The 144,179-nt window shown below is 43.0% G+C and overlaps 1 protein-coding gene across 1 annotated transcript; it reads right to left on the bottom strand.

Moving 5' to 3' along the window:
- Positions 1-33,510: 33,510 nt before the first annotated feature.
- LOC124567959 (proline-rich receptor-like protein kinase PERK10) lies at positions 33,511-137,705 on the bottom strand. Its single transcript, XM_047131048.1, has 3 exons — positions 137,594-137,705; positions 85,208-85,593; positions 33,511-33,810 (listed from the first exon to the last, which is right to left on the bottom strand). The coding sequence occupies exons 1-3, from the start codon at positions 137,703-137,705 to the stop codon at positions 33,511-33,513; spliced, it is 798 nt and encodes a 265-aa protein (XP_046987004.1).
- Between the last annotated feature and the right edge of the window lie 6,474 nt (positions 137,706-144,179).

The raw sequence follows: 144,179 nt of genomic DNA, 5'->3' as shown, positions 1-144,179 counted from the left end.
TATACTTGATATTGTGGCTCGTTCTCCATCCCATGAATCACCTCGCTCCGATGGCCTTCCCAAAGAATTTTGTATTCGATTTTGGCCCCTAGTAGGAGATACGATAACTTCCATGGTGAATGAAGTGTACCACGGCCTTCTCCCGCCAAGCTTTAAGGCTGCTGAAATAGTCCTGATCCCCAAAAAGCCGGGACCTTTGCGTGTGGATCAGGTCCGACCGATAACCCTCTTCAACTATGATTATAAAATAGTGACGCGAGCGGTCAATAACCGACTATCGGTATTGTTGACTACCATCATCGCGAGTCATCAAAGTTGTCTTCCGGGTCGTACTCTCCTGACTCCCGTTGCTGAATGTCGAGAATTAATTTCGATTGCTTCCACCATTCCCGTGCCAAGCGCTTTGTTTTTCATTGATTTTCACCAAGCGTTAGACCGCGTCAATCATGGATTCATTATGCGAGTATTTACGACTGTTGGTTTAAACAATGGTGCACGACAGCTGTTTAGCTCTCTAATCACTGGTATTCGGGCGTCCATTGACGTAAATGGCCGTCTTACTTCCCCCATCGCGGTGTGTCTGGGCGTCCTTCAAGGGAGTCCATTATCAATGTCTCTCTACGTGCTGTTTCTGGAACCATTATTGCGAACTATAGGTGCTCGTTTGAGTGGCTGGTCGCTTTTGGAGAAAGGTTTACTGTTCGTGCATATGCTGATGACGTCATGGTTCTTCTCCGTATCCATTATGATATACCACTGCTGAAAGAAGTTTTGGATGCCTTTTGTCGTCTTACGGGAGCGCGGGTTAACAATCAGAAATGTCGTTCACTCAGTTTGCGATGATTTGACGCTGTTGAAATTACATGGGCTTCGAAGCTCACCCGATATCGATCGTTGGGTGTTATAAGTGACAGCTGCCCACTAAAGATGGCCACGATAAACTGGAAGTCTGTCACGGATAAGATTCAGGATACAATCATTGAACACGAGCGTCGCTGCCTCTCACTTCTTCATAAGGTTCGGGCCATGGAAACGTATGTGTTAAGTAAGGCTTATTTCATGTTACAAATCTTTCCAATTCCTGCGATGATGTGCCGTAAGTTGCAAAGTTTAACTGGCAGGTTTATCTGGCGCCACTCTGTATTTCGCCTGCGTTATGGGGTCATGGCGCGGCCCCGTTTGCAGGGAGGTTTGGGCCTCCCTCACATTTGGGTTAAGGCTTCTGCCTTATTCATCCGTCGCGCCGTGTTAACGTGTCAAAGCGCCCCCCCCCTCCCCCCACCAAGTCACTTACAGCTCGCCTTTATGACTGTATCCGACCGGCGAGCTTAACACCTCCAGTAGATATTGGTAGGATTAGCTATAAATTACGGCACGTCAAGGAATTTTTTCTTGAGGTCAGTTATTTGGTAGTAAATATCCTTTCCCAAGCGAATCTCTCCCTAAAAATGCTGCTAAGCTGCTGGCCAGTTCCTTATAGTATTCCTTCTGTGGAAGCCCTGTCGCCAGAAACGAACTGGAAGATTGTTTGGTCTAACATCAGCCTCCTGATTTTCCCGATGGAAGTGGCGTCCTCGTGGTACCAAGTTGTTAATGATATTGTACCTACCAACGTGCGACTTTTTCGTATTGGCCTCAGTGTATCGGATCGCTGCAATCGTTGCCATGAAACTGATACATTATCTCATCGGTTGAATTCCTGTTTTTCATCGACAAGGCGTAGGAAAAGTTGCCATGCCCCCTTTTTTATTTTTATTCTTGTGGACACTTCTATGGATTTAGATGTTCCACGATGTAGAAGTGACGGAAGAAAGAATGTGTGGGCACGTTAAAATTGACGCCCCATTCCTTCCTATAGGTTTTTCTGATTGCATTCTTTTGATTTTGTCGAAATGACTTCTTTTGTTTTATTTTAATTGATTGCCTCCAATAAGTGTTTTGGAAAAAACGAGAATATTTTCAAAATTATTGCATTTCATGATTTGCTGATTCATAAAAAAAAACCTCCCTGGTGCCAATATTATTTCCCGGCAGCAAGACAAATTTTAGTTCACTTCTTCAGATTCCAACGTTATCGTAGATAAATTAGCGACTTAAATGTGTCAGGGAAAATGTAATTTAAGAAGTTATAACTCTGTTTACAGTTTGACAACTTTATGAAACAGAAAAAAAAGGAAAAAAAACTAAGAGGGCGAGCCGTGTTCGTTGCTCCTTTATGCCATTTATTTTTTTGTTCCACAGCATTATAAACTGTTAAAAAATATAAAAAAAATAGCTAGGTTTTAAAAAACTGGTAATCGTCAAAAAAAAAGGTGCTGCAGTCATGGACTGTGCGGCTGGTCCCGGCGGAAGTTCGAGTCCTCCCTCGGGCATGGGTGTGTGTGTTTGTCCTTAGGATAATTTAGGTTAAGTAGTGTGTAAGCTTAGGGACTGATGACCTTAGCAGTTAAGTCCCATAAGATTTCACAGACATTTGAACATTTTTTTCTATTGCAGAGGGTCTTCCACTCTGCTATCAAAGTTAACGCGAATCTTTCTATTAGTTATCACAATAAGTCGATCGATCAGTACTTTCTATAGTACAAAAACATAAAAATTTAGAAAAGAAATTTTAAAGTCATTATGAATTTTGTTAAATATCCATTTAAGCAATTAATCAAATAAATCGAAAATATTCTATCCTCAAGTATTCTTAGTATTTTGTGACCGCTTGTTGAAATTGCCTGCTACCGTTGTCTTGGGATCTTTGACGCATGTCTGAAACACCGTCACATACGCGAAGGCTCGGGAATTTCATTAAAATGGTTCAAATGGCTCTAAGCACTATGAAACTTAACATCTGAGGTCACCAGTCCCCTAGACTTAGAACTACTAAAACCTAACTAACCTAAGGACTTCCCGCACATCCATGCCCGAGGCAGGATTCGAACCTGCGACCGCAGCAGCAGTGTGGTTCCGGACTGAAGCGCCTGGAACCACTCGGCCAGAGAATTTCATAATGAAGTTGAAGAAACTAAAGCTAGAACCAAACAGCAACGTGAGAGCTTTCATGTTTCTTTGTTTAATCAATCACTCTCTGACGTATTTAGGTTCCATTTTCCTGCAGGACGTCACTAAACTGTTTCATACCAGACTTCCCATGAGCTACATAGTGTGGAAAGGCAATTTCTGGGAACAACTACAAGGCGTCGCCCTCTCGTCATAACCGATTCCGTTCATATTTGTGGTATACGAAGTTTTTAACCAGAAATGAAAGTGATTTAAATAGTAGATCAAGCGGCCAAGCGTTCGGAAAAAATAGCATTTTTGTCGCCGTTCGAACGAGGCAGGAATCGTTCGCGTTAGCAAGCTTTGGAGGCAGCGGAATGATGTTGCAGGCCGCGGTGGCCGAGTGGTTCTAGGTCCTTCAGTCCGGAACCGCGCGTGTGATGTCCTTAGGTTAGTTAGGTTTAAGTAGTTCTAAGTTCTAGGGGACTGATGACCTCAGATGTTAAGTCCCGTAGTGCTCAGAACCATTAGGAATGATGTTTCTTTTCCTTTCTTTTCCCGAGTCATCAGTCTTCTGACTGGTTTGATGCGGCCCACCAAGGAGTCCACTCGTGTGCCATTCTCTTAATCTCAGAGTAGCACTTGGGACCTAAGTCATCAATTATGTGTTGGATGTACTCTAGCCTTTGTCTTCCTCTACACTTTTTATCCTCTACAGCTCCCTCTAGTACCACGACAGTTACTTAGTGATGTCTTAACAGATGTCTTACCATCCTGTAGCTTCTTCTAGTCAGGAAAGTCATGGAGATTCACAAACCTCACAACAGTTTTAACAAGAAAGAAGCCTCATGTTACCAGATCCTGGATTACCATGCTCCAGGAAACAACCGCTATAGGTAAGAAAGGGAGAACCACAGTTGCAATGATAGGAAAAAGGCCCTCATACGCTGGCACGACGGCTCTATGTGGTCTCTGGCCGCGAACGATTCCAGTCCGCCACCTGAAACGATGAATGAGGCTTGGACGATGCCAGTCACTCGTGACAGCGAAATATCAGAAGAATTGTTAAACTAGCGTTAGCCGAGGATGCAGTACCAGAATGCAGTACGTCACACTATCCTACACTTTTAGTGTCAATGTTACACAGAGTTGTACTATACGAGTTCCTCGAAACTGTGTGGTTGTCATCAGTGCAAAATGAGCGGCTGGCCTTCCACTTTTGTACGAGGCAATTGCAGAGATTTGCAGATTCGTTTGCTGGGTTTACGGAGAAAGCTTCTGTGCGCCGCATCAGGTAAGGGAGTCTTCGTGTCTGTGACACTACCAGCGGGTGGCTGGAGATGGTGGGGATGGAGTCCGGTGGGGGAGGATGGGGGAGGCAGCGTGCCAGTGGCTGCAGTCGGCATACCGCCTTCTGGTGGCTGCGACCGCAGGCACGCCGTGTCCTCGGGCTCCTCCGGAATCCGCTAAGGGCCACTGATTCACGGCGCAGACGCCGTGCCAGCAGCTTCAAAGGAGACTCGAGCCACTACGTGACGTGGCGACCCAAGCGCCACTGGTACTCGTCCCAGGGAACGTTTACGACAGTGACCACGTAATAGACGTGGAAGCGTACTGAAGATCCGTCCAGGGTGACGGCACTGTCATGGTTAAACCCAGAAACTGGAAGGGGAGATATTAACGGCGTACACTGCACTGTTCTTACAGCCGGAGAGCTGTACCACGCACACTTCCATAGGTGAGTGACCAGCACAATTCCACAGTTTAATACTGACAGGCACTTTCGTTTCAGAAGTCTCCTGGTACACATGGATGACAGCTTTAAACCGAGTAATGAGTACGAATCTGCGTTTCGTCTGAGTATAAGTGGATTCACAGGCTATGGAAAGGAACGGGACACAACGGAATGCCACAAATTGGCTAAATACGTTTGAAATGGTAGCATTCATTCAGGGTCTCAACAGAACGAATGGGGACGTCTGGGTCGTGGCTACCCGGGAAGAAATTTTGACGTTGAGATTGATACACGGAGCAAAATCGTCATCTGCTAACATTTGAAGTTATCTACTTTACACGTACTCACACACCGTTTAGTTAGTGCTTCGCGTCTTCTTCGTCTTTGTTCTATTATTTTGCTCGTTTTTGCGTGGCACACTGCAAATATTGTATGAGGCCTTCGATATTTTAGCCAGTATATTCTGTTACAAAAGATATATGTTACACCAGAAAGCGAAAAAATGGCTGTAGGTTAGCAAGAACTGGAAAGAGTAGAAGTCTTTACTGTTTATACACTACTGGCCATTAAATTTGCTACACACGAAGATGAGGTGCTACAGACGCGAAATTTAACCGACAGGAAGAAGATGCTGTGATATACAAATGATCAGCTTTTCAGAGCATTCACACAAGGTTGGCGCCGGTAGCGACACCTACAACGTGCTTACATGAGGAAAGTTTCCAACCGATTTCTCATACATAAACAGCAGTTACCCGGCGTTAACTGGTGAAACGTTGTTGCGATGCCTCGTGTAAGGAGGAGGAATGCGTACCATTGTGTTTCCGACTTTGATAAATGTCGGATTGTAGCCTATCGCGATTGCGGTTTATCGTATCGCGACATTGCTGCTCGCGTTGGTCGAGATCCAATGACTGTAAGCAGAATATGGAATCGGTGTGTTCAGGAGGCTAATACGGAACGCCGTGCTGGATCCCAACGGCCTCGTATCACTAGCAGTCGAGACGACAGGCATCTTATCCGCATGGCTGTACCGGATCGTGCAGCCACGTCTCGATCCCTGAGTCAACAGATGGGGTCGTTTGCAAGACAATTACCATCTGCACGAAAAGTTCACCGACGTTTGCAGCTGCATGGACTATCAGCTTGGAGACCATGGCTGCGGTTACCCCTGACGCTGCATCAGGGACAGGAGTGCCTGCGATGGTGTACTCAACTACGAACCTTGGTGCACGAATGGTAAAACGTCATTTGTTCGGATGAATCCCGGTTCCGGTTACAGCATCAAGATGGTCACATCCGTGGTTGGCAACATTCCGGGGAACGCACATTGGAAGCGTGTATTCGTCATCGCCATACTGGCGTATCATCCGGAGTGATGGTACGGGGTGCCATTGGTTACACGTCTCGGTCACCTCTTGTTCGCATTGACGTCACTTTGAACAGTGGTCGTTACATTTCTGATGTGTTACAGACCCGTGGCTCTACCCTTTATTCGACCCCTGCGAAACCCTACGTTTTAGCAGGATAATGCACGACCGCAAGTTGCAGGTCCTGTGCGGGCCTTTCTGGATAGAGAAAATGTTTGACTGCTGCCTTGGCCAGAACGTTCTCCATATCTCTCACCAATTGAAAACGTTTTGTCAAAGGTGGCCTAGCAACTGGCTCGTCACAATACGCTAGTCACTACTCTTGATGAAGTGTGGTATTGTGTTCAAGCTGCATAGGAAGTTGTACCTGTACACGCCATCCGAGCTCAGTTTGACTCAATGTCCAGGCGTATCAAGGCCGTTATTACGGCCAGAGGTGGTTGTTCTGGGTACTGATTTCTCAGGATCTATGCACCCAAATTGCGTGAAAATGTAATCACATGCCAGTTCTAGCATTATACACTCCTGGAAATGGAAAAAAGAACACATTGACACCGGTGTGTCAGACCCACCATACTTGCTCCGGACACTGCGAGAGGGCTGTACAAGCAATGATCACACGCACGGCACAGCGGACACACCAGGAACCGCGGTGTTGGCCATCGAATGGCGCTAGCTGCGCAGCATTTGTGCACCGCCGCCGTCAGTGTCAGCCAGTTTGCCGTGGCATACGGAGCTCCATCGCAGTCTTTAACACTGGTAGCATGCCGCGACAGCGTGGACGTGAACCGTATGTGCAGTTGACGGACTTTGAGCGAGGGCGTATAGTGGGCATGCGGGAGGCCGGGTGGACGTACCGCCGAATTGCTCAACACGTGGGGCGTGAGGTCTCCACAGTATATCGATGTTGTCGCCAGTGGTCGGCGGAAGGTGCACGTGCCCGTCGACCTGGGACCGGACCGCAGCGACGCACGGATGCACGCCAAGACCGTAGGATCCTACGCAGTGCCGCAGGGGACCGCACCGCCACTTCCCAGCAAATTAGGGACACTGTTGCTCCTGGGGTATCGGCGAGGACCATTCGCAACCGTCTCCATGAAGCTGGGCTACGGTCCCGCACACCGTTAGGCCGTCTTCCGCTCACATGGGACGAATGGAGACGTGTCGTCTTCAGCGGTGAGAGTCGCTTCTGCCTTGGTGCCAATGGCGGTCGTATGCGTGTTTGGCGCCGTGCAGGTGAGCGCCACAATCAGGACTGCATACGACCGAGGCACACAGGGCCAACACCCGGCATCATGGTGTGGGGAGCGATCTCCTACACTGGCCGTACACCACTGGTGATCGTCGAGGGGACACTGAATAGTGCACGGTACATCCAAACCGTCATCGAACCCATCGTTCTACCATTCCTAGACCGGCAAGGGAACTTGCTGTTCCAACAGGACAATGCACGTCCGCATGTATCCCGTGCCACCCAACGTGCTCTAGAAGGTGTAAGTCAACTACCCTGGCCAGCAAGATCTCCGGATCTGTCCCCCATTGAGCATGTTTGGGACTGGATGAAGCGTCGTCTCACGCGGTCTGCACGTCCAGCACGAACGCTGGTCCAACTGAGGCGCCAGGTGAAAATGGCATGGCAAGCCGTTCCACAGGACTACATCCAGCATCTCTACGATCGTCTCCATGAGAGAATAGCAGCCTGCATTGCTGCGAAAGGTGGATATACACTGTACTAGTGCCGACATTGTGCATGCTCTGTTGCCTGTGTCTATGTACCTGTGGTTCTGTCAGTGTGATCATGTGATGTATCTGACCCCAGGAATGTGTCAATAAAGTTTCCCCTTCCTGGGACAATGAATTCACGGTGTTCTTATTGCAATTTCCAGGAGTGTATATTTGTCCAATAAATACCCGTTTACCATCTGCATTTCTTCTTGGTGTAGCAATTTTAATGGCCAGTAGTGTAAATAAGAATGTAAAATAGTGCAATAATTTTCACATCATGTCCTTAAGTTTTCTGCACCAGTGTAACTGACAAACTCAGTTCTTTTACGTTTCCCTCCGTAGGTGATATTTTTTAGGGACTAGATATTCCAGTGAATTCCATATTAACATGGCTTAAGCTGTAACACTCTTCATTTCAATTTCATGATTTTTCACAACCTTTGAAGTGGGCCACTCGCAATTTAGATACCACTGTGACTAGACTAACTCTTTTCCCTTGTTGACAACTATCCAATGATTGTACTGTGCAAGTAGTCTACCTTGCAATCAGTAGTAACTGTATAGATACTTCTACTACAGTGGAAAAGATTGCAGTGAAGGATTTAGTGAGGTAACACGCTGGTTGCTAATTATGTACTTTATGGATTATTTTTTGAGCCTCACCGTGGACACCAATTATACAGTCAGGTGCAATGTTGGACGCGAAGAATTTCGTCACTCTGTATTAAGGGAATATAGTCAAAAACCACAATTCGAAGCTAATTAGGCAGTGAAGTAATTAGCTACTTCCTAATTTCGGTTGCTAAAGGTCTATTGAGGACTACTTAGGTCATAAGTTAGAGAGTTTAATTCACATTAAAAGAACAAATCCCTGCCCAATGCCCAGATAACCTACTAGCCACCGTGTCGTCCTCTACCATAAATCATCATTCAGATTATACAGGGTGTTACAAAAAGGTACGGCCAAACTTTCAAGAAACATTCCTCAGACACAAATTAAGATAAGATGTTATGTGGACATGAGTCCGGAAACGCTTAATTTCCATTTTAGAGCACATTTTAGTTTCGTCAGTATGTACTGTACTTCCCCGATTCACCGCCATGATTCCATACGGGATACTCTACCTGTGCTTCTAGAACATGTGCCTTTACAAGTACGACACAACATGTGGTTCATGCACGATGGAGCTCCTGTACATTTCAGTCGAAGTGTTCGTACGTTTCTCAACAACAGATTCGGTGATCGATGGATTGGTAGAGGCGGACCAATTCCATGGCCTCCACGCTCTCCTGACCTCAACCCTCTTGACTTTCATTTATGGGGGCATTTGAAAGCTCTTGTCTACGCAACCCCGGTACCAAATGTAGAGACTCTTCGTGCTCGTATTGTGGATGGCTGTGATACAATACGCCATTCTCCAGGGCTGCATCAGCGCATCAGGGATTCCATGCGACGGAGGGTGGATGCATGTATCCTCGATAACGGAGGACGTTTTGAACATTTTCTGTAACAAAGTGTTTGAAGCCACGCTGGTACGTTCTTTTGCTGCGTGTTTCCATTCCATGATTAATGTGATTTGAAGAGAAGTAATAAAATGAGCTCTAACATGGAAAGTAAGCGTTTCCGGACACATGTCCACATAACATATTTTCTTTCTTTGTGTGTGAGGAATGTTTCCTGAAAGTTTGGCCGTACCTTTTTGTAACACCCTGTATATGGAGACAATTGAAGTAAGCACACGTCTTTTCCGTTTGTTCTCGTTTTTGAACCTTCGAACAGCTACTTTTCATTCAATCAGCGTCTTAGTTGGCATCACAAGGTTGAGTGATCCCCTTTTCAGTCGTGTCACCAAGGAAAAGTACCTGGCACTATCTGACATTGAACCCAGTCATACCCTCCCCCCCTCCCCCCACCCCACTGCCGATAGATGCCCTGATCCCTCAGCTATGGAGTTAGACAGTGAATGTATATTACATTTACTAATTTTCAGGTAATCGCACTTGGGCCTCGGGATAGTGTCTTTGATTACTAATCAAAAGGTTGCAGTTTCCAGGTTCAAAACCTGACAGAACTTACATTTTGATCAATAATCACCATTGTCGACCGTAGACTTCCGTTATAAGAAGTCCCGTCATTCCGCCAATGGCTTTTTCAAAGAGGGCGGAGAAGCGGACAGTGGTTCGGAGCACCGTCTTGTCGATGGGATGGGAAACTGCCCCTAAGGTGGAAGAATCAGCAGTGATCAACGGCATGAGGATGTAGAAGGCAATGGAAACCACTGCAATACACGAATAACGTGTATCCGCACCACATGTGGCCTGTAATTGGAAAAGTCTCATGATGGTCTCTTCATTGGAAAAAGATTCCGGAATAGTCCCCCATTCGGATCTCCGGGATGGGACTGCGAAGGGAGAGGTTACCATGAGAAAAAGATTGAATAATCAACGAAAGCATAACGTTCTACGAGTCGGGGCATGGAATGTCAGAAGCCTGAATGTGGTAGGGAAGCTACAAAATCTGAAAATGGAAATGAAAGGCTGAATCTAGATATGGTAGGGGTCAGTGTAGTGAGATGGAAAGGTCAGGTGGGTATAGGATGATATCAGCAGCAGCAGAAAAATGTATAACGGGAGTAAGATTCGTTATGAATAGAAAGGTAGGGCGGAGAATGTGTAACGGTAAACAGTTCAGTGATAGAGTTGCTCTTATCAGCATCGAAAGCTAACCAATACCGACAACGAGAATGGGAGGAGGAGATTAGTGTTTAACGTCCCATCGACAACGAAGTCATTAGAGACGGAGCACAAGCTCGAGTTAGGGAAGGATGGGGAAGGAAATCGGCCGTGCCCTTTCAAAGGAACCATCCCGGCATTTGCCTGAAGTGATATAGGGAAATCACGGAAAACCTAAATCAAGATGGCCGGACGCGGGATTGAACCGTCTTCCTTCCGAATGCGAGTCCAGTGTGCTAACCACTGCGCCACCTCGCTCGGTACAACGAGAGTTCAGGTATACATGTCGACGACGGAAACTGAAGATGAAGAGATAGAGAAAGTATACGAGGATACTAAAAGGATAATACAATGCTTAAAGAAAATCTCATAATCATGGGCACCTGGAATGCAGTTGTAACGGAAGGAGCAGGAGCAAAGGTCACAGGCGAACATGGGCTTGGGACAAGGAATGAGAGAGGAGACAGACTAATTGAGTTCCGCAATAAATTTGAGCTAGTAATAACAATACTCTGTTCAGGAACCACAAGAGGAGGAAGTAAACTTGGAAAACGGCGTGTCATACGGGAATATTTCAGTCAGATTACATCAAAGGCAGATAGAGATTCCGAAATCAGTTAATGGAAGGCGCATCTAGGTGCAGATATCGACTCAGATCACAATGTAGCAGTGATGAAGAGTGGCCTGAAGTTTTAAGAGAATAGTCCGGAAGAATCAATACGCAAGTAAGGATACGGAAATACTAAGCAGTTACGATATACGCTTGATGTTCTCGAAAGCAGCCTTTTACGAAAGTCGGATGGTATTTCACCACATTCGTACATTCTACACATCAACGTGAATAGTCATTTTGTTGCCACTTCCGCCAATGATTTTAAAAATTCTGATGGAATGATATCCATCCTGTCTGCGTTATTTTATCCTAAGTCCTCCAAAGCTCTCTGAAGTTACGATCCTAATACTAGATCCCATATGTCTTCTAAAATGATTCCTGTTTCTTTTTCTGTCACATCAGACAAATATTCCCACATCATAGAAGCCCTCCGGGTTCCCGGGTTCGATTCCCGGCGGGGTCAGGGATTTTCTCTTCCTCGTGATGGCTGGGTGTTGTGTGCTGTCCTTAGGTTAGTTGGGTTTAAGTAGTTCTAAGTTCTAGGGGACTGATGACCATTGATGTTAAGTCCCATAGTGCTTAGAGCCATTTGAACCATAGAAGCCCTCCGTAAACGATTTTCACTATTTCGATCTCTTCTCTGCATTAAATAGTGGAGTTACCGTTGCACTCTTAATGTTACCACCCTTCCTTTTAATGTCACCGAAGGCTGTTTTGACTTTCCTATATGTTGCGTCAGTCCTTCCGGCAATCATTTCTTTTCTGATTTCTTCACATTTTTCATGTAGCCATTTCTTCTTAGCTTCCCTGTAGTTCCTACTTATTTTATTCTTCAGCAACTTGTATTTCTGTATTTCTGAATTTCCCTGAACATTTTTGTATTTCCTTTCTTCATCGAGCAGCTGAGTTATTTCTTATGTTATTCACCATATTCTCGCAGTTACCTCCTTTGTACCTACGTTTTCCTTTCCAGCTTCTGTGATTGCCCTTTTTAGAGATGTCTATTCCTCTTCAACTGTTCTGCCTACTGAGCAACGTTTGGAGTACAGCATTGTACGGAAGTGAATCATGTACTATGGGAAAACTGGAACGGAGGAGAATCAAAGCATTTGAGATGTGATGCTGCAGACGAATGTTGAAAATTAGGAGGACTGATAAGGTAAGGAATGAGGAGGTTTAGTGCGGAATCAGAGAGAAAAGGAACATGTGGAACACGCTGACAAGAAGAAGGGACAGGATTATAGGACATCTGTTAAGACATCAGGGAATGACTTCCATGGTACTACAGGGAGCTGGGAGCTGTAGAGGGCAAAAACTGTAGAGGAAAAAAGAGATGTGAATGTGTCCAGCAAATAATTGAGAACGTAGGTTGCAAATGGTACTATGAGATGAAAAAAAACTTGGCTTTGGCATTTCTTTTTATTTTAATAAACAGAAAATTGAGTACATGTGCTGGAGGAATGAGCTTAGAACGAATTAGTATTGCATTACTATGCATTAAACTTTCAGCTTCAATCACAAATAGGTAATTTCAGTTGCAAATCACAACGAAAAGAAAATGTATTTCACTCACTTTGTGTGAAACGATTAAAAATATACCCTTCGTATTGAAAGTTGTCCGTTAAACAACACCCTAATTTCACAGCAGTTTTCTTTTCTTTATATCTCGAAATAATCTTCGCATAGATTACGAAAAGGTAATTTATATTTGGTATCGATTTGCGTGTAATCTCTTTGAGCTGCTTCATTGTGTGTCACTGCTATCGCCGAGTGGTTCGTCTTAGGAGAGGTCCACTAGGTTTCAGCCAATCAGGCGCTAGAGATGCTGTGATGGCATGCGGCGCACGCATTTTAAACTGACAGTCGTGTGCCGAATGTAGCGGCAATCAGTTGTGAGTTGTTTCGGGTTTGTGACTGCCGTTGTAGATTTAGCAACACCGTTACACCTATTTCCAGTACTTACTAATAAACTATACGTAAGACATTTCAACTCCTATCATTTCGTGTGTTAAATTGGCGATGAATTACGAAAGCCGTCTTGTATTTATTCGCGTGGTATTACAGAGACACAATGATTGATTACTTTCAGATGTTAGAAGCTGATGGCGGAACCATGCCGTAGTTACTAAATCTGATGACTGAAGCACTCAATTTCGTCATTCTAGCCTCCATTTCCGGTTATTTAATGAACTACTGGATGACGTGTGTAGAAATTTGTATTTCTTACATTGCTAGAAACTCGATTCATGTACACGCGTGTTGCTAAACCTACGTAGTGCATATCTACTGTTTGGTTATTTTGAGCTCTATACAGAGTATCATTCCAGTTTTGTGGTTACTCATTTATCCTCTTCTCACTCATTACTTTATGCTGCCGAACTAAAAGGTACACCACTTTTGGAGGTTTCCAGTTCACTCACGGTTTGCATCTGCAACAGTGCATATGGAGTACATTAATGTTAACATTTACAGTCCAGTAGTGCAAGCGGTTCTGAGGTACTATGCTGACCCACATTAGTAAGTGGTGTAGCCTAAACGGGCGGCAAAGCAGGCGCTCACTCCGGCTTCCAGTCGTACGTACATATGGCGAATACTGTCGTGGGATACGTTATGAGGCTGGCCGAAGTGGCCGTGCGGTTAAAGGCGCTGCAGTCTGGAACCGCAAGACCGCTACGGTCGCAGGTTCGAATCCTGCCTCGGCATGGATGTTTGTGATGTCCTTAGGTTAGTTAGGTTAAACTAGTTCTAAGTTCTAGGGGACTAATGTCCTCAGCAGTTGAGTCCCATAGTGCTCAGAACCATTTGAACCATTTGATACGTTATGTCATGCTTACTCGACCTCTTCACGTAGTTCTGTAAGTGTTGTTGGTTTACGAGTCACACCAACCACATCTCGTTCCATCACATTTCACACGTGCTCGATTGGAGACAAGTCTGGAGATAGTGCAGGACAGGAAAGTTGCTGCACGTCTTGCAGGGAACGTTCAGCTGCACGGGCATTATCCTGCTGGAATAATACTTCACCTTCCTGCTGCAAGAATGACAAAAGAAAGTGTCTAACAGTAACTGCCTGTACTGAGTGCTGATTAGCATTCCCTCCAGAGACACCGAAGATGAACGAGAGTTGCAGCTTGTAGCACAGAAGACCATAACGTCTGGGATGGGGCCAGTGTGTCTCGGACGAACACACTCTTATTAGACAGCTCTCACCAGGTCTTCGTCGTATGCGCAAACGACCGTCACCTGCGTGCAAGCACAATCTGCTTCCATTGCTGACGACAACGGAGTTCTATTCTAACCTCAACACGAGCCTCTGAAGGGACCATTCGACCGTGCACGTTGCTGCCGTGGCATGGCTGGAAGACAGGCTAGAGATGCGCGTGCCCGTAGCCCCACTGTAATAAACGACTCACAACAGTTCGTATTAAGACGTCTGGGCTCACAAGTCCTCTTATCTGTGCTGTGGTAGCTGTACGACCTTCCACTGCTGCTCTCACGATGCGACGATTATGGCAGATGTGCGTGCTGCGCGGACACCCGAAACCTCGTCTTCGGTTATGAGAGTGTTCACATGACCACTAAATGGTTCAAACGGCTCTGAGCACTATGGGACTTACCATCTTAGGTCATCAGTCCCCTAAAACTTACAACTACTTAAACCTAACTAACCTAAGGACATCACCCACATCAATGCCCGAGGCAGGATTCGAACCTGCGACCGTAGCAGTCCTGCGGTTCCGGACTGTAGGGCCTAGAACCGCACGGCCACCATGACCGGCCATGACCACTAATGCTAGCATCGTTGCTCAACTGACGTAGCACTTCCAACTTGTGCGGCAGTTCTCAAGAATGACTGTCATGCCACTCGGAGGGCCGGGATTTGATCCCTATCAAACTCGCTCACTTGGTGGTGGGAAGCAGGAGTGCGTCTCTTTGGCATGGCTGCCTGCTTGCTTCAAATGTTTGCACCAATCTGAGCCGTTCGGTTCTGAGCATTCCCTATGAAAGGGTAGACACAGATGACACTTTGGTAGCTGTCCCACTACGCTATCTTTTGACGGACGATGCTGAAGCCATTATCAGTACGTCTACTATCCCCAATTTGGCATATGCAGTCATCGGATAGTAACTGACCTCAACTTTCCAGGTGTTCTAATTTTTTTCCGGCAGTGTACTTATTTTTTCTATGTAACCTATAAGTACAATATGTGATGCCACCTTCGGCACACCTATTGTCATCTCTTTTTGTATGCAAGGCATCCGCAGCTGCTGATAGTCATGATGAGTGAAACACCGCTGACAGCTGGTAAAACTTGCTTGTAAGCGAGCACTCTACCGGTTTAACGGTGCAACCTACGCATGAAATGTAATAATAAATTTTTCTGAAGATTTGTACCACCATACAAAGATTATCTGAAGACTTATACCTCAACTCCACCCGAAAAGACCTCGGAGGGCCCAACGGTACCGATCGACTGCCGAGTCATCCTGAGATTTGAAGACTTATACTTACAAAAATTGTTGCATTAAAATTTCGTAAGTGAACGCAGCACTCTTATTTAAGGTATGCCAATCACAGAATACAAAGAAAGAGAGAAACTAGACGAATGAAGACTGCTTGAGGAAGTGGTTGACGTAATATCCTCTATTAATGTTACAGGGTCAATTCACTAATTATCTACAAACCAATAATGAAATAATTCAGTCATACATAGCTTATAGCACGACTTATTAATAAATATCCTGTTCTCTGGACGTATACATTTTCAATTCACGAATGGTAAGTTTCGTTGATCATTCTTGGACGGAGATTGTTGTGGCACACTTTTATAGTTTGTATACTGATGTTTTCAAGCTATAGCTCGAGCAGAACAAGGTAGTCAGGCCTTCAGTTTGAGCAATATTAGATGAAAATATTGTCCTTGGTCTACTTAATAACTTCACTGAAGTGTTGTCCATTTTCGGATTAAACTCATGAGATTACATTCGATAAAAATCACCCTATGGCGCTACGATTAGCTACAAGCTAACCTCAATTTAGACTATGTAATTTTGAGAGACTCTTAAGAGTATTACACATTGTTTGTGTCTGATATGCATATCTATGTATTTCACATTGCGCAGATCGTCTGTAAGTAAGCACTAAACTGGCTTCTTCTTGGCTTACCGCATGGTGAGGTGGCCTTAGAGAATTGATTATTGAGTCAGAATCATTCTTGTACAAGAGCATACCTTCAATACATCGGCACTTAGACTATCTACTCATGACAGCAGATCAGCGTAAATTTGGCGGACCCTAACTTGATACAGAACAACGCTCCTTTTGATTGTTCTGCTGCAGAGGTGTGGAAAGTATTAGCCTCGAAGTTAAATTTTGCTAGAATGAACACTGTTTATGATCTAATAACATCTTTTAATCAACTGAACATTGCATTAGTATTTTATGTAAATGCCTTTCCTCTTTATCAGAAATTCAATACGCTTTGGCGTGTTTTCTATAATTCGTGAGTATGAGGTTTTGATATCTTCACTATGATGACGTATTTGGATCAGTTTCCCGATGAGCTGCCTCTTCAGTGTAATGTTGCTCTTCCTCAGTCTCCGCCTAACGACTGACCATAGATTCTCTATAGTGTTCATGTCCGGGATTCTCCTAGTCCATGCCAATATTTTCACAATGCTTTCTGCTGCTAAGAACTGGATAACTGACTTACCTTTTTGGTTGGATGCTCAATCGTGACGAATACGAAATTACCATCAAGAAACCAGTTCATCAACTGAGTTAAAAGCCTCTTTTCCTGGACTTTCCTGTTCTCAGTTTGATTTGCACCATATAAATAATCTCTGTAACTTTCACTAACCTGACACTCCACACCCTAACAGATGTAGGATTTTTAACGCTTTTTTTCTGTTCAGAGCTCAGAAAGTTCTTTTTCAGCCGTTCTTCGTATTTACTGGCTACTCTCTTCACATAACGAGGATACAGACTCATAAGAAAATGAGACCTATGTCGTTGTGTAGTTGTATGATTTTGTTTTTGATGAACGCTGGGGAATAAGAAGAGATATAATTTGCGCTACAGACACATCCAACAATGTTTCAATTTGGGTGTGGAACTTATCAAAATCACTTACAGCATTTTCTTCAAGCAGTATCTTTGGCTGAAGGAGTACATTGACAAAAGAACGTCCCTTGCGATTTATGCTTTTGAAAAGGACTTTTATACATTAGTGAATAGATCAAAGAGTTCTTGGTCCGTATACGAAACACCTACATCGAGTGGGATATAGTAACCCACCAATCTGTTTATGTGGAGAATAAGGTTCCGCTAATCACGTTGTTTTCTACCGCCATGATTCAGGATAGAGAGGAAATGCAGATAAAAGGATGGTCATTGCCAAACAGTTGTAGAAGATCGATACAGTTTGACTACCATTATTGCATATCGTGTATCAGAAATGTAAGTACTCGACTTTCAGTGCTGAACATTAAGTGAACAAAGAAACTGGTATAGGCATGCGTACTCAAAATACAGAGATATGTAAATAGGCAGAATACGGCGCTGTGGTCGGCAACGCCTATATAAGATAACAAGCGTCTAGCGCAGTTGTTAGATCGGTTACTGCTGCTACAATGGCAGGTTAACAAGATTTAAGTGAGTTTGAACATGTTGTTGCAGTCGGCGCTCGAGCGATGGGTCACAGAATCTCCGAGGTGGCGATGAAGTGGGGATTTTCCCGTACGATCACTTCACGACTGTTCCGTGAATATCAGAAATCCGGAAAACATCAATTGTCCGACATCGCTAAGGCCGGAAAAATATCCTGCACGAGCGGGACCAACTACGACTGAAGAGAATGGTTTAACGTGACAGAAATGCAGCCCTTCCACAAATTGCTGCAGATTTCAAAGCTGAACTATCAACAACTGTCAGCGTGCGAACCATTCAACTAAATATTATCGATATTTGCTTTCGGAGGCGAATGCCCACTCATGTACCCTTGATGACCACATGACACAAATCTTTACTCCTCGTCTGGGCCCGTCAACATCGACATTGGATTGTTGATAAATGGAAATATGTTTCCTGGTCGGACGAGTCTTGTTTCGAATTGCATCCAGCGGATGCTCGGGTATGGAGACAACCTTATAAATCCATGGACCCCGCATGTCGGCAGGGGACTGTTCAAGCTAGTGGAGACTCTGAAATGGCCTGAGGCATGTGCAGTTGGAGTGATATAAGACCCCCGATACGTCTAGACATGACTCTGACAGATGACACGTACGTAAGCATCCTGCCTGATCACCTGCATCCGTTCGTGTCCATTAGACATTCCGACGGGCGTGAGCAATTCCAGCAGGACAATGCGAACCCCACACGTCCAGAATTGCTACAGAGTGATCCAGAATCACTCTGTTTTTAACGCTGAGAGAAAGAACGATTCTCTTTCCGCACTCGAGCAAATTCGTGAGATTCTTGGAAGCGGCCCGCAACGAGCCTCCCAGGAATGCGCCACACAAGAAGATATTGCCACCTGCTGTGTCTTATTGCTTCTCGTACTGCTCCGATGTGAATACGTGTGTAGCACGGGAAAAGAGTCGTGTAGTGTGATCTTTATTGCAAAATGTCGTAATACATATCGTATTGCCTCAGTGAGAACCGCGCGTAACTCATCCTCAATATACAGAAAACTGTCCTGTGATTGTAATATGAATTCGATGCGTCAGTTATGTACGGCGTATTGTGGACGTTGCTTGCATTTTCGCCTGCTAATCGTGTGCTGTTTCTCAGTGGGTGTGGAACGAAGAATTACACTCAGTTTAACAATTATAACTTACGCAGTAACTCCTTTATTACATTTCTGTGATTTCCTGGAATTGCTTAAGGGGACTGCTTTGACGGGTCCTTCGAAGAACACATGGCCGCTTTCTCTCTCCATTCATCCCCAGTCCCAGCAAGTGCTCCGTGACGCTGGTGGGTTGTTAAACTCTGATGTTTATTCTGTCACTGCTTTTATCATTTAAAAATGACCCTTCCGATTCGCTAGCTCTTACCGCTGCATCCTGATACGTTTCGATTCACTATATTAACAAAATTTTAGGACCTGCTATCCGGACCTCCTGACATAGAACGGATATGTTGAATAATCATGATAACATGTAATACATATACATAGTAATACGGTATGTAAATTACTGTTATTATTAATATATAATGAAGAAACCAAACGGATATATTTATTTATATATATTTATTTATATATATTTATTTATATATATTTATTTATATATTTAAACAAAACACCATAAGGAGAATTTAATTTAACTCCTAAGTAAGTGAAGTTACTAATTAAGAATAAAGTGATTTTTACTGGCTACGTGGACGATTTTTCCTTTACATATATCTATAGCTATTCTATTGTACCCGCTGGTATGTGTGTGCCTTGGGAATCCTCGAGTGTACGTATGCCCATGTCACGGTTTTATATACGTAAACGACCAACGACTATATTTTATACTCCAATCTTCTCAATTTACTCACTGTGTTTTACCTAATTTCGAAGAACCACAATAATTATGGGTAAAACAAAACGAAAACCACTTAATTATCAGGCATTTTATGAGACTAAATACTCATAATCTTTTTTCTTTTCACAAAATAGTTTCTCAAAGTCGAATGAGAAATACTGCATTGCGGAGAACCACGCGAATTCCAAAACAGTGATTTTTAATTGTTTCCGAGGAGTATAAAGCATTGCCTCATCTACATAAACCAATTTCTTTTTAGCCACATCAGGTGATGTAAAATTTCCCTTACCGCTTAGCGTACGATACAGTAGCTTCGAGCACCTAGCACTTCGTGTTGTACCAGATAACATGTCACAAAATCATATTAGTATGATATTGTTGCTGCCGTAGGGTGAACCAGTTCAGTTGATTCAACTACGTTTCTATGCACTCCATTAATTTGGGGTGCTTCTGCATCGCATTGCAACTCGCGTCACGTATTTTACTACATCGCCTGTTACGAGGAACATTCAGTAAGCAACGCAACACACTTTTTTTCTGAAAGCAGGTTGGCTTTGCTCAGGTTTGTGGTACTACATATTATTCCTAACTCGTTTGGCTAGAAAACCCTGTTTTTCAACATAATCTCCGTTCAATGCGACGGCCTTACGCCAACTTACTGTGAGGGCTGTATGCCTGCGTGGTGCTGCATCAATAACCGCCCCGTCATCCACGTGCATCCTTCTTTGGGCCAAACAGGTAGAAAAATGGTTCAAATGGTTCTGAGCACTATGGGACTTAACATCTGAGGTCATCAATCTCCTAGACGTCGAACTACTTAAACCGAACTAACCTATGGACATCACACATATACATGCCCGATGCAGGATTCGAACCTGCGACCGTAGCAGCAGCGCAGTTCCGGACTGAAGCGCCTAGAAACGCTCGGCCACAGCGGCAGGCTTAAACAGGTAGAAGCCGGATGATGCAAGGTCGAGGCTGTAGGGTTGATGATGAAGAACAGTCCTGTGAAGTTTTGTGAGTTCCTCCCGGGTGCGCAGCCTTGTGCGAGGTATTACGTTGTCATCGATGAGGAGAAGTTCGTTCGAATTTTTGGGATGGCGCATACGCCGAAGTAGTTTTTCCGATTGCCTGTGGATATCACAGTACACCTCAGAGTTAATTGTTGCGCCGTGAGGCAGTACATCAAATAGACTAACCCTTTCAGAGTCTCTGATGGCCCTTGCTATGACTTTATCGGCTGAGGGTGGGGCTTTGAACTTTTTCTTCGGACGAGAGATGGTGTGGCGACACTCCATGGATAGCCGTTTTGATCCCTGTTCAATGTAATGAACCCATGTTTTATTGCCTGCGACGCCAGTCGACATAAAATGGTCGTGATCTACTTCGTGAGGCGCAAGCAATTCTGCACAGACTGTCCTTTGTTACTCTTTATGAAGTTCCTTTAGGCGACGAGGAACACGGCGGGCACACGTCTTTGGGTAACTCAACTGGTGGACAAGTATGTCAGCACTACGAACCGAGAGGTCCTTCTGTGCTGTGAGGTGTTTGATTAAGATCTGTCGATCGCCTAAACTGAGTGTGTCCTCACATTCCAACATTGCAGCCATTAAAGTTGCGTACGGCCGGTCGGCACGCGACAGCTCGGACAGTTTCGTGCGACCTTGTTTCGGTGATAACAGACGCCTCACCCAACGCTTCACCGTGCTTCAGTTCACTGCCAGGTCTCCGTAGATATTCTACAAGAGCCTAAGAAAAATGTTCAGATGTGTGTGAAATCTTACGAGACTTAACTGCTAAGGTTATCAGTCCCTAAGCTTACACACTTCTTAACCTAAGTTATCCTAAGGACAAACACACACCCATGCCCGAGGGAGGACTCGAACCTCCGCCGGGGCCAGCCACACAGGCCACGACTGAGACCGTTCGGCTAATCCCGCACGGCAGCCTAAGAATATCTGCGATTCTTTGGATTTCCGCCAATACAAACTCAATGACAGTTCTCTGCTCGGAACGCATCTCCATTGCAGACGCAATTTTGAAGGCTACGTATGGCACCGTCACCTACTTCAACTTCATTAAACTATAGGGCCCATAAGGGAAATATTCCACAATGTCTCCCAAGGAATTCCGCACTTTTTAACCGAAACTGGCTGCGAAAAAATTGTTTTGCCTTACTTGTTCAACGCCTATCGTCTATCGCATAACTTATCGCCTCAATGAGAACCATACGTATAGGGTACAACTTAAGTACAGCGATAAAATACACATGCGTAACATCGTAATATTTACACAAGTTCAATGATTGGTTAGACTGTTAAGGAACCTAATATGAACAGTACTTGGCCTGAGCTCTACAACTTATCGCTCTTGATTAGTTAATTTGGACAGTATTTGTCCTGAACTCTACAATTCATCTTACGTGTTAGCTTGTGTACGTCGTCACGCGCTGAAGATCCAATTGTGATGTTACTGCTGCGGGTAGCAGCACCGACTTCTACACGAAATGATGCACGAGGTTCCTCGTCGCCTGAGATTCATTGCACTCGATCATCGCGGAAGCAAGTAATTTTGTCCCGACAACAGATTTAACTGCAGACAGGAACGTGTTCCGCGAACAGGCGTGGGGTGGGGGATTTATTGTTGAGAGCACGGGAGATAAAAAGCGGCTGCTAGGAGACAGAGCAGCGTATCTCACGGTAACAAAAGGGGGAGGAGAGGAGACGGCCACGGACAGACTAATGACTGCGGCGGCCGCTGCGCCATCAGCGCCGCCAGTGGTCGTTATGGTTACTGCCTGCCCGCCTCAGCTCTGCTCTGCTGCGGTCCGGCCCGCAGCGAGTAGCTGCAGGCGCGAGGACCTCGCAGACTGAAGGCACGAGGCAGGAAGAACAACATGTGGTGTTCACCCGCGTTCATCTTGTGGGTACTTCTAAAAGGAATAACACATTTTAACTGCATCATCACAACAAGTGTAAAACGTCTACTGTCAGAACTGACCTAGTCACAAACTTCACGAAAATTAGTTAAAGTTATAACTATAAAGTAGAAGTAATCACTGTTAGGTGAAACAAGAATATACTTCAAAATGAGCCATGTTACAAAGCAATGAATTCTTGGTGATATGAAAAATGGGTGAAGTCTTGCAGGCAGTGACTATCACAATCAACTGTGTCAATGTACGAACAGCAATCTTCATGTTTTTTGTTTGGAATCTTGTGTTGCTACAATATGACCATATCTGTAGGCAATATAATTCCTCACACTGAGGTGACAAAAGTCAAAAGATATCGATATGCACGTATACACATGGCGGTAGTATTGCGTACACAAGGTATAAAAGGGCAGTGGATTTGTAGAGATGTCATTTGTACACAGGTGATTCATGCGAAAAGGTGTTGGAACGTGATTATGGCCGCACGGCGGCAATTAGCAGCCAATGGGAAAGGCATTGTAATTGGAGCTAGACACATGGTACATTCCACTTTGGAAATCATTTGGAAACTGGCTTTTCGAGATCGGTAGTGTCAAGAGTGTGCTGAGAGTTCGAAATTGTAGGCCTTACGCCTCAGAGCGGGCAACGCAGTGGCCGACAGCCATCACTTAACGACCGAGTGCAGCGGCGTTTTCTTAGAGTTGGCAGTGCTAACAGACAAGCAACACTGCGAGAAATAATCGCAGAAATCAACGTGGATGGTACATAACGTATCGGTTAAGACAGTGTTGCGAAATTTGTCGTTAATGGACTATGGCAGCAGACCATTGACGCTGGGCCGGCCGGAGTGGCCGATCGGTTCTAGGCGCTACAGTCTGGAACCGCGCGACCGTTACGGTCGCAGGTTCGAATCCTGCCTCGGGCATGGATGTGTGATGTCCTTACGTTAGTTAGGTTTAAGTAGTTCTATGTTCTAGGGGACTGATGACCTCAGAAGTTAAGTCCCGTAGTGCTCAGAGTCATTTGAACCATTTTGAACCACTGATGCGAGTGGCCTTCCTATAACAGTACGACATCGCCTGCAGCTTGTGACCGTGTCGGCTGGACCCTAGACGACTGGAAAACCGTTGCCTGCTCAGATGAGTTCCGATTTCACTTGGTGAGAGCTAATTGTATGGTTCGAGTGTGGTGCACAACCCACGAATCCATGGACCAAGTTGTCCACAAGGCACTGTGCAAACTAGTGGTGACTCCATGACGGCGTGGGTGGTGTTTCGGTGGAATTGTTATGAATGACAATGCGCTATATCACCACGCCACAGTTGCTCGTGATTGGTTTGAAGAACATTCTGGACAATTCGAGTGAACGTTTTGGCCTCCTACATCGCCTGAATTGAATCACATGAATCATTTATGGGACATAATCGGGAGGTCAGTTCGTACACATAATCCTGCATCGGCAACATTTTAGCTATTAAGGATGGCTATAGGAGCAGCATGGGTCAGTGATTCTGCCTGGGACTTCCAATGACTTGTTGAGTCCATGTCACGTTTACTTGCTGAAATGCGTCGGGCCAAAGCAGGTCCGATACGATATTAGATGAAATCCCATGACTTTTGTCACCTATTCTACACTGCATTTTTGAAGGCATAATATTTCCTTTTGACTTTGGCAATACCAATCCCTGGCATGAATATTGACAGATTTATCTAATCATGCAAATGTTTTTCATATGGATGTGGCTTGTGAGATGAATGATTGGAAATAACAAGCTACTGATATGCTGTAGCCTTCTTCTCATTGTCATTTTCCATTAGCTAGGAGTAAAATAATTGTTACTAAAAAAATGGAGAAGATCTAAAATGCTGTCCACGTAAATTTGCGAAATTATATTTGGAAATGCCAATGTCTGAGTAAAAGACGAAATTCGCTGGTTCGGATGACGCCTCACACTGTCATCAAAGGCATTACTCTTTCTGTCTTTAAAAGAAAATACATAAAATTCTCCTGCAGAAAAACTGTGGCCCAACATGGGATGATCTTCGGTCATTGCAGTTTTATAAAATAATAATATCAGCTAGAGAAAGAGCTTTCACTGGTAATAAGAGTCGCAACACAGTCCCCGAAGTCTGCGTCGGTGGTTCAAGTGAAATTCCTGATATTGTAATCTAAATTAAAGGAGACTGAAGGCTTACAACAAAAACATTACTCAGCAGATGTGAATAAAATCCATCCTAGTGGTGATTCTGTTAATGCACTTGGTTATTGGCAGATCATTTTCTTTTTATTGTGTTGTCGATTTCAGTGAACTACGAATTATTGGTGAAAGAATTCATATTTTGCATTCTTCTCAGTCTTTTGATATTTTTCTTGATATGCTATTATCCCATTTACGTCAAAGCAATTTTTATTGCTATAACGAAAAATGATTACAATGTCACATTATATTCATTTAATTGCTTTTTTTACAAGATTTCGGAATTTATGAAGGGTACACTTTCATATACAAAAAAGAGAAAAATTATACAAAATTGCAACAAAAATGGCGAAGTCAAAACTTAACAAAAAAGGAGTGTGTTGATTGTGAATCACATTTCACAAAAAGATAGGACTTAAATATTTAACCGTTGAGTATGTAACTATACAAGAGAAATATTTATAGCGATCACTATTTTTCCTCCAGAGGCTTTTCATCAGTATTGAAAAATATGCCTTCAGTACCCTGGCCGTTTTTGATATTAAGCGTCTAGGATATTCGCTGATGAAATTCCTCATGAACAATGAATAATAATTTGAGAAGAGTACTACTGGCCAAATCTAAAACACTAGAGCAAAAGAATTTACTTTATTTGCCATTATTAAAGCTCTCAGTGACACAGAATGGAGTGCAATATGTAGCAACAAAAATTTCTTATAATTTGTCGCCGGCCGTTGTGGCCGAGCGGTTCTAGGCGCTTCAGTCTGGAATCGCGCGACCGCTACAGTCGCAGGTTCGAATCCTGCCTTGGGCTTGGATGTGTGTGATGTCCTTACCTTAGTTAGATTTAAGTAGTTCTAAGTTCTAAGGGACTGATGACCTCAGCTGTTAAGTCCCATAGTGCTCAGAGCCATTTGAACCATATAATTTGTCCGGTAAGATAAAATGTGTGACAGGTAGCAAAACAAGTTCACAATCTAACCTGAAATTCTTTCTCCTGGACAACTCCAATTCCGTAGACGATTTTTATCTTCACTCCGAGTCTATCACATGGATGGAGCCTGGTAAATAGGAGCTGAGTCGCAAAGTTTTTTTCTTGTTCTGACGAGCTACAACTTGCTGTACGTACAAAGGTCTCCTTTGGTGAGTACTGTGAGAAATTAAATTAATAATCTAGCCAAATCAATGACACAGTTTCTGTGGTTGGATACCAACCAAGTGCCATGCACCTGCAATGATATTCAAAATTGTGCAAATGGCTCTGAGCACTATGGGACTTAACATCTGAGGTCATCGACTCCTAGACTTAGAACTACTTAAACTTAACTAAACCAAGGACATCACACACATCCATGCCCGAGGCAGTATTCGAACCTGTGACCGTAGCAGCAACGCGGTTCCGGACTGAAGCGTCTAGAACTGCTCGGCCACAAGGATCGACGCAAAAAATTAACAAGAGCTTATTACATACTAGTCAAAGCTATAATTGTTAGTGTTATTTTTACGTAATTGCGTCCTACATTAAGGTATTTGCCACATCCAGGGATGAGTTGTTCAGTTGTCTCGCTGTAGAATGACAAGCCATTGCTGTATGGAGGGCGATCATACAATTTCGTTGAATCTGTTAAGCAACGTCTGTGTGCGTGCAGCATTGTGGTACCCAAAGCTATCGCGCGTGAAAACGATACCAGAATTCAGTTGGTAGAGGGACTTTTTAGTGGAGGCAGAAGCTGATTTCATTGTATATGAATGAAGGACTTATGGTAAAATGTGACTGAGATGCGTTCTTATTCTGTGCTTCGGTTTGTGGGCTAAGAGGCCGAGTATTGTGGTTTATAAATAGTTGTTGCTCTTACCTCCTTTTGGTGCTACTTGGTGCGGTTGTTTTACGACTGTACTGGAAGGAGTCTTGATTTATTGTGTTTCCTCGGTTTCCTGTTTGGTAGGGCCTATTGCTTCTTCAGTTAATTTTCTGTTCTTTAATTTCAGCAAATTATCATGAGATTATTTTTATAAATGTTTTGAGTCGTCAGTCTCCTGACTGGTGTGATGTGGCCCACCAAGAATTACTCTACTATACCCATATCTTCAGCTCAGAGAAACAATGTCATCCTACGTCCGCAGTTATTTAGCTGGATATATTCCAGTCTCTGTCTTGCTCTACAGTTTTTACCGTCCACAGCTCCCTTTAGTACCGTTGTAGTTAATGTCTAACATATTAACACGTCTCTATCATAATGTCCCTTCTTAATTTCAGTGTCTTATTTATATACCTTTCCTCGTCGATTCTGTGTAGAATCTCCTCATTCATTAGCTGATCACATAACTGTCATCATTTTTCTGCAGCGCCCCTTCTCAAATGCTTCTATTCACTTCTGTTTCGGTTTTCAGAAAGTTCATGATTGACAACCATGCAATGCTCTGATACATACGTACATTCCCAGAAATCCCTTCCTCAAATGAAGGCCTATGTTTCATCCAAGTAAACTTCCACTGGCCAGCAATGTCCTTTTAGCCAGTGGTAGTCTGCTTTATGTCCTCCTTGCTTCGTCCGTCATGGTTTATTTTGCAGCCCAGGTAGCAAAAGTCTTTAACTTCAGTCTTCTCATTACTTTCGTCTTTCTTCGATTCACTTTCATCCACATTCTGTACTCATTACACTGTGCATTCCATTCAGCAAATCCTGTAATTGTTCTTCAATTTCACTGAGGATAGCAGTGTCATCAGCGAATCTTATCATTGATATCCTTTCACCCTGAATTATAATTTCGATCGTCAACCACTCTTTGAGTTCCATCATTGTTTCTGAGAACTTCGCTCTTGACCTTCCACTCCTACTGTTCCTTGTTGGATCTTGTACATATTGTATATTACCGGTCTTTCCCTATAGTTTACCCATATGATTCTCATAATTTCGAACATATTGCACTATATGGCACTGTCGATCACTTTTACGAAGTCGATAAATGCTAAGAACGTGGCTTGATCTTTCTTTAGTCTCGCTTCCATTATCAACTTGCAACGTCAGAACTGTTCCGGTGCCTTTATCTTTTCTAAAGCCAAGCTGATCATCATCTAACACATCTTCAGTTTTCTTTTCCATTCTACTGTATATTATTCTCGTCAGCAACTTGGATGCGCGAGAAATCTCGAACTTATAGCCTCTTTCAATCTTCAGAATTGTGTGTATAATGTTTTTCCGTAAGTCTGATGGGGCATCGACAGACTTATACATTCTACACAGCGACATGGATACTGGTATTATTGCCAATTCCCCCAACACTTTTAGAAATTATGATCGGATGTTATCTACCCCTTCTGCCTAATACGATCTAAAGCCTTCTAGAGCTCTTTCAAATTTTAGTTTTATTAGTGTATACCCTATCTGTTCTATTGCGACTCGTGTTTCTTCGTCTACAACATTGTCAGACAAGTGTTCTCAGTGAAAGATGCCTTCAATGTGCCCCTTCCACCCAGCACTTCTTTGCATTTAACAGTGGAATTCCCACCGCACTATTGATGTTACCACCCTCGCTTTTCATTTCAGTAAAGGTTGTTTTGACTTTTCTGTATGCTGAGTCCCCCCTTCGGACAGTAATTTCTTTTTCGATATTTTCACTTTCTTCACGCAACCATTTTGCTTTAGATTCCCTGCACTTCCCATTTATTTCATTCCTAAGTGACTTGGTTTTCTGTGCTTCTGACTTTGCCGGAACATTTCTGTATTTTCTTCTGTCATCGATCAACTTAAGCATTTCTTCTCTTACCCATGGTTTCTTTACTGTTACCTAGGTTGTACCTATGTTTTTGTTTCCAACTTCTGTGATTGCCTTATTCAGAGATGCCCAATCCTCTTCAACTGAACTTTTCCTTATTGCAATACCTGTAGCTTCAGAGAACTTCAAACGTGTCTCTTGATTCCTTAGCACTTCCCTATCCCACTTTATTGAGCACCGATTCTTCCTAACTAATCTCTTAAACTTTAGCCTACTCTTCGTCATTATCAAATTATGATCTGAGTCTGTAGTACAGCAGGTATTATCTGCTCCTGCGTACGCCTTACAATGCAGTATCTGATTAAGGAACTTCTACCTGACCTTGATGTAATAGAACTGGAATGTTTTATTTTCAGTCTATTCCAAATATATCGCCTCCTCATGTGATTCTTCACTAAAGTGTAAGTTAAAATGAAGAGTCAATAATATTTGCATATTAACAGGTTTCGCCCTATGTAAAAGCCATCTTCAGAATTTTTGGCCTCCTATGGCTGGTGCTGGCGGCTTCTCGGTTTTCTTGTGACACCACGATTGTACACTGCCAGAGTACGATCGTGGTATATAATCGCTTCTATATAATTGCTTTGCTACACCGAGGATATCTACTTCTACGTTTCTCATCTTGGCACTTGTTCTTGACTGGAATTTAGGGATATTTATTTTGTCTTCTTTGGTGAAGGAACTTCGGAAAACCGGGATTAATAACTCTGCTTTAGTAGCACTGTCATCAGTGACTTTACCGTTGTCATCGCGCAGTGAAGGTATGGGCTACGTCTTGCCACTGGTGTGCTCTATGTATGACCAGAATCTCTTGAGGCTTTCAGTCAGATTCCGAGACAGATTTTCGTTGTGAAAATTATTAAAAGCATCTCACATTAAAGTATGCGCTATATTTCGAACTTCTGCAAAACGTTCCCAGTCTTCGGGATTTTGCGTTCTTTTAAATTTGGCATGGCTTTCTTGTTGCTTCTGCAACAGCGATCTGAACCGTTTTGTGTACCATGGGAGATCAGTACCATCACTTACTAAGTTATCTCACAACTGACGTCACTTCTATCTCTTCGAACTCATTCCACATCTTTTCTATGCTTACATGATCAGATCGGAACGAGTGAAGACTATTAAAAAGGCGTTAAGAGCTCTACTCAGATCCTGTGAGTTTTGACTGTAAATGATTTCCATACTTCCGTTTCCATTTTTATTTACGTAAATTTGATTCACTTTAGAATACTTTTTGTATACAAATACGATGGCCTAAGACTACACGGTCCACACAGTATGTTGTGAATGTGTGGCGACAAAGATATCTTTCTAACTAGATGTGGTCTGCTCAATGCCAGAAGCAGCGAATATCGACTCAACTTCGATAGTCCTGGGTCACTTCTCACTGCCAATTCCAACTCTGCATAATATTGATTGCAGTATTAAATCATTTGCTTCACTTCAAGCAACCTTCGAAACCCATTCAGTAACACGTCACGATGTGTCCTCCTCCATCATTCATTAGTGTCACAGTAGTTGTACCTATCACAGTAGGTTGTTCCACAAGGTTCTACATGCGTTCAAACAAAAGTGTATCCTCCTAACATCAGAGTGATCCAGCACTCACAATTAATAAATTCAGTTGCTATCAAACATAGTTTTACATTATTCATAATCTTTCTAGATTTACCTACAAACTTTATGTAATACCTAATATTTAAAATGATACAAACAGGTTAAAATGTGGGATTCCACAACGGCCTGATAAAAACAGTTTGCCCTGAAGCAGGTGGTTGGACGGGTCCTACTAACGAAACATCGAAGTTAATTACTATTCATGTATTTACGCCCCCAGCGTCCACGCCGTAGTCACGTTCCTTGAGTGACGGACGGAAGGACTCCGGGAATTATTACTTTAGACATTACGCAGACACGACTCTGGAGCATTGCCCAATTTCCATGATAACAGCGGGCATAAACTCGCTCAGGTTCCGACGGAATCCGCCGTTCTCTCGACCCCTTAATTACCATGTTGCCCAGGTAGGCTACTACCCCCACAGTAGTTCGCTTCTGCTCTGTACCGTGGTGTAAGATATACATTACGAAGCAAATGTACGAAAATAAACTGACAGAATTGCTGGTGAGCTCTTGGGCATGTAATAAGCAAAAGGTGATTAACGTATTAACTAATGTACTTAAAATGACTGTGTGTGCGTGTGTGTGAGTGTGTGTGTGTGGTTCAGTATGCGCTTTCGACGCGTACAATGTAAGTGTGTGGTCTCAATTTGAACTCCCTATAACTGTGGAATGTCCATGTGCATGGTCAGTTACAAAACTTGATACTACAAGAATAAGTATTGTAGCGTAAGATTTGGGTGCAGTGATGTTAGGGTTTGAGGTTGTGCAAGAATGGCTTATTTTGCAGAAAATAACATTTAATAATAGGCAGTAGAAAATGATATAACACTAGTAGGATTGGTTATGGACAGGAAGCTAGAGCAGAGAGCGGGTCACTGTAGACGTCTCAGTAATAGAGTTGTTTTCATCAGAAAACCAGCACCGATAACGATTGTTCAGGTATACTTGCCGACGTCGCTAACCGAAGATGAAGAACTAGATAAATTATACGAGGGTAATGAACGGGTTCTTCAGTACATGAAGGAAGATAAAGAGATAAGTAAAGGGAGGTAAGAAATAGTCATGGGGGATTAGGACGTAGTTGTTGGGAAAGATGCAGGAGAAAATTATTTAGCAGTTACACAATGCGATCAAATTATCCAAACACCCCCAAAAGCATACATTTTTCATAATACGTACATTGTGCTGCCACCTACTGGCTGGTATTCCATATCAGCGACCTCGGTAGTCATAAGACATCGTGAGAGAGCAGTATGGGACCGTCCACGGAACTCATGAACTTTGCGAATGTTCTCAGGTGCCTCGGTGTCACTTGTGTCATACCTCTGTACGCGAGATTTCCACACTCCTAAAAATCCCTAGGTACACTGTTTCCGATGTGATAGTGAAGTGGCAACGTGAAGGGACACGGACAGCACAAAATCGTACAGGCCGACCTCGTCTGTTGACTGACAGAGACCGCCGACATTTGAAAGGGGTCATAATGTGTAATAGGCAGACATCTATCCAGACCATCACACAGGAATTCCAAACCGCATCAGGATCCTCAGCAAGTACTGTGACAGTTACTCGGGAGGTGAGAAAACTTGGATTTCATGGTCGAGCGGCTGCTCATAAGCCACACATCACGCCGGTAAATACAAAACGACGCCTCGTTTGGCGTAAGTAGCGTAAACATTGGACGACTGAACAGTGGAAAAACGTTGTGTAGAGTGACGAATCACGTTACGCAATGTGGTGTTCAGACGGAAGGGTGTAGGTGCGGCAAATGCGCGGTGAACGTCATCTGCCAGCATGTCTAGTGCCAGTAGTAAAATTCGGAGGCGGTGGTAATACGGTGTGGTTGTGTTTTTCATGGAGAGGGCTTGCACCCCTTGTTGTTTTGCGTGCAGCACAGGTTTTCATTGATGTTTTAAGCACCTTTTTGCTTCCCACTATCGAAGAGCAATTCGGGGATGGCGATCACATCTTTCAACACGATTGAGCACCTGTTCATAATGCACTGCCTGTGACGGAGTGTTTACACGGCAGTAACATCCCTGTAATGGTTCGGCCTGCATGGAGTCCTGACCTGATTCGTATACAACACCTTTGGTATGTTTTGGAACTCCGAATTCTTGCCAGGCCTAACCGACCAACATCGATACCTCTCCACAGTGCAGCACTCCGTGAATAATGGGCTGCCATTCCCCAATAAACCTTGCAGCACCTGATCGAACGTATGCCTGCGAGAGTGAAAGCTGTCATCAAAGTTAAGGGTGGACCAACACCATACTGAATTCCAGCCTTACCGATGGAGGGCGCCAAGAACTTGTAAGTCATTTTCAGTCAGATGTCAGGATACTTTTGATCACATAGTGAATATACAACCGCTCGCTCACAGAAAGATCCGAACCTAAAGACTGGAAAATTGCTCAAGTCACACCAATACCCATAAATGGAAGTAGGATAATCCACTGAATTACAGGATCATATCACTAACGTCGATTTGCAGTAGGGTTTTGGAACATGTACTGTGGTCGAACATTATGAAGTACACCGAAGAAAGCGATATATTGACACATAGTCAAAACGGATTCAGAAAATATAATTCTTGTGAAACACAACTAGCTCTTTATACTCTTGAAGTACTGAGTGCTATTGACAGGGAATATCGAATTGATTCCATATTTTTAGATTTCCAGAAGAATGCCAAAGCCATTCCTCACAAGCGTCTTGTAAGGTGGCAGCCTGAATGAAAGACAATTTCTCATCTTACATGAGATTTTATACATTATAACTGTTCTAACTGTGACCGTTCCGGTCACGGGGTTGCCGTGAACGAAAGCGGGGTGGGACCAAACAGGAGCGGCCCGCGAACAAACAAAACGAACGGGGATGGACGGACACGAACAACGAAGGACGACCGAGTAAGACCTAGTGAACAACAACACGCAAATAGCAACGGGATCACAATCGAAACCTCACGAATCCACAACATCCACTCGCACACAGAAACAAATTAATGTAAACACGCTGGTTGTAGGCGCGATGTCGATAGACTGCCTGCTGAGCCAGAGGCACGCTGGGGTCACGTGCTCCACCATGGCTCCCCCACATCATACGTGGGACAGGAGCGCACGCGCAGCCCCGGCTTATTCTTATTGCGTGATGGCTGGAGATACCTCAAGTGGTAATCAAGGTCCATGCTGTCTGGCGCAGATTCTAAACACACGGCACACAGTACCAGATCCCTCCCCTTGAAACTTGCGTGTAGGGGCGGAAACGCCACAGACAGTGCCGAAGTGGTCAGTAGATGGGAGAAGACTCAGGCTCGTCAAGCGTCAGTGGCAGGGAGGAAGGGACGTCCAAGGTGCCCATGATGGCCAACCCAGAGGCCAGGTTGGCGGAGGGAGCCGCCGATCCTCCTGGGGGCGGGGAGGGCCGGTGGCAGGCCTGCGGGGAGGCAGCAACTGAGGGCAGTGGCGGCGACTCGAGGACCACGTCTGTACCCGAAGGAGGTAGCAGAGAAGGAGGCGGTGGTGGGAGTCCCGTGTGGGAACGTGGGCGGAGCTGGCTATGATGGCGATGCTCCAACCTTTCCGACGTCTGCACCGACGTCACACGCCGCCCATGGGCCGCGTCAACCGTGGTGGGGGTCCAACCCGCCTTACTCCCATACACGTGGGCCCACTCGACCGCGCTGGGGGTTTAATGCCGAGAGGGCCAAGAGTTGGGGCGGGAGGGGGACGGCATCAGCAAATGGAGCAGGGTCTGTGGCTGTCGCCCATGGAGAAGCTCTGCTGGACTGCGGCCGTCAATTGGGGTGGTGCGATAGGTGCTCAAAAACAGGTTGAGGGCCGACGTGTTTGGAGATGTGTCGATCGCCTTCGTCAACTGTTGTTTAAATGTGCTGACAAGCCTCTCAGCCGCGTAATTCGAGGGAGGGTGGAAAGGCAGGCAACGGATATGTTTGATACCATTGGCATGACAGAAGTCGTGGAAGGTGGATGATGAGAATAGGGGGTCATTTTCACAGACCAATGTGTGAGGCAGGCCCTCTATGTTGAGAACCTGGATCAGGGCCATGAGTGTGGCCTCAGTGGTGGTGGACACCTTGTGGACGACATATGAGTATTTGGAATAAGCATCAACGATAAATAACCAAATGGCCCCCAAAAACGAGCCAGCGAAATCTAGATGGATGCGATCCGAGGGCCGGTGATGCACAGGCTAGGGTGTGAACGACTGGGGGGCCTTGCCTTGTGATGCACACACACAGTGCACCCGCAAAACAGGCAGTCAATATTGCCATTGATGCCAGGGCAATACAGATACCAGCGACACAAAACTTTCATGTGGGACATGTCACAGTGTCCACGGTGTAACAAACTGAGCACTTGATGCCATAAATCTGGAGGGATGACCACCAGATAGGCATTTGACTTTGTGCCCAACAGAAGGACATCATCGTCCACGGAGAAATTTTTGTACGGCGAACATGATCTCCATCGCCTCCTTTTCAATCTGAGAGTAGTTCCATTGTGCTGGAGTCAAGGTCTTAGATGCATAAGCGATGGTCTGTTCAGAGCCATTGGCATTCCCATGTGCAAGGTCAGCCCCAATGCTGTATGCTGTCGCATCAGCTGCCACAACCAAGGCGCGGTCTGGAGATAAGGGAGTAAGGCAAGGGCCGGACTTCAACATCGCCTTTGAATGTAGAAAAACCTGGTCATATAGGCAGAAGTCCAATCAAAAGGCAGACCTTTGTGACCCGAGTGATTGAGGGGTTGAGCAATGGAGGCATCCTGGGGTAAGAACCTTAAGTAATATGTAACCTTGCCCAAAAAGACCTAGATTTCAGATAACTCCTTGGGACGAGGAAGGGCCTCAATGGCTGCGACATTACAAGCTGAAGGGCGAACGTCATCTTTGCTAAGCCTATGGCGTAAGTATTCTACTTCCTGCAGAAAAACAAACACTTGTCCAGCCGACAGCGTGAAATAAGTTGCTGGGGTTTTGCTAATGTTCAAGACGGGAACACCCGGTGACCAAGATCTCATCCAGGTAATTCATGCAGGCAGGGATAGGCTGCTTAGGCTGCTCCAGCAACCGCTGGTAAATAGTCGGCGCTGAAGGGACACCAAATGGAAAGTGCTTGTACTTGTACAATCCGAAAGGCGTATTGATAACCAAGATGTTCTGGGAATCGACATCCAAGGTTAACTGGTGGTATGCCTCAGACAGGTCGATCTTGGCAAAGTACTCTCCCCCAGTAAGCTTGGCGAGAGGGTCTTTCTGTCGGGTAAGCGTCTACAAGGGACAGAGTAGTGACAGTAATGCCAAAGTCCCCATACAGGCGAAGTGACCCATTGGGTTTTCATATGACCACCAATGGTGTCGCCCAGGCACTGTATGTCACAGGCTACAGATCGCCAGCGGCCTAGATCTGATAAAGTTCCTGCTAGACTGCCAGCTGTAAGGCCACTGGAAGGGGTCAGGCCCAGAAAAAGTGAGGCTGTGCATCTGGTCGAAGTTTGATGTGCCCCTGAAAATCGGAAACACATCCCAGATCCATTCCAAACAGCGACGCAAAAGTGGAGCACAGATCGGCCAAGTCTTGAAAAAGAACAACTGTGGAAACGATCTTAACTTCATCGGAAACTGAAAAGCCAAACAGCTGCAACACGTCCAGGCCAAAAAGATTCGAAGCCGACAGATGGTTGATGACAAATAGGCTAAGGAGCCAGGGACATATTTCTACATCACCTGGACAACGAACTGACCACGAAGGGGAATGGAATCATCTCCATAGGCGACCAAACACCGAGAGGGAGGTGACAACTCAGGAGAGACCAGGCAGGTATACGTCGCCATGTTAATCAGGGAGACGGTGGTCCCAGTGTCGACTTGAAAACTGACATCCTCAGTGAAAAGGTGGAACGTGAGGAAAAGCTTCCACGTTGGTGGGTCATTCTGTGGAACTACCGACTGCAGACCATGGACGGTATCTTGAGGCCCAGGAGGGGCAGGACAGGAGCGAGTCGAGCGATTATGACAAACCGATTGGATGTGGCCCTCCTTGTTACACAGCATGCAGGTTTTCCAGCTGTGAGGACAACCAGCTCAAAAATGTGCGGTAAAGCACTATGGGCAAGATGGAAGTTGGCCATGCGCCTGGCGACGAGGCTCGACCGGAGGCACGAGTGCCATTGAGACTTCGGACAAAGAGGAGTCCCAACGGTGCTGGCCTCTGTCGGTAGGGTCACGTCGATGTTGCGAGGGTGGAACCTGCCGAGACGCATCGATCACCGCCTCTTGTGGCCGCGCCATAAGATGCTCATTAGACCCCTGAGCAATTTCAAAAGAGTTTGCAATGCGGAGAATCTCTTCCAAGGAGGGGTTATCGAGTTTCAACGCCAGAGTGTGGACCTCAGGATTGGGAGCCAGCTGAACCACCACATCTCAGATCAGGGAGTTCACATACGAAGCTTTACATTGGTGATTGGTGCACGTAAAATAGCATCGACAGCTGAGAACCTGCAAATCCGTGACCCAGGAACAATATGATTGACCAGGCTGCTTATGGTACTGGTGGAATTCCAGCCAAGAGGCGACCACATGGTAGCGTGGGAATAATAGTTCGCCAGCAAAAGGCATATCTCCTGGAAAGAGAGAGCCACAGGATCAGACAACGGTGCCAACTTGCAGAGAAGAAAGAACATGTCTGGAGAGGCCAAGACAAAAAGAACGACTGCGGCAAGGAGTCATCTGTGACTTAAAAATCCGTGAAATGTTGTTTCAGCCGATGTAAATATGTTTCCCAGTCTTCTTTAGCGTCATTAAATGGTGGGAACAACGGCGGATGTGGGAAGGAATCAGACACGCGAGAACTCAGAAACTGCTGTGGTAATGCGTCCCAGGCATCGACTTTGTCTGTTAGCAACCGCAATGACTGTTGTCAGATGTCTAACTGGAGCTGCTGCTGCTGCATGAGCTGCTGTTGTTGCTAAAGAAGACAGACCCACTTCGCCTCCATGCTAACAACTAGCACTGTGTACCTCATCGCCAAAAATGTTGTAACCGTGACCGAACAGTCGTGGGGTTGCCGGGAAAGATAGCGCAGTGGGACCGATTGGTGGTGGCCCACGAACAAACAAAACGAGTGAGGAAGGATGGACATGAACAACGACGCACGAGCCGGCCGAAGTGGCCGTGCGGTTAAAGGCGCTGCAGTCTGTAACCGCAAGACCGCTACGGTCGTAGGTTCGAATCCTGCCTCGGGCATGGATGTTTGTGATGTCCTTAGGTTAGTTAGGTTTAACTAGTTCTAAGTTCTAGGGGACTAATGACCTCAGCGGTTGAGTCCCATAGTGCTCAGAGCCATTTGAACCATTTGAACGACGCACGAACGAGCAAAAGCTAATGAACAACAACACGCAAATAGCAACGGGGTCACAAGCGAAACCTCACGAATCCACAACGTCCACTCGTGCACGGAAACAAAGTAATGTAAACACGCTGTCTGTGGGCAAGATGTCGATAGACTAATGTGAATATCAGACTGCCTGCTGAGTGAGAGGCAGGCGCTTAAATACATGATAGAGTACATCGCTATTGGCTGCTGAGCTATGTGGTCCACCATGGGGAACTCACATTATACGTGCATCAGGAGTGCATGCGCAGCCCCAGCTTACAGTGCTATGGCTGGAGAGACCTATAGTGGTAATCGAGGTCGATGCCATCTGGCATGGATTCGAAACCCGTGGCATATGGTACCAGAGAACAAGTATATAGACATGCCTCCTGACACACGTCGGTGATAGTGAGCAAATTAGCCCATGAAAATGTACAGTACGTAATGCAAAGGGATGACACTCGATTCGACTGTATTAACACACTAAATCCAAATCCTGTATGTCAATGAGCAAAAGGTGAAGAAAGGTGTCGGAAGAAACGTTTTAATTTGGGTGCAGACATGAGTTGAGTCGTCACAGCCTGCATCCAACGAAAGGCTTCTAACTGTGGTTTTTGACCCTTGGCGGGAGGGACAATGAATGCACCGGGCGATACATTGAGGGGAGCAGGTAGCAGCGCCGCATTGCTTGCGATGGAGTAATTCTTTAGAAAATTGCGTTGAGGAATTTCCAGATGGATAGAAACAGACCAGAGATGCAGTTGATCACATGAAATGCCTGTGGTACGCTCGTGATGTACACGTGTATCTTTTAGACGTCAAGAGTGGGTACAAAATGTCCAATTGGCTAAAATAAATTTGGAAGGAGATAAAGGGGTGATATTTAGACGCAACTTAAAGGTAGGCTCTTTGTGATTGATTGTAGATTTTCTACAAGATTAAAGGAACGCTTCCATTGGTCTGAAAAAGCCGTGACGTGTAGCACAAAATAACAGAGTTGGGGGACAGTTTGCTACGAAAGAGACAATACCTAAAACTTCGTGGACTCTCCTCTGAACCAGCGTAAAGCGTACAACAGGGTGCATCACGCTCTGTACGATGCCAAAAGAAGAATTTTTGTGTGAACACTGCGTTCACTTTGACTGACATTCAGCTAGAAATTAGCTGAAGAGTCGTTGAGCTCCGATAGCGGGGAAACGAAACAGCCACGTAGTTAATTGTTCTTGCAAGCACTGAGAGGGCATTGAAGCATACACGCAGCTCCATCTATGCACGCTTATATCTCCATATTTTCCTGACTATGGATGAGTGCATGATTTCTCGCCTAATGAGAAACGTAGAACACTTTCAGTTGATAAAATCAGTAAACATTTTGATTAGCTTTTTGTAGAATTTTCAGAAGGCGAGAGCAGCTATGCAGCCGACAGCACGTCACAGCTAAAGGTAAATGCCGCTGGCACAAGCGTAAACTTGTTGGTTCACCAGCTTGCATCCATTGTGAACTCGAGCAATCTTGAGTAATCTTATGCTCATCTTGTCAGAAAAAACAAACCATCCTCCGTAGACTTGATTTTCATCCTAAATAGCACTGAAATTAGAAATGGAATCGGATGATTTTTCGTAATACTGGTTAACTTCACTGTCTAGAAGCAAGAAAAATCTTGTAGAGAACTTTCTATTGAAATTTGATATTGTTGTGTTCAGTGTTATTTCCGGTTATCAGGATGTAATACGTGATCTTGACAACTGACTTAAAGTGTCATGCCACAATCTATGTAATCCCATGTGCTTATTTGAAAACCATCCAGAAATGAAATAAATTGCGTTCAGCTAAACAACAATGTGCTCTGTCATAGAATAAGGGTCCACTCCCAACCCCAAAATTTGACTATAGTGACGTTGACGCACTCACAGGGTGTTTTTGCTGATGTCTGACGAACGTGAAAAGGAAGTGGTCTCAGAGTCTCCTAACCAAGCTGCGTACCTATAGAATATCGCCTCAGTTTTTGGCGTGGCGGGGTTGGTTGTCTGCATTCTCTCTTTCACTTATCGAAAGTCTACCTACCTCGCTATGCTTCTCTCCAACGTCCCTTCACTCTGTAGTGGCAGATACGTGCTAGACAGTGTAAAGCAGCGTTGATGAAACCACTATCTAATACCTACCACACAGAGGCCGCGTAATTCGAGTTGAAAGTCAGTCCCCGAAAGTTTATTTTAAAAAATGTGGCGTTCCGAGGATGCAGTCTACTTGCAGAAATCATTTAAAATTAGATTGAATCTGCTTTTTATTCATATGGAAACACATGAAATGGCTACCAAGTCTGTATTTAATATGCTAGTGCTCTATCATTCAAAGTTCACTGTCTGTACAGCATAGTTTCACTCGAAAAGCAGCCGACCCGACTAATTTTCACGTTCTACCAGGTACCGACCCACAACTATTCGCGAATTAAACATTCGGTCGTTTCAGTGGTCTTCTTCGAAAGAAATGCTCAACAAAGTATTTCGTATAGAGCACGAAACATGATACACGGGATTGTTACTATGACCAGAAAGTTAACACGCTGATAACTCCCAAACTATTCAATTTAGAAACACCAAACTTCTATTAAAATGTCCATCTTCATATTTTCGCCGCGCAGATACTCATCCATAACATTTCGGGCGTGCTGCCACATATATTTGACTTCTTCATCTAATATTTCGGCTGAATACCGTCCAGCCATCTTCAGAGTGAGCCGAGGTGACTGACGCTCCAGCAATTACTCCGTTCTTTTAAAGCCGTGAACCGCACCACTGCACATGCGGTCACGGATACACAAGGTGCCAGAGACTTTAATCGGCGGCAAAGACGTGTGGCATATGCATAGAAATTGATCTATGGCTGCGCTGTCGATCTACACGGTGATATCGATTTATCACTGCGAGCTGCACCGTCGCGACATCTTTGTGATTTTACAACAGAAATTGCAGGATTCCAAGATTTGTATAAGCTGAAGCCGCTATCCCTATCAATTAAATTCGTCGCCAAGCGAATTTCAATTGCTTCCTTCACTACTGAGTCCCAGAAGGATGAAGTCGAGGCTAAAATTTCGACGTTACCGTACACTATACAGTGCCCAGTGTCAATCCAGTGCTCGGCCACCCCAGATTTATTGGGTTGTAAGATCCGGATGTACCTACGGTGTTCTGTGCGTGTCTCCTGGATAGTACGTGTCGTCTGTCCGATGTATGAACGGCCGCACTCACAGGGGATCTTGTATACCCCAGGCTTCCAAAGCACCAAATCATCTTTAACGGAACCCGGGAGTGCAGCTGTCTTTGGTGGAGGGCGAAATATCACTTTCACTTCATGCGAACTGAGGATCAGTCCTATTTCTGACGATAAGCTTCCCACGTATGGCAGAAAGGCCATCGATTTAAAACATCCAAAAATGGAATTCATCCAACATTTTCGATTTCCATCGTGAACTGAATCTGTCTGTGGATGGAGTTCAGATGCTCTAAGAATCCTTTTAACTGGTGTTCACCATGGTGCCACACTGCAAACGTGTGGTCAACATACCTCGAAGACACTGTGGGCTTCAAGCTTGCAGCTTCCAGCGCCTTCTCCTCGAAGTTCTCCATAAAAAAGTTGTCCATCAAAGGGACAAAGGACTTCCCATGACGACACAGTCAGTCTGTTCATAAAATTCGTTACTGAATAAAAAATATGTTGAGGTCAAAACATGTTCAAACAAAGCAGAAATCTCTTTATCGAAACTTGTAACAATGAGAAACAATGATTCCGAAAGAGGAACCTTTGTGAACAACGACACTACATCGAAACTGACTAACTTATGAGAATTGCTCAGTTTGAGTGATTTGAGTTTGCCAATGAAGTCCACAGAGTTACGCATATGATGAGCGCATTTTCCGACCAGAGGCCTTATAACGTTGCTAATCGTTTGGCACAATCATGGGTTGTAGAGCCGATGTTACTCTCTATCGGACGCAGAGGAACAGCGTTCTTGTGGGTCTTTGGAAGTCTTTGGAAGTGCCTTGGAGGCACCTCACCACTTTATTTCAATTTTCGCACAACTTCTGGTGGAAGGGGGGAGGCGTTCTATTAAAATGTTCGTAACTCCAGTCGCTTCAGTCACGAGGTATTGGAACCGCCATTAACTCCCTATTTCTTCATTTATCAGAGTATTTTTACAGAGCTATCTAACATGGTGTTATCCATAGTCCCGTTAGCAAGTGGCTATCTCCTACTATTCTATTCACTGCCCACTCCACTATATTCGCGCGGATACAGCATAATTCTGATTGGCTGTTGATCTAAACGACCAATCAGAATGTTCTTTCCAGATCATTCTCGTGGCAAAACTTACCTTATCCACTCAATTATCTGATAGTAATTGAAGTCATTATAACTTCAGTTTCTAGTATATTGTTTAATCAAAATAAGCGAAGTACGAATTATTCTCCAAATCGATAAATAAACTTATTCCGCCTCTAACTTTCATTCTGTCTGCTATTATACGAAAGCAAGCTCACACCGACGTACGTCATCTGAATCATGGTTGCACCACAACTTCCCAACTGTCTATTTGTACACGGTTTTATGAAAAATGACATATTAAGTTTTAACGTATATCCCACATACACTCTCTCAATCTCACGCACTCTCGCCACAAAATATAATCAAATAATAATTTTGACCTATTTTTGTATTAAATAATGCACAGTGACTAAAGTGTTTAAAAAAAATTCTAATTGATTTTTATGCACTGTGAAATATGGCATCCCGGCTAAGACACAAGTTGAAAATATGGTCACTATTTTTTATTTACTTAAATTTGCCATATTTCGTGACAGTACCTTTCCCATTAGACTTTTACAAGGCGATATTAGTCTTGGCTTCAGTTGTCTAAGTATGATTCCACAATGCATTTTTGTCGGCTGCAGAAAAGACGTGGTTCAACGTGTTTGCCTCATTTTGGTGTTTCAAATACCATTTCTTCAAATGTAATTTCTTTTTTATAGTTAATACAAAAAATAGTAACATAATTCAAAATTATTTATGACGGCGACCTTCACATTGTTCTTCCGTCAACACACACCAAGAGTTCACTGCCGACTGACTATAGTCAAAGACGTCTCCAACGTCAAAGATATTTTACACAACACACAAGCTTCCACTTGTAATCAGCCTCTTTGCTATTCATCGATACATTTTCTAATAGTAATCAATATGCTTTCACTCTCAAAAACAGAAGTAAATTAACATATAATACGACAAATTATAATAAATTCTGACAAAAAATATAAGAAAACATTTACAATTCGGTATCGACAAATACGGTAAAAAATCTCCCAGGTCCATTACAACTGCTCCCCAGGGCCTTTGTTGTTATGGACATATACAACAAAATCCCGACCACACTCAGTGATGGATCTGTATTACACAATTAGTACATTAATGATGCAGTCTGATAACCTCTTCCAAATTTGGACTCTTTGAATCTGTGGACTTGTTACTGGCTGTTGTTGCAATGAAACTTCCCCATCATCCCATACACAAAAAATTCAAGTAAAGAAATTATTTAACATGACAAATATACATGGTATAAAACATACATGAGAAATATTCTAACATGCAGCATACAGATTGAAAATAATAGAAAGGTAAAACTCATTTCCTAGAATAAGATTTAAATTTTTTTATATTACTGATAATTTCATTATGCTTACATTTTGTACAGTAAAAATGATACTGGACATATATAGTGTAGTGTTTTTTTTCGTCTATATTTGCCTTTTATATATTTTTACTTCTGATTTTATTTTTTTTTATTTTTTAACTCATTTTTTTGTATATTTTTTTGCTTATGATTTTCTTCTTTTAGTACAGCTAAAAATACATCAGTATTATCTAAATTTTCTGCAATTATTCATGTACACTTGCCTCTCTACTACAATATGACTACAAGTCACATTCTTATGAAGAGTACTTTTGCTCCCAACAACATCAGTATAAACAACAATAAACTGCTCATATATCATGAGGCTTTATCTAAAATTGGTTTTGAAACTTATACCTTCGCATGCATGTCCTCACATGCATGCCTTCACCCACAGGGAAGACTTAGCTTCCAAAAACTAGAAAAATTCAGAAATGCTCACTATGGAGACTTTTTTTTGTAAAAAAGTAAAAATAGATTTTTCTCTCATTCTTTGTTACAACAGTGTTTTTTCATCAGTTTCAATTAACATGTGACTTCAAATTATTAATTTATACATGCAAATATGCATACTTGGTTGTACAGGCGGTTTTGTTCTAACAAGCGTATTCCAGTGGAGGACTTTTGTTTTAGATGACAATAGGTTATTTAAATTTTGAAATTATGATTTCTGTTTATATACTTTTACTCCACCATCTTTTTTCGAAACCACTACTAGAGGATTATTATATGCACTGATACTCCTTTCTATTATATTACATCCTTCTAGCTTTTTCAGCTCTTTCTCAACAGCAGGTTTTTTTGATATTGCAATACTGTATGGTTTTATGAAAAATGGTTCATGAGGTTTTACCTGAAGCTCACACTGATAACCCTTTACCTACCAGGTATGTCACTGAAAACCTCACTGTATTCACACAGCAGATTTTCGGACTCTTGTTTTTGCTCCCCAGATAAATTTTATTTTTCTGAAATTTTCAAATTTACTAAATTCCCAAACTCAACTTCACTTTCAATTGTTGCAAACCTATACTTATCAGAATCATATGGTATATCATTACATGTATTATTTGTCACAGTTATAAAATTTGCACAAGATACAAAATTGTCGTTAGTACTCTCTATTTTCTCAAATAGCCAAGAATTTTCACCCAAATCACGTTGTATACTATTGAAGTACTTATCCTTCAGCTTTTCAAAAATAAAATATCTCATCTTTTTCCACCACTCAGGACATACAGTTTCACATGTATTAATAAGCCTCTTTCTTAAGTTCTTGTCAAAAGAAATAGTTTCACTGTTCAGCCATAAATTCATAATAAATGTGTGTGTGTCATTAGTATCTGTAAAAGTCTCACTTAGGCTAGAAGTTATACATATGTCATCGTTATTTGTGTAGTCAGATTCTTTACCAACAACATAAAAATTCACGCTTTCACCTACACCCAGATTGTGAGCCTTATTCATCCTGGTAACATCTCCGGGAATTTCTATAACATTTACACTATTTAATCCATTTTCAACCATGTGTATACCCAACTCCCTATTTAAACTAATGAAATACCTTTCCTCAACATCATCATCAATACCATTACCATCATTATCAACTTTATCATCAACATCATTATCATTACACATATTCAGGTCATACACATTCAAATTATCCCCCAAAATATTATTTCCCCTTTCTAAAGTTACCAGATCCCTTTCACCAACATTTTCATTCTCACAGCATGCATTCTCTCTTTCATTCACACACATCTCTGAACTACTACAAATTACATCATCTGACAAAGTGTTGTTCTTTTCTGCCCAGGTGCAAAACTCTGTTAAATTAAATGAATCACAATTACTTTTATCTACTGTATGTTCTTGTGTACTGAAAATTTTATCTTTATCGTCATTATTTTCCTCTTGAAATTTTTGCAATAAGTAACAACTAATGACCTCATGTGATAGCTTAGGTTTGGAACTGTCATGTTTGGGTTTATGATAGTCACATCCATTGGTCATTTCATCATGCTCACCTTCTGCCTCAACCTTGCGTGCTTCAAGGGGGCGTCTACTCGTTTTTTATTTCCGGTTCCTGTTTGAACTGCTGATTGTGGTTCTGCCAATGTCTCTGATCAACATTTCTGCTCCCATTCCTATGCCAAACATTACCTGATTGTTGGTAGTTTCTATTGTACTGATCTCTAACAAAATTTTTGTGATTTTGATCCCTAAAGTGTTCTCTATTTTGTTGATTATTCCCGCGAAAGTGTTGTTCTTGTTTCAGATAAAAATTATGGTCCCTCTTTTGGAAATTGTTATATCCCCCAGAATTTTGACTGATACCATGATAGTTGTTTTGTTCCTTTTTTTGAAAGTTGTCATTTCCCCAATTTTGACCATTACCTTTCTGAGTAAACCCACTGTGTGTTCTCGTAGTTACCCCATCCAACTTTTCAATATAATTGAGAAAGTGCTCAACATTACTATCAGGACAATGAACTAAACTCAACTGCATTGCTGATGGCAATCTTCTCTTTAAGGTATCAATTTTGATCAACTCATCCAAAGGTTTTGTCAAATGAATAAGTTCTTGACGTTCACTTTTGCAAAATTGTTTCATGCTCCCATCTGATTCTCTATAGTTTCTCCCATTCAAAAATTCACTTTTGATTCTAGTTTGTTTAAGATCATCCCAAAAATTTTCCAGAAATTTTGATTCAAATTCTGAAAAGGTCATCCCCAAAGTTACAATCTGGTTTGCCCAAGTCAAAGCTTCCCCTTCCAAGAATTTTTTCACAAATTTAATTTTTATTTCATCTGGTGAGTGAGGTAAAAAACAATCCTTACAATGCTGTATAAAATCAACGGGATGTAAGGGTCCATCTACCGAAAAGTGCTTCACTGGAATATTAGATACAAGATTGCATGTGTTGACATTGTGATTTTTGCTTTGAAATTCAATGTCAAAACTTTCAATTTTTTCGCTAAGTTCTTTGACAGATTTTCTGTTTTCTAAATCATTGCACTCTACTTTTTTTTCTAGAGTAACCAAACGATTGTCAGTTTCTTGTTGTACATTTTTTAGTAAAACTTTTGTGTTCTCATCCAAATTTTTAATTTCCCCTTTTATCTCATTAAAATCAATTAAATTTCTTTCCCTATCTACCAGTAACTCATTTTTTACAGTATTAATTTCACCTCTCAATTTAGCATCAATTTCATTTACTTTTGATTCCACAGATTCAATTTTTTCTTCAACACTGCCAACTCTGTTCGAAAGATCACCCACTTGGGTATTGACAGCTTGGACTTGCAACAAAATGTTATCAATTTTTTCATCCCAGTAAGTCTTATTGTCGTCAACTGATTGTTTAATTTCTTTCGTGAAATTTACAAGAAAACTTTTTAAATCAAATTGATAGGTTCTTTCTGCTTCATTTGACCTGTCCTGATGTTCGAAGTCTATTAAATTACTACTTTCTACTTTAGGCACAATACTCTCGAAAATCTCACAAGTCATTGTGAAGAACAAAAATTTATACACAACAATACAAAACAAGATAAAAATATTGTTTTAACAAAATACGAGGGTTTCGCGACTTATCTGGAACACTCTTCTACTGTTGCAAAACCACGTTTTCCATCCATGTGATTGTTGACCAACATTCTTGAAGTATTTTCTTCTTTCGAAAATTATATTTTTTGCCGAAATATTTCTTCTCCAAAACTTTTACTTCCCGATGAACACAAATACTGTAACACACATTCTGAAACAACTGGTATTAACACACAAAAATTTTCTTCCTCGTAGCACTGTTGAAGATGTCGTGAACACAATATCCCGGCTACAGTCCCCAGTTGAAATATGGCATCCTGGCTAAGACACAAGTTGAAAATATGGTCACTATTTTTTATTTACTTAAATTTGCCATATTTCGTGACAGTACCTTTTCCATTAGACGTTTGCAAGGCGATATTAGTCTTGGCTTCAGTTGTCTAAGTATGATTCCACAATGCATCTTTGTCGGCTGCAGAAAAGACGCGGTTCAACGTGTTTGCCTCATTTTGGCGTTCGAAATACCATTTCTTCAAATGTAATTTCTTTTTTATAGTTAATACAAAAAAAATAGTAACATAATTCAAAATTATATATGACGGCGACCTTCACATTGTTCTTCCGTCAACACACACCAAGAGTTCACTGCCGACTGACTATAGTCAAAGACGACTCCAACGTCAAAGATATTTTACACAACACACAAGCTTCCGCTTGTAATCAGTCTCTTTGCTATTCTTAGATACATTTTCTAATAGTAATCAATATGCTTTCACTCTCAAAAACAGAAGTAAATTAACATATAATAAGACAAATTATAATAAATTCTAACATAAAATATAAGAAAACATTTACAATTCGGTATCGACAAGTACGGTAAAAAAAATACCATCTCCCAGATCCATTACAACTGGTAACTTCATAATGGCTTCAACTGATAATGCAAGTCGATCTGTATTTGTTATTAACATGGTTTTAAAAAACAAGCATTGCTTTTAGCACTTTTAGGTAATTTTCTTTATCTCAGGCGCTGTAATAAATAAAAATCTGAAATTTTGTCAGCATCCTTCCATTAATAACAAACGGCTGTATACCAAACCTGAACAAAATCGGATAATAAGTAACATGGATTATTTAGATTCGTAGAGAGTATGAATATTCGTGTTGACTGTTACCGTATGCAGTTCTCAGAGCGGGCAGCGTCAGCTGCACTGTGAACAAAGCGACAAAAAGCACAGCCATCCTGCAGCCACCGTATCAAATGGCTGCGTGCCTTACAGCAACGGGTGTCATCTCGTAATAACTTGCTGCGTTACAAGTTGTGCGACTGGATTCGTAATTTCCTGACAGAAAGGTCACAGTTCGTAGGAATAGAAAGTGATCGAGTAAAACAGAAGTAATATCCGGCGTTCCCCAAGGAAGTGTTAACAGACCCTCTATTGTTCCTGATCTATATTAACGACATATGAGACAATCTGAGTAGCCGTCTTCGATTGTTTGAAGATGATACTGTCATTTGCCGTCTTGTAAAGTCATCAAATGACCAAATCGAATTGTTAAACGATTTAGATATCTGTATGGTGCGAAAAGTGGTAACTGACCCAGAATAAAGAAAAGTGTGAAGTTATTCACATGGGTAATATGCGAAATCCACTAAATTTCGATTACCCGTAGAGGTTACACAAATCTGAAGGCTGTAAATTCATTTAAATACTTACGGATTACAATTACAAATAACCTAAACTGAAACAATCACATAGATAATGTTTTGGGTAGAGCAAACCAAAGACTGCGATTCATTGGCAGAACACTTAGACGGTGCTACAGATCTACTAAAGAGACTGTTAACAGCACTCTTGTTCGCCCTATTCTAGAGTATTTCCGTGCGGTGAGGTATCCGCATCAGGTGGGACTGACAGATGACTTCGAGAAAGTTCAAAGAAAGTCAGCTCGTTTTGTAGTATCGCGAAATAGGGAAGATAGTGCCACAGACATGATACGTGAATTGGAGTGGCAATCATTAAAACAAAGACGTTTTTCGTTGCGACGGGATCTTCCCATGAAATTTCAATCACCAGTTTTCTCCTCCGATTGCGATAACGTTTTGTTAGCACCCTACATAGGGAGAAATGATCATCACGATTAAATATGAGAAATCAGGGCTCGGACAGAAAATTTTAAATGCTCGTTTTTCCCGCGCACCGTTCGAGAGTGGAACGGTAGAGAGACGGCTTGAAAGTGGTTAATTGAAACATCTGCCAGGCACTTTATTGTTAATAGCAGAGTAGTCACGTAGATGTAGATGTAGAGAGCAGACTAGAAAACAGGGGTGTTTTACCACAGTGCAGAAGAATTTAGCTGATCTTGAAACGCATTGAAAAATTCTTCGGCTACCATGACTTAATCAGGAACGTTTCATCCTGCTAATCAGTAACTACTGTTCTACGAATCCTAAGAAATAAATAAAAGACTGCTGGTATGTCTTCGCGTAATCTCGAACCTCACTGATTTTACTTTCAAGTTCTGATCGCCAGTTATATCAAGGGGGAAGTAAAACAGCGTATAACAAAGAGATATTGCCCAACTTTGAGGAAACATTCCACACACGTAGAAGAAGAAAATATATTATGCGAACATGGGTTCGGAAACGCTCTACGTCCATGTTAGACCTCAGTTTCTACAATTCTTCAATTCATTAATCGTGGGAAACTCAAAGAAAAAGAACATATCAGCACAGTATGGAACGCTTTCATATATGTTCAAAATGCCGTCCGTTAAGAAGGATACGTGAGTCAATCCACCGCAAGACTGAATTCCTGATGCGCCGATAAATTCTGGATACACCCAAAAAAGCGCAGAGAGTGAAAAATTGACAATCTGATTACGTTGAAACGAAGCCTTATCCGCGAACAACACATGTGCAGTAAAGTAAGGGTTGACACATTGTAGAATGAAGCGTTTTCTGAAGGTCACTCGTGCAAGAAAATAAGCTGCTGATAGTGCCTACACACGCTGCATGTGGTAGCACTCTCCAGACATTACTCCTTGCAATTAATTGCCTTACGTTACACCACAGTTGTAATCAACTCCAGGAAGAAGTTCGTGCTCCAGATGTGGTGCACTCGTGGTTCTAGGCCACTTCCAGGTGCGAGTAGCAGTCTTGAATCATCCCATTATCCCCACGATGACGATGAATGGCCTCAAACGTTCTTCTGCCGGGACACTGTCGTTCTGGAAGTCTCTCCCGACATGGCGTCTACCAACTCCACATTGACGTTTACTTCCACTGGACTGTACCGGAAAACAAGTTCGTGTTAAACGCTTAACAGTCGATGGTACGTGCTTTTTACGTTGGCATGGCTAGAAGTTAGTGTAGTTTTCCACCATTCTTAGTATGGTTAGCGACTGTGATTGCAGTGTACGGATGTGAGCTGCGTTGATGACACTTCGCTTTCAGCTCCGGGCTGCGTTGGGTTCGGTCACAAAACTTGAAGCTACAGTGGATGATCATCACTGTTGTGCACCTGCCGTGGTGATCCAATTGATGTCCAGCACGACCCATGAGTTCGCCGATATGTTCGCACCGGTCGTCTGCCCAGTTACTGCTCACGTGACGTTGACCCCTCATCAGTAGTCCATTGGGAAGCTGCATAGGGGCGTGCCAGGCTGCGAAAGACTTCCAGAGGGTCGAATGTAAGGCCTCCCCGGTTAGTCTGACAAACAAGTTCCTGGTGCTCTCTGTGGCTGAGAATGTCCCTCAACCAGACGCAGTCGTTTGGTCTGATTCAGAGGAAACCCGTCAACGTGCAAGAGCTGGGCAAGAACAGAGGGTATAATTACTGGAAGCTGCTAGTTAAAATGTCAGCTGCGCTATGGGGCCCGCTAGGGACATGGCTGACAAGGAGCTGAAGAAAGCCACTTCATGTGCATACTGGGTGCAGTCATGTCAGGTGGGGAACGGGCCATTCTGGATGCCATGAAGAGCGTAGTGTACAGCCAGCTGCAGGTGGTGGCTCACGTCCATACCAATTATATGTGGCACTTTGGATCAGAAGAGATTCTCTCTGGTTTCGAGTGCCTATTAGAAAGGTAAAGGCTGCCACTCTTGCTTGTAAAATGAAGTCGAAGCTTACCATTTGCAACATAGTCGACAGGAATAATTTCGGACCAGTGTTACAGAGCCAAGTGGACGGTATGAATCAGAGGCTCTGACGGTTCTGCAGCTGCGTGCGTGGCAGATTTCTCGATTGGCAGCAGAGTGTGGCAGGGTTTCAGGTTCCGCTAAATGCTAAGGAGTCCATTCACGGGTAACCGGGGCTGTGTGGCGTGGTTTGGGCAGGTTTTTAGGTTAGAGGGCCTCTGGAAAACACAAGAAAGGCTTCAGTCTCAAAGAGTGCAGGTCGGACACAGAAAGAACGTAGAACTGGAACCACCGATATAAGTTGTAAATAGTCGTAGCTGTGTTGGGAAAGTACCACAGCTGCAAGAACAAATAGAAAGCACTGAAAGCTCACTAAAGCCAGAGGAAAGTTCAGTTGAAATTTTTGCTAACGTCCTAACTGTGCTAACTGTGTTCCGAAAGGGTAGGCTAAACACAGTTGGCGGTGGCGTGCTTCTTGCTGTTAGAATTAGTTTATCCTGTATCAAAATTGAAGTAGATGGTTCCTGCGAGTTAGTATGGGTAGAGGACATTCTTAGCAACCGGGATAAAATAATAATTGTATCCTTTTACTGTCCTCTCAACTGAGATTATGCAATTGGTGAAAGTTTCAAAGAAAATTTGAGTCTAATCTCAAACACGTACACGGTTCATACAAATATGGTTGTAGTGAGTTCAATTTATCCTCGATATATTTGCCCAAATGCATGTTTAAATCCGAAGGAAAGCGTAAAATACCATCAAAAACTGTGATAAACACATTCTCTGAAAATTATTTCTATCAACTGATAAAACGATTGTTAAAATACACTTGATCTCTTAGCAATAAATAATACTGAGCCAATAAAGAGGATCAAAATGCATACAGGGATTAGTGAAGACAGGGCTGTCTTAGCGAGACTGAATACCGTACATTACAAATCCACCATAAATAAAGGAAAAATATATCGGTTCCAAAAATTATATAAAAATTCTCTTGGCACTCTCATGAGAGACGACCTCCACTCCGAAATTAACGATTTAAGTGTAGACCAACTATGCTTGAGTACAAAGAAATAGTATCGACAGCAATTGAAAGATTTATACCACATAAATTAGCAAACTATGGAGCTGGTACACAGAACAGGACAGAATACTATTGCAGAAACAACGAAAGAAACATGCCGAATTTAAAGTAACGCCAAACCAACAACCTTGGCTGTCTTTCACAGAGGCTCGAAATTTAGCGCGGACCTAAATGCCTTATGGTTTTAATAGTTTCCACAACGAAACTGTCTCGAAACCTGGCAAAAAATGCAAAGTGATTCTGGTAGTATATGTAAAGACTTGGTCAGTGACAATCAATGCCTTCTCTGCGCGATACCAGTGGAAATGCTATCGATGAGAGTGCTGCTAAAGCAGCATTACTAAAAACAACCTTCCGAAATTCCTTCGCTAAAGAAGACGAAGTAAATAGTGCAGAATTCGAATCAAGAACACCTGTCAACAGGAGTTATCATGAAATAGATATCCCCAGAGAACTGAAGCAACGTAAATCCTTAGTACAAGGAAGTCTTCCGGTCCAGACTGTGTACACAACCGCTCGCTCGACAAAGGATCCGTAATAAAAGCCTGAAAAGTTGCTCAGGTGACACCAATATTGAAGAAAGACAATAGGAGTTATCCACTAAATTACAGGCCCATATCATGTACGTCGATATGAAGTATGATTTTGGAGCATTTATGGTGGGACATGGCCCAGCGTATTGACACACGGGCAACACGGATTTAGAAAACATCGTCCTTCTGAAACAAAACTAGATCTTAACTCACACGAAGTGTTGAGCGCTACCGACAAAGGATTCAAACTGATTCCGTATTACTATATTTCCAGAATGCGTTTGACACCGGCCCTCGCAAGTGCCTTGCAATAAAATTACATGTTTATGAACTATCGTCTTAGTTATGCCACTAGATTAGTGATTTACTGTCAGAGTTATCACAGTTCGTAGTAACTGACAAGTATAATAGAACTGATCACTGGCTTTCTCCAAGGTAATGTTCCTTATCTATGTAAACGATTTGGAAGAGAACATAAACAGCAACTTCGGTTGTTTGCAGTTGATGCACCCGTTTATCGTCTAGTATTGTCATCAGAAGAACAAAACCAAATGCAAATCCATATAGGTAAGACATCTGTACGTTCCAGAAATTGGCCAATTAACCCTAAATAACCAAAAATGTGAGTTCATCCACATGAGTGCTGAAAATAATTCCTTAAGCTTCGGTTACACGATGAATCAGTCGTATCTAAAGGCCGTAAATTCAACTAAATACCTAGGAATTACAGTTACGAACAACTTAAATTGGAAAGAACACATAGAAAATGTCGTGGGGAAGATTAACGGAGTACATCGAGATAGTTCAAATAAGGGCAGCATGTTACGTATTACCGAGAAATAGGGGAGAGAGTGTCACAGACATAACACAGGATTCGGAACGGACATCATTAAAACTAAGGCGTTTCTCGATGCGGCGGGATCCTCTCACAAAATTTCAGTCAACAACTTTCTCCTCCGCATGTAAAATATTTTTTTGACGCCGACCTATTTAGGATGAAAGGGTCATCATAAGAAAATAACACAAGTCAGAGCTCGCACGGAGAGGTATAGGTGTTCGTTCTTCCCGCGCGTTGTTCAAAAGTGGAATAACAGAGAATTTTTGTGAAGGTGGTTCGATAAACGCTTTGCCAAGCACTTAAGTGTCATTTGCAGAGCAGCCATTAGTTGTGGACGTAAATGTACCTTCGTTCAACTGAAACAACAAACACTTGCGGTGATTGTAAGAACTAGAACTGTACATTCTAACAAAAATAACCAATACAGCATTTTGAACACCTCATGTGAGAAAATCTTTCATGTAATGCAGGTACGTTCTGTTTCTGTGTGTTTCGCGGGATTGACGTTATGATGAGGAGTAGTATCAAATGAGAACTTACATGGAGACACAGATCAACCCATGTCCATATAGCACATTTCATTCCACTATGCGTGAGGAATTCTTTCTCAAAGTCTGGCCATATATTTTTCTTACATCCTATATATTGGTTCGGTCTTCTATTAACCCATCTCCTCAGAATTTTGTCAGTATATCTACATCTACATCCACACTCTGAAAACGACTATGAAGAGTATGAGAGAGGGCACTTCCTATTCTGCCAGTTATTAGGGCTTCTTCACTTCAAGGATGGAGCACAGGAACAACGACCGTTTAAATGTCTCTGTCAGCGCGGTAGTTAATCTAATGCAGTCTTCACGTTCTTACGGGAGCGATATGTAGGAAACTATTTTATATTCCTGGATTTATCATTTCAAGATGGCACTTGCAATCTAGTAAGTAGGCGTTCTCAGGATAGATCGTGTTTGTATTCAACAGCGTGCTCATTCAGTCCTTTCAGCATCTCTGCGACACTCTCTCACGGATTAGACAAGCCTGTGATCGTTCGTACTGCCTGTCTCTATACACCTCCATTATCCCCTGTTAGTTATGTTTGGTACGGATCCCACACATTTGAGCTATAATCTAACATGAATTACACCAGTGATTTGTGAGTAATCTCCTATGTAGAGTGATTTCAGTTCCGAAATATTCTATCACTGAACCTGCTTCACCTACGACACCGTCTGTGTTACTGTTTCATTACATACGCCTACAAACTGTTACACCCAGGTATTATCATAAGCTGATTGACTCCAGGTGATACTGCAGTCATGGGATGTTACGTATTTTAGATTTGCGAAGTGCCCACAAAATGCACTCGAATATTTGTGCAGCTTTTTCATGCGTTTCTTCATTATAGATACTGCAGTATCTGAGAAAAGTGTGAGCTTATTATTAATGTTGTTCGACGAGTCATTAATTCACAATACGAACACACTTCCCTCAGGGCATATTTTCATTACTTCTACATCTGTCAATGACACTGTATCCAAAATAAGGTACTGCGTTGTCCTTAACAAGAAAGGCTCATCCCAGTCACACATTTCGCATAATAAGCCACACGATCGTATTCATAGTAATAAGCGATGGCGTGCTGCACGGAAGCAGAAAAATACGGCATCTACTAGTGTAGACAAGATGAAACGTAAATGCTTATAATGTAACGTTTGTTATTTGATAATTTTGTAACATCTCTAAGAGAATTGATTGATTGAGTTTAACAGGGAAGCTAAATAGCTTAGGTCTGACTCGCCACTGCCCGCACCTAAACTATGTTTATTGTGCGGTATCGTTCCCTGTATATCTAGTAAAGCCAACCAGTGCCCTTAAATAGTGAAAGGAGTCCCTCTACCAGTTTTTTGTTAGACACAATTTCTTCAGGTCTATTTGTCCCGAAGATTCTGTATCTTTTACTCTCCAATGTCATGCATTCGAAGATTAGGTGTGATGCAGTTTCTTCACCCTCATCACAGATCCTGCATTTGCGGTCCTCTTCCGATATACCCATTGTGTGGGTGTTTTTTGAAATTCCCATGGCCTGTCTTCAGTCCAGTCATGAGTTTGATCTCTTTCCTGTTCAATCCCAGGATTACACAGCTTTTTTTAAAACATGGTTTGGATATCATTACCTTACCATGATTTTGTTCATGGACCTAGGTCCAATATCCTACGTGCTGTTTCCTAAGCCAGTTTCGTAGTTCTAATTTGATCATAGCCTTGGTGATTCTCAGGACTGGTTCTGGTCCACTAAATGGAGTTGTTGCCCACATCCTAGCCAATCGATCGTGTTGTTCGTTGCCATAGATCCCTGAGAGGCCAGGTTTACCATATTGCTTCCCTGTAGCTCCACCACAGCCCTGTGGCAATCTGCAACTATCTTAAATCTTGTTGCAGGAGGTGCCAATGATTCCAGGACTACCTGGATGTCTGATTAGATGTAGATGCTACGGTCGTTGTAGCACCTACGCATTTTTTCCCCCACACACGCCCTGATTGCAGTACTTTCAGCTTGGAATACAGAGGCAAGTTTCCCTAAAGAGATGATGCTCTCCAGTCTTGGCTGAACCCCGTACAACCCTGCCCCAACGCCTTGGTCTGTTTTCGACCCATCGGTGAACCAAACGATGTCCCCCATACGGTGTCGAACTGTTTTTTTCCACTGCTCTCTACTTCCAATTATTATGTTGGAAGGCTTGTCGAAGCAGTTATGAGTTATTATGTAGTCAGCAGGCATTTCCCCAGCCATTCCTACATTTACGTCACTCACTATGTTAGTGTGTGATTCTGGATTATCCGAATCAGATCCAGTTATTGGCAGTTTTAAGTCTGTGTGCCCCAGCTTTTGCCTCCATCTTGACCCAAAGGTGAAGTGAAGGCACATCCAACATGGCTTCCATCCAGCGGTTGGTATCCTGCTACTTCCGCCCGTTATGGCTAAGCGGACCAATCTGTGCACCTTAGCAAGCTCCTTAGCAGCAACCCGCTGTTATACGTTCTTCCACCATACTACGAACCCATAGGAAATCCTAGGTCTAACCACTGTGGCGTATATCCAGTGCATACCCCTGGGGCTTAGCCCCAGTTTTTGCCACAAGCCCTCCTAGTACTCACTGTTAATGTGAGGGGTCCAAGTTAGCTTCTCATCCAAGGTTACCCCTAGATATTTCACTATCCCCTTCACAGGTAGAGTTTAATCGAAGAGTTTTAGATTCCAACTTGCGCGCTGAATATGTCTCTTCGTAAATGGCACCACAGCAGTCTTCTTAGGACTAACTCTCAGATACTGTCTAATGCACCATTTTTGCACAATGTCCAATCCTCCTTGTGCCATATTCCTGACTGTGTCAGTGAATTAGCCAAGTATTACTATGACAAGGTCATCTGCGTATCCTTGGCAGAAGCATTGTCTAGAACTTAGTTCCTCAATGAGTTCGTTCACCACTAGATTCCACAATAGAGGAGACAAAACTCCTCCGTATGGGCAGCCTCTAATGGTCTTAATTACCATCTTTTCGTTCATCATGGTAGCCTTTACCTTTCTTCCACAACTAAAAATGGTCCTGGTCCACCTACATATAGTGGTCTGCAGGTCATGCACTTTTGCTGCCCTTACCATGGAATCTAAGATCGTGTTACTGAAGGACCCCTCGATATCCAGGAAGATGCAGGGGACTGTTCCTTGGAAGTGAAGTGCTTTTTCTACCTTCCCAACGAGTTGGTGGAGAGCTGTCTCACATGATTTACCTAGTAGGTATTCGTGTTGGTTCAGATGTAGAGGGACCCTACTTAGCCTCCTCTCCCCATCGTATACATTAACCAGTTTTTTCAATGTTTTGAGAATGAAGGAGGACAGACTGATTGGTCTCATGTCCTTGGTATTGGTATGATCAGATCCCCCTGGCTTTGGAATAAAGACAACCTTCACTGCCCTCCAAGCATTGGGAATGATTCCTTCTGTTAGGCTAACCCTGAATAGCCAGCATAGGACTCTTTTGAGCTTTCCTCCTGCCTGTTGAAGGAGAGCTGGAAAAATTCCATTTGGGCCAGGTGACTTGAACGGTTGGAATGTTCCCACTGCCCACTGGATTTTGGTAAAGTTCACACACTCCTTGGCCGATTCCCAGTCCTCTCTTCGAGTGCCTGAGAACTGTTGTCTCTCTGGGGTCACATACTGGTCTGTGTTGTCCGGCAGAGTATATTGAGGAAAGTGAGTGTGCTGTCTTTGTATATTCCCCATCCTCCTTCCTCAACGTACCTCCTGGATTGGTTGGTACTCTAGTGAGAAACTTGTGAAGTATGGCTTGTGCAGCTGTGCCCTCCACTTCCTCACAGAATGCCTTCCAGGATGCCTCCTTTGCTTGTCTTATTGCAAGATTGTAATTGACAAGGGCCTCTCGATATTTGGCCTATTGCTCTTTATGTCTTGCAATATTAAAGAGTCTCCAGACCTGTTTTCTTTGCGTTTACAGTTTGTTATTGCACCAAGGAACACTCCTATTTGTGCACTTCCTGGTGATTGTGAAGTTGTCCTGATATGAGGTCACTATGGCAGAGGTAACAGCCTCTGCTATTTCCTCAAATTCTGCTGGATTCCTTACCAAGGTTTTAATTTCCGATAATCCTAAGTCAAGGTCCCTCCTATGTGTCTCCCAGTCAGTTTTCCGGGGATTCGTATTGGTCATGGTCAGTTTGATTCCCATTTCAACCTTGAATCTGATGTACATGTGGTCTGAAGAAGATGGCTCCAACACCACATGCCATTGTTTGACGTAGTTACCCATCGTCATGGAACCAAAGGTTATGTCATTTACTTCTTCCCTTCTGCTATTCCTGAATGTAGGTTCCTTGCCCCTATTGAAGACCTCTAAGTTGTTAGCAAAAAGAAATTCAAGAAGATACTCACTCCTACTGTTGGTGTCTTTCCTGCCCCACACTAGGTTGTAGGCACTGGCGTCACATCTCACCAGCAGTTAATCACCTTGCCGATGGCAAGTATCCACCAGTCTCCTCACCTCCAAGGGAGGTGGAGAGCTGTCTTCGTAAGGAAGGTATGATGAGGCCAAAATAATTTCCCTCATGATACCTTCCTCATATATCTGCATATTAATGGTCACCAAGTCCCTAGAGCAGAAATCCATCATTGGCAAGGATAAAATGCCGTTTCTTACATAGATACATCTTCTGGAGTTTCATAGATTCCTAGCATAGGTCAGCTTACCTCCAGTGCCACCAAGGCCCGATACACCCCCTTTGCATAAATAGGGTTCTTGTATCAGGGCCACATCCACTTCCTGTCTCCCCAGGCAGCAGCTCAGGGCAGCAGAGGCCCCTTTACTCTGCTGCAGATTAATCTGCAGCACATCCAGGCTCCGTTTTGCTGCCATCTTTGAGGTCTTTGAAGACCCTGACGGTGACCTGCGAGAACCCTAGAAACATTTTCAGGTCCTGCTCCCGCATCGCCTTCAGGGACTTCTCACCGACCTGCACCACCAGGGTTCGTCCTTCTGGAGCAACCTTCTGATTAATCACTGTGCAGTCTTCTGTCGAGACTTTTGGGTTCTGGGCTCCCATTTTCCCGAACAGGGTCTTGTGAGAGACTTCCTTAAGAATCTTAGGTACCCATAATATCTTTGCGGTCTTAAGAAGCTCCGCTGCTGTCTTAACCAGCAGCTTCGCATCTTCCCACGGGGATATCTTGGGTACCTTGTTCTAGAGCCATTCTGCCGTGGTCACCCCCTCACAGACAAAAATGAGTGCACCACGATCTAGACAGATCTTCTTGAAGTTGGTACCTGGGTCAGCGTCTCCCCCAATCTTTTGAAAGAGGGCCGTCTGTACCAGTTCCTCCCGCTGCAAGTGGATGGCCACCAGTGGATAACCTTCCTGGATAACTGCCATCCTAAAAACCGAGACTGCAGTGCCGTAGGTCTGTTTCCCAATTTCTTGCCTCGGTTTCTTCTCGACTCGCTTATCCAGGGAGGAAGGAGCCTTCGATTCCTCCCTTATCCGCTTACTACCTGTCTTTGACGTTGTGGGGGTTTATGTGTCCCCTTCAGACTGAGACAGTTCCTTCCTGGGAGTTGTAGGATCAAGTCCCTTTAATTCCCTCCAATTCTCTTTAGGAAGCCGTTCTTTCCCTTCCTTCTTCCTCTGTTCCCTGAGTAGCTTCCTCCTCTGTGCCCCAGACAAGCCTTGGATCTTAATCTGGTCTAGCTTCTCAGTTACAGTTCCAACTTCTAGCTCAGGTCTAGACCCTGATTCTGTAGTGGGAATGCATTCCATCGATTCTGTGCCCAATGTTTGGGTATCTGAGGTCTCAATTTGCCCCTCACTTTGTTTATCTTTATTTTCTATAATCGTGCCCATATTGGTCCCACGAGATTTGGGGATTTAGAAGGTCCACACCACGAATAACCCGCGTGGTGTAAGGCTAATTTCTCAGGGAGGTCGATCAGTATCCCTGAGGCTCCATTTCCGACACATCTTCCCATGTTCCACGCACCCCTTGGTATGGATCGCATCACACCTTGGGTGGGGTCAGAGAACAGGGTAGGACCAGGAGTGGATAGAAAAGATGGGACGTTGTAGGACACTCTTAGTCTGATCCAATGGCTGAGGCCTTTCCGGTAGTAGGTCGTCTGCCTTCGGCATAGCCTTCAGCTTCCTGCGGATACGCAAGCCTCTCCAGCTGCACGGACAGTGCTTCGTCAAGGTGGTGTCCCACAGAGAGGTTGAGAGAATTGGCACTGTTGTTTTTGTGATATCATCATCTTTGTGCACATTTCCCATGTAGACAAAAAGTTTTGCTGCGTTTGTCTGCATATATATATATATATATATATATATATATATATGTGTGTGTGTGTGTGTGTGTGTGTGTGTGTGTGTGTGGTGCTCCATGCAGTGTGATTATATACAAATCATATCAGTGCTGCATACACTCTACAGTGAATACAAGCCAAATGCATTCTAACAAAATGAAGCAGGATTTTCGACGTAAGTAAAATATAATTATAACTTTAAAGCCTTAAATTTTTTTACATGGTGTTTGATCATTATGAAGGATGGTTACGTTTCAGAAGGGTGTTTCTTGCGGCTATCGAGTGTGTAGGGTGCAGTCGTCTACAAGTTGTAGCTCACTTTGGCAACAACGACGCCTGTCGCATGAGTTCTGAGGCCAGCCTCAGCTCACACAGGCATCTGTCGGAGATGGTGAATGCTCCTAGCCTCAAGCCATGGCATACAAGCCGAGATCTAATTTTTCAGTATTGTTCCCAGAATTGTTCGGGTCCTTTGGTTTGGAGCCGAGTTGAGGGTCTCAACCAAAGGCTTCGACGACTCTTTGACAGTCTTCGCTGCAGTTTTATCGGATCATGCTTTGTAGGACTCCCGCTGGGAGGTCAGGGGTGCACTACAAAAAGGAAGCAGCTACTCGGATAGTAGAATAGTTGTGACGTGTACGTGTGGGTTTCTTAGGCTAGAAGGCAGTTTGAGGAACTCTGATGAACAGTTGCCAGTCGATACTCAGCAAGGGAAGTCAGACCTCGTTCAGGGTAAAGACTCTTCGACTGTCAAACTTTTATCTGTGTACTGTCGAAGCGTTCATAATAATGTTCCCGAATTTACTGACCTCCAGGAAACTTTTTTCGCTCAAATTATTCATGGGACTGAGAGCTGGCTGAAACCCAAAGTGGGTTCTGAGGAATTTATCGAGTCAAGGAGTGTACATCGGAAAGACAAATTAGAGCCATATGAGAGGGAGTGTTTACTGCAGCGGACAAAAATGTTGTCTCTCTTGAGGTTGGAAGCTGATTGTGAGTAAAGTTATCTGGTCCTGTATAACAGGTCTAATAGTGAAACGAAGTCAGCTACTGAATGTTCTTCATGACCACCCGATTCCGCTGTGGAAGTTCTAGAGCCACTCAAAGGAAGTCTACTGTCATTAGCTTTTAAATACCTAGATCATGCAATACTGGTTGGAAGCGGCTTTAGCCTACCGATTATAGATTGGGATGTCTACGGATGCATTGCGGGGGTGGAAAAGGGGGGAATAGAGACAGCCAGTCGTGTGAAGTACTCTTTACTTGTTTTCTGCAAACTGTCTTGAGCAGCTAGTTTGGCAGCCCGCATGCAATGCATGTATCTTAGACATTTTAGGTATAAACAGGCTGTACCTTATCGACTCAATATCAGTATAGAAACAGGGATTATCCGTAATGATGTCATTATAGCCACTTAATAAATCAGTCAAGTCGGATAGAAGAGTGTTGCTGCTAGAAATAGCACGTAAACAGTTGTTAGTATCTTACTTACACAGTGAATTAACATCAATTACTTCCAGTGAGATGGACGCACAGAAGTTTTGGGCAAAGTTTAAGCAGACTTTAAATAGTGGTCTGGCGAACGATGTGCGTACTGATTAAGAGCCGAAAAGACACACCATGGTTTACAAACAAAATTAGGAAAATGCTGAGGAAGCAGAGGCTCTTGCACCCTCGGTTCAAAAGAAACGCGGAAATGACGACAGACAAAGGTTAATATGAGTATGTAGAGAGAACTGTACGTGAAACATACAACTGTCACCACGCTATTTGAGTCTAAGGCTTCGCTGACAAGTCTGCTATGGTTGTTGAAGACAGCAAAACGAAAGCCGAAATTCTTAATTCTGGGATTAAGAAATCGTTCACGCAGAAGAATCCGTACGGACTCCCATATGCACTAAATGGTAATAACGATCCCTGCGTAGGGAAACAACTGAAAGAGTTGAAAACAAAGAGGTTGGCAGATCCGTATGCCCTCCCATTTCGGTTTTACACAGTGTACTCTACTGAACAGGCCCCTTACATAGCTGGCATTCATCGCGAGTCTCTCGTCCAGCTGAAAGTCCAGAGAGACCGGAAAAAAAACGCAGGTGGCTGTTGTATTTGAGAAGGACCAGTGGGTGAACCAACAAAATAGCACACCTATATCCCTGGGATTGGTTTGCTGCAGAATCCTTGAGCATATTCTCAGTTCGAATACAATAAATTTACTTTACGTCGAGAAGTTTATGTTCACGAATCAGCATTACTTTAAAAAGCATCGCTCGTACAAAAGTCAGCGTGCTTTTTCCTCACACGATATAATGCGAACTATGGATGAACGGCAACATATAAATTTCATATTTCTATACGTTCGGAAAACATTTGACACAGTGCCCCTTGCAGCCTGTTAACGAAGGTAGGAGCATGTGAGATAGGTTCCTAGATACGTGATTGGCTGGAAGACTTCTTAAGTAATAGAACCCAGTATGTTGTTCCCGGCGGCGAGTGTTCGTCAGAGACAAGGGTAAAGTTAGGAGTGCCCCAGGAGAGTCTCACAGTACCGTTGTTGTTTTCTACATACGCAAATGATCTGCCGGTTAAGGTGATGATGCTGTGGTTTGTAGTGAAGTACCGAAGCTGAGTGACTGTGGGACGATAAAAGATGACTTAGGCAAAAGTCTAGTTGGTGTGATGAATATGGCAAAATATGGCAGAATGTGAGTTAATGCGGATGAGTAGGAATAACAAACCGGTATTGCTCGGATACAGCATTAGTAGGCCCTCCTTGATGTAACGCAACCGGGTCTAATTAAAGGAAGCCATCAACGCAGTTCAAAGGCGGTCTGTTAGATTTGTTACCGGTAGTGTGGCGTTCGCTGTGTTATTCAGTGCTTTGGTATTTTACTAATTTGTAAATGGAAATGATAATGTTATTACATTACAGTGAGTTATTACAAAATAATTTTTCTCCCGCTAAAGATTTGGTCAAGTTGCTACAGAAATCCAAGTTAACGTTGTGTTAAAGCGTTGTCTGTGAGTTGTGTGTCACTAAATCACAATTCATTCAACAGATTCTATACAACTATTGATTATGATGGGAACAGTTATCTTCAGTAAAATGATCATTAAAACCATCGAATATCAGCCGCGCACCACACTGATAATATTCTTCGCAACTCGTGCGTAATTAATTTCAGCTCCATACATCAGCAAGAAAAAGTTTGTTATGTGGATCGTGCTATGAGCACTGTTTTTAAAGAACCAATCTGATTCGAATTATTTTCATTAAAATGAATTCGGCACCGCCGGTGCACATTTATTTTTACACATTTTTACTATCTTCGGCATTTGTGTCTGCAGAGTTTGCATATTTTGAATTTGCCGCTGAGATAATTCTTAAGATGGCCGCAGACAATTGACAGAGACTTTCTATTGTTAGAGCAAATTTCCTGTTAACTGAATAAGTATTTGAATTCATGCTTATTAAACTTTACTTCTATATTGTGCACTATTTAGACAAATTTTCATCAAGAAAACCCTTGATACTTTCGTAAGAAACACAGATAAAAATATGATACAAATCGCTATCATCAATGGCTGCTCTCCTTGCAGCGGAAAGAAATAATTAACACAGATAATGCTTATTGGGAGAGATATTAAAGTTACAAATAATTATTCACACATATTTGTAATAATAAAGAACTCTATTCTCAAGTAATAATTAACTAATAATTACAATTTCTTAACAGACCTCAGTTTGGTATGCGACTTGCGTGCGCAACCTACAAAAGCCAACCAAAAAAAGGTAAAACGAAGTAAGACGAACGTAGATCATAAAAGGAATTTACAATTATCATCGTATTTGTATGATGCACATCGATATGTCCAATTACATCATAAAATATTACATAAATAACAAATATTTATCATCGTTTTGTTTCATTTCACTGTTTTTGAAAAATGTTCAAATGTGTGTGAAATCTTATGGGACTTAGCTGCTAAGGTCATCAGTCCCTAAGCTTACACACTACTTAACCTAAATTATCCTAAGGACAAACACACACACCCATGCCCGAGGGAGGACTCGAACCTCTGCCGGGACCAGCCGCGCAGTCTATGATTGCAGCGGGCTAGACCGCTCGGCCAATCCCGCGCGGCTCAATGTTTTTCTATATGTCGGATAGACAATGTTTATAATTGTTAGAGGCATAATTTCCTCTCGTCGCACTGTAGCTGAAATTTATCTCGTGGATGTTACAGTAGGGTCGAACAACACGCAATCGTGGCGGAGGAGCTTCGTCAACTGAAATGGGAATCCCTGGATGAAAGGCAAAGATCCTTTCGAGGAAAACTATTGAGAAAATTTATAGAACCGGCGTTTGAAACTGACTACTGAACGATCCTACTGATACCAACATATATTACGCGTAAGAGCTAGGAAGATAGGTACAATAAATTAGTACTCATACGGAGGCATATAGACAATCCTTTCTTCCCTCCTTCTTTCACAGTGTACCCTCAGCCACGCACCGAATGGTGGCTCGCAGAGTACTCGTATGTATGCAGATGTTATTTGTGACATCGTTTTTTTACCGTAGGGCACCACCGTACCAAAAATATTTCACCACAAGGTGGACTAAACGGCCAAAACCTTATCTGAACTTCAACAAATGTGCATCATGATGTGTTAATATCCGCCTAAAGATAAACCTTTCCGTTCGAAACCGGTTACGGCACTGCTTATGTAATTAAACAGAATTATCAATAGTGGTTGGTTGCTGTTTCTTCTGTGAAAGAATCACCATACTACGCTACGTCTACCTAAGTGACTTGACCCACGGATTCGAGCATGCCACCTGAGAAAAGCTAGAGTTGGATTTCACATGGTCGATATCTTCGGAATCTATGTTGGCTGGTATCTAGAAAGTTATCGTGTACAAGATACCTCATTGCTTTTGAGCTCAGTGTGTGTTGTAAGATTATGCAAGAAAATAATATCAAGGATATTGGGCGTTGGTTTTGAGAATCAGTTCTGTAGACAGGTGTGACCTGTGATTTCTTTAACCTAATGGGAGCAGTTTTCGGTTGGAGAGATATTCGGTAGATTAAAGTTGAGAAAGGGAAAAAAACTCAGCCAGAAATCCGACGTATAATGTGGGATGGGGTTCCATTGGGCCCTGCCGCTCTGTTAAATTTTGGTGATTTCACTTGTTTCTTAAAACCACTGATACTAATATCTTTAGCATTCATGTTAACAGTGGCGCCAGAATTAATCTGAGACTATTTTCATTTGGAAATTGAGTTCAGCTTTCTTCTTTGGATTCGCTTCCCTCAGATTCAGCCGTTGCCTTGGCAGTGAGTGGACACGAAATTTAGTAGTACAAAGAGCCTTCTCATATCGCTAGAATTTCTTTGAGTTTTTTGCGAGAGATCCTTCGATAACAGTGTGCTATGGTAGTCGTTGAAGGCTTCACACATAGCCCTCTTGACAAGGAAACTTGTTTGTCATCGTCTTTCTACCTATAGCCATATGTTTTGTTTTACACCTATTTGGCAGTAGTCCCCGTTTCTTTAGATGTTTATTCACAGTGAATATACCAGGATAACGAACAACTCTCATTAAGAATCTGTAGTTTGAAGAGCGTTCCGAAGCATCCACACGATTAATAAACAAAATCATGACGAAACTCGCCACTTTTCTTTGCATCTTCTCTGATTCATGTATCTGTCTTCTTTATTAAGGGTTCCAGACATGGGAGTAACACACAAGAATTGGTCAAATGAGTGTCTTGCAAGCTGGAATTTCTTGGGAAGCTACGGTTTCTGAGTGTCTAAGAAAGAATCCCGTTCTGTCATCTGCCTCCCTTACTATTTGTTTTTGTGATCACTCCACTTTTAAATCGCTCCAATGGTTGTTCAGCAATCGTTTGATCAATAATCGACCTTATAGCTCATTTAGGTGCAATGTATTACATACGTTTGCATTGAATTACAACTGTCAATATCTTCACAAAGCGCTGATGGTCTTTAGGTTTTTCTACATTTCGGTGCAATTATTTGGCCGTGTTACTTGTGTTTTTAGCACGGCATCATTCGCGAAGAATCTCCTGGAACTTCTGGCGTTATCCACTGGCAATTACATATATTTTTTAATATTTAAATTTTCTCCCTATTGTTACGATCACGTTAGTTTCTTAAATTAGTGACAAAAGACACCGTTAATTCCTATTTGAAAAATTTTCTGTGTACGGTGTTTCTAACAATGATTCATTATACTCATACAATGACTTCACTTATCAGTTAGCGCGGATTGACATAGTTACAGAAACCATTAGTAAACGATACTATGATCTTCTGAAGAAGGACGTATATCTGCTGTTCATCTAAAATGACTGTCACTTACCCAAGATTATTACTTTTATTTGGAGACGAAAAGAGTGAGACTTCATTTATATTAAATTTATATTTACTGCACGGAACGTGCTAGCTCTACGGATCATCGGCATGCAGTTAGCGTTTTGGCGCTGCTGGTAAGCAATTTACGCCGGAGTTATCTCCATTGAACGCTTGAATTACCCATTTTAACTATTCAAACGCTGTGATTCAATACTTTAATGCTCGAGTGGCTGTTGATACAGATGAACTACCATTTATGTTATTTTTAAAAAAGTTTAGGCACCTCGCAAAATATTGCAATTTCATAAATCGAAAGAGAAACATTTAGTGTGTTTTCAGTGTGATTACTTTTTTATAGGAACATTTTAATACATGTACGCTCAGTACTTGCTATGCCTAAAGTAATAATAAAAACGCATTCAGACCTTGCACCTCCATATTTTTGAAACTGCGTCAGACATTTAATGACTCAATGAAAATATAAACTTGTATGTTATTAGTTTCCTTGACACCACAGTCCGATATAAATAATAGCAAATGACATGGTAATCTCTTTGCGATTGATGCGAGTTGCTAACAATTAGAACATTTATTAGTTTCTCCATGTTCGAAGAGTGCTGTTTCCACGCAACTGCATTTTCATTTACTGGAAGGTCACTCCACTGCTGATATGAACCTTACTTAAGCCCATGAACTGTTTCAGCCTTCACATCCAAGACATTTAAGAACACTTTGTTCTCCTTTGGAACACTTAAAATCATATAAAGCAAAAAAAAAAAAAAGTTGTTGTTTCACCACAGGGTAATATACGCTTGAAATTAATCTGAATGTGAAGGACGAAGCTAGTCGTGGGCTTTAGTAACAAACAAATTAGCAACTGAGAGTCCTCTCATTAATTAAGCTTTGTATGTCATTCTTAACTGGGAGAAATCTTCAGACGCCAAGGTAACTTCCGGAGTACCCAGTGAGGGTGTAGCAAATGTTCACAATTTTTTTATAAGTGATGCAGCTGATGTTGGAGGTAGTTCCACGAGGCAGTCCGTTGACGATACTTTTCTATACAGGGCGGGGTCAGGGATTTTCCCTGCCTCGTGATGACTGGGTGTTGTGTGATGTCCTTAGGTTAGTTAGGTTTAAGTAGTTCTAAGTTCTAGGGGACTGATGACCATAGATGTTAAGTCCCATAGTGCTCAGAGCCATTTGAACCATCTTTTTCTATACAGGGAAACAGCAATGCTAGAAAACTGTAGCGAGATGCAAGAAGACCTGCAGGAGCTCGGCATGTTGTCAAGCGACTGGCACATGGCCCTCAACAAAACAAAGGCAGCGTATCGCTTATATATGCGTCTGAAGATCTGATATCGTATAATTAAATGGTTCAAATGGCTCTGAGCACTATGGGACTCAACTGCTGAGGTCATTAGTCCCCTAGAACTTAGAACTAGTTAAACCTAACTAACCTAAGGACATCACAAACATCCATGCCCGAGGCAGGATTCGAACCTGCGACCGTAGCGGTCTTGCGGTTCCAGACTGCAGCGCCTTTAACCGCACGGCCACTTCAGCCGGCTCGTATAATTACTTGATTGCCTGAATATCACAGGGAACAGTGACTCCGGTTAAATATCTTGAAGTCTGCATGCAGAGCGATTTAAAGTAAAGCTAATTTTAGCATCCGAAGATGCCGGAGTGAGATTCATTGGAAGAATCCTCGGGAAGTGTTGGCCACGCACGAATGACATGCCTTGGGAAGCCGTTGTCATACGCACGGACGAGTTGGACTTTAGAGACTAGGACACTAACCAGATACGATTGATAGAGTAAGTAAAAGAGAAGAGTGTTTCGTCACAGGTTTGTTTAGTAAACGCGAAATCATTACGGAGATGCTCGTTCAGCTGCAGTGGCAGACAATCCCAAAGTGGAGTACCGTCGAAGTCTCCTTACCGAGCACAATTCACGACAACAGTAGGATTGGATGGGCGTGACAACTGTACACAAAGTACCCTCTGCCAGACACCTTAAGTTTGCTTAGAGGGCATAAGTTAGTTGTAGATGCAGGATACGGAAATGGGTTTTATTGTTGGTTAGAGGAATTATGAATTTCATTTTATCCACATTTCGCAGCTTCAAACTGTGAAGTGTTTACAAAGGTGTGCATCTTGACTGAAGTGACATGTACGAGAAAGATGGAGAAAAGAATTTTTGTTGGTGCTAAAACGTTAAAAACGTTTTTGTTGGATCATGTGGAATATGCGTTTCATCTCATTCAAGAAAAAATGAAGCATGTATTAAGAAAAACTACACCTGATGATTGGCATACAGGGTCCGAAATGCTTCGTGTGCTTAATCAAACACGAGAATTTGTGACTGAAGGCGTTTTTTTTGTTTTTTTTGTTTCTTTTTTTTTTTTTGATCCTACCTCCAATGTGTGGAATAATAAATTTTTATTGGGCCATTATAGGGACCTACCATTGCACACAAGAGTTCGATGACTGAGCAGAGATATGGTTCTAAACAGATTTAGAGACCTTCTGCCAGCCATAAAACCTTTTTTGTCTGAAAGAGAGGAATATTATTCACAACTGGATGATGTGAGCAGGTTCTTGGATGTGACATTTGCAAATGATTTGATAACGTATAAAACCTTTCATTCCAAAATTTGACTTTTAGAGAGCACATTACAGAAATTAAATGTGAAGCACTTACCTCAGATATACTCAGAAATGTCGGATCAACAATCATCATTGGATCAAGAAGCTGCAAAGAAGTGTATCGCCAACCTGACAGCACTTACGACAGAGAAACTGATTTTCACTTTTGAAAGTAATGCAGCCTGTTCTAACATTCACAGCTCATCCTTTCAAAAAATTGGATGTGCCAAATATTCCAAATAAAATGAGTAGTGATACTGAACTTGAAGATTTTGATTAACGTCGAAGATAAATTTGGAAACCATTAAGTGTTATAACCTATCCAAACACGGCAAAAGTGGCATCGTAATTTTCATTGATTTTTTGATCGACTTATCCATGTGAGGGATAGTTTCCAACAATTAATGAAGTGGAAGCCGTGTGTAGAAATAAACTGTCTCTTCCTCACCTTTTAAAAGTGTAATGTTGACTCTGACGCATTATTTAGTTAACTTTGCTGTTGATAAGCAAAGCCAAGAATTTCATAGATTTTTTTAAATTTACTTCTTACGCATTTTGTGTAATTACAACCGTTAATTTCTGCTCTAATGATGTTTTGTGCTCAAAACTTCATGAATTTCTACTTCAGTAGATCTCTAATCGGACTAAACTATATGTAGTAGTTCTCACGTCAACAAATGTTGAGCATCCCTGCTCTAGACGAATCGAGGATGATACTCAGTTTCGAAAAAATATATATGGTTGCCAGCGATAATCGTAATCATTGCAAATGCACAAGGAGAGATTTAGGTTACTAATTACTATGAACAGATGCACCATGTGCCGGAGGTTTTGCGCACATGTACAGCAAAACCAACACAGAGCAAGGTTAGTAACATCAACGGAAAATAATGTTACGCTACCTTCACACATTGCCGGCTAGAGGACTGTACCGTCCATACGCCAGTAGGTTCTACTTCGACCGAGGAACATGTTGTGAGCACTCAGTGTCGATTTTCAGACACGTTCAAGTCTATAGGACATTCCATGTATGGAATCCTATATTTATTGTGTTTATTTTTCTTTGAGACAACTAAACATTTCAAAAAAGACGCACCGTACGGAAAAAATGTTCTAGGTGAAAAGTCAATATTAGTAAATGGGACATCTTGTGGCTACCTCTTTACAACCCCTATTTCCTATTTCGTGGGCGGGGTCAACACCTCCCCCCCCCCCCCCGCACCATCATAATTTTTTATAGGATATTTTGATTCTACACCAAAACATTCGTAAGGTTTACACATAACTTTGTTTTCCATTCGCGGTGGATGGTGCGGTCATCGACAAATATCAAATTCACCTTTTTTTTAAAAATTAAGAACCGACACATTTAGCTCTGCACATTATTTACGATTTAAAAGTAAACTTTTGTGATCCAACACTTGATATTCTGGTTCGAAATTTACTGCAGTGTTGCATATTCGATTCCATAATACAATATACGAGTAGATAGCGGTTACAGAGTCTGTTTCAAACTTACGTTTAGTGTGATCCAGGAACGACGTTAATGTAATACATGTCTGTTCCCATCGCCTTGGTATCGTTGAGACCCACTGCCTCTCACTTTTGGGGTTCTTCATTTGGGCGAATCCTCTTGCCTCTTAACATAATTGAGATTTATGACAAATTCTCAAACAGACAACCTTCCATTTCGGTACATTTGTCAACTCGTGAGTGAAATGCGTATCTACAACATAAAAGTGTGCTTGCTGGAATGCTGAAAGCGTTTCAGAAACGTTCTATAATGTTCCGTCAAGTAATTGGAACTTTTGGACAAACTTCATCAGATGACCTGGCCAGTGACGTAAGTTCGGATGACCTGGCAGGCTACGTTATCGGACCACCTCTACCAATCCAGTGACCCTTGAAAACGTGATTCATGCTTCTTTTGCTTTTGTGGAGTAATGTGCCGGACAACTGTCATATCGTAACTACCTGATCCGTTTCAATCATTCAACAGCATGGGTAGTTCTTTTTGTGAAAACTTAGGGTACGTTTCTTTGTTCAATGAGCCTTTCACGACAAGGAAGCCGATTAGTTAGTCTACTATGATACCTCACCAAACATTAACAGACCAACGAAGCTGAAGTGCAATCTCACGTCACCATGATACTCCAGTAATGCATGTTATGCCGATGAACTTAGTCGTGGTTCACAAATATTGAATATGCGGATCTCTTTATATGTATGCAAGTACCCAACTGAGAAATCGCATCCGATTCTGGAAATTATTCCCATGAAGTTCTTGGTGGTTGGAGATGTGGTAGGTATACTACACTACTGGCCATTAAAATTGCTACACCACGAAGATGCCGAGCTACAGACGCGAAACTTAAACGACAGGAAGAAGATGCTATGATATGCAAGTGATTAGCTTTTCAGAGCATTCACACGAGGTTGGCGGCGGTGGCGACACCTACAACGTACTAACATGAGGAAAGTTTCCAACGAATTTCTCATACACAAACAGCAGTTGACCGGCGTTGCCTGGTGAAACGTTGTTGTGATGCCTCGGGTAAGGGGAAGAAATGCGTACCATCACGTTTCCGACTTTGATAAAGGTCGGATTGTAGCCTAACGCGATTGCGGTTTATCGTATCGCGACATTGCTGCTCGCTTTTGTCGAGATCCAATGACAGCGTGCTGGATCCCAACGGCCTCGTATCACTAGCAGTCGACATGACAGGCATCTTATCCGCATGGCTGTACCGGATCGTGCAGCTACGTCTCGATCCCTGAGTCAACAGATGGGGACATTTGCAAGACAACAAACATCTGCACGAACAGTTCGATGACGTTTCCAGCAGCTTGGACTATCAGCTCGGAGACCGTAGCTGCGGTTACCCTTGACGCTGCATCACACACAGGAGCGCCTGCGATGGTGTACTCAACGACGAACCTGGGTGCTCGAATGGCAAAATGTCACTTTTTCGGATGAATCCAGGTTCGGTTTACAGCATCATGATGGTCGCATCAGTGTTTGGCGACATCGTGATGAACTCACATTGGAAGCGTGTGTTAGTCATCGCCATACTGACGTATCACCCGGCGTGATGGTATGGGTGCCATTGGTAACACGTCTCGGTCACCTCTTGTTCGCATTGACGACGCTTTGAACAGTGGACGTTACATTTCAGATGTGTTACGACCCGTGGCTCTAGCCTTAATTCTATCCCTACGAAACCCTACTTTTCAGCAGGATAATGCACGACCGCATGTTTCAGGGCCTGTACGGACCTTTCAGAATACAGAAAATGTTTGACTGCTGCCCTGGCCAGCACATTCTCCACATATCTCACCAATTGAAAACGCCTTGTCAATGGTGGCCGAGCTACTGGCTCGTCGCAATACGCCAGTCACTACTCTTGATGAACTGTGCTATCGCGTTGAAGCTGCATGGGCAGCTGTACCTGTAAACGCCATCCAAGCTCTGTTTGACTCAATGCCGAGACGTATCAAGGCCGTTATTGCTGCCAGAGGTGGTTTTTCTGGGTACTGATTTCTCAGTATCTATGCACCAAACTGCGTGAAAATGTAATCACTTGTCGGTTCTAGTATAATATATTTGTCCAATGAATACCCGTTTATCATTTTTATTTCTTCTTGGTGTAGCAACTTTAATGGGGAATAGTGTATTTGTGATGGTTTACGATCGCCCAAACACATGTGTGAGCAATTCCAGACTGCTGCGATATGTATCGGATTCTTATTTGTAAATGGATTATGAGTCACTGCAGCTAGTACTGCGATCTCATTACTGACGTTCCACATTACTACAGTTACTCTACGAATTCGTTTTTCAGGTGTCACATTTCCTTCGGTTGTATATTGTTGTACAACACAATGAATAGTTGCACATATTCTTGACCTATCAACAAAACGTTCAGCATAAAGAGCAACAGCAGCATAAAACTTTTTTTGCATCCTCGCAGTACATTAAAATTATTTTAATCTTCCCTGTAAAAGACACATTACGCAAGATTTGCTAGAATTGGATCGTGGCCTATCAGCAAAACGGTAAGGCATAAACAGCAAAAGCAGCGACCAACTTCCCCATAGCCACATCATTATTTGAAGTTGTTTCGATCTTCTCTGGAACAGGAACACTGTCTACTACACAAGCTGTGCCTGAGAGGAGTGGTGCTGAGATGTTCTGTGTTCGTGCCTGTGAAGGCCGGATGCTGCAGTGGGGCGTGCCGCGAGACGGGGCGATGGGCGATGCAGCAGCTTAGTGTTTAACGTCCCATCGACGACGAGGGCATTACAGACGGAGCAAAAAGCTTGCATTAGGGAAGGACGGGGAAGGACGCCGGCCGTGATCTTTCAAAGGAATCATCCTGGCATTTGCCTGACGCGATTTAGGGAAATCGCGGAAAACCAAAATCACGATGCCTGGAAGCGGGTTTGAACCGTTATCCTCCCGAATGAGGCTGGACGATAAGGTGAGCGTGTGAGTGTTTACATGAAATGTATGTGTCCATGGCATGTGCGCCTCTCACTCTCACTTCAAGGACATTTCACCGTGTTACAATGGCCGTGGGTTATATTAGGCTGGGGAGTCACGGCGGTTGGATAGAAACAGACACCGAAATTAGTCATCCTTATGGCGGGGTTCGAGGGCTGTAATCAAGCATTTCAGCACCGTAATCAACCCCTTAGGAAACAGGAGACAACGTTACCGTGCAGTTCGCATATTTGCCAGATAGTTCAAATGGCCCTGAGCACTATGGGACTTAACATCTGAGGTCATCAGTCCCCTAGAACTTAGAACTACTGAAACCTAACGAACCTGAGGACATCACACACATCCATGCCCGAGTCAGGATTCGAACCTGCAACTGTAGCAGTCGCGCGGTTCCGGACTGAAGCGCCTGTAACCGCTCGGCCACAACGGCCGGCTATTTGCCAGATACGTCAGTGTCTAGTCATATTATTTGTATATACAATCACATTTGCAACACTCTACTAGCGTTTGAAAATCATTATCAACCGTCAAAATACAGAGGTTTACATTTACATCGTAAACGAAATGTACAATAAGGTGCGACTGTCCTTAATTTCAGAAACAGATACACTTACATTTGTCAATTACAGAGACATCTACCATGAATAGGAAATAATGGTGTGAATAAACCGCACCTATGTTTTGGCCTAGAATCCGAATATGCAGCAAAAGTAGAGGTCCTCATTTGCAAATACAAAATTGATCACACCTACGCAGCAGAGATGGTTAGGAGGCGGGGAATTGAAGCACGGACAGATGTCCACTAATACCAATTTTTCGTGTACAGCATTTTTTTCGTGCGATGCATCGTTTGCGAGATACTTCGTTGTCTCAACTTAAAGCAAACGACCTACATACGTGGATATCCACCCACAAGTTGTGAAGATTAGTTCGAATAGGCTGCAGAAATTCCACTGGGAAGCCCTTACACACCCTGCATACAGTCCCGATCTCCTACATGCGACTTCCTCATTTTTGTAGCCCTGAAGGAAGACATCCGTGGCTGTTGATTTGCAGCTGACGAAGAGGTTCGCGCCAGAGTGCAGTCATGGTTCCGTAGGCAACCACAAATATTTTCCATGGAGGCAGTGACCGTATTGTCTCACAGTGGGATAAATGTGTTAACAGTCACGGCAATTAGTCATGGACTGGGCGGCTGGTCCCAGCGGAGGTTCGAGTCCTCCCTTGGGCATGGGTGTGTGTGTTTGTCCTCTGGATAATTTAGGACAAGTAGTGGGCAAGTTTAGGGACTGATGACCTTTGCAGTTAAGTCCAATACGATTTCACCCACATTAGTTACGGCAATTACTTTTGAAACAATAAACAATTTACTTACTTTTTCCATCTGTCTCCCTTTCATTTCATTGCCTCTTATATATTTCCACATTGCTATTAGTTAAATTGAGACTGAAGCGAGGGTCATTAAATAAAATTTTTGTACGTATTATCGTGGGTTGAGGGTAGCCCATTCAATCATTATGTTTCATTGGGTGTCTACTTAATCGGAGGCCATCTCTAGATCTACAAAGGTTGAAGCTTCTGCATCTCACGGTCCCGGGTTCGATTCCCACACGGATTGGGGATTTTCTGTGTCCGAGGACACGTGTTCCTCATCATTCCATCATCACTCGTGGAAGTGGCTAGATTGATCTGGATAAAGATTGAGACTTTTTACGGGCGCTGATGGCCGAGCAGTTGAGCGCCCCACATACCAAACATCAACCCCCGGTAGCTTTGCAGTCAACTTGACAGAAAGTCAATCCTGAGGGCCCGGGTTCGATTTCCGGCTGGGTCGGAGATTTTCTCCGCTCAGGGACTGGGTGTTGTGTTGTCCTAATAATCATCATTTCATCTCTATCGACGCGCAAGTCACCGAAGTGGCGTCAAATCGAAAAACTTGCACCCAGCGAACGGTCTCCCCGTCGGGAGGCCCTAGTCACAACACGATTACATTTTTATCAGATCTACAAAAGCCATATAGGTGGGGAAATTTAGCATTTTATCCATCTTCTTATTTCCCCTGCTAGCTGTTTTATAAAAAAATACATTATCAATACAAGCTCTCCCTTTTTGGAGTCCATTCTGTATTTCTTCTTACACTACTCTGCTCTTGGATGGCGCCAACCACGTATCGACACTGTAAGACAGTGGTCGTCGAACTTTTTTGTTCAAGATCTGGTACTAACATTTCGTGTGTGCATGTGTGTGTGTGCATGTGTGTGTGTATGTGTGTGCGTGTGTGTGTGTGTGTGTGTGTGTGTGTGTGTGTGTGTGTGTGTGTGTGTGTCTGTGAGTGTTTGTGTATCTGTGAGTGTGTTTTGGAGTTTACGGGCGCTCAACGCAAAGATTATCAACGCAGGGAGGCACTTGAAATGGTTCAAATGGCTCTGAGCACTATGGGACTTAACATCTGAGATCATGAGTCCCCTAGAACTTAGAACTACTTAAACCTAACTAACCTAAGGACTTGACACACATCCATGCCCGAGGCAGGATTCGAACCTGCGACTGTAACAGCTACGCGGTTCCGGACTGAAGCGGCTAGAACCACTCGGGCACTCCGGCCGGCTGGTACTTGAGGCCTCATATTTATTAATATTATTATCTGATGGTAACCTACGTAATATAGTGTGTTATGAGGCCCCAGTAAACTAAGGGTTTTTTTTTTTTTTTTTTTTTTTTTTGTCATCAGTCTGCTGACTGGTTTGATGCGGCCCGCCACAATTTCCTTTCCTGTGCTAACCTCTTCATCTCAGAGTAGCACTTGCAACCTACGTCCTCAATTATTTGCTTGACGTATTCCAATCTCTGTCTTCCTCTACAGTTTTTGCTCTCTACAGCTCCCTCAAGTACCATGGAAGTCATTCCCCCATGTCTTAGCAGATGTCCTATCATCCTGTCCCTTCTCCTTATCAGTGTTTTCCACATATTCCTTTCCTCTCCAATTCTGCGTAGAACCTCCTCATTCCTTACCGTATCAGTCCACCTAATTTTCAACATTCGTCTGTAGCACCACATCTTAAATGCTTCGATTCTCTTCTGTTCCGGTTTTCCCACAGTCCATGTTTCACTACCATACAATGCTGTATTCCAGACGTACATCCTCAGAAATTTCTTCCTCAAATTAAGGCTGGTATTTGATATTTGTAGACTTCTCTTGGCCAGAAATGCCTTTTTTGCCATAGCGAGTCTGCTTTTGATGTCATCCTTGCTCCATCTGTCATTGGTTATTTTACTGCCTAGGTAGCAGAATTCCTTAACTTCATTGACTTCGTGACCATCAATCCTGATGTTAAGTTTCTCGCTGTTCTCATTTCTACTACTTCTCATTACCTTCGTCTTTCTCCGATTTACTCTCAAACCATTCTGTGTACTCATTAGACTGTTCATTCCGTTCAGCAGATCATTTAATTCTTCTTCACTTTCACTCAGGATAGCAATGTCATCAGCGAATCATATCATTGATATCCTTTCACCTTGTATTTAAATTCCACTCCTGAACCTTTCTTTTATTTCCATCATTGCTTCCTCGATGTACAGATTGAAGAGTAGGGGCGAAAGGCTACAGCCTTGTCTTACACCCTTCTTAATACGAGATCTTCGTTCTTGATCGTCCACTCTTATTATTCCCTCTTGGTTGTTGTACATATTGTATATGACCCGTCTCTCCCTATAGCTTACCCCTACTTTTTTCAGAATCTCGAAGAGCTTGCACCATTTTATATTGTCGAACGCTTTTTCCAGCTCGACAAATCCTATGAAAGTGTCTTTATTTTTCTTTAGCCTTGCTTCCATTATTAGCCGTAACGTCAGAATTGCCTCTCTCGTCCCTTTACTTTTCCTAAAGCCAAACTGATCGTCACCTAGCGCATTCTCAATTTTCTTTTCCATTCTTCTGTATATTATTCTTGTAAGCAGCTTCGATTCATTAGCTGTTAAGCTGATTGTGCCATAATTCTCGCACTTGTCAGCTCTTGCCGTCTTCGGAATTGTATGGATGATGCTTTTCCGGAAGTCAGATGGTATATCGCCAGACTCATATATTCTACACGCCAACGTGAATTGTCGTTTTATTGCCACTTCCCCCAATGATTTTAGAAATTCTGATGGAATGTTATCTATCCCTTCTGCCTTATTTGACCGTAAGTCCTTAAAAGCTCATTTAAATTCCGATTCTAACACTGGATCCCCTATCTCTTCTAAATCGACTCCTGTTTCTTCTTCTATGACATCAGACAAATCTTCACCCTCATAGAGGCTTTCAATGTATTCTTTCCACCTATCTGCTCTCTCCTCTGCATTAAACAGTGGAATTCCCGTTGGACTCTTAATGTTACCACCGTTGCTTTTAATGTCACCAAAGGTTACTTTGACTTTCCTGTATGCTGAGTCTGTCCTTCCAACAATCATATCTTTTTCGATGTCTTCACATTTTTCCTGCAGCCATTTCGTCTTAGCTTCCCTGCACTTCCTATTTATTTCATTCCTCAGCGACTTGTATTTCTGTATTCCTGATTTTCCCGGAACATGTTTGTAGTTCCTCCTTTCATCAATCAACTGAAGTATTTCTTCTGTTACCCATGGTTTCTTCGCAGTTACCTTCTTTGTACCTATGTTTTTCTTCCCAACAGACTAAGGGTAAGGGTACTATAAGTTAGTCGTCGAGTCCCTAACAAGTCGGCATCATCCGGGACACTTGGTGTCGATCGTTGTCTGTTAAAGACTGCTGCCACCCACAGCGTCCACGACATTGTGACACCGTAATTACCTAACGAAGTGCTTTTGAGTTATCTGTGTGAGCGTTTGGTTAATTCATTGACAACAATAACTGTACTTGTATTTGAATGCAATCAGAGACACGATCGCAGATGTATGCTAAATATTTTGAATGCCATTTTACTTCTACTCATAGTGTTGTACTAAAATCTTCAATTCAGTTTTTTGCTACAAATGTATATCGCATTTGAAGATGACCGACTTCCTAATACCCCAACCAAGAACTTTGTTACGTCCTTGTCAAATAGTACACTACGCATACTAGCTGTAGCAAGGGCACGATCGATAGACGTTGTGCACACCGCTGAGTGGTCAGAATTGGAAGTCAAGGCTGTTATCATTTTCCCTCTCACATCCCCTAAACCACAGCGACAGTGCTGCTTAATCCTCTGCCCTTGAAGTAATTATCCAACTTTATTTATCTCACGGCTGAATTAGCCAACTATAATTAAAATTATGCAAACCTTAATATACCGCTGACTCTGTAACAATTTTTGTTAATACACTAGTGGCCATTAAAATTGCTACACCACGAAGATGCCGTGCTACAGACGCGAAATTTTACCGACAAGATGAAGATGCTGTGATATGCAAATGATAAGCTTTTCAGAGCATTCACACAAGGTTGGCGCCGGTGGCGCCACTTACAACGTGCTGACACGAGGAAAGTTTCCAACCGATTTCTCATACACAAACAGCAATTGACCGGCGTTGCCTGGTGAAACGTTGTTGTGATGCCTCCTGTAAGGAGGAGAAATGCGTACCATCACGTATCCGACTTTGATAATGATCGGATTGTAGCCCATCGCGATTGCGGTTTATCGTATCGCAAAATTACTTCTTGTGCAGGTTGAGATCCAATGACTGTTAACAGAATATGGAATCGGTGTGTTCAGCAGGGTAATACGGAACGCCGTGCTGGATCCCAACGGCCTCGTATCACTAGCAGTCGAGATGACAGGCATCTTATCCGCATGGTTGCAACGGATCCTGCAGCCACGTCTCGATCCCTGAGTCAACAGATGGGGATGTTTGCAAGGAAACAACCATCTACACGAACAGTTCGGTGACGTTTGCAGAAGCGTGGACTATCAGCTCGGAGACCATGGCTGCGGTTACCCTTGGCGCTGCATCACAGACAGGAGCGCCTGCGATGGTGTACTCAACGACGAACCTTGGTACCCGAGTGGCAATACGTCATTTTTTCGGATGAATCCAGGTTATTTTTACTGCATCCTATCCGTGTTTGGCGACATCGCGGTGAACGCACACTGGAAACGTGTATTCGTCATCGCCATACTGGGATATCACCAGGCGTGATGGTATGGGGTGCCACTAGTTACAAGTCTCGGTCACCTCTTGTTCGCATTTGCGGTACTTTGAACAGTGGACATTACATTTCAGATGTGTTACGACCCGTGGCCCTACACTTCATAAGATCCCTACGAAACCCTACATTTCAGAAGGATAATGCACCACCGCATATGGCAGGTCATGTACGGGCCTTTCAGGATACAGAAAATGTTCGACTGCTGCCCCGGCCAGCACATTCTCCAGATCGCTCACCAAATGAAAACGTCTGGTCAATGGTGGCCGAGCAACTGGCTCATCAGAGTACGCCAGTCACTACTCTTGATGAACTGTGGTATCATGTTGAAGCTGCATGGGCAGCTGTACCTGTACACGCCTTCCAAACTCTGTTTGTCTCATTGCCCAGGCGTATCAAGGCCGTTATTTCGACCAGAGTTGGTTGTTCTGGGGATTGATTTCTTAGGATCTAGGCACCCAAATTGAGTGAAAATGTAATCACATGTCATTTCTAGTATAATATATTTGTCCAATGAATACCCGTTTATCATCTGCATTTCTTCTTGGTGTAGCAATTTTAATGGCCAGTAGTGTAAATGAGCAACAAAATTTATTCCATAAGTGGCTCCCAACATCAGCTGACGATTTCGGGTTCAGCTGTTATTTGTTAGATCCGTATTATTATAAGACAAGGCTGAGGACGTGGGCCGTTCGAGTCCTTGAATATGGCCGCATGCGATCCGTGGGCCGCATTTTCACAAGCTCTTGCTGTAGGTAAAAGATGGGTACCAAATGAATTAGACGGCGTTTGAGTAAAAGTCTTCCATTTTTCTTGAATTCGATATCTATCCCCTCTGGTTCGAGTGATTTTGTATTCCTTTCTTCTCACATTACTGCCTCTAATTTTACTATAACAAGTCGATGAATAATTTTCACAAATTCTCCGGTCCTACCTTTAGCATTAGTAGAAAAGTCTGCCTCAGGGTTAAACCAAATGCTTTTGCGATGTTTAATCCATTCTTCATATGCTTTGACACCTATCAGCGCGTTATCTCTTTCTGTTTATTTAAAATTAATTAATAATTAACAGCCAACGTGTTGTCTCCTGCACGCTACGTGTTCGTCATCATTCACGAATTTTACCCTAATTTTTTCATACACTCTTCTTGCTAGAGATTTTGCAATACTTCTAGCGGCTATTTAATCTTTCCTAGTGTTCTCTGTTTTTAGCTGTAGGTACAGTTCATACGGTATTTTTTTTATCCCTCAGGGGCTTTTCTTCTTCGTCACTCCGTATTCTAAAACCTCTCTTTCGTTTCCAAGTGATTTGTCTGTCAAGTACTTCTTCCGCTGCTCTTTACATACAGTTACGCATCTCCTCTTTATTAATATCTTTCTTTGTGCCGTTTTATAACAAATATTCGTTTGGTGATAGAGGTCTGCTATTGATTTTTCTTTCAGCAGCGTAATTCGACAATTCCCTTTATTTTATGTTTTAGTGCCAACTCTTTTTCACTTTATACTTCTTACAAGTATTTAAGCTATCAGGAGGTAATGGTTGTTGTATATCACATCTTATTTATGCATTCACTAGTGATGTTCAATTTCTAATAGCAGCACATAGTCTATGCTTGATCTAGAATTTCTATCGCTCCACGTGTCCTTATGAATATCTTTTTTCCTACAAAAATGTATTACATGTCTTCAAGGAATTATACGTGAAAAATTCTATCATTCTCTCGTCATTAGTGTTAATGCTGACTTCTTTGAACTTTCCTATAACGTCGTCGATAGTAATGTTTGCTACTCGGGCGCTCCAGTCTCCACAGTGGTATAGCATATCTGTTTTATTAAAGTCTTTGATAACAGATTATAATTTCTCGTAGAATTTCTCTCTCTCTTCTTTTCCGCCTTTTTCTGGACTACAAACGCCTCATATGTCCTCCTCATCCTTTCTTCTTCTGTTGTGTCTCTACATCTTATTGCGAACGTTGGGTTCCAACAATTTTTCACCATTTGTCTCGGATCGTTGCTAAAGCTCTCCAGTTTCTGTAACTCATTTTGCGGAGATCCTCCACGACTACAACCGCCCATCAGATTTTCGCCTCCTGGATTTCCCTGTAAGATCTTTTTCCATACTTCCGCATCACTCATTCGTGCCGTATGCCCAGATCACCTCAGTCTGCATGATTTCACTACTTTTCTGATATGTAAGTTTTTATAAATGTTGCAAAACTCGTGATTACATCTTTTCCTACATATTCCATTTTCACGAAGTTGGCCGATGATTCTTCAAAGAATCTTCTTTCTTTCAAATGCTTCCAGAACATCGATGTCTTTTGCTTTTAAGATCCAATGTTCGCAGACGTAAGTCAGCGTACTTGTAAACCTTTTTTTAAAAAAATTGCTCTGTAACTTCCTGATGCGGTTTAGGTATTTTAATCATAAGAGTTTTTAGAACACATTACGCCCTATTGGCCACCATTTGTCTCTGTTTGATTTCATGTTAATTACCATTTCAGTAGGTGATTGTCGAACACTGATACTGTCCCTCTGTTACTGAGGCTGGAATGTTCTCTTTGTGTGCCTTTCCGGTAGCCATGTTTTATGTTCCCCGCTGGATGAAGTTTAATCCCGTGTTCCTGCCAGCCTGTTCAGTTGCGGTGAACGTCTCTTCCATCCCCTATCGCATTCATAGCGTTACATCTGTGTCATCCGCACAAGCAAGCTCCTGCACTGATTTATGGAAAATCATCCCCCTAGTCAAAATATCCGCATCCTTCCCCTATCCCATATTGAAGTTCAATGTATCAGACGTGATTCTTCCTGTTCTTACACTACTGCGAGTCTTACTCGTTCCTATTCTTACTAGCCGTACCAATTTTCTACACATTCCCAATTCAACCTGGGCGTGATATAATTGTCCTCTGTATATACTATCATATGCAGATTTAAAAGTCTATAAACAGGTGATGTGTGTGCCAATACCGAATCCGACCTACATCTAGGATTTGCCTTAGAGTGTAGAGTTGATCTAAAAGTGAATTTCCTGGTAAAAATCCACATCCCTATGACCCGGTCTCTCTCTCTCAGTATGTGGGAGGAGAAGGTTGAATAGTATGTTGGAAAATACGTTATAACCAGGTTAAATAAAGTGATTGCCATATAGATATCACATTCTAACTGAAATCCCTTCCTAGATGTTGCGTATACTATCCCTCCTTTTTATCCTGGTGGAGCACTTTCTGCTCTTCGTGTACTGGAGCAGATATCTCTAGGATGATCTGTTCCAACTCACTGATGAAGGCTAGCTGCAACGCTGGCCGAAACGTTGGCGCATTTTAAAATTATGACGATGCGGTCTGATACCCTGAAGAATTTTATTGAAGAAGACAACGGCCGCGGAAGCCTACGCTTACCTTCACTGGTTCCTTGCTTAAGCAACCCCGCCGGGATACAGTCTGTTCCTGCTGACTTGTTGTTTTCCACGACAGCTCTTTCTGTTTCTTCTATGTTTGGTGGATCTACACTATGTGAGTTATTTTCTCCCATACCTCTGTTGGATATCTCGATGTTACTATTCTGGGGCTGAGGAGTTTGTTAAAGTGTCGACGACATCTTTCACATCTCTCCATCCCCTCACGTAAATTTTTTCCTGCTTCAACTTTTATCAAGATTGTTTTACCAAGGAGGGTCTCTGCGCTGCATCCACTTTTCCGTGGGTTTCCTCCAGTTATTTTAAAACGAAGAGGAAAATGTCTCTCTTTATAAAAGGTGTTCGCTGTTAATTTTTTCCATTTTGGACTTACCGTTATGGCAATGGTAATAACACTAAACACGAATAATATTAATGCATTCTGGTGGCCAATGTACCTGTCAAAGAAAATCGCAGCCCTAATGATTTACATACCTGCCGATGATATATACGTGTATGAAGTTATACTAATCTCCAACTATGTGTTCCAGGTGCTCCACTCTTTTGTCAGGCAGTGTATACCGACACTCATAATCAATAAGCAACCTACCTCAGCTGCACATGGGTCGCACTAAGTATCTACAGCTCAACGACTTCTTTATGATACGTAATTCCTCAAGAAACTTTCTTCATGAATAAGTCTGTATATTGGTTAAAAACGTATTAATATCTCTACAGTAGTTTCTGAAGTTAGCCTTCCAACACTGGCAGAGAAACTAGGCAGGGAACCTAAATTTACAATATGTGTAGAATCTGACCGAGATTCACTGCTCCCTGGATTTGTGGTGGCTGTTAGTTTACTGTTTTCCCGAAGATAACGCCTGTTCTCCACCTGACAAGTTCATAGTTCCCATTATTTACCAAGAGATATAAATCCAAACACCAATTAAGTACAGAATGCATGAAGATACGTATATTTCATACCAATCATTACTTAGCGGTAATAAATAATTAACATAAATCGTCCACCTGAATCGGTCATTCGGTTTTTTGTGGCGGCGTTCGTAAGGACAAACAATTCGCTGTAGAAACGGCTTACGAAGTCACCGCCACACTTTTAATAGCGGGCCGACCGGTCCGCTGGAACAGTGAACAGAGAGATGAAAACCCAAACACTCTGATTAAATAAAAGTCGGTACTTATCTTTATTAACGAAGATACAGAAACACAGTAGTCTGTCTAGTTCGAGTCGGAGCGGCTAGGTCAGCGTCGGCTGACGACAAACAACAACTCTGCTGCGATGAACACCCAACTGACTAGCAAGTACACAATTCGGTGGCGAGTATACAACTGAGCGGCGAATACAGAACTGTCCTAGCGCTCGCGACTCCAGCGCTTAAGAAGCCAGAAGCCAGCGGTGGCGCGCGCAGACTTGCGGCGATTTCCTGTATCGCTGGCGCTACTTATGCGGACTGCGTCCGGACTTTGATGCTGCCAACCTTTTGGCAGCGGGCTCGGGTGGCATTACTGGCTAGGATATAACACTCCTCCTCCCCCCCCCCCTCCCCAAATCGCCGCACCGTCGTTGAATAATGGCGTGGCGAGCGTCGACGGCGGGGGAGGGGTCTGGCCGCAGGCGTAGCAGAAGAGACCGGGGCGGAGACTGTTGTCGGTGGCAGTCCCCGGTCCGCACCCCAGCATTGGCTGCGCGGGGCCTCGGGAAACACCGACTGAAAACCGAGGTCAGGGTGCACGCCTGTGACCACGGGCGCAGCTTCTGGTACCGGACGCGACGGGGCGTCGGGACCCACGAAGAGAGGCAGCGTCTCCTGGCGCTGCGTCGACGGCTGCTGATTGGGCGCCGGACAAGGCGCTGCGGTGTCAGACTCCTTGGGGGTGCCCAAGGAAAGCGGCTGCAGGACAGGCTGCACAGCCACCGCTTGGGAAGGCGGCCCGGCTGAGGGGTCGACGTCCATCAGCTCCGAAGGCGGTGGCGACTGAAGAGGGACCACAGGCGCCGGAGCGACCACCTGGGGCGCTCCCGGATGAAGCTGCGCGGGAGGCATCAACGGGACGGGCTGTCGGCGTGGTAGCGGCGACGGCTGCTGCTGCTGCCCTGGGGGCGGCAGCGAAGTCGGAAGGCGCGGCTGGAACCCGCCGCGGACCAAATCTGTGGACAAGGAACGAGCGGCAGAATCCGGGCGGCCAGCGCGGCGCAACTGGTTCTGATGCCTCCTGTGCACCCCAGTAGCACCTTGAACAGTATAAAAACCGCGACCCTGGACACTTATCACGGTACCACGTTCCCAACGACGGCGACCGTGATAAACTCTGAAAAAAAAACGGCGTCGTTGCGCTGAAAACGCGTGCGGTGCTCAGAAGCGGCGGGTCGATCCGGGGGGTGCAACAACCGTAGTAGGGTGCGATGACGACGGCCGTGGAGAAGCTCGGCAGGCGAAGGGCTGTCGCGTGGCGTGGTCCGGTACGACGACAGGAACGTGATGAGGGCCTGCTGACGAGAGAGCGTAGCACGAAGGCGGTCCATATGATCCTTGAATGTGCGTACAAAACGTTCCGCTGCACCATTCGATTGAGGGTGGAACGGCGGAGTAAGAACATGGCGAATGCCATTGGCAGAACAAAAACTTTCAAATTCAGCAGAGATAAATTGTGGACCATTGTCAGACACTAAAACTTCTGGAAGACCCTCAATACAAAAAATTGAAGTCAACGCCTGTATAGTTTGTGCAGACGTTGTAGACTGCATGGGCACAACAAACGGAAAATTACTAAATGCATCTATCACGATGAGCCAACGAGAATTCCAATATGGACCAGCGAAATCAATATGTACTCGCTGCCAGGGACCGGCAGGGCGTGCCCACTCAAAATAGCGTTGAGGCGGAGCAGCTTGGTGTTCGGCACACGTCGAACAATCTGTAGACATCTGCGTAATCTGCTTATCAATGCCGATCCATGTACAATGACGGCGGGCAAGCTGCTTGGTGCGGACCACTCCCCAATGACCTTGATGCAACAAGTCGAGGACCTTGGATTGGAGCACTTGGGGAACCACTACACGAAGCTGGTCATTCTCGGTGCGTAACAGCAAAACTCCGTGCGAAACATACAACAGATGACGTTGCGGATAATAGCGACGAACCACAGGATCCGATATGTCCTTTGCCTTGGACGGCCAACCACGTTGAACAAAACGTAATAGTAAACTCAGATGAGGATCCGTAGCTGTCTCACGTGCCACCTGACGATAATCAATCGGAAAATCCCGGAGGGATTGATGCTCATCGGCGTCAACCTGATGGCAAGAGTCGTCAGAGGAATCGAAGACATCATCCGCAGCAATCGGCAATCTAGAAAGCGCGTCAGCGTTTGCATGCTGAGCTGTAGGGCGATACAGTATCTCATACTGGTATTGTGATAACAAAAGAGCCCAACGTTGTAGTCTCTGAGCTGTCCGCTGAGGAACTGGTTTAGACGGATGAAACAGTGACGTCAGGGGCTTGTGATCTGTTACTAAATAGAATGGTCTACCATAGAAGTAGTGATGGAATTTTGTGACACCGAACACAATAGCCAACGCTTCCTTGTCCAATTGGCTATAATTACACTGAGCTTTGTTTAGCAATGTAGATGCAAACGCAATAGGACGTTCGGTGTTACCGACTCGGTGAGACAACACAGCACCGAGGCCGAAAGAAGAGGCATCACAAGCTAACACCAGAGGCTTGTTAGGGTCGTAATGGACCAGACAACGATCATTCAATAAAGCCTCTTTAAGCTGCTGAAAGGCTGATTGGCAATCAGCGGACCACACAAACGGAACATTCTTACGGCGGAGACGATGCAACGGTGCAGCAATCTGTGATGCATTAGGTATAAACCTAATATAATACGTCAATTTGCCAAGAACTGCTTGCAATTCCTGCAGATTGCGAGGGGTGGGCAAATCACGAATAGCTGCTAAATGTGACTGGGAGGGATGAATGCCTTGAGCATTAATAACATGCCCCAGATACTCCATCTCCGCAAGGAAAAATGAACATTTATCGATGTTGCAACGTAGGCCTGCCTGAGACAACACTTTAAACAAACACTCCAAATTACGGAAATGTTCAGCAGGCGTCCGACCGGACACAACAATATCGTCTAAATAGTTGCAACACGATGGCACATTAGCCAGAAGTTGTGACAAAAAACGCTGAAAAACAGCTGGAGCTGACGCACAACCAAAAGGCAAACGCAGAAAACGGAACAACCCCAACGACGTGTTTATGACAAAATACTGTTGTGATTGCTCGTCGAGGGGCAATTGCAAATATGCTTCACGGAGATCAATTTTGGAAAAGAAACGAGCTTCCCCTAACTTGTCCATCAGCTCGTCCGGTCTAGGCAAAGGAAAAGAATCAATGACAGTCTGAGGATTAACTGTCGACTTAAAATCAGCACACAAACGTAACTTGCCAGACGGTTTCTTTATAATAACTAAGGGAGAAGCCCACTGACTCGCTGAAACGGGTTGAATAACACCGTTGTTTTGCCAACGACGAAGTTCATCTTCTACAGGTGCCCGGAGGGCGTGAGGCACTGGACGAGCACGAAAAAATTGAGGCTGAGCATTATCTTTTAACGTAATATGAGCGGCAAAGTTCGCAGCACAACCTAGTTCGTCTTTAAATATGTCACTGTATCGTTTACACAAATCGGTTATGCTGTCTTGAGGAACAACAACAGAATTAATTTGCAACACATTGTCTTGGATAGACAGGCCAAACAAGTCAAAACAGTCTAATCCGAAAATGTTTTCACTGTCTGTAGCGCGGAGCACTGTGAATGAAACTGTTTTTGTATTGACACGGAATGTGGCTGGCACGCTACATACACCGAACACAGGAATTTGTTCTCCACTATAAGTAGCCAAATAATGTTTTGCCGCTGAAAGTTTAGGGCGGCCGATAGCCGCATACGTAGCACTATTTATGAGAGTCACAGACGCACCAGTGTCTAATTGAAAATTGAAGGTCTTATCATGGATGCGTAGCTTCACAAATAGTTTATTACACTGTCTCTGGATCGGTGCAGTGGAGGCGGAAGAGACAAAATCAGCGCGTTTAGCGCGTGTTCGCTGCTTACGACAACTCGTGGGTTGGGCGGATGGAACAACAACTCCCGCTTCACTTGCAGTCTGTACATTACGTTTGACAGCGTTTGAATTACGCTTGGGTCGCATAGCAGAGGGCTGGGTGGGTGGCTTATTGCGAACAAGTTTATTACCCACACGAACCGTGGAAGAGTCTTTAAACGCGACCTTCTGGGCGGGCTGGCTTTGAAGAACATGATTATCCATGGGCTCGGCAGCACTAGAATTGATCTTGCGTTTACGCAAACAAACAGTCTGGATGTGTCCTTTCCTTTGACAAAAGTGACAAACCGCGTTTCTTAACGGGAAACGTTCACGAGGATGAGCAAGAACACACTTAGGGCAAGACTTAACTCTATCATTTTGCACACGCGGCTGACGAATGTGTTTAACATGACGCGGCCGGCTAGTCTTTACAGTCTGACTCTGCCGGTGGGGCCGCGGGCGTGACATAACTTGCTTAGCACAGGCAATTTGAGAAATACATGGCTGATCTAACTCACACTCAGCATAGTCAAAAGTATCTTGGGCTTCAATGATGTTCATCACAGTCTCTAATGACGGGTCAGGCAACTTTAAGATAGCAGCACGAATACGAGAATCTGCAATGTTTTGAGTAATAGCGTCTCGTAGCATGACATCACTGTAGGAAGCTCCACACACACAATTAAATCGGCACTGACGGGTGAGACCCCGTAAATCTGTTAACCACTGTTTGTTAGATTGATGTGGCAGTTTCTTTAATCTGAAGAACTTGAATCTGGCTGCTGCCACATGAAATCGCGACTCGAAATACTCAGCCAGCTTGGTAACAACAACGTCATAGTCTAAAGCTTCTGGCTGGGATTCCGGGAACAACTTACAAAGTAGTCGATAGATTTCCACGCCTGCAGTGGAAATTAAATAAAGCTGCCGCTCAGTACCTGTGATTTTGTAGACTGTCATGTGCGCCTGCAACTGCGCGAAATATTCTCGCCATTCTTCTCGTGATGCATCAAAAGCACGGAAAGGTGGTGCTGCCTGTGCTTGTTCCTTTTGTGTTGGAGGATTAGCCGCTTGTTTGGCGATTGCTTCCACCAGACTTTGTATTTGCTGACTCTGTAACAAGATCAACTGTTGTAATTCGGCAGACATAGTGAACACAAATTGAACCAGCCCCCAAAATTTTATCGCTATAATTAGTATAACCAGAAACAAGTCCAACCAGCCCTACACACGAGTCCGGAAGCCCTCGTCGCCAGTTTTGTGGCGGCGTTCGTAAGGACAAACAATTCGCTGTAGAAACGGCTTACGAAGTCACCGCCACACTTTTAATAGCGGGCCGACCGGTCCGCTGGAACAGTGAACAGAGAGATGAAAACCCAAACACTCTGATTAAATAAAAGTCGGTACTTATCTTTATTAACGAAGATACAGAAACACAGTAGTCTGTCTAGTTCGAGTCGGAGCGGCTAGGTCAGCGTCGGCTGACGACAAACAACAACTCTGCTGCGATGAACACACAACTGACTAGCAAGTACACAATTCGGTGGCGAGTATACAACTGAGCGGCGAATACAGAACTGTCCTAGCGCTCGCGACTCCAGCGCTTAAGAAGCCAGAAGCCAGCGGTGGCGCGCGCAGACTTGCGGCGATTTCCTGTATCGCTGGCGCTGCTTATGCGGACGGCGTCCGGACTTTGATGCTGCCAACCTTTTGGCAGCGGGCTCGGGTGGCATTACTGGCTAGGATATAACACGGTTAGTGAGAACTCTAGCAGAATCCGTACCGTATTTCCTGAGATTAGATTGAACATACAGACAGAAACCACGGCGGTGGACCTTCATCTATACTAATAGCAAATCTGTAAGACTGTCGTGTCTGTCTGTTTGTCTTTGAACACGATAATCTCCAAAACTAGTAGACTCATTTTCATGGGGTTTTCGCAGGTAAGATGAGAACAGATTTCGACACCGCACGGGCTTTATTTCATCAAAATTGAGTCGCGGATCAAAAGTATATCATTACATATTACAAAAATGTATGCATGTATGTACGTATAAATTTATGTTCCAGATCTCCTCCGAAAAGATCAGATCGATTTCAGCCAAACTTAGTGCATGTATCACTGGATGAATCGCTGTGAGGGCAACAGGTGCCTACCTTTTAAAGGGGTGTAAGTGAAAAAATGTGTAGGCCTCGAATCCCCAAATTTTATTCATCCATTATTTCAGACCTAGAGCGCTTAGTGACTTGCAACAAATTTTATACTCAATGTAAAATCTTTACGGACAAGGTTTTCGCTTACAGCCCTCGCAAGATGGCGAAAGGAAACATGTTTATCGATAACTACACTTTTACTGTTCATGCAATAAAACTGCCTGTTATTTTAATTTATTTCTTCTTTACTACTAACTGAGTTCCCGACACACACTTACCCAAAAGGCAGATACGGGGGACAGCTGATGACATTGCAGGTACAGTAGCTTACTTCCTCAATAGCCCTCTTACTACTCTAACGCTGCAGATAATACCACACTGCCTTAAATCGGAAACATATTATTCATTTCCATTCCTGATTGAAATCTGGGAGTACAATATATTGTTCCTAGTTTTCCTAAATCTGTCCCCTATTATTGACCACAGCATTAAAATTACTTTTCGACTGTCCCTTGTATCTCCCAAACCTAGCAGGTCTTATACCAATCTACTTTTCATTTTTTCGTCATTCCTCGATTAAGTATTCGTATATGGTTATTTGGTTTGGTTTTGTTTTGCTTTAGGCCGCAAAAGCAACTGGGGTGATACGCATCCAAGTCAAAGCTATACAACACGAACATAGAGAGGAGTTAAGAAACAACTATATGTGAGATACAATTCATATCATAGAAGACAGCTAATAACAGGCACGTGGGAAAAAGATTTAAAAGCCACCATACAGAAATGGAGGTCCAAAATTAAAAGTTAAGAGGCCTTCACCATATTGATTTGGAGGATAAAAAGTAAGGTGCTGTCGACAGCCCGTGCGTCTTTTGCTACAACGGCCAATAACACAGACAGCGGAGTGGCCGATCGGTTCTAGGCGCTACAGTCTGGAACCGCGCGACCCCTACGGTCGCAGGTTCGAATCCTGCCTCGGGCATGGATGTGTGTGATGTCCTTAGGTTAGTTAGGTTTGAGTAGTTCTAAGTTCTAGGGGACCGATGACCACAGCATTTAAGTCCCATACTGCTCAGAGCCATTTGAACCTTTTGAACAAGGCGAAGAGCTTGCCTGTAAATACTGAGGAGTGTGCCAGAAGCCAATATTGAAAGACACTGGCGATATTGACGAAGGCTTACTCAACCCCACAGTCAGCCTGAGAGCCAACAGTAAATACAAATGTACTATTGTGAAGTTCAATGTGAAGCTAAAGGCGATAGACTGAGGCTTGAGCAGTGTCCTTAGGAAGTGAATGAAGGCCAAGGTCGATATTGGCCACTTCACGAAGCCAAGGTGGTGGATGGTTTACACCCACCAGGAAAGGTGCAGGTGAAGTTAAGCTGCCATAGCAAAGCAGAAAGTGGACTCCAGGAGGTAACAGAGAAGAAGCCCCATACTGTCAATCAAAGGAATCATCAAAGAAGGAGCCATAGGATTTGTGGCCACATATGGCAGATAAATGGCATGCATACCCGCTGAGGAGTAAGTCATGGCAGTAGGACAGGGGGCGTTCAGCAGCCTCAGCATAAAGACTCAACAGGGCTGGTGTAAAAAGCACCTGAGGCCAAATGGATGCCATAATGTTGGATAGTGTTGAGATGGTGTAAGAGGGATGGGCATGCAGACAAAGCACCAATAGTCGAGGTTTGTACAGACAAGGTATCAGTACAAACTGAGGAGGGTGGTTCGATCGGCACCCAGGAAGTACGATTGAGGACATGTAGGACATTGTGGATTCATGTACACTGGGGTGCCAGGTAAGATACATGGGAGGACCAGGAGGGTTCCCTATCGAGCATGAGCCCCAGTAATTTCGTAATTCCATCGAATGGAAGGGCAACAGGCCGAAGATGTAAAGATGGCGTGAGAAACCACATACAGACGGTTTTGTCAGTGGAAAAGCGAAAGCCATTGTCAATGCTCCAGGAGTAAAGACGATGAACACACCGCTGAAGACACCTCTCACTCCAATAGATGACAAAATCGTCAACAAAATAGGCGCCAGAGATTCCCGGTGGGAGACAGGCCATGATACGGTTAATGGCAATAGCAAAGAGGACGACACTCAGGAAGGAACACTGAAGCACAGCGTTTTCCTGGATAAAGGTGTCTGACAAGGAAGAACCCACACGCACCTTGAAAACTCGATCTTGTAAAAATACCTGAAGGCAATAGGGCAGACATCCACGAAAGCCCCATCTGTAAAGAGTTAGGAGGATACCAGTTCTCCAGCAGGTGTCGAAGGCCTTCTCCAAATTGAATAACACGGCCACAGTGTGGGTTAAGCAGAAAGTGCTTGCCTGCAAGAAAAAAGTGGTGCAACATCTGAATGTAGATAGCATTCGTCTCTGGGGTGGAGGATCGGGATGAAGTGACAGCATGATCAAGCTCCCCTGTAATAAAGGCGGCATTGTAGGACGCACGATTCGGAGAAGATCCTGAGCCTGAGCCTCTTCCACTCGTTTCCAATGGAGGAAGGCCGGGTGATAGTGGGAAGAGCTCGAAAGTTTCAGAACATGGTGGCCAAAGGTGCTGGAGATAGCAATAGCGTCCACAATAACATAGTCTGCTACTGTCAGGCCGTAAATAGGGCAATGGATCTTGGTACCAGAGAGCCATCGGAGGTTGACCCACACGACAGAGGAACGAGTGGAACTGTTAAAAAAACTAATTAATGAAATCTAGCTAGCTCATTTGCTATCCTGAAGAATGTGACGACGCTTTGCACGCATCTGCTCATAATGAATGCAGTTTGCCATCATATGATGACGGTTAAAACGCGGAGAGCACGTCTCTGCACACAAATTACATTGCAGCATGCCTCAGTCCACCAAGGGACTGGGACATGAAGTGGTAAAGAGGAAGTGTGAGGAATGGAACATTCTGCAGCTGTAAGGATAATGGTGGTGGGATAGTCCACCTGGTCAACATAACTGGGGAAAGGTGTCAGAAAGAATGGACCACTCAAGATGATGGACAAGCTAGGCAGTGCAAAAGGATAGGTCCAAATGGGAATAGGTGTGTGAGGAGTTGGAAAGGGAAGTTGGTACTCCAGTGTTAAGGCAGAAGAGGTTAAGTTGGTTAAGAAGTCGGCCAAGAGGGCACCTGTCTGTCAGGTTCTTAGAGAACCCCAAAGGGGATGATGCGCATTAAAGTGACCAAGTAGCAAAAATAGGGGGGGGGGGGAGCTGCGCTTCCCAATAACCTCAGGGAAGTCTGCCCTGGTGGAATGGAATGACTGAGGTACATAAACGGTACACAGGGAAAAAGTAAGGCAGGGAAGGAAAAGGCAAACTCCAACTGCTTGACTGTGGGTAGTCAGGGAGATGGGTTGACTATAAAGATCATCCCATTTGCACAGCGTGAGTCCTTCATGAGATGGAATGCCGACCTCAGGGGGAAGGTCAAAACAAACTGGTAAGTAATGTGGAAGCTCAAAGCGGTCGTGAGGCCGCAATTTCGTTTCCTGAAGGCTGAGTATAAGGGAATGCTGTGATGCTAGAAGCAGCTGTAAATCCTTTCTGCAACTGAAGTTTTCTTTTTTTAGTTTGTGGTGAGGTCTTATGGGACCAAACTGCTGAGGTCATTGGTCCCTAAGCTTACAAACTACTTAATTTAACTTAAACTAAATTACGCTAAGGACGACACACACACACGCTCATGCCTGAGGGAGGACTCAAACCTATGACGGGGGGATCCACGCGGACTATGAGGAGACGCCTTCGACTGTGCAGCTACCCTGCTTGGTGGAACCGAATTTTGTGAGCATTCCATTGGAGGACAGTCATGAGGAGGAAGAGATGCAGGGGCATCAACCCATCGGCCACTGAGTGACAGACGGTGTAATGTCGCCACTACAGGGCACTGAAGTAGGAGTGTCCTGCTCCATGGGGTTCACAGAAGCATTGGCTCGCTTGTGTGGTAGGTCCATGGAGTCCAACGCTGAAACACGGTTTGTGGTGCGCACGGGCGAGACAGAGGCCAGCTGGGCTAAGGTACCACATGGCAACACTGTCGAACAGGATCTTCGAGTAGGCAAAGGAGAAGAACTTGCGAGCTACTGGGTTTCCTTTACCCAAATCTCTTGGACAGCTTGCTCATCAAGATACACAGGACAATCCCGAGAGGTAGCGCCAAGGCCACAATTGCAGTTGATACAGGAGCAAAAACGAGGCAGGCAATCGACCTTGTATGCATCCCTACCACAGGTTATACATTTGGCTTGGTGTCGACAAGGCGTTCTAATTTGGCTGAAACGATGACACTAGTAGCAGTGCATCGGGTTCCGAATGTATGGCTGGACTGTGATGATCTTATAGCCTGCTTTTATCTTGGACAGAAGCACCACCCTACCAAAAGTACGAAACAGAGTGTGGGTGTGCACTGAGGAGGAATCTACTTTTTCATTACACGATGGATGGCAATGACACCCTGATTGGAGAGGTACTATTTGATTTCTCTTCGTTTAGACCGTTGAGCAGCTATGTGTAAGGTACACCAGGGGAAGAATTCGAAGTTCTACAGGCCTTGACACAAACAAGGTAACTGTAGATAAGCGAGGCAGCAAGCTGTAGTTGCGTTTGAGAATCAGAAGTCGCCTCCAAAAGCAAAATGCCATCCTGTAAACGACAGCAGGATTTCACAGGGTTTGCAATTACAACGCCTTTCTGAATAATGACCAGCTTCAGTATGTGGGACCACGAGGAACCGTGGTTCAGTGGGAAGGGTCTTTGAATCATTTGCCTCATTACATTTTTGTTTTGTAGACACTGATTGGGAAGATGATTGACTCATCACGAGGGAAATCCCCCATTATTGCCAGCATCTCCAATGGCACGTTCCTTCCAACTGGGGGCCCCTTATACAAGGGGGATGCACCTGCCTTAGATGATTGTTGAGACCTCAGGTCACACCTATCGAACAACTGACAGAGGGTCTAACCTGCAATTTGGGAAGGTTACAGCTAAGGCAGTCACCCTTCCCTGGGCGTGGCCTGTACGAACCCTACCTGTCGACACAGGACTGGGAATTACGCATTACCCAATCACCTGTTACATGTCAGACGCATGAGCTGGCCTTCAGTAGTGCACAGGGAGGAAGAAGAAAAAGAGGAATCTCATACGCCAAAGCGGAGGAACCAGAGGAGAAGGGGAACAAAGAAAGGAGAAGGGAGCGAAAAACAAAGGTAAGACTGTTCTGACGGAAGCGACAGAATGCAGAACTTTCCCAATAGTACCCCAGACATATTTCCCAAGGGAGGGGTAGAATAGGAAGAGGACAGCCATGCAGCACAGAAGGGAAAGGAAGCTACAAAGGCTATGGCCTTGTGGTTGCCCAGCACGAACCCACCAACGAGTGGCAAGCCCCTGGGGGTAATATGGTTATATGTTGTATGTAATACTAGACTTATAGGTCGGTGACTTCCGCACCTGTCTTCAATTATTTTGTCTGAAACTGCAATAATTATACTTTTTCCAAAATTTTATCGAATTTCTGTGAAGTAGATAAACTTCATTCTTGAGCTGGTGTACTTTATGTTCCACCCTCTGACCTGAGACCTACCGGATCAAGATAAACAAACAGACTGAAGCAGTCACTTGTTGGCAATAAGCACTGGAGCGATGATGTAAGTGAAAGAGGGGGTTGTACATTAACTCTGGAGAATGAATTGGATGATGCAGCTCCTCAACTTCCTTCACGAGTGCTGAGTGCACTCCGCTGGCCTACAGCACTCAGCAGACTGAGACATCATCCATCCAAGTGTTAGAAAACACCGACAGTGCTTCACTTTGGTGACCTCACAGTAACAGTTGTCAGTACTGTGGCAAAGCTGTCGGCAGATGCTGTGAACATTTTACTAAAAGCTGATAACTGGCTCTACAGCATATCCTACAAAAACGGGTAAAAAGTGTTGCGGTTAGTGTTGACTGTCTTCACGTTATGTGCAGGTGCCCTACCGTAAAAAAAACTACATATAAAAAAATAAATATATAAAAATATATAAAAGGAAACTGACAAAAACTGAGTGGAATCCAACTGCATCAGCAAGCCGTAGGCTGCGAAACACGGCCTTTTATTGCCTCTTGCGGAATTTACAGCCATGTCGTAAATGACTTTTACAACCCGCCACTCAGGACTGTCGCCTCAGCTCTCACGAAACAAAGCCGGGATGGAGTTGAGGGAGTGTTAAGCGGCGGAAGGACACAGATGTCGCGTTCCTGTATTGGCACTGTACAATAAGAGTAACACGGTGGGCTGCGTGTGGGCCCAGAGATGGCTTATTGGATGGCGGGGAGAGACTCGCACAGATGGGAATTTTAGCACCGCCCTCCAGCCACCGCTACCGGGAACGCAGGTCGTTCACACGCCGAATTGGAGACACCGTCAGCAATCTCCCAAGTGTCGACAGATTCCACTGTGGTTCTTCGCTGGTGACTTGTGTTATTTTGTCTTTCACTGGAAAGCTGCACCTTTACCTTTCATAACCGGTCAAAATAATAATATTTATTATTATTGTTGTTATTATTATTCACGTTCGGGTTTTACTGGACAAAGCGAGATGCAAAAAAGGACTTTTCCAGATATTTGCTTTAGCTCTTTTCTATGCCCATATTAATAGTCTTCTGTAAGCTGCTCCCATATATTTTCTTTTGAATTAGTGGTCTCATTTCCATCCAACTAACAATGGGAAGCCATGATGTCCACATCACGGATTTATGTGCAAGTAATAAGGAATATTACATAGAGGAATTTGAGAAGATCGCAGTACAAGTTTTAAGATTCCGAGCGCGAGCTTGTGGCGCTCATCAATTTAGCGTTAAGTCTCCGCAAACAATGGATCGTTAGTTCGAGTCCCGCTCATGTTTCTGTTTCGTTAATTCATATTTTTAACAGTCGCCATATTGTTGATATATACTACATTTGAAAGGCAATATCATGAAAATTGGCAAGTATTTGCATGAACCTTTATCGAATTTCCAGTTTTAGTTCGCTGTTTACAAATTTTTTTGTTACAACAAATATTATGCGAATTTTATTTCTAGATGCAACTTAAAAACTTAATCTAACGCCTTCAAATTTCTTCATATTTATCGACAACCAACGAGAAGCTGCTTCTCTTGAAGATACTATTAAAATACGTTCAATTTTCTGCACTGTTGTTTAGCAAAATGTTTCATTACACATGGTTTTCATGCAAAAAGATATGATAAATTTTTCAAAACGTCAAGTACCTTTGATTTTTCTTTTTAAAGAAGATGACGTTCTAATTTTATATTTAGCGATTATATACAACCTCTCTCTCACAGAAAGATCCCTACCTTAAGACTGGAAAATTGCTCGAGTCACACCAATACCCAAAAAGGGAAGTGCGAGTATTATGCTGAATTACAGTCCGATCTCAATAACGTCGATTTGCAGTAGAGGTGTTAAAATATATACTGTGTTCGAAAATTATGAGTACCTCGAAGAAAACGATTTATTGAAACATAGTCAGTAAGGATTAAGAAAATATCGTTCTTGTGAAACACAACTAGACGTTTATCCACATGAAGTGATGAGTGCTATCGACAGGTGCAGTCAAATTGACTCAATATTTTTAGATTTCCAGAAGGCTTTCGACACCGTTCCTCACAAGCGTCTTCCAACCAAACTACATGCCTGTGGAATATCGCCTCAGTTGTGCGACTGGATTTGTAATTTCCTCTCAGAAAGGTCACACTTCTTAGTAATAGATGGAAAGTCATCGAGCAAAACAGAAGTAATCTCCGGCGTTCCCCAAGGCGGTATTATAGGCCCTCTATTGCTCCTGATTATATTGACGACGTAGGAGACAATCTGAGTAGCCATCTTAGATAGTTTGCAGATGATGCCGTCATTTACCGTCTTGTAAAGTCAACAGATGATCTGTATGGTGCGAAAAGTGGCAACTGACCCTGAATAAAGAAGGGTGTGAAGTAATTTACATGAGTTTAACAGAAATCCTCTAAATTTCGATTACGCAATAAGTCTAACAAATCTGAGGTCTGTAAAGTCAAGTAAATGCTTCGGAATTACAATTACATATAACCAAAACTGAACCGATCACATAGATAAAGTTATGAATAGAGCAAAACAAAGACTGCGATTCATTGACAGAACACTTAGAAGGTGCAATAGGTCTACTAAAGAGAGTGCTTAAACAACGCTTGCCCGCCCTATCCTGGAGTATTGCTGTGAGGTGTGGGATCCGCATCAGGTGGGACTGACGGATGACATCGAATAAGTTCAAAGAAGGGCAGCTCCTTTTATATTATCGCGAAACAGGGGAGATAGTACCACCGACATTATACGTGAATTGGAGTGGCAATCATTAAAACAAAGGCGTCTTTCGTTGCGACGGGATCTCCTCATGAAATTTCAATCACCACTTTTCTCCTCCGATTGCGAAAACATTCTGTTGGTATCCACCTACACAGGGAGAAATGATCATCACGGTAAAATAAGAGAAATCAGGACTCGCACAGAAAAACGTAAGTGCTCGTTATTGCCGTGCGCCGTTCGAGGATGGAACAGTAGAGAGACAGCATGAAGGTGGTTCAAGAAACCCTCCGCCGGGGACTTTACTGTGAATAGCAGAGTAATCACGTAGATATTGACTTAGATGTAGATGCATCCTGAAGCTTGAAATGTCGAAAGCACTTTTAGTGATTAATCTCTTATATTCTGGCATATTGTAACTCATTGTATTATTGAACGAAGTTATTTACACCTTTATTTGTCGATGTTCGACTTGAACCTACTGTCTAGATGGAAACGTCAAGGTGCGAAGCAGTTCTCGGTACATTACCACATAGCGGGTGCAGTTCATTTCGAAAATGAGGATAGGCACACGTTTTCGTGATAACTATCTGTGTTTGGTTGTTTACTTGTCGGTACTTGCAATGTAATATTTGTTGTGATAATAAAAAGTAGCAAACAACAACATAAAGCAGGAAATTCAATAATGTTCATACAAATACATGTATCTTTTTATCATATTCCCTTTCAGATGGAATGTGTGTGAAGTAACACTACTTGTGCTGGAAAAAATATGAATTAAAAAAAAAAAAGATGAGTGGGCTTCATTGAGCGATCCACCCATTATGGAGCTTGACCGCTAACCATTTGACCTACGGCATATCGCGCTCAGCGTCACAACGCACCAGTACATCAATGACGAGTAAAATTTCTGTAGCGATTTTGTCGAAATCGCGCAAGTATTGCGCCTCAATACTAGCTAATTATGTTGTCTTAATGGACTACTAAGACTGTGCAAGGTTTGAAGTAGATCCGTCACCCGAACATCGTGGCCTCTCCTTGTAAGTATAAATAGAAACTTCCTCCGATTCCGGGGATGTATGAGATGCACATTGCCGGAAAATATGCAACATCCTCAGAGGGAAGGTCATTTTAGTGACGTGATGTGACAGGCAGTTCATCATTGTACAAGTGTTTGGCAACAAATTAGTGCCAAGTGAAACCTACGAAAGAGTGCCCAAACTGTCACATTCACACTCTACCCTTACTGGCAACAACGCAGACGTATATTCTCGCACGCAATCTTAAATATGCCGAAACGACATACTGCGGTAGATTGTCACATGCATCTAGCTCATGTAGTTGCAAACTGACAATCGTTCTTACAGCGAGAACCAGTAAGTTTTAACTTCCTCATATCCCACATGTGTTCTGTTGGCTATAAATCTTGTGCTCTATCTGGCCAGGGCACTTCATTGCACACCACGAGCAAAATGTTCTGTCGTCGTATCTGTATAAGTCTTGTTGAAATTTTGGATCTCCGTTCTATCGAAGAAACGGAAGTAGGATTGTGGCGCGGATTAGTTACTTTTTTTAAAAAAAAATTCTTTATTCACTAATATTTATAGTTATAAATATGTAACCCACCACCTTACATGATTAGTGGGTCCTTAAATGTTACATATCATTGAAATTGCAGCTAATTTACAGTTTTTACAAGTGAACTACAGTCAGTACAGAATTACAATTCCTACTGCCTGCATCGTCACAGGTGTGTCAGCAATCATATAAACCTACTATGCAGCCTTGCTCACCGAGCTAACCCCGACGACTGTGCCCGCGACACTAGGCCGGCCAAGGATGTCTATCACTGCAGGTCCCTATTTTAGTTTCCTAATTCTAATTCCTACTATCTAAAATTCTGTTCTATGTCATGTTCGGTGCATGTCCTGATTTGGTGCTATAGCACCCCAATCCCCCTAGTCCAACTATAATGTAAATCGGCCTCTCCACGCACAGGCGGTATAAGATTAGGGTAGCGGACGCATTTGGTGCTTGTTATTAATCACGGATTAATAGTTAATTAATGTCCCTCAGATATTCTGTCAACATTTTCCGTGATATCTCGTTTGCCAAGCTGTTCAGAGTTTGAAATGTACCTTCATGTCTCAGTAAGTGGTGAGTTGTTACGGTCCTGAGCATTACCTAACTTTGAAATTGGACTAGTTGGGTTGATGTGTGTCAAGAATGACTTTAAGGTGACAAAGATGTTATCAACACCTCACTCAGTTTGGTCGTGTAATGCGGGGCTACGGAAGTGTGGATGTCTGCGATATTGCAGGAAGACTTGGCGGGAATATAGCCACTACACAAGACTGCCTGCAACGGTGGTCATGAGAATGAACGGTCGCAGGAAGACCAGGCTCTGCGCCGGCCGATGTGGCCGAGTGGTTCTAGGCGGTTCAGTCTGGAACCGCGCGACCGCTACGATCGCAGTTTCGAATCCTGCCTCGGGCATAGGTGTGTGTGGTGTCCTTAGGTTAATTAGGTTTCAGTAGTTCTAAGTTCTAGGGGACTGATGACCTCAGATGTTAAGTCCCAAAGTGCTCAGAGCCACTTGAACCAGGCTCCGGACGGTCACGTGGCACTGCCGAGAGGGAAGACCATCGTGCTCGGCGTATGGCTCTGGCGCATCACACTGCATCTGCAGCAGCAATTTGAGCAGCAGTTGGCTCCACAGTGACACAACGAACTGTTACAAAGCGGTTACTTCAACGACAGCTCTGAGCCAGACGCACTATATCGTGTATTCCACTGACGCCAAACCACCGCCATTTGCAGAGTCAGTGGTGCCGAACGAGATCTCATTGGAGGGCAGGGTGGAGGTCTGTTTTGTTTTCTGTTGAAAGCTGGTTCTGCTACTGTGCCAGTGATTGCCATGTGCTGGTTAGAAGAAGGCAAGATGAGGACCTGCAACTAACCTATCTGCGTCCTAGACACACTGGACCTACAGCTAGAGCTATGACCTGATCTCGTATGATGGCAGGAATACTCTCGTGATTGTTCCACTCACCCTGACTGCAAATCTGTACGTCAGTCTGATAATTTGACCTGCTGTTCTGCCATTTATTAATAGCAATCCACGAGCAGTTTCCCAATAGGATAACGCTCGCACACGCACCACTGTTGTAACCATATATTCTCTACGAAATGTCGACATATTGCCTTGACCCGCTCGGTCACCGGATCTAGCTCCAGTCGGGCACGTACGGGACATCATCCACTAACGGGATTAACCGTTCCTGTATTGACCGACCAAGGGCAGTAGCCATGGAGCTCCATTCAACAAACTGACATTTGGCACCTCTCACACATGTTTGCATTCAACATTTATTAACGTACCAGAATTTCACATGTGGAATGGTTTACCTCTAGCTTACATTAGCCTGTGGTCTGATAATTTTTTTTTATTTTATATGTGTGCCTGGTGTGTGTTCTTTCGACATGTCCGAAAGAACAGACACCACGCTTTCAAATAACTGATATGCCTCCCTGGGCAATGGATCCACCTTCTTCAGTGCGGATGCACAAATGCGTCCGACCTCCTGTGGGAATCTCAGAGTAGTGAACGGGTGTAAAACGTACAGGGACTGGTGACAGGTAGCGTTCGATGGGAATGTGGATCGGTTGTAAAGCGCGCCGAGGTATTCCGCGCAGTTGCGATCGTGCTGTGTCCTGGATAGCACAGCAGTTAAAGTACCTGCACAGTACGCAGGCGATCCTGGGTTCGAGTTCCGGCCCAGTTCACATTTTCGATTGTCGCTGCTGATTCCGCATAACGTCCCGCCGCAGCTGACAGCAATGATCCCCTTCAGTTTACTTATAATTTTTATCAGTTAAATATGTTACCCAGACAAATCTAATCCAGAAATTTCATTTCTATGGAGCTTTTGGTGTTGCGATTTTTGCACGTCAGTGTATTTAAAACGAACAAAGAAATCATGGCTTAATGTATTTAGCCTACTCCTAACTCGCTGTCCACTGGGATACTGGGATTTCCTCTCTGATTGCGTGTTTTGTTTTTATATACTTTCTAGTGTTAGCTTCAGTAAATGCTTCTTCTCCACTGCCGACGAATTAGAACGCAGAGGCTGTTGAAACTGAATTTATAATCAATTACCGGGAGATAGTGGCTTTTATTTTTCTGTGATGACGTTTCGAGATACTTGGCATCCAATCTTCAGATTCTTACATTAATTTGCGAGTAGTGAACTTTTTTTCTTTACTAAAATCGTTGCACAATTTTGTAGCGGAAGCTTTTAAGACAGCATTTGTGAAACATCGTAAGGAAGAAAGTGTTCACCACGTATAACTAAATGTAAACATCGGAAAACGGGGAGTACATCAAATGAATGTACTCTCAAGAGGTCCTGTTTGTTGGCATAGCGTACCGGTAAATGGGTGCTTTTCATGTCGGTGCGTTACCACATAGACATCGTGGTCACGTGCGCTGTGATTTTGACCTTACGAGCGCTGCTGTCACGTCACTTAGTAAGGCATCGCACGAGTTTGAGAAATACCACTACGTGTATGACACCCGCGCGTCACCAAAGGTTGCTCATGCCTGAGCTACTGTAAAATATAAACAAAATCATATTCTCACTGAAAAATTCTTGTAATTACTAGTGGCGGAAAATATATGTAATCTTCATTGTGAGAAAGTCTCGTATAGGAAAATGTTTGTTTTAGTGAAGTAGTGTCCTAATGATTATTACAACAGCTTAATTCAAACTGTTACTGGACTACAGCAGAAATGGGCGATTCCACTGGATATGTTCTGTCCCCTAATCCGAAAGGGGTTTCTTCTTCCGCACAAAATGACTCTTTTTCCTTCCGGTGTATAAGCGTGATATATTAAACGAATTCTTTGAGTGTACGTGAATACAATGAATGTACCTATAGTGAGGTGTCATGTGTGATGATGAGAGAACTAAATGCAATGAGGTCAGTTGTGATTACTTTGACAAGCTCACCTAGTTCACTACGTGACAAGAGTAATTAGAACATTTGCCTCCGTCGGTAACTTTTTTATTAAGTCTTCAGTTTTCTGCCTTGCGTTTCATTTCTTCGACTTATAATCACATTTCTGTGTGTCACTATAGAGTCTTTGGACAATTTCTATTTTTTAACCCTGTCATGATAAAATCTGTTAATAATAACAATAATAATTATTAATATCATTATAAACCGCAGAATGCAGAATACTGGGTGAACTTGTAAGTGCTGTGATGCTGATATTGTCAGTTCTATATGATTTAATGCAACATTCGAGAAAAAATGATACTCTAAACAGATGAATTGCTGCAGTAAGCAAAAGTACGCATGTAAACATCTGTATTCACCTGAGGATGGAAGTAAGAACCCTGGAAACGCGTCCTGGAGGGTTGATGCGGAAAACTTACTAAAGACGAAAAGTATTTTGTCTAACGTGAGAAACAATCACAAATTTCCACCAAGCAATCCTACACTGACTAAATAAATTTGTGCTACGTTCTTTTCATGAAGCACTCAACCCATGCCCTTATATTAACTCAATCACAACCACCTCTCACGCCACGAATCTACACTCTCTGTTCGAGATACGAAGACTGTAGGCTCTCCGTAAATCAGGCTGGTATCCACTGTTCAAGAAAGAAATCAGGAGGCTTATCTTTTACGGTATTTTGTCGCTGTTAACACATGTTGCATCCATTACAATTTGGTGCACCAATGAAACTTGGACAGGTCCTCAAGTTCCCTAATAACGAATCATGAAATAAACGGAATGGGATGGGCTATGCAGTGATTGATTAATGTGGGCCGTGGGTAAATAAAATAATATATGAAATAGCCGAAACGTGAAGCAATACATCTAGTATCTCACGAGAACCTACGTGAATTTTGAGGATCTATTACCTGGATGACGCCTACGAAAATTTTTCAGTCCCTAAAACAGTTCGAGAGGCATGCTGGAAAAATAATACTACGGTAACAGCAGCTAGGTTAGAAGCAGACAAAAAAGAAAGCGGAATGTATTTAGTGCATCTAATAAATATAGGCTGGCTCCTCTCGGAGTCATTTAGACAAGAAATTTTGATGGTATGATTCAGTTACTTGAGAAGGTTACAGCTATCGCAAATAACAATATGAATAAAGAAGTTAAATTACACGTAGGAAAGAAAATCTTTTCGAAACCGATTCACAAATGGCGATCGTGAACTTTAGATACCGTGCTGTTTGTAGAATCTATGTAACAGGCAAGCGACACACAAATATTTATGTGTTTCGCCACTCTTCAGAAGAAGGCTATCAGTTATATAAGTTAGAGATGTATGTCCCAAGTATGAGGGACGCATCGGTGTTCTTGAATTCCCATTTCTTAGTTTTAAGTACGTATCGTGTATTTCTAGCGACATTAAGACCGTCAATCGGACATTGACGCTATGCCTGTACGTAGTATGGAGTACACGTTTTCTGTATGCAGAGCAGAGTAAATTCTTTCATTTAACTACAGGATTTTAGTGCGTTTCTAAACATAGGTAGAAGCTTTTTTTTCGTGTTTCAATATGAATCTGCCATAAGAAAATGGTTCAAGAATTTTCTAAGGCGATAATGTCTCTTTGTCTTTAAGAACGCCTGCCTCAATATCTTTGTTCAGAGTGGACCGAATCAACAAAGAAAGTGTGTACCAATTCTTTAATATGTTAGGAGAGTTTAACCGATATTCCTGCAAATTTGACAGAATTGACAATCGTGATGAGACAGGACTAACTGTTGCACGCTCAAAACCGGTCAAGATCATAGCAAGGAGAGGAAAGAAGCAAGTAGTTTCTCTTGCTTCGGCTTAACGGGGGTTGCTTAGTTGGCGGCGTTGTTCGCATGAGTGCAGCTGGAAATTATGTACCGCCGTTCCTGATACTTCCAAGACTGATTATGAAGACCGAGGTTATGGACGGAGCATCCCCTGGGTCCATATTTGGCTGCCATAAATGTGAGTGGATCCAAATAGACATATTCACAGAACACTTTAAACATTTTGTAGAAACCACTAAACCTTGTCATCAGACACAGTCCTCTTTATACTTGATAGTCATTATTCACAGTCAAAAAATTTAAATATTATTATTTATGCAAAGGAGCATCACGTTCCAGTTGTGTGACTCTCTACACACCGTTGTCATCTACTGCGACCATTACATCTTGCATTTGTGCATCCACTGAAGACTTTCTTCAATGTCGAAATTAGGACATGGTGGGCGAATCATAGAGGGGTTTTACATCCGGTTACACACTAGCAGATTACCGAGTTTTAGGAAAAGCTTATATTGAACCGGGAACGACGGAAACAGCAATAAATAGATTTAGGAAAGTTGGTATCTACCGTCTTCAGCAGGAACATATGTGATCAGTACACCTTCCTGGAGGAGCTGATCGACAAGGAAACAACCACCAGCAAAGGAAGTGCCGATAACTGTTAACAGTCAGTCACTAGCATATCTGAACGAAGTCCATTTACCAGTCAAGGTCCAACTACTACAAACAAGAGAGGTCCAAGGACTGCGCCAGCAAAACTACTTAAATCCACTCTAAACACGAGTAACAGTCCAGTTTCCAAGTTTCAAGTAAACTTACTTCCAGTAGACGCAGACTTTTCCAGTCAAAAAGGGACTGTAAGACATTGAATAAACACTGCAGTGAAACATTCGCCAGTACTGAAGATGACATAAACTGAGGGGACGTTTGGTGAAAGTTAATCTGACAGGGATGCTGAATGCTTGTATTGTGGGCGGTTATAGTAAGAAAGTGTGAATGGTGTCTGGGTCCATAACCAATGTATGTGTGTGAGTGTTATGTTGACGAGTTGTGCAACGGATTGATCTCACAAGTACCCTTTGGCTCCTGCAAGAAGCAATTTACATCCCACACTACTACAGAAGTCAAACAGACGCTCCTAACGTACCAAAAAGAAATGCCTGAAAAAATTTCAGCCTTAAATATCGTTTGGAGTTGTCCACTGTAAGCAAAAGACACAAAAATATTCTATTTTATTATGTATCTAGTGGGATACTCGAGTACTGGAGTACTGCTAGTTAGTGCAAGTAAAACATAAAAAAATATTCTTTATTGCAAAAACTGAGAAAATGAAGTGAAACTTTTATTTCTGAACTGATACACAAATTTCCGGGCTCTTTTCGGAATAGGAGATTACCTCTGATGAATAGGAATCCTGTTAATAAAAATTTGCATACAAAGTGTTGGAAAGCTCTTTTATCCCTTTTCTTTATGAATGTTATTTACTTGCAAGAATGACTGAAAGATTCACCTACGCAACTTGAATAATTATCCGATTGAATTTTTCCAAGTACAGTCAAGGCTGTCGTATCAGAAATGTAATGGAGTGACGTGAATGAAGTATGTTATTTCTAATAGAGGAAAGATGGGGCTCGCCTACGCTGTAGCGCACAATACCGTGAGATGTGACAACTGCTGCCTGCGTCTTTCGCCACTGAAAAATAACTAAACTATCTCTTTCTACCTGGACTGACCTTCACCAATCGGACTGTCACTACACCTTGATGAAGTCAAGGACTCCTGTCTGCCCATAGTCTAACTACTGGCGTGGTACACCGGTCAGATAACCAGTCCACAGTGATGCTACACAGTGTTCACTCGTAGGCACTAACTAATACTCTGTGTTCACACCGCACATTAAGTGTCGTGGCCAACACAGTGAACAAATGCTTAATTGCGAGCGACTCAATATAGAGTATCACTCCAGTTCGCTAGCAACAGAGGTGCTCTCTCAGTGCAGTACTGAGTAGAGACTTTGTTCCTAACTCTCTGCGTACATGCATGAGTGCACTCGCTCCCGCTACATGTTCCCGCTTCAAGAGCGTTATGGGAACGACTTCTCTCCATGTAAAAAGCGAAAGGGTATATCATCCACTGTCTTTCCCTCACTCCTCTGGCTCATTGTGTCAGAAATAGTCCACCAGTCAGCGTTACTCTTACGAATGGGAGAATGGTGCTCCGATTATGCCGACCAACCCGGAAACATACAGCATCTGCATTAGCAGTTCACTGTCCACCTGTGAGAACTCTGAAACTGTTCACTAGGTCCGTCAAAAATGCAAATGCTGTTGCTCTCTCAAACAATACAACGGGTTTCGCATTTAAGGTGATCAGGCAGGCCATTATCCCTTTTCTCTGGCAAAAAACTGTTTTGGTCCCTGCGCAGTCAGCAAGCTGGCGCAGCTGCATGCTAACTCACCCTCCTACAGACTTTCCAGAGGGCTAGTTGCCTCTGGCGAACAAAAACTCCTGTGGCCATCGTGTCTTGAATGTCTATGTATGCCAGCCTCGACTTTTTAAACTCGGTGCGCACTTGCGATTTATTTATTAGATTTATGTATTGATCAAATGGAAATATACAAAATTGACTGTACCCTATCGGGTTTGGGCTCGAATGAAACGTCTTGATACGCAGAATACGACGTTGATGTCGGAATATGTAAGAAATGAAGGTCAGGAGACTACACCACCTTATACCAAACATGAAAGCTACGGGCCCATAAACAGTGCGCTGGGAACACGAAAAAAAAAGACAGTTCTCTTGTAGGAATTGTGTAAAAAAATGTTCTATTCAGTGCAAAAAGTAACTAAAACTCCTGAAATGCGAGATTTTTTAAAAAAATAATGTGACGATTGACGATAAAATTGAAACAGAACACTGATCAAAATTGTTTACAAGTTGTAATGTTCATTACTTCTAACACCTAGTAACGTAAATCGGTTGATATTAAATATCGTCATGTATGAAGCACTTCATATCATGGTCAGTATGTGCCGAATGTTGTGCACATATACAAAATATGGTTTACCACAATTAACGCTACAGTTAATTTCTTTGTTTTGTGTTTTCAATATGATGTTTTCAGGTAACTCAGGAATTGTGTTATCACCACTATCATGTTATAAACATAAGTGTAATAAATTAAGTAGCTGTAAAAAGGATTTTACGTTGGGGCACATTACACTATCTGTTTGTAACTCAGGAAGTATTTCATCTCAATGTAATTGAGCATGGAAATTTCTTTTAATTGAACGTAAATTACCTTAGCTAGATGTACATCCTAAAATTGGCATTGCACCAAATTTCGAGAGCTTCTCCTCCCTTCGTATCACTTCTATTTATCTTCCACGTTACACTACCATTTAAAGCTTCACCCGAAGTCGTTACTCCCCGAAACAGTTGTGTTCGATGTCGACAAATATCTCTCAGTCAGTAAGGCTTTTCATGCTATTGCCCGTATGGATTTTGTGCCCTCTTTTCTCTGCCATCGGCATTTCTTTTGCTATCAAAATAACAAATCTTATACTGACTTTAGAGTCTGAGATCTTACTTTCGTTCTCTCAACATCACCTCGTTAAACGGAGTACGCTTAGTTTGCATTATTTCACTTTCGTTGATGTTCACCCTGTAACTTTTTTCAAGCCATTCCCTTCCATACAACAGATGTTACCGGTTTCTGACATAATAACAATGTCATCAGCAAATTTTATGGTTATCTATGTCTACAAATGCTATAAATGTACGTTTGCTTTTTCCTAACATGTTTTCTAAGATAAATCCTGAGATAACTTGCCGAGTCAGTATTGCTTCACGTGTCCCAAAACTTCTCCAGAATCAAAACTAATCATTTCCTCGGCTAGCTTCTACCAGTCATTCCATCTCCCTGTAGGAAAGTCGTTTTAGTAAGGACATCTGAAGAAAATTTCGCGCAAGATCGTTTGCAGCCTTGATAACGGCGTCAGTTCGGTGAGGCACAGAGTTCGTTGGTTTCTCCAGGTATGTCCTGTCGACCTGGACCCGCTAACTGACAATCGATATGTCTGTGACTGTAATCCTTTCGCCGTGTTACGTGCCTGTGAGTCATACACCATTCATTGTAGACACTTAGCACACTCCTCTCTGATATACCAACGAGCAACTGATACACCAACAATCTGGGCAGCTTTATTCACATTGTGGTCGTGAGCACGTCCGAATATGATACAAGCTTTCTACAGAAGTGTCGCGTCTCCACGTTGACCGACATTGTTGTGCTGATTCCATACAATCGATAAATAACCATCACGTCACTGTCAAGGAGGTAGGGGGTCATACGACCGCTTCCTACCAATTCTACAGCACCGAAAGCATTCCAAAGCTTTCAGACTGATTTATAGTCCAACTGGCGAGCTTAATTCGTATTTATGATTTGTGGAACTAATGGTTCGATAGTAGTCACAGCTGTTACCATCTTCCTCATTCGGTGATGTAATTTAATTCTTTTTTACTTGTTTATTCTATCAATAACACTTTAATTATTTACCTTATTCAGCTAGAGTCAATTGCAGCTTACACCCACTCAATATCGGTCCAAAATTTAGTAAATGTTTACAAGCACATACGCTACGATTTTGTGCAACGTTTCTCTTCTTCTTGCCCTTTAGAAAATGTCCATTTGCAGTGAACCAAAAGTGTTACCCAAAAAGCACTTTGCGAAACATCAATAGTACAAAAAACACACAGTTTTTCTGACAGACACATATTTCTTGACAAACTGCACCATACAGATGCAGAGCGTTTTACTTGGGTTTCACAGAGAGTAAAAATCATTTGCTCAAGTTTCGTTCTCTAGTAGGTAGTCACTGCAAGAGGGTACCTGAATAAGAGAAGATGCTTTCAGCTCGCCGACAGACCCTGTCAGTGCTCTGAAACCGCAGATCTGGAGCCTGCGACAGGCGCCACGCCGTCACATCGCTTGTTATATCTAAGCCGTGTCTGGAGCACCAACACTGCTGTTGAGACTGGCAAAAATATCCATCGTATGTGCCGCAGTCGTTGGAAGGCTTTTTTCGTTTCTTCGTTCAGGAAACAGGGCTCTCAGGTTAGTTGCAATGAGAGTTCCAGGAAGAAGTATATCAGTGAATAACACATATGGTTTACGAGTAGAATGTTTAACTTGAAACATAAAAAAGTGCAGTAGGACCATTACAATAATATAACTGATCACATTCGTACCAACGCTTAAGGTCGTCTATAGCAAGAGTCCACTTTTAGTTACAACTGTTTGGTTAAAGCTCTTTGGGAATGGATCCTTTTCAGTACATAAGAGAAAAACTTTCTATAGTATATCCTGTAAAATGGTGTGAGACATAACAGTTATGCATAAGTGCTACGACAGATACTATTTAACGCGATACACTGCAGTAAGTTCTTCTCTGATATTCCGTTACTGAGCCATTCCCGAAACGCGCTAGTAAAAAAAAGTTGTAACTTCGAGTGCACCGTTCTAAAGCGACGGTAACGACGTGCTCAGTTATTGTGTAAGCTGTACAAACTCCACTACAGCCATGGACAAACCGAATCCTCCAGCCGACGTGTCACTTTGGTACTTTTAGTGTTCCGTGCCTCAACCTATGGAAACGGAACGCTTACGTGATCGCTTTGTTGTCAGTCGTTGTGTCTGTCTGTCTGCCGGGCTGTTAAGAACGCGTTTTGTGAATCCGACATTTCGTAATGATGCGGAACGTGTCACTTCAACATAGTTTTCTTTACAGGAAATAATAAATTTCTTTTATTGTTTTATTTTTTTCTATATTATTTTGCAGTTACTACTTCATATCTAAAAATTCATTTATTAAGTAGAAGGAGCTGGTATTCAGAAATTATTTTAATTTGTTTTTAATTGTTGGTTGGCTATCTGTCAGACTTTTAATGCTATTTGGCAAATGACCAAAGATTTTCGTGGCAGCATAATTCACCCCTTTCTGTGCCAAAGTCAGAGTTAACCCGGGAAAGTGAAGGTCATCCTTTCTTCTAGTGTTGTACCTATGCATTTTGCTGTTATTTTTGAATTGGGATGGATTATAAATAACGAATTTCATAAGTGAATATATGTATTCCGACGGTACTGTGAATATCCCGAGTCCCTTAAACCTTTGGAAGGTGATCCGGGTTCGGCTCCAGGTACTGTTCTGATTACACGCTTTTGTGCAATGAGTAGTTTTTCTCTTAATGATGAATTACCGCTAAATATGAAAGCAGTGAACGAAAAAAGGTATATTGGTTAATTTACTGATACGTTTACCACCAAAATTTGCAACAACCCTAATAGCATAAGTAGCTGAACCTAACCGTTGCAGCACATCATTGTTGTGTTTCTTCCAGTTCCAATTCTCATAAATGCACACACGCAGAAATTTTGAATATTCTGCCTTAGCAACACATTTCTGTTCATAGTCTATATTTATTAATGGTGTTATGTATGCCATTTACTGTACAGAATTGGATATTCTGTGTTTTCTCAAATTTAGTGAGAGTACATTTGCAGAGAACCACTTAATAATTTTCTGAAAGACGTTATTTCCAATTTCCTCAGCTGATTCTTCTTTGCTGGGTGTGATTGCTATACTTGCAGCTATGGTTCTTCATGCTGTAGAGCGGCAAGTCATTAATATATATTAAGAACAACGTATCAATTTGCGTCTGTGGTGTAAATCCCTTAAACGTCTAAGTCATTTCGATCAAATGATAAGGTCATTTTTGTCACATATTTGTCACTCGAAAACTCACTCATCATAAACTATAGGGTACTTCCGGTTGATCTAGAATAATAAAGCTGGGAAAAAAGCAATGTTTCACACTGCGAATAAAGGAAAACGTTAGGAAATTGTTAATATGAAATTATATAACACGAAGAAATATTTCTTTTGTTGTTTGTTATTCTCTGTCCGTCTCTTTTTATGTTCGTCTGTTAAGACTGTTGCTCTCTGGAACAGCTAGACATATGAAGTTCAAATTTAAGTCGCATGGTCTTTTAACGGTACAAAAACTTTAGGCTTTTAAGCCAGTGTAGTCTAAAGAGGCGGTCACTCGGGTTACATATTTCGATACTCGAAAATTCACGCATAAAAATCTATAGGGTATTTCTCGTTGCATTAGAATCATGCAGCCGGCCGTATTGGCCGAGCGGTCCTAGGCGCTACAGTCTGGAATCGCGCGACTGTTACGGTCGCAGGTTCGAATCATGCCTCGAGCATGGATGTGTGTGATGTCCTTAGGTTAATTAAGTTTGAGTAGTTCTAGGTTCTAGGGGACTGATGACCTCAGCAGTTAAGTCCCATAGTGCTCAGAGCCATTTGAACCATTTTTGGAATCATGAAATTCGGCAAGAAGTAGTGTTTTCCAGTACAAGTAAAGTAAAAACTCTGAAACTTGTTAAATTGTAACTATACCATGTAAAATATTTCTGCAATTTGAAGAGACATTTCATTGGTCTTATGTCAGAAATATGACAGACAGATATTACTGTGTGAAAATATAAAATGTATGTTGTAGTCACGTTTTAGTAAGTAAATAATATTTTTTAAATCTTCTGTCCCTATATATATATATATATATATATATATATATATATATATATATATATATATATATATATATATATATACTGAAGACCACTGATTGCTTTTTGTGTTTGTGTATGTCCGGGCTAGTCCGAGGAACTACTGAAGATCTTTTGATACGGTCTTGGAATTCAAGGGATCAGTTGTTCGCGAGTATTGATATTAAATGGTTCAAATGGCTCTGAAGACTATGGGACCACACCCTAGAACTTAGAACTACTTAAACCTAACTAATCTAAAGACATCACACACATCCATGCCCGAGGCAGGATTCGAACCTGCGACCGTAGCGGTCTCGCGGCTCCAGACTGCAGCGCCTAGAACCGCTTGGCCACCCCGGCCGGCAGTATTGATATCGATAGCAGGCAAAAATCCTTGAGAGTCTCCATTCTCAGGATGAGCTATATGCAGAAACAGATTGACTGAAACGCTCGTAGGGCGTGTTACAAGGCAGGTTGTACTGAGAGATAAATGTTAAGAAAAAAATAGATATGTTCTGCCGTTTCCAAGTTATTTAGCACTGAAGGTATCCAATCAATTCGTCTCTCGCGCAAATTCAAAGTTCTGCTAGCCAAAGCACGCTTTGGGCAACACCGCCCCTGGCAGAACCCTTGAATGGGAGTGCGCGGCGCCCTGATAGTATAATTTCTATACTAAATGACGCGGAGACGGCAGAGAGAAAAGAATTTTTTCTTAACACTTATGTCTCAGTACAACCTGCCCTGCAACATCCCTACAAGCGTTTCAGGCATCTTCTGACTACTCTATATAATTTGTACGACACCCTCACCGCGCGAGACCTACCCGCACTTGACCAGTTCTATTAGTTCCTCCTGACATGCTGATTTGTTTTAACACGTATCGCTTTTGTGCTCCAGAATCTGCAGAAATGTGCTAAATTATTGAAAGAATTGCTTTAAGTGGAAGTTTGTCTCCCATACACTGGACGCCTGGAAAAGAATGTAAGCAAAACAAAAAAGCAAAGCTCTCTCTGCCGGCCGGTGTGGCCGTGCGGTTCTAAGCGCGTCAGTTTGGAACCGCGTGACCGCTACGGTCGCAGGTTCGAATCCTGCCTCGGGCATGGATGTGTGTGATGTCCTTAGGTTAGTTAGGTTTAAGTAGTTCTAAGTTCTAGGGGACTGATGACCTCAGTAGTTAAGTCCCATAGTGCTCAGAGCCATTTGAACCAAAGCTCACTCTGTGTCATCCTCCGCCTACAGCATCACTGGACGTGATATGGAGGGGCGTGGTGTAAGTGCACGATCTACCAGGCGTTGTCGGCCTTCTTGACCTCGTAGCCGCTACTTCTTAATCAAGTAGCCCCTCAGGCGATATCACGACGCTGAATGTCACCGATTTCCAGTCCTCTTAACAAGGAAAATATCACTGGCTTTATCGGGGACCGACTCCGGGTCCTCTGCATAGTGAGCAGCTATGGAGGTGGACACAAAAAATGTAGCCTTTTTCTTAGTAGAAAAGAGTGAAGGAAAAATGAAAAATATCTGCCCCATTGTGTTATATGCCAAAATTAAGGTAATGGGTAAATCAAAGCTTTTTAGACTTCATAACGTCATACATATACTCGATAATCCATATCCTCCAATAGTCGAATCAAGGTGTCTCTTTTAATGGGACAAAATGTTTCTGTTAATTGCTCTCACAACCCTATCAGACCTAGAGGTATTGGTGGGACAAATATGCGGTCTTTGGCAAAACTCCCTAAGAAGGAGTCGCATGGACACGTTTTGGAGACCGTAGGGGCCACATCAACAACGCTCCATCATCGGGTCGGTCGCGGTGGCCGAGCGGTTCTGGGTGCTTCAGTCCGGAACAGTGCGACTCCTACGGTCGCAGGTTCGAATCCTGCCTCGGGCATGTATGTGTGTGATGTCTTTAGGTTAGTTAGGTTTAAGTAGTTCCAAGTTCTAGGGGACTGATGACCTCAGATGTTAAGTCCCATAGTGCTCAGAGCCATTTGCACCATTTTTTTTCCATCATCGGTATCAGTATGACATATCCAACGCTGTGGGACACGTTCATTCAGATACTGATTCACGTCATTACGAGAGTGTAGTTGATCTGTCTTCTGTTGGCAAATTAAATTTCCATTTCCACATTCTGCAAAACGAGGCTTTGGCAGAGGCCATATGATCCCGATAATTCGTTATTTTCTCCCTGTCAGTACTATTCTACAAACCCAGAAATGTGCAGTCAGTTACCATACTAAATCACCGCTAACTGCACAGTCAAACACCCTTCATTAGCAGAGAACGAGTCGACGCATAGGAAGCAACCGCAGTGCCACCGTTCTCTGACACATCATATTCGCGGAACTGTAGCGGCAAGGGGGGGAAGCCACTATAGCACTGACGTAAAAGCGGCGCCTTGATTTAGAAATCAAGACGCAAGCCTCAACGAACACGTACTAGCTCCATTTCTCATATGTATCTAATATGTATATACAGAAGAAAATATGAAGATTTTTGGCGTCTTGACTGAGTGCCTGCGGAAGTTACAGCTTACAGGCCTAGAATTTCAGACACTTACGTAGACCATCTTACACTGTTTATAAGTGTAGTCTGACTCACGGCTCGATTTCCTAACCAACTTCGTGAGGCTGCGTTGGAAAGACTGCCGAACTCTATCCACTGTCTCTTCTGAAAGCGAAGGACGTCCAATGTTTGCCTTTGCTTAGGTAACTAGTCTCCACGAGTTGTCTGCAGTTATGCTTAATGGAGTTCTCGTCAGGTGGATCGATAGCAAGGTGTCTCTGAAAGTCACGCTGAAATTTCGTTACAGACTTTGTCTTTACGAATTCCACAGCACAAAATGTCTTCTGTTACTGTGAAGGAGCCATATCGAAAAACTTGTGCTGTTGTAAATGGTGGGTAATTTAATCAAAACTTGTAGTGTCTTACAGAAATCTTTGTCTGTGACAACTCCCTCATCAAACTGTGACTTAAAAAAGAAAGAAAAGGAAGTAATAAGTAAAAGAAAAACATGCAACATTTTTGGGATATTTTCAGTTGTTTTTATTCCTTTATCTTATTAAAATGATAAGAGAATAGATCAATTAAAATGGCCAGAAGAAGTGAAGTTTTATCAGTTTTCCAATTTCTTTCTTTCTTCATTCCCACTAAGTCGGTGGTCTATATCTTTGTACTTGTCTCTTGCTTTCCTCCAGCGTTGGACTCTCAATTTATTTCTTCTTAAAAATCTTGGCAGTTCTAATTAAATTTCGGTGCGATATAGTATTACATCCAATTCCGTCATGACTTACTGCATTGTTTTTTTCTGTTAGCTGCCTATCTTTCTCCTCTATAAATGTATACGGATTCTTCCGTTCCGTAGCTCAACTACTTATTCAAAGAACTTATCTTGACTATACTTACAGTATCTTATATTTCATTGCTATCTAGAATCATATGAAAACTTCTTTTCTTACTACTTTAAACGTGTCTTTTTTTAAATTCTGGAGTCCAAATATTTTTAGAATCTTTTAGTTTTTCCTGTCCTTAACTTCAATTCACGGCTATATCTTTACAAAGTACATTTCCCAGAATAAAATCCTAATGCGTTGATAACGCATTACGATTACAGTTAGAAGTTATTGAATTCTTTTTATTATTTATCGCTAGTCAGTTGGTATAACCAATACCAATTTCCTCACATTTGGTTTATTGGCTTCTTTGTCAGATCGGTTTATTTCTATAAATTCGGCTAGGTATTTAAATCAGCAATATGTACCAATAAAAAATATAACGTGCCTTCTACTAATTGTCGGCCTGGTGTCTTGGTTTTGAAGTTTAAAATCAGTTTAACTCGCATTTTCCTTGCGTGGTCCCTCATGCAGAAACTGTTAATTAGTCTCTGTTGTTCTGAAAACGCTTGTACGAAATCTTAACAAAACAATCTTTAATAAAATTAGAGTAGAAAAGCAACTCACAAGAGGTTTTCTCGGCTGCAGCGGGAACATAATTATTTCTCACCAGCTCAGATTGGTGTCTTCTATTCCTTCAGACGTCAAAAATACGTAAATGATGCATTACCACTGTGAATTATAAGGGGCATGCGCATATAGGGCGTATTTGGCACAGCAGCCCAATGATGCGGATAAACGTATGTGGCTTAACAAGATGATGAATGATAGATGAAATTGCGCTAGCGCCTAGTGCAAACAAGAACAGAGCTGTCCCGCAGAAGCAGTGAAACCACAATGATTACGAGTTAGACGCGTTGTCGTCAAAACTGTCGGTAGGTGTCACAAAATGTTCTCAGTAAACACTCAGATTGCAAATGCCTTTGATAAACGAACATAGTTAGGGACGGACTGAGTAAAGTGTCTAGAAGGAATCAATAGGAAGCATGAAGATGATTATGGTGAACTTACGAGAGGTAGTCACAGACTTTTAACTATCAGTTCGAAAAATCGAGCTCCAATAATGTAACGGTGTCATGGATTTGGTGTGACTTTACGTAAACCTCTGTCAATGCCGTACATTTCTCCATAAGATGAATTACTTGGCGGTGACCTTTGTTATAAAAGTCTGCATTTTGACTACCTAAGAAATATTCCACATCGTGAATTACCTGTAAATGTCTCCCACTCATTGGTTTCTACATCTAATAAAAGAAGGAACGTTCGCTGTGTGCCGCGTAAGAAGATTGCAAGTATGAGTTTTACCCTCCAATGACTATCTGCACCTTACGAGCAACATCTATTAGTACCACGCCATGGCAGTACCGCAAAACACTCAACATCACCTTGTTCAATTGTGGCTGCGTCTTCGCCTTTTTGTAAAGAGGTGAATACAGATGTTTCCACTGTTTTCTTCTTCCTTATAGAAGGTGATAGTGGTACATGCAACACCGATCCATTGTGTTTACGCAGCTAAAGAAGCCATGTAATTACCCTGAATACTACAAAGTTCTCGATGCCGCAACAGTTGTGTGGGGGTTGGGGGTGAATTGGTACAATCAGTTGCAAAATAATGTTGGTGGTGAACTTTTCAACGTTAAAAACGTCGTACAAGATGTTGGAAAATGATCCATGACGGATTCGCAAATTCTCCTATCGCCTCAGTTGTGATGCCCCGTTCTCCTAACACCAAAGAGCGACTTAACGTGAATAATTGTTTCTCTCTGTCTGCTGCAAAGATTGGCGCGACCCCAACATTGTATGACTCTTGGTTGTCTCGGAGAGCGACCAAACATGGTCGCATTCTGATCCGTTCAAGTTCAAGTTCAAAGTATTCACTTCTAACACCAGTGAGTGTTACAGTGTAGAAAGTGAGCGGTTTATAACTTCAGGTGATGCACAAAAATTTGTTGAATGATCAATTTAATCAACATAGTTCCAGAATAAAGCATCCGTTGTGTATTGCGGAGAATGGACACACGGATATCTAGTGCAGCATAAGACTACTCGAGAATGAGGCTACCTTCCATATTTAACGTGCATTCCTTTCCCAAATAACTTCTGAAGCTCAACAGCAAAGTTCATAATTCCGACTGTTCACTCTAAGTCACTAAGTTTGTTTCCCACTTCAATTCAGAAGGGATTTTTACTGTGCTGTTTTCCTTAAAATGCAAAAATCGACTCACCGCACGATGCTTCACCACATCAGTGGGCTGCGCCATTTCGTTTTGGCGTATTGCAGTACTGTGGTGCGGGAACTTCAATGCGTAACGGGACTCCAAACGTGTACGTGCAAACGAACGAGATTCAGTAATGTGAACTAATATCCCAGACCTAGCGGGAACTAACAGAACAGTCACGTTCAAATAGAAAGTAGTGCGCGATTTTATCTCGTAGTGATAACTGATCTCTGAAAATATCTCCGCAATAAACAGTCACAACTTGCCGTTTACGTCATTGATTTTATTGACGATGAGAACGAGAAGCGTGTGATAGAGGTTACAGAGAAGGCGACGGGGTGTGCTAGATAAAGTTGTCATGCAAAAGTGATGTCAACGAATGGTGGGCAAATTACTGCAGGATGGATACCATGTTGAGTGAAACAGAATCCAATAACCTTCCCCAAAGCAGAATTAGTAAAATGCACATGGTAAATATTTCGTTGATGATGTAGATAACTGTGTTATTAGGCAGAAACAATTCATGGAAATATACTGTCTCTACAAAAACTTTACAGCTTTTTCTGCTTTGTCTTCTAGAGGATAACAAAGACAGCCTGAAAAAAACTATTCCACCTATGGGATTTGACTACAAAATGTGCCAGACAGAACAAGTCATTATGTGCGTGCGAGTAAACGTACTTGCAAAAGAGTATACTACAATATATTTTCAACGAGAAACTGAAGCAACAACATAAAACAGTCCAGCGGTTTTGAACCATGCAGTGCTTCTTTAAGAAATCAAACGTGTCTTTTAACTTCTTTGCCTGTGTTGCTAAGGAACCACCTCCTTCGCGACCTGCCATGGGACGTGCATGTTCTCTGCCGCGCATGAGTTTGTTCTCAGTTGTTATCCGCCAGTAACTGCAGGATAGCCATCCAAGGACAAGTTCTACGAATCGTGTGGGACATGGACGCTACGACCATTTTCCAAAGCTGAATATAGCTTTTGTGCGGCTGTGTGATTCTCTGTTCTACCTGCTCACATGCCTGAGAAGCTTTCACTTGGTGGAAGACGGCACTCAACCTTTTCTGCTAACGGTGTCTACAGAAATCACAGAAAAAGTGGATTTACTGAGCGATGATGATCAGTACTTTTTTTCAGTTACTTGCAGAGCCGTCTGCTGTGTCATGGTGTTCTTAAAACGGTGTGTGATACATTGTTTTAGGTTTGAGTTAACACAGGTTTTATGTAAAGTGTGTACCGGGTCAAGCCTAACTAATTTACATTGCTAAAATTGTTTATGCTGATTTTGTGTATTTTAATCGGTACTCACTATTAATTTAAATTCAAACAATGTAAAAGTCAGGATGGAATGTAACAATATTATGGGAAGGAAAGTTGCTACTCGCCATGTAGCGGAGATTCTGAGTCATAGATAGGCACATCAAAAAGACTTTCACATTTATAGCTTTCAGCCACTGGCCTTCGTCAACAATAGCCCACATACGCCAACACACACACTCACGCAAATGCAATATAGTGTCCCTGTCCATATATTTGACATGAACAATATAAATAACGACAAAAGAACTATACATGCGTAATGTTTTGTGAACATTAATGCCTAATTGTGATACGGACAAAGTGACGAAATAACTTTAAAGACAATTTATCGATTCTGATGATAGAAAAAAAAGACATTTCCGTGATATAAGATCATATGTGTAAACTAAAGAACTGAACACTATAATCTTTGTTATATTATAGAATGACTGGAAGACAATGAACTTAGTCGTCTTCTGATGTTTTCTTTTGTCTTAGCTATTGTTTGAGTGCAGCAGGTACGATTCTATTGCGATGGCTTTTGTCTTGCTCTCGTTTAATTACTAGAACATAATTGATGTTTAAAAGAGTTACGAAAATATAATAAGCTAATCTGGAGTGCAGAGTAATCATTTAAGGAACCCACGCCACATTTGTTATAACGCAAGAGTTTGTGTAGCATTTTTTGCAGCCGCTGCGGAGATAGCTGCGATCATCTTTGACTGAGAAAGTTGGTCGCCATTAAGCGGCGCATTTAAACTTTTTATTTCCACAGGAAATACGACGAAGCCGCAGCAGAAGAACCTATTTAAAATTACTATCAAAATTAATTAGCATCAACTCACAAGATATATTTTATCGTAAAATTACTATTTTCAGAGATACAATTTATTATTGGTCAGGTGCCTCTTTGCATAAATTGTATTACGCTAACGCATCTGATATTATTTGTAGGGAGCCTGGCACTCGTTTTCAATCGGAAGTTAAAGTTTAATTTGGCAACCTGCAATTATAATATTGATTATTTGTAATTGTTTCTTGCGAGGTTTTATGAAAGACAGCTTTACGAAATTTAACTTCACGAACTCAATAGAATCCTCATACACCTTATAGCAGAAAGAGACATCACAGCAACTCGCACACACGACTGTAGTTTCAGGCAACTGAAACAGTGGTTTAAATTACCTGAGATTGCAGCGTGAGAGTTCCACATGAATGAGAGAGAGAGAGAGATTTCGCGTCACTGGGTGCGTTACTCGCGCGGATTCAGCGTCCCGCATTTCCATTCGATGCAAGAAACTTATTGTTTCCTTCAGCAATTATCTCGGATAATGATCACGAATATGAACTTAGAGTAATTGAGACTTACCCAGAGCGACAATCTTCTGGTAACTTTTATACTGTCCAGGAGACATCATAATGTGGATCTACAGTGCAGATTTGAATTAAGGAAATCTATTCAGTTATCAATGAATATCTAGAAGTGGCCACGACCCAAGGAAATTGATTATATTAGTAGCAGACGGTACGGCTCCTGGTTTAATCGTGTCACATACACTACTGGCCATTAAAATTGCTACACCACGAAGATGACGTGCTAAAGACGCGAAATTTAAGCGATAGGAATATGATGCTGTAATATGCATAGTGATCTGCTTTTCAGAGCATTCACACAAGGTTGGCGCCGGTGGCCAGACGTACAACGTGCTGGCATGAGGAAAGTTTCCAACCCATTTCTCATACACAAACAGCAGTTGACCGGCGTTGCCTGGTGAAACGTTGTTGTGATGCCTCGTGTAAGAAGGAAAAATACGTACCATCGCGTTTCCGACTTTGATAAAGGTCGGATTGCAGCCTATCGCGATAGCGGTTTATCGTATCGCGACATTGCTGCTCGCGTTGGTCGATATCCAATGACTGTTAACAGAATATGAAATCGGTGAGTTCAGGAGGGTAATACGGAACGCAGTGCTGGATCCCAACGGCCTCGTATCACTAGCAGTCGACATGACAGGCATCTTATCCGCATGGCTGTAACGGATCGTGCAGCCACGTCTCGATCCCTGAGTCAACAGGTGGGGACGTTTGCAAGACAACAGCCATCTGGACGAACAGTTCGACGACGTTTGCAGAAGCATGGACTATCAGCTCGGAGACCATGACTGCGGTTACCCTTGACGCTGCATCACACACAGGAGCGCCTGCGATGGTGTACTCAACGACGATCCTGGGTGCACGAATCGCAAAACTTCATTTTTTCGGATGAATTCAGGTTCTGTTTACAGCATCATGATGGTCGCATCCGTGTTTGGCGACTTCGCGGTGAACGCACATTGGAAGCGTGTATTCGTCATCGCCATACTGGCGTATCACCCATCGTGATGGTATGGGGTGCCACTGGTTACGCGTCTCGGTCACCTCTTGTTCGCATTGACGGCACTTTGAACAGTGGACGTTACATTTTAGATGTGTTACGATCCGTGGCTCTAGCCTTCATTCTATCTCTGCGAAACCGTACATTTCAGCAGGATAATGCACGACAGCATGTTGCAGGTTCTGTACGGGCCTTTATGGATACAGAAAATGTTCGACTGCTGCCCTGGCCAGCACATTCTCCAGATCTCCCACCAACTGAAAACGTCTGATCAATGGTGGCCGAGCAACTGGCTCGTCACAATACGCCAGTCACTACTCTTGATGAACTATGGTATCGTGTTGTAGCTGCATGGGTAGCTGAACCTGTACATGCCATCCAAGCTCTGTTTGACTCAATGCCCAGGCGTATCAAGGCCGTTATTACGGCCAGAGGTGGTTGTTCTGGCTACTGTTTTCTCAGGATCTATGGACCCAAATTGCGTGAAAATGTAATCACGTGACAGTTCTAGTATAATATGTTTGTCCAATGAATACCCGTTTATCATCTGTATTTCTTCTTGGTGTAGCAATTGTAATGGCCAGTCGTGTAAGTGCGCTACTCGAGCTAAGCTTTGCAGTCTTACGCAAGTTGCAGTCGAAGTGCACGAGCGAGGAACGAAATTTCATATGCAAACGCCCCTGATGCTTATGCACCCACGCACCACGCCAGTCGTGGCTGTCAAGCCTGCCACGTGAATAGCTACAGACATAAACGAAAATGTTCCGTGACAGCTGCAATGTATGCGTAAAGTGGCGCCGGCTCTGTATTTGGACGACAGGAAATATGCAAACAGCAATCTCGGCGCCGCGTTGAACAGTGTGGACAGGCGAGTCGTTCCGCGGCGGAGATTACATTTGCACTGGCAAAACGCCGCCTCGCGCCGCGCCGCCGGCAGACAATCTTGTTTTAGAGGCGGAGCAGTCTGCGCGCCGGCTTTGACGCGCTTGCGGATCACGTTTCCGTCCCCACATTACCCGCACCACGGCGGAGCGCATTACGATCGTTCTGGGTAAACGAAAAAGTGACGAAAGGAAACAGGGAGAACATTCAGGCTTCTTCCTAGAAATTAAACCTGTTTTCAGTTTCCTTTCCCCTCCGCGGCGAAAAAGAATCGAATTGTCCTGCATGCTGCATTTACCCACGCCCAATACGCTTTCTGAAGATACTCTTACAGAAGACGTATAGGTGACAGATTTTATTCACCGAATCTTTATTTTCGTGTAATTTTATATTGGGGCATTTGTTTTCAACTTCAATAAGACATTTTCTGTTAAACCTTTTGCCTTTTTTGTACGTTTCTTAAACATTACGCTTAATTTTGTCGTTTTTATTCAAAAAATTGCCTACACATCAGCTTAATGCGCCAACAAAAAACTTTAAATCGATGCTTCCTTGTGAAACACGCCTCAGTCGACGAATTATTTCAAAACACCTCGTTCAACAGGACATCCATTACAAAAGAGCACTATAAAGTAACCACAATTGCGTAAATCTGTCAGGACATACGCCATGTGATCAAAACTATCCAGTCACCCCCATAAACATACGCTTTTCATATCAGGTGCTTTATGCTGCCCCCTACTCGAAGGTACTCTACCATCAGCGACCTGAGACATCGTGAGAGAGCAGACTGGGGCGCTCCGCGGAACTCACGGAATTCGAACTGGTCAGGTGATTGGGTGTCACTTGTGCCATACGTCTGTACGCGAGATTTCCACACTTCTTCTCCAAATGCGAAAATATTTTGTTGACACCGACCTACATAGGGAGGAACGATCACCACGATAAAATAAAGGAAATCAGGTGTTCATTCTTTCCGCGCGCTATACGAGATTGGAATAATAGAGAAATCTGAAGGTGGTTCGATGAACCCTCTCCCAGGCACTTGAATGTGATTTGCAGAGTATCCATTTAGATGTAGATGTAGAAATACGATTTTCTTCAACTGTTGTCTAGCGATCCGAGAAAGCACCTTTCCTAGGCACCCTACATTAGCCGAGTAGGTAGAACACAACAAGTTTATTTCTTATCTTAGCGGAACCACGACAAGGTTGTGGGAATACACATACCTTCAAGCACTTCTGCGGGAATAACGAAACAAGTAGGTGAATTCCGCGGAACTCACGGAATGCGAACGTGGTCAGGTGATTGGGTGTTACTTGTGTCATACGTCTGCACGCGAAATTTCCACACTTCTAAACATCCCTAGGTCCACTGTTTCAGATGTGATAGTTAAGTGGAAACGTGAAGGGACATGTACAGCACAAAAGCGGACATGCGTGCTTCGTCTGTTGTCTGACAAGAGACCGCCGACAGTAGAAGAGGGTCGTAATGTGTAATAGGCAGACAGACTGCATCACAGAGGAGTTCCAAACTGTATCAGGATCCAACTGAAAGTACTATGACAGTTAGGCGCAAATTGAGAAAACTTGGATTTTATGGTCTAGCGGCTGCTCATAAGCCACAGATCGCGCCGGTAAATGCTAAACGACGTCTCGCTTGGTGTAAGGGGCGTAAACGTTGGACGATTGAACACTGGAAAAACGTTGTGTGGAGGAAGAATCACGTTACACAATGTGGCGATCCAATGGTAGGGTGTGATTATGGCGAACGCCCGGTGATCGTCATCTGCCAGCGTCACACGCTGTAGGTCATTTTCAGCGATACTTTTGATCACATAATGTATTGTATTTAGAATCGCATTTATATTGCATGGTTAATAGCAGAAGACGATGAAACCATCAGGAAAATCGTTCCTCCCAGTAAATAGTCACTAAAACATAATGACAACTAAAGGAACAAGATCTGTTTTCCGCCCCTGAAGTAAAGATGAACTCTTGCTGATAAACAAAAATTGAATTAAGTAATAAAATTGCATGACAGTTACGCAGGAGGCCTTTGATGAATTCTAAGACAAAAAGGGAGATCCTAGGTGAAATAAATCGATGGAAGAATGAGGACTGTACTCATCGGAACGGAAGACTGTAGCAATGAAGGTCGAAATACTAAATTATGACTTCCACAGTTATTTAACTGCAAAAGATCTCAACGTATCCCTAATTACGTCTGCAGCACATCTGCGAAACATACAAGATACACAGTATGAACCCCTAAGCGCACGAAGAAAATTTCGAGGATTTTCAGGTATATTTTCTGAGTACTTTCGTATAAGGAACGCTTGGTCTCCGGTTTATCGTCGCAGAGTACTTTAACTTCGTTTGATATTTTACGACTAGATATTTACACATCGGTAATGCACCGAAAATATCCGCACAGCAATGAAAATATGCCGGTATTCCCTTTTTGTCTTATTTGAAAACAAACTTGTCTGATTCACTCACGGAACAGCCTACTGACAACAGTACTACCGGCTTTGTTTATTCGGCAGTGTCAGAGCCGTAACATCGTGGCTCATCCCACCTCCAATTTACAAATGGGCTGCGACATTTTCCTTTGGTTCTGTAGCGGCGTGCCACGGTACTGAGACGTGGGAATTTATGTGTGTGCCACGACTGGAGAGATATACTGAAATAAAGACAAGTCAGAACTTAATTTTGTTTCGAGGTGATCATTAAATCAGAACAGATATTCCTTGCAAAGTTGTGTATCTTCACCACCTGATAAAAGAAAGGGAGGAGGAAACGGAATGGACACTGGTTGAGAGGCCATGTGATGTGATTTCTCTGTTTTCAAAATCGAGTGCCATTCACAAAGAACTTAACCGTATGAACTTGCTTGTGGTTATAAAGTTTCGTCTCCCTTAGCATGGAAGCATGCCCTGATGCGACTGAGAGGCGCGCCATAGAGCCGTTCTAAACCCTCCTGGGGCGAGGTGGTCCACAACTGTTGTAGTTGGTCCTCGAAGCTGTGCATGCTAGCACTGGAATGGGGTTGTTGTAGCTGTTTCTACGAGTATTTCATCACGGACAAATCAGAGAATCTTACAGACTACAACATCATGCAGACAGTTCATAGAGACACGTGTCATGGGTGGATGAGCATTGTAGTGCCGAAAAATGGCACCACTATACTGTCGCATGAGAGGCAGCACAATCATTACTAACTGTGCCATGAAGTATTATCCGATGGATTCTCACACGACGATGTAGAGGGTAACACCGCTGTGCCTCTCCAGAACACGGGAAAAAAGGGATACTTCCTGATGATGGTAATCCAGGACAGTGCAGAATCGTGATTCGTCGCTGAACATAATACGAAGTCATTAATCTACAGTCCACAATTCACTGTTATGACACCACGCAGCCGTTTGTTGTGAAGTTAACGAATGTTAACGACACCTATGCGTGGGATGGTAATTCCCTTTTCCGGTTCCTGCTAGTCTTCAACCAATACTGTTGGATGACACAGTACGTTGCAGAGAGTCCATTAGTTGTTCCTGGAGGCCAGATGCACATGTAAATGGGTACGATGAGTTTGTTGTACAATATAGCGAACTTCCATTGTGGTGGGTGCATGTGGTCGACACAGACCTTGATGGCGAGTATCCACATTCTCATCCACATACTTATTCTGCAAGCAACCATGCCGTGCGTGGCGAAGAGTACCTTGTGCTACTTAGCCATTTGCTTTCCCGTTCCACTAGCATATGGTACGCAGGAAAAACTATTGATACGCTTCCATACGAATCCTAAATTTTCTTTTCTCGATATCCTTAAGTGAACTTTGTGTTGGTGGCACTACAGTCGTTTTGCTGTCAGCCGAAATTGCCGGTTCTCTAATTACGGGGTGTTACAAAAAGGTACGGCCAAACTTTCAGGAAACATTCCTGAAAGATGTTATGTGGACATGTGTCCGAAAACGCTTAATTTCCATGTTAGAGCTCATTTTAGTTTCGACAGTATGTACTGTACTTCCTCGATTCACCGCCAGTTGGCCCAATTGAAGGAAGGTAATGTTGACTTCGGTGCTTGTGTTGACATTCGACTCATTGCTTTACAGTACTAGCATCAAGCACATCAGTACGTAGCATCAACAGGTTAGTGTTAATCACGAACGTGGTTTTGCAGTCAGTGCAATGTTGCCAAATGCGGAGTTGGCAGATGTCCATTTGATGTATGGATTAGCACGGGGCAGTAGCCGTGGCGCGGTATGTTTGTATCGAGACATATTTAAAAAAAAAAATCTTTATTACTAAACCACTATAATTATACAAATTAACCCACTTCCTAAATTCATTAGTGGGTCCTAACAGTTATACATTTATATAAAATTTTGCAGCTAGTTTAGTTTTAGTATGTGAGCTACCCTTATTAGTATAACAATGGGCATCTACTATCTACCTATACTGTTTATACCTAATTCCTATAACTAATTTAATTTGTGTATGTATTCTGCAGCGTCACATGTGTGCCAGTGAGGATATAAACCTACTTTCATATGCCTTGCTCTTCGAGCTAACCCCGAAGAGCATGCCCCTGGCACTGGGCAGGCCTCTATGTTAAATTCGGTGCAGTCCCTATCTTGATTTCCTATAACTAAGCCCTACAAGCTAACTTATCCTACGTCATATTTGGTGTGTGTCACAATCGGTGGTTGTTCCCTACTCCCCCTAGTCCTGCACGTGGCGGACACATATTTCCAGAACGAAGGTGTCCCGACAGGAAGACGTTCTAAGCAATTGATCGGCGTCTTAGGGAGCATGGAACATTACAGCTTACGACTCGCGACTGGGGAAGACCTAGAACGACGAGGACACCTGCAATGGACGAGGCAATTCTTCGTGCAGTTGACGATAACCCTAATGTCAGCGTCAGAGAAGTTTCTGCTGTACAAGGTAACGTTGGCCACGTCACTGTATGAAGAGTGCTACGGGAGAACCAGTTGTTTCCGTACCAGGTACAGCGTGTGCAGGCACTATCAGCAGCTGATTGGCCTCCACGGGTACACTTCTGCGAATGGTTCATCCAACAATGTGTCAATCCTCATTTCAGGTCATAAATTCTCTTTACGGATGAGGCTTGATTTCAACGTGATCAAATTGTAAATTTTCACAATCAACGTGTGTGGGCTGACGAGAATCCGCACCCAATTGCGCAATCACGTCATCAACACAGATTTTCTGTGAACGTTTGGGCAGGCATTGTTGGTGATGTCTTGATTGGGCCCCATGTTCTTCCACCTACTCTCAATGGAGCACGCTATCATGATTTCATACGGGATACTCTACCTGTGCTGCTAGAACATGTGCCTTTACAAGTACGACACAACATGTGGTTCATGCACGATGGAGCTCCTGCACATTTCAGTCGAAGTGTTCGTACGCTTCTCAACAACAGATTCGGTGACCGATGGATTGGTAGAGGCGGACCAATGCCATGGCCTCCACGCTCTCATGACCTCAACCCTCTTGACTTTCATTTATGGGGGCATTTGAAAACTCTTGTCTACGCAACCCCGGTACCAAATGTAGAGACTCTTTGTGCTCGTATTGTGGACGGCTGTGATACAATACGCCATTCTTCAGGGCTGCATCAGCGCATCAGGGATTCCATGCGACGAAGGGTGGATGCATGTATCCTCGCTAACGGAGGACATTTTGAACATTTGCTGTAACAAAGTGTTTGAAGTCACGCTGGTACGTTCTGTTGCTGTGTGTCTCCATTCCATGATTAATGTGATTTGAAGAGAAGTAAGCGTTTCCGGACACATATTCACATTACATATTGTCTTTCTTTGTGCGTAAGGAAAGTTTCCTGAAAGTTTGGCCGTACCTTTTTGTAACACCCTGTATAACGCAGTCCGGAAACACGTCTCTGAACTGCTTCGACGTTTTCCTTTCATCCAAGCTGGTAGAGTTCTCAAATACTTGAGCAGTACTAAAGAATCGAACGCACTAGTGTTTTATACGCCTTATCCCTTATAGGTAAGCTACATTTCCCGAAAATTCTCCCAGTATACCGAAGACCATTCGCGTTTTCTACTGTTGTCGTTAGGTGCTCGCTTCATTTCGTATTGCTTTTCATCAGTACATCTAGGTATTTAATCCAGGTGACTGTGTGAAGCAGCACACAACCACCGCTACCATGGGATTGTTTTTTCTTCTCATCTGCATTAACTTCTTTTTTTGTACATTTAGAGCAAGCAGCTACTCATACCACCTGTATCAGTCAACGATGACACTTTCCAGTACTCCACAGAGTTGTCAGCAAACGCAAAGTGCTAAAATGCTGCCCTCTCCATCTGTCAAACTATTTACAGAGAATAAGAACAGTGCTATCACACACCCCTGGAGCACTCTCAACGAGTGTTGAGTGAGTGAGACTTCATTTAGTGGCCTCTTACGACAGGCAAGATAATCTCAGGCCTATTCTAAGCCCCGGACCTGCAGAGGACCTCGTGCGGGACAAGGGCAAGCTGAGTTTGACACAGGCGGTGTTTTCCAAATCCGCGCCGATATGTGGATATAAGGTTTTCATTCTCAAGGAAATGTATTGTATTCGAATTTAGAATACCGTCATAAATTCTGCAGTAGATCGATATTAAGGATATTGGCCAGCAATTTAGAGGTTTCTGCTCTTTTACCCACCTTATATATGGCAGTCACATTCGCTTTTTATGGCCCCTTGGAACTTTGAGCTGGGTGAGAGTTTCGCAATAAATTCCCAGTACGGTAGAGTCCTCCCTGTAGACCAAATAGGGACTCCATCCGGAGCTGGAGACCCATCTGTTTTCAACTACTTCAATTGCTTCTCAGCGGCAATGATGACTAATTCCATGTTTTCCTCACGGGAGTCTGTGGACGGTGAGACGATGGCATGTCTGAATGATTCTCTTGTTATAACGAGTTTTTGAAACAGAAGTTTGAAAGTACATATTCCCTTTTGCTGTCTTCTATTGCTACACCAGAATGGTCGACGAGATATCAGATAAAAGCCGTCGGCACGACTAGTGATTCTACGAGGGACCAGAATTTTTTCGGGCCTTCAGCGATATCTTTCGCTGATGTATGATGGTGGAAACTGTTGTAGACTCTACGCATCAGCTTTTTATAGAAGCACGAATTTCTACTTACTTCGGAGTAACTATTCATTAGTTAACACGAATATCCTATCACTAGTACACCTGTCTAATAACGTGTAGGGCACCCGCGAGCGCGCAGAAGTGCCACAACACGACGTAAGAGTACGAGTGGGTAGAAATCTCTTCCGAACAGCACGTTACGACGAATCTCAGATACGTTCAATAATGTGTGCGTCTGGGGAGTTTAGAGGCCAATGGAAGTGTTTCAACTCAGAAGAGTGTTCCTGGAGCCACTCTGTAGTACTCCTGAACGTGTGGGGTGTTGCATTGTTCTGTTGGAATTGCCCAAGTACGTCGGAATACACAATGGACACGAATGGATGCAGGTGATCAGATAGGATGTTTACGTATATGTCACATGCCAGAGTCGTATCTCGACGTATCAGAGGTCCCATATCACTCCAACTGGAAACGCCTCACACCATCATGAACAGTTCCCTGCTGACATGTAGGGTCCATAGATACGTAAGGTTGTCTCCATGCCTGTACACGTCCATCCATTCCATACAATTTGACATGATACTCATCCGACCAGGCAATGCGTTTCAAGTCATCAACAGTCCAAAGTCGGTGTTGGCGGGCCCAGGCGAAGCGTCAAGCTTTGTGTCGTGCAGTCATCAAGGGTACGCGAGTGCGCCTTCGACTCCGAAAGCCCATATCGATGATGTTTTGTTGAATCGTTCGCACGCAGGCACTTGTTGATGACCCATCATTGAGGTGTGCACAAATTGGCGGATGGCTTGCACTTCTGTGACGTTGAGCGATTGTCTTCAGTGTCGTCGTTGGTCCCGGCAGCAGCGATGTCGGAGATTTGATGTTTTACCGGATTCCTGATATTCGCGGTACGCTCGTCAAATGATCGAACTGGAAAATCGCCACTTCATCGCTACCTCAGAGATGCTGCGTCCCATCTCTCGTACGCCGACAGTAACGCCACGTTCAAATTTACTTATATCTTGAAAACCTGCCATTGTAGCAGCAGTAACCGATCTAACAACTGCGTCAGACATTTGTTGTCATACAGGCGTTGCCAACCGCAGCGCCGTTTCTATGTATTCAGAAATCTCTGTATTTGAAAACGCATGGCTATACCATTTCCTTTGGCGCTTCAGTGTCTAAAATGGTAGCTTTAGATTTTTGCAGAATACTCCTACCCTCACTTTTCCTTGCAGTTCAACAACGGGCCGATGTTACATCTGATGCCCCACAAATATGGGTCATGCACGATTTGACCAGCCGCCCAACACTTCCAGTACGCGGCATTTACGTGTCCTTCACTGTCATCAATTAACATCTGATGCTGTTCACGACGCTTCCGCACCCTACCAGGCCTAATGAGAGTAAAGTACTGTGGTGGTAGTTTCACCTGTCACAGAGGATCGTAGCTCTAACCATTTCCTTGCCGGCCGATGGCGTGTAATTGCATGACTTTACTTTGACTACCAACAGTTTCCTCTGGGGGCTTTGCATTCTTCTCAGATAATTAAATAGGACTGTGTTCAGCAAAACTGGCAAAGGTATGAATTAAAAAATTCTTTTTCGATGTTTTCAGGTCTGACCTTGAACGAGCTTCGCCTGGCTGCCGGCAGAGCTGACGGATCGTGCTAGAGTTTTAACTTAGCGCGATCCGCTGGAAAAGTCTACTTCCGGTGCCGCCATTGCGCTACTGAGCGGGCTTACTTCCTGCCACGCCCAGATAAACTTATCAGTATGACGTCACGGGACTGTTTATCTCTCTCGTGAGGCAACAGCACTACAGACTGTTCACGAAGCAACAGCATTGTACAGACAGCCATGCCTTATGCAAATTGAAGATAGAGATGCACGTTTTTACTGTTGTAGATATATTTGTTTCTTAATTTAGCTTAGGGTGCGTGAGTTCCGACTCCCGCGGAGGTGGGTGGGTGTTTTTTTTTAATAATAGTTGATTTTTGATTTAGATTATGGTTTCTATTGTTAAACCAGAACTACACATTGATCTTGTCAAAAGCCGAGTCGTTGCGAAAATAAACTGACGGAAAAAAGATCCCAACATCAAGAAGGAGTTGTGTGAAATAAACTAAAGTTGATAGGCGTGTTTCTACATCAGGAAGAAGATGTCCATTCAGATTCACCTAAGAATCGAGCTAGCAGCGCCACTATAATTATGCAGTCAGGTCTGTTTTAAATACGCTCTGTAACTGCCGTGAGTGTTTGTTATCTTCGAGATTGGACGTAATTATTTGGCGCTAGTCATAAATGCCTTAAAATGACAAAGACGCCTTTATCAACAGGTCACACATATTGAAAGTGTTCGTGTAATAAGGCTACAAGAAGCTGGATGTTCCTTCCGGAATACTGCAGAAAGACTTAACAGGAATGTAGCCACTGCACGTGACTGCTGGCAGCGATAGTCATGGAAAAGTACGGTCGCAAGTAGACCTGGCTCCAGGCTGCTACGTGGCATTACCGAGAGGCAAGACCGTCGTGTACGGCATGTGGATGTGGCTTATCTACCGCGTCTGCAGTGGCAATATGAGCAGCAGTTCCCAGTGTGACGCAACGATCTGTTAAAAATCGATTACTTCAAGGAGAACTCCGAGCCAGACGCCCTGTAGCGTGCATTCCACTGACCCCAAACGACCGTCGTTTGCGACTTCAGTGGTGTAAAGCGAGAGCTAAGTGCAGGGCGGAGTGGAGGTCTGTTATGTTTGCTGATGAGATCTACTTCTGCCTCGGTGCCAATGATGTCGGTTAGAAGACGGTCGGTTAAGGGCATGCAACTAAACTCTCTGCGCACTAAACAAGAAATGGTTCAAATGGCTCTGAGCACTATGGGACTTAAATGTGAGGTCATCAGCCCCTAGAACTTCACTGCTTAAACCTAGCTAACCTAAGGACATCACACACATCTATGCCCGAGGCAGGATTCGAACCTGCGACCGTAGCGGTAGCGCGGCTTCAGACTGAAGCGCCTAAAACCGCTTGGCCACTGCGGCCGGAGCGCTAGACACAATGAATCTACACCTACAGTTATGGCCGGTGGTGTGATTTCGCCTTACACCACCAGGAGCACTCTCGTGGTTGCCCCACTCACCCTAATGCTAATTTGTACGTTCAACTAGTGATTCGACCTGTTGAACTGTCATTCATTGGAAGTATTGTGTGGGGTGCTTCCAACAGGATAACATTCGTCCAGGGATCGCTGTTGTAACCGAAATTGCTTTGCAGGGTGTCTACTTGTTACCCTGGCCTGCACGGTGACCATATCCGTCTCGAATCCAGTACATTTGGACGTCATCAGACGACAATTCTGGCGTCTCCGACAACCAGAACTAACCGCCCCTTTATTGACCGACCAAGTGCAAAGGGCATGGCACTCCATCCCGCAAATGATACATTCCACCTCTACCACACAATGCATGTAGGTTTGCATGCTTGTATTCAGTACTCTGACGATTACACAGGTTATTAATGTTCCAGTATTTTCATTTCGAATTGCTTTTTCTCTCGCGCTTCCATTAACCTGTGATATTGCAACGTTGGGAGACGAAAATTTAATAGTCATGGGTGACTGGAATTCGTCAGTAGGAAAAGGGAGAGAGGGAAACGTAGTAGGTGAATATGGATTGGGGGTAAGAAACGAAAGAGGAAGCCGCCTGGTAGAATTTTGCACAGAGCAGAACTTAATCATAGCTAACACTTGGTTCAAGAATCATAAAAGAAGATTGTATACAGGGAAGAAGCCTGGAGATTCTAAAAGGTATCTTATAGACTATATAATGGTAAGACAGAGATTTAGGAACCAGGTTTTAAATTGTATGACATTTCCAGGGGCAGATGTGGACTCTGACCACAATCGATTGGTTATGAACTGTAGATTAAAACTGAAGAAACTGCAAAAAGGTGGGAATTTAAGGAGATGGGACCTGGATAAACTGACTAAACCAGTGGTTGTACAGAGTTTCAGCGAGAGCATAAGGGAACAATTGACAAGAATGGGGGAAAGAAATACAGTAGAAGAAGGAAGGGTAGCTTTGAGAGATGAAGTAGTGAAGGCAGCAGAGGATCAAGTAGGTAAAAAGACGAGGACTAGCAGAAATCCGTGGGTAACAGAAGAAATATTGAATTTAATTGATGAAAGGAGAAAATACAAAAATGTAGTAAATGAAGCAGGCAAAAAGGAATACAAACGTCTCAAAAATGAGATCGACAGGAAGTGCCAAATGGCTAAGTAGGGATGGCTAGAGGACAAATGTAAGGATGTAGAGGCTTGTCTCACTAGGGGTAAGATAGATACTGCCTACAGGAAAATTAAAGAGACCTTTGGAGAAAAGACAACCACTTGTATGAATATCGAGAGCTCAGATGGAAACCCAGTTCTAAGCAAAGAAGGGAAAGCAGAAAGGTGGAAGGAGTATATAGAGGGTCTATACAATGGCGATGTACTTGACGACAATATTATGGAAATGGAAGAGGATGTAGATGAAGATGAAATGGGAGATACGATACTGCGTGAAGAGTTTGAAAGAGCACTGAAAGACCTGAGTCGAAACAAGGCCCTGGGAGTAGACAACATTCCATTAGAACTACTGACAGCCTTGGGAGAGCCAGTCCTGACAAAACTCTACCATCTGGTGATGAATATGTATGAGACAAGCGAAATACCCTCAGACTTCAAGAAGAATATAATAATTCCAATCCCAAAGAAAGCAGGTGTTGACAGATGTGAAAATTACCGAACTATCAGTTTAATAAGTCACGACTGCAAAATACTAACGCGAATTCTGTACAGACGAATGGAAAAACTAGTAGAAGCCAACCTCGGGGAAGATCAGTTGGATTCCGTAGAAACACTGGATTACGTGAGGCAATACTGACCCTACGACTTATCTTAGAAGCTAGATTAAGGAAAGCAAACCTACTTTTCTAGCATTTGTAGACTTAGAGAAAGCTCTTGACAATGTTGACTGGAATACTCTCTTTCAAATTCTGAAGGTGACAGGGGTTACATACAGGGAGCGTAAAGCTATTTACAGTTTGTACAGAAACCAGGTGGCAGTTATAAGAGTCGAGGGACACGAAAGGGAAGCAGTGGTTGCGAAGGGAGTGAGACAGGGTTGTAGCCTCTCCCCGATGTTATTCACTCTCTATTTTGAGCAAGCAGTGAAGAAAAGAAAAGAAAAATTTGGAGTAGGTGTTAAAATCCATGGAGAAGAAATAAAAACTTTGAGGTTCGCTGATGACATTGTAATTCTGTCAGAGACAACAAAGGACTTGGAAGAGCAGTTGAACGGAATGGATAGTGTCTTCAAAGGAGGATATATAAAGAACATCAACAAAATCAAAACGAGGTTAATGGAATGTAGTCGAATTAAGTCGGGTGATGCTGAGGGAATTAGGTTAGCAAATGAGACACTAAAGGAGTAAAGGAGTTTTGCTATTTTTGGAGCAAAATAACTGATGATGGTCGAAGTAGAGAGGATATAAAATGTAGACTGACAATGGCAAGGAAAGCATTTCTGAAGAAGAGAAATTTGCTAACATCGAGTATAGGTTTAAGTGTCAGGAAGTCGTTTCTGAAAGTATTTGTATGGAGTGTAGCCATGTATGGAAGTGAAACGTGGACGATAAATAGTTTGGTCAACAAGAGAATAGAAGCTTTCTAAATGTGGTGCTACAGGAGAATGCTGAAAATTAGATGGGTAGATCACATAACTAATGAGGAAGTATTGAATAGGATTGGGGAGAAGAGAAGTTTGTGGCACAACTTGACTAGAAGAAGGGATCGGTTGGTAGGACATGTTCTGAGGCATAAAGGGATCACCAGTTTAGTATTTGAGGGCAGCGTGGAGGGTAAAACTCGTAGAGGGAGACCAAGAGATGAATACACTAAGCAGATTCAGAAGGATGTAAGTTGCAATAGGTACTGGGAGATGAAGAAGCTTTCACAGGATAGAGTAGCATGGAGAGATGCATCAAACCAGTCTCAGGACTGATGACCACAACAACAACAACATTGCAACGTTAATCTCTTATATATTTTTACTTAAACAAATGTGATGATGAAATCCCATGCTTCTTGACAGAGCACAGGGGAACGATGCCGGAGACCCGCACCGCCGTAATAGGCAAGATCCTAATGGAGGTGGTTTGCCGTTGCCTTCCTCCGACCGTATTGGGGATGAATGATTATGAAGACGACACAACAACACTCAGTCAACTTGGGGCAGGTCAAAATCCCTGAACTCCGCCGGTAATCGAACCCGGGACCCCGTGCTCGGGAAGTGATAACGCTACCGCGTGACTACGGACGGTGGACAAAACAAATGTATTACCCAAATTTCATTAGTGTACATAATTTTTTCCTATGGTTTCTTTTTCCGTCAGTGTAAAAAATAATTCGATTCGGAATGTACAGACTGGAATCCTTTACAATTTTACAAAATCGAATGGGGTAAATTTGAATTTTGCAACAAATTGTTGTGTTACAGACTGAAGTGTTACTTCCTAATAGACTGTGGTTTGCTATCAAGACGAATCGGAGCCAACAGTATTCATAAGAAAAGGAAACTATTGACTTCCAGACGTAAAGAGAGAGGGAGAAAAGGGGACAGTGAAAAGCAAGAGAAGAACTGGTGCCGGCGCTGGCTTGCATTATAAGCGGTCGGCATATTTCAACGTCCGTGGCCTATCGGCAAATCTTAAGCGAGACGGATTACGGCCCCGCTGCGCCTGCGCCTGTGCGTTGAATAGAGCACCGTCGCCGGCGCTGAAAAATGGACGCCCGCGCCGGAACACATCGGCCGCCAAATCTGCGCCGACTGCCGCCATATTTCACAGCGGCCGCCGCACCGCTTTACTCTGGTGACGTCACCCGCAGTATCTTAGCCGTCCCTAGGTGGCGGCCGCTGTTGAAAGCAACAGTTCTGTTGCGGTATTAAATGCGTGAAGCAAACTTCTCATCCGTTCATACATCTCACAAATCTGTTTCTTCCATCAGTCGTCTGCTGCGGAAGTGAATCTGACTGGGGAGAAGTCAGGGAGGAAGTCTCACGCTTCAGTTTTAGTCCACTCCTATACTTTCTGTATGTGGATGATTTTATATTTAACTTTCATCAAGCAAAATTGTTAATTCTTGCAGACAATACTAGTGTTAAAATACAATAAGGTGACAAAAGTTATGGGTAGCGATAAGCGCGTATACAGATGGCGCTAATGTCGCGTACACAAGGTATAAAAGGGCAGTGCATTGGTGGAGCTGCCATTTATATTCAGATCATTCATGTGAAAGGGTTTCCCACGTGATTATAGCCGTACGACTGGAATTAACAGAATATGAGCGAAGAATAGTAGTTTGAGCTAGACGTTTGGAACATTTAGTTTCAGAAATCATTAGGGAATTCAATATTTCGAGATCCACAGTGTCAAGAGCGTGCAGAGAATGCTACACTGGTGTCCAAAATTAAAGCAACAAACGAAAATTTTGCAAAATTGCATTTATTTTGCTACAAAGTAGTATAAAAGTGTGATACGAAAGAAACAATGTAAAGAATAGAGTACGTAGTCAGCTACAAGGTGCTTAACCATGGACAAAAAATTTCTCCGTTTTTTTTCCAACTTAACAGATTTACACACACATTCTGACAATTGGTTAATGTGCTCAGCATGGGGTGTGACTACCTCTGGCACCAATACAGGCCTGACGACAACGAACGTGCTGTGAATGACGTCATCAGTGTCATGCAGAGGCAATAAAGCCCATTCTTCCTGCAGAACTGCTCAGAAGTCTTAGAGAGTGGGTGATGAATGGTCACGTGATGCAAACCGTCTCCCTAGTGCATCCCAGACATGTTCTATGGGATTCAAATCGGGAGAACGATGAGGCCACGGCATGGGTGCGATGTATTCCGTTTCCGGAAAAAAAAGAAATCAGCTACCTGTGCTCTGTAAAGTAGAGCATTATCGTCCACCAAAACGAAGTCTGTGCCCACAGCACTTCGCAACAAAGGCACATGAGATACCAAGATCTCCTCACGGTACATGACAGCTGTTAAATCTTGTTGATACACCAGTACAGTTTCATGAAGAGGTGTTCGAGCGGTCAACATAATCTCTGCCCACAACATTAGGGATCCACCTCTAAATCTCTTTCCACAATGTCTGGATCCCAAATTCGTGTTCCACCTGTCCTCCTGATGCGAATCCACCTGGAATCGTTCTCTAGACCAAATTGGGACTCATCTGCGACAAGAACATTGGTCCACCGTTCGATCCTCCAGTTGGCATGTTGAGGGCTCCACACTAGACGTTCTCTTCTGTGGAGACACGCCAGAGGTAGACATACAGCAACTCTCTAACAATAAAGGCCATTCTGCTGAAGACGTTTTGCCTCGCTACAGCCCGTTCTTGAGATGCTGCGAGGTCAGATGCCAGTTGCAATGTAATACGAAGGCGGTATTATCGTGCCCTTACAGCCACATAATGGCCCACTCTTTCTATTGTCACACGTGGTCGTCTCCGGGATACAGTTTCGGTCTCTATAAACTGTCGCCTCAGCCGAGAAACAACAGAATGATACACGTTAAGCCATCGGGTGACACCAGTTTGCGTTTTCCTGCTTCCATTCTTCCCAAGGCCCTCCAGAGCAAGGAATCTGCTGGCTTCTTGCCTGTGCCATACTGCACCGTCTGTGACTGTTTTCACAGCAATTGTGGATGTGAATTACCCTGCAAACACTATCCCGCTTTATAGATGCCCTGAATTGATTGCTGGCTTGGTTGTCCGTTGATCGAAATGCCATCATCCGTGCAGAACACGATCGTAGCGACATCAGTTGACAGCTTGTATGATTATATCGTGAATTAGACGCAGAATGGGGAAATATCAGTTCGTTGCTTTGGTTTTGGATACCAGTGTACATTTCAGGCACCACTTCTCATCACAGACAACACAGTGGCCGACGGCCTTCACTTAATGTCCAAGAGCAACAGCGTTTGCGTAAAGTAGTCAGTGCAAACAGACATGCAACACTGCAAGAAATAACCGCAGCAGTCAATGTGGGACGTACGACGAACGCATACTTTAGGACACTGCGGCGAAATGTGGCGTTAATAGGCTACGGCAGCAGACGACCAACCCGAGTGCCTTTGCTAAAAGCATGACATCGCCTGCAGCGCCTCTCCTGGGGTCATGACCATATCGTTTGGACCCTAGACTACTGGAAATGCGTGGCCTTGTCAGATAAGGCACTCCATGATCAGTCGGGTTTGACACAAGAAGACAAGGAAAAAAAGGCCGAAGTTTTAAACTTCGCGTTTAAGAAATGGTCCGCACAGGAAAATCGTAAAAACGTACCGTCATTTGACCCACCCACGAAGTCCCGTATGGATGAGATAGTAATAAGCACCTCTGGTATAGTGAAAGAACTGAAAGAATTGAAAACAAATAAGTCACCAGGTGAGGATAGATTTCCAGTTCGGTTTTACAAAGAGCACTCTACATCATTCGCCCCTAACATAGTTTGCATTAATCGCGAATCCCTCGACCAGCTCAAAGTGCCAAGCGACTGGAAAAGGCGAAGGTGACCCCTATAACTAAGACGGGTAAAGGAACGAACCCGTAAAATTAAAAATCAATATCCTTTATATCGGTTTGCTGCAAAATTCTAGAGCATATTCTGTGTTCGAATACACTTAATTTCGTAGAGACCGAAAAGCTCACGTCGACGAATCAGCACTGCTTTAGAAAGCTTCGCTCCTTCGAAACTCGGCTTGCTCCTTTCTCACACGATATACTAGGAACTATGGATGAAACACAACAGGCAGATCCCATATTCCTAAATTGCCGTAAAGCATTCGACATTGTACAACACTGCAGACTGCTAATGAAGGTAAGTGCGTGCGAAATAGTCTCCCAGGTAAATTTAACAGTCATGGAAGACTGGATTGTAGCTGTAGAGGAAGTATTGGAAGAAAAGGTTAGAGGAGAATATGGTCTTGGGAGAAGGAAAGAGAGAGGAAAAAGAGTGATTGAGTTCTGTAATAAATTTCAGCTAGTAATAGCGAATACTCAGTTCAAGAATCACAAGAGGAGCAGGTATACCTCGAAAAGGCCGGGTGATACGGGAAGATTTCAGTTAGATTACGTAATGGGTGGCCAAAGATTCCGAAATCATATACTGGATTGTGAGCCGTGACCAGGAGCATATATAGTCTCTGATCACAATGTAGTAGTGATGAAGAGTAGGCTGGAGTTTACGAGATTAGGATCAATACGCAAATACGTGGGATACGGAAGTACCAAGGAATGACCATATATGCTTGAATTTATCTAAGGATATATATACAGCAACAAGGAATAGCTGTGAAGGCAGTATAGTTGTAGATGAATGGACATCTCTAAAAAAGGCCCGCAAAGAAGTTGGAAAGAAAGTGATAGGTACAAATAAGGTAACTGCGAGGAAGCCATGGGTAACAGAACAAATACTTCAGTTGATCGATGAAAGAAGATAGTACAAAAATGTTCTAGGAAACTGAGGAATACAGAAAGAAATACAAGGCGCTGAGGAAGTGCAGGGAAGCTAAGACGAAATGGCTGCCTGAAATGTGTGAAGTAATTGTAAATAAATTTATTGCCAGAAGGACTCACTAAGCATATAGAAAAGTCGAAACAACTTTTGGAGAAACTAAAAGCAAGGGTGGCAACGTTAAGACACCGACGGGAACTCTACTGTTAAGTGCAGAGGAGAGAGCGGATAAGTGGAAAGAGTACATTGAAGACCTCTATGACGCTAAGATTTGTCTAATGTGATAGAAGGGGAAACAGGAGTCAATTTTGATGAGATAGAGGATCCAGTATTAGAATCAGAATTTAAGAGAGCTTTGGAGGAGCTAATATCAAATAAGACAGAAGGGATAGATTTCTAAAATCATTTCGGGAAGTGGCAATAAAACCACTATTAACGTTGTTGTGTCGAATGTATGAGTTTGGTGGAATAACATCTGACTTTCGGAAAAATAACGTCCACACATTCCGAAGACTGCAGGTGCCGACAAGGGCGAGTACCATCACACAATCAGATTAACAGCTCATGGACTAAGTTACTGACAACAGTAATATGTAGAAGAATGGAAAATAAACATGAGAATGTGTTAGATGACGAACATTTTGGCTTTAGGAAAGGTAAAGGCACTAGAAGGCAATTCTGACGTTGCGGTTGATTACAAAGGCCAACGAAATAATTTCTTTTTTCATTTTTTTTTACTTTGATAGCCGATCTATATAGATTTTTATGTGCTGAATCCAAATCTAGCCTTAGTGGTCTTGTATTACGCATAGTTTTCGAGAAATATACTTTTATTATATAGTATAAAAATCCTATGCTATACGATAAATGGGGAACTTAGTGAAACGCTTTGTTACAACATAAGCATTTATTTACAGTAAGCTATTTAAAACAATGATATGTGTTAATAGAGGTTTCACTTGTCAGGTGGAATTGGTTTGTATTTTCTTTCTCTTTTTTCTTTGAAGCTTCTTGTGCAGCTTTTTCTACGATGAGTCGCTTGCTGGACTTCTCTGTGAAGTGACCAACAGTAGTCACCCAAAATGTTGGTGTTCCAGCGGCCTTGGTAGCTTTTTTCCATCATTAGTTTTGGATGAATCAATAAACAGCCTCCAGTCTTCCTTTTTGTACTCAATACCAAACTCATTCATCAGACCGGGAATTCTTAGCAGTACACTAAATCACCTTCTTGTTGAAAAAACTTGGAGAATTGCTGCTCTCTCTTTCTAAACATGTACATGATGGTTCCAACTGCCAATAAGTTCATTTCTTTTAATCTATAGCCAAGCAATTCAGCTTTTCCTTTCATTTAGCCCAGATCCCTAACCAAGTCGTTAAGCTCGGTCTGAGTAAACAATTTGGGCTCTAGACCTTCTGTATTACAATTGAATTAATCATCATCTGGTTCATCTAAAATACGTTGTACATCAGAAAAGTCTTCTGTTGGAATAGAATTTAAGTCATCTGGTGCTTCAGGAACCGGTAACTCTACAACATGCCCTACCGGTCGGATGGCGGACGGAAGGTTAGGGTAGCTTATTACCTTCTTGTTGTTCGAATTATGGACAGTACTATCAACATTGCAATAGTAGCAATCATCGGAATGATTTCTTGGCACCCTCCATATCTTTGGAACAGCAAATCTAAAGGCTTTTTCTCCTTTTTGGACCATTTTCTCAAATCTTCAACACACATACATAACGTACTTTATGTGGTGCGTAAGATTTATCTTGATCACCAAGTTTAAATCCAAAGTATGATAGATAAACATTTTTCACAAAGTTTCTAATATTTCTTTGGTGTTTTTCAATCACAAATTCACCACAAATATAACAAAAACAGTCGGCAGAGTTTTTACAACCACGATTAGACATTGTACTGAGAATATGTACAGGAAACGGGAAAGTAAGTTAGGCTGACAGTAAACAAAACACCATATGTTAATACAAAAATAGAATCCACCTTTCTTTGCCAGTAAATGTTTTTCAGGAATGCTACCAAGATTATCTACATTCATTACAGCTCCTTTTTGCATTGTTTAAACTGTATAAAAATTGTTAAATTCTTTCAAAAATCACTTAATTTAATAAATTTAACTGTAAAATGTGAACATATTTAAGTATCATATTTGGATTTCAGACCCAAAAAAACATAAGAATAAGGTATTTTCAGCAAAAAAGTTTTTTCCGTCGTTGGCCTGTCAAATCGGAGCACGACTAAGGGAAAATCAAGACACTTTCATAGGATCCGAAGTCCTGGAAAAAGGTTTGCACAATGTAAAATAGTGCAAGATGTTCGAAATTCTGAGAAAAACAAGGGTAGGCTACAGGGAGAAAGAGTAATACACAATATGTTGAAGAGCCTAGAGCGAATAATGAAAGTGGGCGACGGAGAAGGAAGTACTCGGATTAAAACCGGTGTAAGACAGGGATGTAGTCTTTCGCCCCTACTGTTCAACATGTACATCGAAGAAGCAATGATGGACTTAAAAGAAAGATTCAGGAGTGGAATTAAAATTCCACGTGAAAGGCTATCAATGACACGTTTCACTGATGCCATTGCTATCCTGAGTGAAAGTGAGGATGAATTACATGATCTTATGATCTGCTGAAGGGAATGAACAGTGTAGTAAGTACAGAATAAGGAGGGTAAACCGATGAAAGTCGAAAGAATCGAGAAGAAGCAGAAATGAGAATGGCAAGAAAGTTAACAGCAAGATTGATGGTCACGAAGTAGATGAA

Source organism: Schistocerca americana, chromosome 1 (genome assembly GCF_021461395.2).
Source record: "Schistocerca americana isolate TAMUIC-IGC-003095 chromosome 1, iqSchAmer2.1, whole genome shotgun sequence".
Lineage (NCBI taxonomy): Eukaryota > Metazoa > Arthropoda > Insecta > Orthoptera > Acrididae > Schistocerca > Schistocerca americana.
The sequence above is the reverse complement of the archived record's forward strand: the minus strand, read 5'-3'. Positions and strand labels throughout refer to the sequence as shown.

Coding starts and splice junctions, on each gene's coding strand:
- LOC124567959 (XM_047131048.1), bottom strand. CDS start 137,705: ATGGCGGCAGTCGGCGCAGATTTGGCGGCCGATGTGTTCCGGCGCGGG. Junction 85,594..137,593: donor GGCGCAGGCGCAGCGGGGCC/GTAATCCGTCTC, acceptor CCTTGTCCACAG/ATTTGGTCCGCGGCGGGTTC. Junction 33,811..85,207: donor CCGACGCCCCGTCGCGTCCG/GTACCAGAAGCT, acceptor ACGTCGGTGCAG/ACGTCGGAAAGGTTGGAGCA.